The 133097-nt window shown below is 48.3% G+C and overlaps 3 protein-coding genes and 1 long non-coding RNA gene across 8 annotated transcripts; all 4 read left to right on the forward strand.

Moving 5' to 3' along the window:
* Window positions 1-13633: 13633 nt before the first annotated feature.
* Window positions 13634-16475, forward strand: LOC119457032 (uncharacterized). Its single transcript, XM_037718856.2, has 2 exons — window positions 13634-13972; window positions 16158-16475. The coding sequence occupies exons 1-2, from the start codon at window positions 13862-13864 to the stop codon at window positions 16473-16475; spliced, it is 429 nt and encodes a 142-aa protein (XP_037574784.2). The 5' UTR covers window positions 13634-13861.
* Window positions 16476-24014: 7539 nt separating this feature from the next.
* On the forward strand, window positions 24015-61545 carry LOC119457033 (signal peptide peptidase-like 2B). Its single transcript, XM_049669186.1, has 14 exons — window positions 24015-24558; window positions 25928-26041; window positions 33109-33183; window positions 34832-34918; window positions 36460-36605; window positions 38293-38510; window positions 42101-42197; window positions 43041-43236; window positions 47076-47150; window positions 48658-48705; window positions 51302-51455; window positions 53187-53264; window positions 58732-58886; window positions 61354-61545. The coding sequence occupies exons 1-14, from the start codon at window positions 24457-24459 to the stop codon at window positions 61543-61545; spliced, it is 1737 nt and encodes a 578-aa protein (XP_049525143.1). The 5' UTR covers window positions 24015-24456.
* A 17475-nt stretch (window positions 61546-79020) lies between these two features.
* LOC119456368 (uncharacterized) lies at window positions 79021-111837 on the forward strand. Of its 5 annotated transcripts, XR_007467596.1 has the most exons (13): window positions 79021-79394; window positions 79473-79563; window positions 79644-79854; window positions 95714-95907; window positions 97991-98181; window positions 98263-98316; window positions 99948-100642; window positions 100718-100808; window positions 100889-101099; window positions 105043-105236; window positions 107221-107414; window positions 107499-107552; window positions 110921-111837. XR_007467596.1 is itself a non-coding variant. In XM_049669794.1 (7 exons), exons 2-6 carry the CDS (start codon window positions 79538-79540, stop codon window positions 107534-107536), a joined length of 663 nt encoding a protein of 220 aa, XP_049525751.1. In that variant the 5' UTR covers window positions 79021-79394; window positions 79473-79537; the 3' UTR covers window positions 107537-107552; window positions 110921-111837. The 5 variants fall into 5 exon arrangements, 3 of the variants coding, with proteins under 3 accessions (XP_049525751.1, XP_037574014.2, XP_049525750.1); XR_007467597.1 differs by lacking the exons at window positions 95714-95907; window positions 97991-98181; window positions 98263-98316; ... (5 more) ...; window positions 107499-107552; window positions 110921-111837 and adding exons at window positions 83667-83823; window positions 89805-89995; window positions 90077-90130; window positions 91729-92531; XM_049669794.1 differs by lacking the exons at window positions 79644-79854; window positions 95714-95907; window positions 97991-98181; ... (2 more) ...; window positions 100718-100808; window positions 100889-101099 and adding an exon at window positions 92668-92878.
* A 1302-nt stretch (window positions 111838-113139) lies between these two features.
* On the forward strand, window positions 113140-117231 carry LOC119456369 (uncharacterized). The gene is made up of 4 exons (XR_005193111.2): window positions 113140-113576; window positions 113657-113834; window positions 113915-114115; window positions 114179-117231. It is a non-coding gene; the product is annotated as an uncharacterized LOC119456369 (long non-coding RNA).
* The last annotated feature ends 15866 nt before the right edge of the window (window positions 117232-133097 follow it).

Below are 133097 nucleotides of genomic sequence, written 5' to 3' on the forward strand. Positions count from 1 at the left end.
ACCATATTTTCCTAATTTTATTGCGATAGCAATTATATGGACACTCCAAGCGCACTTTTGCCGTCGCCGCCGTGAGGCTCCGTGTAAAAGCCAACGGCGATAAAGTCGTCGCAGCGTGCCGTGCACTGTGTGTGCGAGTGAAAGAGTGCGAGGGTGAGCCGGCAACCGCAGTTTAATCTCGCGTACGCGAGAGGAATGCAACCGGAAGCGCGCGGTCTTCGTTCGCGCGCGAGGCACGGGGAGGAGGCGACGGAGAGGGCGTGGCGTCTGTTCTGCTCCCACGCGGCTGTTGCTCAGGGAGCTGCCGCACGGGCGCCGTATCTTGAAAGCGATCTGCGATGTGGACGAAGTGTGCGCCCGCGGGGCCCTCATCTTCAAAGCGATAGGCGATGGGGACAAAGTGCATGCTCCGAGTGCCGGTAGCTTTGTATGCGCTTTGCTTTCGACGTTTAGTTCGCGTTGAAGCGAGAGACAGCGCGAAGGTCAATTTGCTCGCTGCCGCTGGTGCGCTTTCTCAGTCCAGCGTTTTGACGAGTTTCCGCGGTCATCGAGCGAGAGGTGTTCCCGTTTACCTGTGCGCGCATGACACCATGCTTGTTTATTTAGTTAGTAAGCGAATATTTCCAACTTTATACGGCCGACAAAACTTCTATCCTTACTTCGTATAGCTGTCTACTAATTTTCTATCGCAATCGATGCTTGGCCTTTCGGGCGAAACTGCGACTTTTTTTTTTTACTGGTCGCCCGGATGATCTCGTTTTGTTCTCGTTACGATGCGCGGATGTTATCGTTTGAGTGCCCGGATAAGGGCTATGGCTTTTGGCTCAAGGTCACTTGAAGGTCGCGACAACGGGAGTTAAAAGCATTTTATGCCTAAAAGACCGTGCAAAGGAGTTGTCTATTCGAGTGAGCATCGGCAGCACTATTCGCTTTTCCTGTCTTAGTGAATATGACGCTACTTAATTCGCTTGCAGCAGTGCGTGTTGCTAGGCTAGTCGGTTCGCACTGAACAATTTTATGAGCATAAGACCTATGGCCATTTGTCGCAAAATGGAAATATAAAAAGAGAGGGGATAAGGTGAGCGCTAGCTAATTTCCTCCCCTCCCGCTTTTTAATTTCAATTTTGCGTCAAATGACCATGGTTATATGGTGGTTAATTCTCTTTCATGGCCAGAAAAACAATGGTGTGGGTTATCTCCTTTCTTTCTTTTTTACAGTGTACGTCATTATAGGAATGTTCGTGCTGGCATCGTCCGTCGCCCTCGTTGGCGTGCTCGAACCTCTGGTCCACAGGCTTCCTATCGGCACTACGAAGTACGTAATGATTTAGTACTATTGCTGTCCTATTGGTTGATCGATGCGAGTGTGATATTTTAAACCAGCGCAACGGCTATAATAGCTGCGGTAGCGGCAGGCGCCACGTTAAATTTGACCCGCGAGTTTTTAACGTGCACACAAACACGAGCGCTTTTTGCAATCCGCCTCCACCGAAATGCGGCCGATGGGCTGAAAATCGAGCCTGCGACGCCGTTCTTACCGCAGCAACAGAACGCCGTACCCACAGAGCCACCGCGATTGGAGATTGCTCTTCGGAGCAATCAAAACGTGCTAACGAAGATGGCCTGTCCGATGTCTTACAGTTCCTACTAATTAAATTCTTTGTGAAATAACTCCGCAATCTTGCCGAAGCTCTGCGCGCTAGCATGCGACGCGCAGTTTTGTGCCTGAATGCTTGATATCCCGTGACAGTCACGAATTGTGATGCACTGTCAATACACGCGTCAAAGTTACATATTTTATTCCAAGGGGCTGCAGACTCCATTGAAATAAAGTCAAGAGTGGTAGTGTGATCATTTGTGTACTCGTGTAGCTTTTTTAAAGCGAAGCTTCTTTTCCTCTTGTCCACACATTTTGAGGCTGCTGCCTTGCCAATTGTACAATCAGAGTCACTGGGTATTTTCCACTTGGTATCTGTCGGAATAGACAGCTTGGACCACTGGGTATGGGAACATGCTTGGCCAAATTTCTCAGAATTGGTATATGCCACCACTGGGTAGGTGCTCGAGTAGACAAGTGGAACAACTGGCAAGAAAAAGAAGTAAATGAATGAACGTATTTCTTTTTTGATTTCTCAGAGGGAAACAGAGGGTTACGAAGAAAAAGCTGCGTAATGCAGCTTGAGAGGGCTCCGGCCCAAACATAGGTGAACCAGAGCTTGCATTGAGCTAGAAGGGTTGAGCTACAAGAAGTGAAGAAGTAAAGGCAAATAGATGCTACTGGCATTTAAGGTCGTCATCGTTGTCGTGCCCGTTGCTGTGGCTTAGCGGATATGGTGTTGCGCTACTAGTGGACGAGATCGCGGTGTCAAATCGCGGCCGCGGCGGCCGCATTTCGATGGGCACGAAATGTAAAAAACGCCCGTGTCCCGTGCATTGAGGCCATGTTAAAGATCCCTGGTGGTCTAAAATTATTCCGGAGTCCCCCACTACGGCGCGCATCGTAATCATATCGTGGTTCTGGTGCGTAAAACCCCAGATTTTTTTCAACGTTGGGTTTGAATATGTGTTTTCCTTTTTTCGTGTCTATTTATTTTTGTAAGGGTGCCCACCTACATGCTGCCCTGCTTCTACATCGAGGTGGAAGTGCGGCAGCTGTGCCTGATTGTGCTCTCCGTGAGCGTGGCCTTCTCTTTTGTCGTGATCCGGCACCACCCGAAATCCTGGATCCTGCAGGACGCGCTGGGCATCATATTCTGCCTCTACATGATCAAGACCCTGCGCATGCCTAACCTCATGGTGATCTGGCACCGATTTCACTGCCTTTGTTGCCACTCGCTCAACAACAGTAACCTACTGAGTCTTATTTAACGATTAATACGGCAGGCTCATATTTTGGGGCTGAACAAGACATGCAAGTTGAGTGGCATATATATATTTCTTTAATCTTTATATAATAACCTACAGGCCACGCGCAGGCACGGGAACCAAACAAAATAAGGCTGTACTCACACGAAATGATAAATGAGCAGTTTAGAAGCGTGGACTCAAAATTGGTAAGGTATTTAGCGTTTGGTGCATATTCTGTTCCGCTTGCCTGAATGCACACTCTTGTTCGGTCGCACGGTATCATTTGTTCTTGCGGATTATTATGAATTGGGAAATAGTTGTAACGTGCTTCTATCCAATCTTGGTATGGCACCTAATTAACTATGTAGAGTCTGCATAGACGCAGGCTAAGGCGTGCGTGCGTTATATAAGGGTTATATTTAGTGAGTACGGGCACACGGCTGGCATTTACATATAAATTTGTTATAAGTATGATATGCGTGATACAGTGGGATAGGTTCAGTAAGTTATTGATATGCAGGGGTGATTTGTAAGAACTGGCAGTGGCCAATCGTAACACCAGACGAGATCATAGCTAGTGCTGCCAGCCAATGGCAAATAGTTCATAGGAACAAAGAGCCTCGGGAAGTATACGGCTTTTGTGCCTGGATTCGAAAACCCTTTAGACACAGCGCTTTGTAATCTGTTCGGACCAATGACGTTACTGCATTGTGTGCGATAACTGATGGTCAATAGCAAACAATCCTTAAGGTAAAAAGTTTTGTGAATCGGACGCCTGGACAAACTGTGGTAGGACTAGCCTGTAATGAAGCTCAGAGAGCGACTAGCAAAGGGGCAGAGCAGACCTGACCGCTACATGTTGTGACGTAATTAACCGTGCTGTTTCTTTACTGCAGGTTATCGCCGTTTTGTTGATCTTGCTCTTCTTTTATGACATATTCTTCGTCTTTCTCACGCCGTTCATTCTGCCAGTAAGTGAGCATGGTACACTTAGTATTATACTATATACGCTTAGTATTTTGAGGCCACATCGTATCTCTTCGTTGTGTTGCACCTTATTGTGTTTTAACTGGATTTTTAGAGTATGAAGTTCAAGGGGCAGATAACTTCATTTCCTTAGTTGCTCCAACTTTTTTTTCTTCTATTCCAAGCCGTACGACTATCAGCGGATAATTGTGATTAAGTCATCGTTTTTCTGCGCCGATATTAAACTAAGCAGGTTAGCGGCGTCTGCGTAGTCGGTAAATTCTTGATTGGTGTAATCAGCAGCTAAAGTAATACAGTTGCATGCTCATTCAATCCTGAAGCAAGCAGCGATTCAGTATATTCTCATTTTCGGCAATTGTCTTAATGACACATACGGTATTAAATTAGATGGTTTCCTTTCGTCTTTTGTAACTCGATGTCTATTCTGTTGTGGTGCCGCTGTCAACAGTCTTACTTTTACAAGTGTATAACTACGGCTAAGAATGTAAAAAGGACGAGAATGTGGGAACACGAAGTCAAAGCGCCCACTTAATTTTGATACTGTTTTGTTTACCTGTATAATTCATTCTTGTCTTCCCACGCATTCCGTTCGGCGCGAATTATTCGCGTTACTGTTATGGTGGCCACCAGCAGGGTCTGTCCCTTGCACAGCTGCCGGTTGTGTCAGCCGCAAATGCACCGAGAAAGCGTTTATAAATGCACTTGCACAAAACGACAGAGAAAATCCGCCTGCTCAGTAGATGTTAAGAGTATACAAATGTTATGGCTACATATTTCTTTTTATGTTAAACATTACGTTAGTTCAAAGTGTTCTGCGCACGCTGCCCTGACCGTTGACTGGCTGGTATCTGGCTGTAGTCCAAGTTCGCAGTTTTTTTTTTTTTTTTTGGCAACGTTGGCCCGAATAAAGTTTGCCTACGAACTAGTACGTGATTTCGGCATCGTTGTCACGCATATACGGTCTCATGGTGCGCCGCGTTTTTCAGTTCGGGTTAGTCGCACAATACCTCGACGCATACAAAGCGGGGTATTACAAGAAAAACTCAGTCATTCAAACCGTACAGTCGCAATCTTTTTGAGGGTGAACACGGGAGCGCGTGGCTTTCTATATCACCAGCGCCGTCAGACGGCAGCCACAATATCTGCGCGCATGCTCGGGGAGGGTAGGCTCCTTTCGTGCGCATTACGTCATCGTAGCTCGCGTGTGTCCTCTGCTAGCAGTTTTTTCCCCTCAATAGAAACCAAATTATGACAGAAACCACTATTTTGATGCTTTTACGTTGTGCTTCTTATGCTTGGCGTTATTGTAATTACTTCAACTTTTCACTTTGTTTAGTTTTCCTTCTGCTGTGTTCTTATCGTACAACGAACAGGCAAGGGAACACAAACATCCGAACTTTTATTTGGTGCAAGTTCAAGAAAAGATTGATCCGTTTAGAAGTAGTATTAGTAAGCAGGAATAATTTTCTCTTTGATGAGGTTAGTATTTTGTCATACAACCCTTTGCGGAAACGACTACTGCCATCACCGGAGGGCAGTGACGCGTACAGCGCTGGCACAAAGTCATGATGCGCTCGAAGGTCCTGCCATTCTTGGCGAACGGCTGCCCACAGCTCGTCCCCAGTCGTCGGGCGGACAGGTTTTCGCACCATGGCTGCTTTGATGTACCCCCATATATTTTCGCAGATGTTCATGTCAGCGCCTTCGGCCGGCCAGGAAAGCATGCTGATTCTGCGATTTTCTATATGTTCCTTGACAAATTTTGTCGTGTGAACCGGCGCCAGGTCATGTTGAAACATAAAGTCGGCATCGGGAAAGACGCTGTGGGCGTAGGGCAGCAACACATTGTCCAAAATTTCTGTGCAGTATCGCTGCGATGTAAGGGCACCTTCTATGCGATGCAGAGGCCCGAGACCATGCCTTGACACCGCGCCCCACACGTTCACGCAGTTTCGGCCACTCGCGGCGACTCCCTGCACATTGGCTGGCTCGTAACTGCATGGAAATCGTATTTTTGACCATCCTTCGCAAAATAAAACGTGAATTAAGAAAAGTTTCTTACCGTGTGCCTCTGGTTCGCCAAACTCGCATCCGTTGGTCTTGGCGAGTTGTAAAGGTCGACTCATCCGGGAAGATCACTCGGCCCCAGTCATCTGCCATCCATGAGGCGTGTGCTTCGGCAAACTGGAGACGTGACTTCTTGTTCGAAGCAGTGACGACTGGCTTTCGTGCAGCTACAGAATTTCGCAGTCCAGCACTTCGGAGGCGTCGCCGGACCGTAGCAAGGGAAGCGTCCACATCTAGCAGCTCCCGCACTTGCCTCGCGGACTGGAACGGGTTCTCGACGACAGCAGCTACCATAAGCGCGTTTTCATCCTCCGTCGTTGCCTTTGGTCGACGCCTGTACAGGGTATGGCATCACAGAGTCGGCCTTCCTTGCTGAATGCTTGAATAATCCTGTTGACGGTCTTTAGCGGCCTGTGCACGAGAGCACCGTTGGAGCGCTGTGAATATCCCTTGAGCGAATATTGTACGATTTTCCACCTCTCTTCTTCGGGAACGCGGGCCATGCTGAAATTCAGTTGCTGCTCTGACAGATGCGGTGATGTGCAAGAATATATATACGCTCCTCAAAGACGGAAGCCGCTTTTTAAATACGCCCACAAGTGCCATGAGCATGCGTGGCCTGGCTACAGATCAACAGTGATCTTGAGAACGCCCGCAAAACATTACATATATTTTCAAGTTTATTGATGCATCGTGGGGAGCGTAATGAGAAGTTCAACATCGTCACCAATCCCGAACCGTACGGCGGTACGCGCGCAGCAGACGACACGCACTTGCTTGCGTGACGCAATGCGCGCGGCGGGAGAATTTTCGCACGCCGGACACACTGCGCATGAGCAATGCTTCTCGTTGCCGCCGCTGAACCGCGCTGTGAACTCAGAAGGCCACGCGTTCCCGTGTTCACCCACAAAAAGATTGCGACTGTACTCACCTGCCGTGCTCGTGCACCACCTAATACATTATGCAAAATTCAGCTATCTCATTCGTTTCTTCTGGTCTGCATGCTATCGACCTTTCACGCCCAACTATTGCCCTAACTGACGAGAGTTTTCCCACTCCACTACTCCATTGTGTGTGCCTTAATTAATTAATTGTTTTTCCTCCGCAGAAATCGAACCCGCACAACGATACAAATAGCTTCGCGAAGTCATCGGGGGTAAGTCACCATGTACAAAACGCGTGTTCTCATCAGTCTATAGATAAGAAGGGCAAACTGGGCGTGTTCTTCACTTCAGTACAGTCATGTTGAGAGCTATGAAACGGAAACCGTTCATCCATGCAATAACCGCAGTCCTGACTTTATGCACGCGCACTTACAGTAGCACTAATATTAAATCGATGAGTAGAGCAGAAGCGCGCAAGGAAGGCTTAGTAGACAGGACAAACGCGGACAAGCGGTAACGTCCAACTAAATTTTATTAAGCAATGCAACACTACGCAACGTGTCAGAATTAAACAAAAAAGTATGCAAGAAATAGAGGGGACCATCCCAGGTTGCACAACTCAGCACCGTACGGCATGGTACGTGTGCATGCAGAATTGAAACCGCAGGAGCGCTAATTCCTTCTGAAGTAGCAGGACTGACGCCACGTTAACGCACATATCTTTCGCACTTTTAGTTCACTCTGACTCTACGATTTCTTTCCTACACTGCCATTTAGGTTTGTGCAACATCATGCACTATTATGCACATGTCAGATTCAGGTTTGCGACAGTAACCTAAAATGATGTGTTGTTTTTGTATTTTTCTGCTGCTCGGCTTAGTCCACTTTCCATAAAATTCGTAAGTCGTAAAAATCAAACGTGTGTCCCCGCAGCCGGTGTGATAAAAAAAAAAAGGGGGGGGGGGGGTTTGCGCAAACATCCAACAACACGTCATTTCATTTTATGTCCCGCGCACATACGGTTCATGTGCGGATGCAGTATTTGTGAATTTAGCTTCCTTTCTATTCAGAAAGGGCAAATTTAGCAACTCTCACTAAGCAACCACTGAAGCTACAGTATAGACCGGAATATAGGTCGGCGCATGAACTTGATTTGGCTAGACGATGACGCACAATGTGCTAAGAAGACCGCTATATAAGGAGAGGGGTGCCATTAGCTTCTTTTTTTTTAATTCGACCTATATTTTGCTTTATACGGTAATCGAATGAAGTGCACTGTACTTGAATGAAAAGAAGTCAAATTCTAGCAATGTTCAAATTTGTAGATGAAATAAAATCAGAAACCTGAGAAAAGGATCAAAATTATATGTTGTCACTTAACACTCGCAGTGACGGTTAAGAATCAGACATACGCCAGAAAGTGCGAATGCATAATCAAACTCTTTATTCGACGAACTTGTGCTCGAGAACGAAATCAACGCTCAAATAACATTGATAGCTGCGAACATGGCTCACTATCGTAGCACTATTTTGGACGCTGTCAATTTCCGCCATGTTGCGTTTAGAGCCAATCAGGGAGGTTGTAGCAGCCATGTGGGCCATTCATAACTCACAAGATGACGAATTTGGTGATATGGCATAATTTAAGGGCAATGTCCAAAATAGTACCTACGCTTGTCGGTCGTTCGAATCTATAGTCTCACGGCTGAAGTCGGTGCGATATTTACGCACGCGTCGCCGTATATTTCGGAGCAATCGCTGATGCTCAAGCAGGTTCGAGAATGTACAACACTTTTTGCGCCACACGCGCAATCTGATGCAGTATGTCTTGTCACTATCGAATTAGCGACCTGCAGAAAGCGCATCGTACGCGAGAGCGAAAACGCGATAACAGCGAAAGTTCCATAAAGCGGTCAACGGCAAAGAGTAAAACATGACACGTGGCAATATTAAAGAACTCCGCCACATGAACGAATGTCTTGGCCTGTATTCACAAAAAGAAGTACTTACGCGAGAACTGTTCGAAAGGAGAAATGCCAGCCAACCGTGATGACGGGCATATTATAAACGAAGGCTGTTCGCCACTCACACCAGGCCCACACGACACCGATTTTGGTCTGCTGCCGACTGTTGGCGACAGCGTTTTCCTTCCTTGGCCACAGGAAGGCCACAGCGTTTTCCGTCCTGTAAACTGCTGTCGCCAACAGTCGGCATACCAAAATCGGTGTCGTGTCGGCCTAGTGTGAATTAGCCTTTACGAACCAAAAGCTTTGTGAATTCGGCTCCTGAGTTCTGCAGATAGAATCAACTCGAGAGGGTAAAAGCCGAGAAAAATTGAGGTATACTTGATTCGTCAGGAGAGTGTATTTACTGTATTTACTATTTCTATAGAAAAAAAAAACTACTTTTGTGGAACTCAGGTAGCGGGAGTAATTGTTTCAAACAATTAAGCAGTGTACGTATGTAGTATGATAACATGCCGTCTATAGTGTATAGTAGTATAATCGCAGTGTTTACAATGTGTACGCGCGCGGTCGCTTGTTGATGTTCCTTTGGGTCCCACTACCTTGTAGTCGTTGGTTGGTGCCATTTGAGATAACCTCAAAACTACGGTGATCTTGCTTATGAAATTGAACATATATATACAGTAGCCAGTCTTGCGATTACGGTGATATTAGTTTAGGAGCTTTGTGCTGGCACTATAATTATTTATGAGTGTGTTAGACTGTTGCGAGTGTTCAAGAAATATTAATACCATATTACAAGCTCCAATCGAGGAAACTATGGAGGCTGTTTAATTCTATTTATACAAGCTCTCTCTCGGCGCGATTGACTACGCATATATATCACGTTGCTTGTACGACTAATCGCGCGTGGCAGAACTTAATTTTCCTGTTCGCGTTGTTGCATTCGGAGTTCTTAGTACGCGTACTATTAATTTATCTGAATATAACAGGTTTATTTGTAACACATTTGAAGCTATTTAAGTAATGCACGTGGTATCACTGTATTGGATCAGCTGAATGCCAAAACGTCGTCTGCAATCAACTTAGCAAAAACGCTGAGCAAACAAAGTTGTTCACACCACGCAGAAAGGCGACAGCATCATGGTGGAAGTAGCCCGAGGCGGTGGCACGGACGAGCTGATCCCAATGGTGATGCGGGTTCCTCGGTTCGGAAACCAAGACCTCGCGGCTTGCTATGGGGAGTGGTCGCTGCTCGGACTCGGTGATATCCTTATTCCCGGTGGGTGGTGTCTATAAGCATGACGTCACTAAACGTCACCAATGGCTTATCGAACTCCAGTCTGGCCATGGCTACACATATCGTTGCCATGGTGTGCAAATGCCATTGGGGGTTTTCAGAGTTCTCTCGCCCTCAATCAAAGGTTTGGTGTCAAATATTTTAGGCGGCGGGACAGACTTCTTTTGCGATATATATCAGCACGAGAGACAAGATGTGTCGGTTTACCCAGTTGCAAGCGTGAATGCCAGATGGTACTTTGGTACATTCTCAGGTACCAAAGTCACAGGTTGTAGTTCCCGGCTGTTGTTTTGTGGTGATAATAGTCGTGTTAAAAATCGCTACGGGGTGCATTACGCCATCTACTAAACGGTATGTCGCACCTCGTCTGAGCTTTCCAATGATCAGGTGACATTATTTAGTTTACCCCCCAGGAAAAGTTTCGTTATTTTACTTCCGATTCCCAAGATGTTACTGCTAAGGCTAAGTCTGTCTCGACAGCCCTACGACTCACCATTTCCTCATACCGTCCATTCGTAGCGCGGATATATTGCACTTCTTCGCGCTCGCAGGGTTCCTGGTTGCCTATGTGCACAGTTACGACCTCATCGCGACTCGGCGCCGCCTGTATTACACTACGACCGTCATTGGTAAGTGCGTTCGTTGTCATGTTTGTTCTTCAATAGACTGTATGTGAGGCATCTCTCTGAAAAAAACTTCTGGCGCCTGAATGCGAGGAGGTTCTAGTATGAGAGAATTTGAGCTCCGCTATCAATGATTGTTTCAAGAGAAGCAGCACTGTAGGACATCAGGCAATTCAGTCTTTCACAATGGGACCTCCTTCTGTATACTAAATATAGCTATAACATGACCGAACATTTAATAATAATATCTGATTCTGTTCAGTGTGCCGCGTGAGTGGTGTATAACCTTCCTCTTTCGTATGCCTCTGCCTATGTAGGACAGACCGGGTGGTGTCTGAATATAAGATTACGGGAGCACGAGTCATCTACACGTGGCAATGGTCAGTCAAATATTACCTTGCACTGCGAGGATTGCGGCTGCGTATACCTGAGTTCAGCCAGACCCATGTTGTCGCCAGGAATGCATAATCAGACAACTAGGGAGATTATCGAGGCATGGCGCATACATAATAAAAGAATCGTGTATCAGTTTTCCTTCTATTGCGTTACATCAAAAATACATTTTGCAGTTTAAGAGATAACTTTTTCTTGTTCGTTTAAACACGTGTGGGTATGCATTGTCTTGTTTAATGCAAATAAATTTGAGTTGAGAGTCGACGCTTCTGTTCGTATACAGGGTGTTTCAGCGAACACTTTAAAACATTTTTAAAGGATTCTTGTGGCAGATAGCACAATTCTAGTTCATGAGCTGGTCTACTCGAAGAGGCGGACGTTATTCGCACAAAAAAACTGAAATGCATAAACGACTAATTAACAGATTCACTAATTAATTTACTAACGAATTAGCTTACGACCCATATTGCAATTTACAAATTCTAGCCGTGGAGTTCGCAAGGCGGATGCACTTGGAACGAATTCTCAGGATGACACGAGTTTCGAGATAAAAAAAATTACACCATCTTCCCGTAGGGGAACCCTGAGTGAAGCAGCCATGGGGTCGACTCAAGGTAGTTTTATCAGCTGTATAAACTTAGACATGCAGCAGCACCAGCAACGCGCAGAATTGTTGTCGACGCCGTCGGAGTTTTGCCCGCGTTCGCACCGAACGCGCGCGGCGTTGGTGACTGTTGCCGGTGCTTCTGGGGCGCCTACCGTCGCGTCTCTAACCTAAGCTGCTTCGCATTATCGCGCGCGGAGCCGCAGGTGTTGCCATTCGTTGCGCAATCCGGAGAGGAGCGTCGGAGAGGAGATGAGACAAGAAGATGAGATGAGAGGGAGGAGGGAGGAGAGGAGAGGAGACAAGGAGAGTAGGGGGAGGAGGATGCGCATGCGCAGTAGGGGTGTGGACGCCGCACGGCGGAGGGAGGGAGGGGGTGAGGGAGTGACATAGCCCCGACCATAAGCTGCTTCGCATCTAAAGATTACTCCATCTCCCGCTAAAGGGAACCATGTGTGGATGCAAAGCAGCGGGGAGATGGTTAGCTTGAGCGGGAGATGGTTTCGCGGCAGCGGCCCGAGCGATCATCGCGGCGCTGCACAGGAGAGAGAATGAGGCGCGCGCGCTCCGTCATTTTCTTACCGCGGAACTACCGTGGCAACCCCAGCGGAGTGTGCAGCTGTCGCGCCACATGTTGTGCGCGCCACTCCGGATTCCTAGAGGAGAGAAAGGGGGGAGCGTAGGAGAGGAGAGAGAGGGGAGGGGACGCACATGCACTGTGGGGGTGTGGACGAGGGCGCCGCTCCGTACAGTAGAGGATTCCTAGAGGAGAGAACGGGGGAGCGTAGGAGAGGAGAGACAGGGAGAGGGGACGCGCAAGCACTGTGGGGGTGTGGGACGCCGCGGGACGCAGGAGGGACGGACAAAGCCCCCGCCATAAGCTGCTTCGCATCTAAAATTCCCGAACTTTGCGGAGAAATGCCTTGGCGCTCCAGTTACTTTTTAACAAAACCTCGTTTTATGCGTTGATGCACTAAAGTAACTGGAATGCAAATTTCGGGAATAGTTCGGGAAAGGGTGAGGAGGAAAGTCGGAATGCCGGTGGTGACCAGGTATGCGGCCAGCGCGGAAACAAAGCAATGGCGTGGGCTTCGGACTCACTGCGCATTCGCTACTTCGCCAGCGGCAGCGGCGTCGTCGCCGCTAGAGAATGCGCTTCGCGCGAGCCTCGCGTTTCCGTGTTCACGCTTGCTTACAGGACGCAACCGGTGGAAATGCTTCGTCTGCTGGTGCTGCTACACGAGCTACCCGACCAGAGGCTCAGCGCCGCCGCCGAGAGCACCCTGTCGTTCACAATCAAATTCTTTGCTATAACATATCGCGAATTCAAACCACCTAATCTGCTGCGCTCAAAATTCGCATTAGGGAGTATCGTAATCATCGGTGATTTTTTATTAGTATAAGAAACGTACATTTTTGCGAATGATTCGTGACTCATCCACTTGCATTTCAAACGTTAATTTTTACGCAGAGGTTGCTCTATTTGTCCACTAACTGAAACTGGGCGCTGTCCAAAGTTTTGTTTCAGTTGGCCATTAAAGCATTAAAGCCTAGCGATGCGTTATTCAGTTATGGGTGCGAGTAGCGGCTGCCCTGCTTATCTAGCATCACAAGGTCACAATTGAAGGGATTGTCTTACTATCTGAAACCTGAAAAAAAAAAGCTTTATACGAAAGGAGATGGTCAGTATAGACTTCGGCAGACGAAAGCCGGATTTGTCCATCAGTCCCGTTACGTTTCACGCGCCAACATCAGGTATTCCTCTCGTTATTTTCACACTCATTCGGCACATTAGGTCTTTTCGGCTATCTCTGCAGCATTTACTTTTTCCTACAGCTCCCTTGAAACGCCCACGCATCACCTAACCACCATTGACATCACGTTGCGTCAGCCAAGCTTTATCGTGTGAGATTTCGCATGCAAGATAACGCAGTCGTTGGAATCTACGTTAGGCGAAGTTTTTCTTGAATCGTGTTGGCAACTGTCCCTGCTGTGCACCGTGTTTTGAAGCATAGCGGATACGCGTACCTGTTGGGCAAGACGCTTGTATTTGGCTTTGAGAACGAGCTTCGATCCCATGACACAAGCGAAAATGGCGCCAATTCTCCCAATGCGGGCCTTTATATGCGTATCCTGCGGCATGCGCAGCCTATGGCGTGGGCCTGGTGGTGACCTTCGTGGCGCTGTACATCATGAGGACCGCCCAGCCCGCGCTGCTCTACCTCGTGCCTGCAACGCTGACCCCCGTCGTTCTCATCGCCCGGCATCGTGGAGAGTTGCGCGAGATCTGGTATGGACTTAAGGTAAGTCACGCACGTTGGCTTTGTGCGCAAAGGCACATTCACGAAGGCGAGCCAGCAGGCTTTGTGCGAGCGATGTGCCGCAGCGAATTAGTGTTATCGGGGATGTACTTAAAGGGGGCAAGGAGTAGGGCGGCCGACCCCCTATATTACCTGCCCCCCCCCCCCCCCCCTTCATTGCCAAGTGATGGAGTGGATCTTTGCACACTCAAGGAAAACGTAGAATCATAGCAATAACACAGGCTGCACTACTGAATATAATGCTTCGGTGGTACAGTTTGACGCCGATGATGCCGCGTAGAAAACAGGTGTACAAGAGACAAAATACCGTTGTTTCAGTGGTCCTCGTTCTTTGTGTGCTGGCTTTATACGTTATAGTATACACGATCAACATTTATACTCGGTACGTTACTACATTATCCGCAGTATAGGGGCCGAGGAGGTAGACTGTCCTATTAGCGTTCTGCCAGCGTTTTGCAGATGTTAAACATGGTACATGAAAGACAGCGGAGCTGTATATATAAGCGAGTTCTCGACTCATTCTGGAGAAATAATAGGGGTTTGCTAGCTGTTCTTATATAGTGATGATACATCACCTATAGGTCCGCTCCCATGCAGGCTGCGTTTAATTAGGATGCCACGAGGCCGCATTTCGATGGGGGGCGAAATGTAAAAAAAAAAAAAAAAATGGGGCAGCTTCACACTAGTGGTGCGAAGACTGGGCAAAGAGCGAAGCTGGTGACCCCACCTAGCTTTATCTCGGTTCGGCCAAGTTTTTGCGAGGTTATGCTTCGAGACTCGGCCAAGTTTTGCGCAAGATCACCCCGGAATCATCGGCAGCCTTTTGCTCGGTTTCGCGGGCTCGTAACTCCAGATCATCTGCGAATCGCCGACGTTTCGGCGGCGCGATACTCGGGATCGGACCGAAGTCGTCTCATTCGCACTCGAGTAGCGGCGCGGCAGCTTTCGCGCCGCGCTTCCTCCTTGAGTGACGCTCTTCGGCCGCCCCATTTTCGCAGCGATGTGCTCGGCGCGGAGACGGCGGGGCTTTTCTGTCGCCGCGGCGGCGACGCGGAGCTATATATCTCGTGGGTGGGCGCATTGACGTCACGACTTAGCTCCGCTTCTGCACAGCCGTGGCAACCACTCATCACGGCGCGGCAAAGCGAAGGCGAAGCGATGCGGCGCCCGCGATGACGTCACGGCTCACGCAGCTGTAGTGAGGCTCGGCGCGGTCGGCGCAGCTGGGGCGAAGCGTTTCTAGGCGACGCATGGTGACATCATCGCCAGGCGGAGGTTTTGCGGCGTACACTCGACGGACCATCCTCGAGCTTAAACAGCTTCACTGATAAAAACGACACGGGTGCACGTTAAACCCCAGGTGGTCGAAATGAATTCGTGGTCCCCCACTACGGCGTGCCTCATAATGATATCGTTGTATTGGCTAGTAAAACTCCAGAATTTACTTTTTGGGTGCCTCGATAGCAGCGCCGCCGAAGCGATACTATCGATGCACTTTAACCGCCGCAGCCGTACAAACTTAGCTTACCTTCAACGTGAACCCGGTAAAACGCGGCGTGAGAAACAACTACGGATTACCGGCAAAACAACCCGCGCATAAATATTGTGGCCTATTCCGAGCAAGGTATACATAAAGTAACCTTTATTTTATAATCATTGATAATTGCGTGTTAAAACAAAACTTTGGATGAATGAATGAATGAATGAATGAATGAATGAATGAATGAATGAATGAATGAATAAGCTTTTATTTCCCTTTTTAAGAAAGGGGAGGGGCCGGGGGGAGAGAGGGAGGCCTGTGTGCTCCAGTCTTAGCACCTTGTGCTGCCAGACGTCCGCCTACCAGTCGTGGTAGGCCTCCGCTACCTCCTCAGCCCACCTCAGGACTCGGTCCTGCAGGGTGGGATCGGAGCTGCGCAGGGCAGTCTCCCACAGCTCCTCGCTACTAATTAATGGTTTGAGGTTGCGTTGCTTTGGAACTGCGACTCAAGTTGCGTTGCTGGCTGTTCTTTATGTGACATTTTACACCGAGCACGCCATCGCCGCGCGAACACGGTATACTGGAATGACCTCCATCTTGGCAGCTTCGCTGCAGCGTTAAGTGCTTATTCGTGTGACAGCTTTCTTATTCGACATGATACTCGACCCTTCGTTGCACGCACCCCAGCCTGAGACGCCTCCGCCGTCGGAGGAGGAAGACGAGCCTCCTGCGGTCCAGAGGAAAGCCGTCGAGGGCCCGGCTAACGCGAAGGAACACGGAAAAACGCAGGAGCGGCGTAAGTCCCGCGAGCCCTCAGAAGTCGGCGATGCGCCAGAGGCCGGTGGCGCTGCCGGAAGGCCTCCTGCCGCGGGATCGGTGGCAGCCACGCCACAGCGTGTCGTGAGCCCCACGATTCGTTCGCCCACAGGCGCTGCTGCTGCGTCCGGCACTGCAGTTCCGCCGCCCGCGTTGCTGGGCACGATGTTTACAGTGGGACTGCGTTAAGGGTGGTGAGAAAAGAAAAGAGAAAAAAAAATGACTTCTCGAAAAACGGGAGTCTGACTCGTGTTTGTCTTTTTAAAGTACTGTACCTGTCGACGTGTACGCTTGGAATCATTGCCGGTGCAACAGCGGCCCGATACGGCTGCAAGCACTAGTGTTTCACATGATTTAGCAGTGAATTGCAACTTGATGGCCAATGGTAAGCTCTGTTTTTATTTGGTATATTCTTACCGCATTCCCGTCTATAGAAAATGTGCATTTATTTTCTTCGTATTTCGTATCGTTGAATAAAGATTTACTGCGATCCAAGAGCCACATTGACAAACCTTTCTTTTCCAGTTGCATGACCTCACGTTTCCTCCCCCTCCTCCCCCTCCCCCCCCTCCCCCACGGCCTCTCGCGCGTCGGAAGAAGGCGCGTTTGCTCTACATATATGGTGATTGTAAAGGAGGAAAGAGACGCCTACTTCTGCAGCACGGCGCAGAACGCGCGTTTGTTCTCCGCTGTGCGTTCAACCCCCGTGAAAGCGCGCGCCCCTCGCACCCTTTCACTCGCACATACAGCGTTCGGCGGCGCGCGGCGATATTGGCGCTGAGCCGTGCTCCCTCAAGGGCTGCAGAAGATAGCGCCAACCTTTCCCTTTCCCTCAAGAACCACTTATCATCGACGATTTCATCTCCAAGCTTTCCCTTTCCCTCAAGAACCACTTATCATCATCATCATCATCTCAATTGACGTCATACGGAACCTCACGGCGACGGCTACGCCGACGGCAGAAATCTGCTTTTGAGTGTCCATATAATTGCTATCGCAATAAAACCCTTCTTGATTGATGTCATCTATCAGCCAACAGCAGCCGTCTATGGAAATCTTGCATATGACGACAAATGAAAGTCGCCGGCAGCTTCGAAGCGGGGGAGGAGAAGGCCTCTTTTGAAAAAAGTGTGAGAAATATGCGACTTTGCGCTCCGCTTGTAAGGTTCACGCGCTGCACACGACTGCAAAACTTGGCTGAGATGTTCAGAGTAGCGAATGCTATCCGCTGACTGCGTTTTATTCATCATACCCTAGAGATGGTTCAGGACCCCTTAAAACGAACTATCTAATCATTACCGCTAACTAGTTAAGTTTCCTACCAATTATTTTTCTCGGCAGGGTTGCTGTCACACATAGAAAATCTTCAGGCTGCAATATTCCCCCACCAATCACCAAACTAGCGACCGTGCCAAAAAAAAAAAAAAGTTGCAGTCTCGCCCGAAAGGCGAAGCGCCGATTGCGATAGCAACTTAGTAGACAGCTATAGGAAGTAAGGATAAAAGTTTTATCGGCCTTATATCCTTGTAAACATAGGCACACTAACTAAATTAAATTAACAAGCATGGTGTCACGCGCACACAAGCAAACATGAACACATCTCACTCGATGACCGCGGAAACTCGCTGTCAAAACGCTGGAGTGAGGCAGCGCGACAGCAGCAGTGAGTGAATTGACCTTCGTGCTGCGTCTCGCATCAACGCGAACTAAGCCGCGGAAACAAAGTGCACGGTAGACTTTGTCCGCGACGCAGATGGCATTCGAGATACAGTGCATGGCCGCCCGGGCCTCGCGGAGTAGAACGCCCCCTACCCCCGGAGCGTCGCGCGTGATGGCGCGCTTCCTTCCCGCTTTCCTCCCTTGTGTTCGCGAGATGAAGCCGCGATCGCCGGCTCATCCTCGCACGCTTTCACTCGCACATACAGCGTACGGCGCGCGGCGCCGATTTTATCGCCCTTGGACTTTTACGGAACCCCACGGCGACGGCGACAGTGACGACGACGGCAGTAATGAGGCAGGAGTGTCCGTATAATTGCGATCGCAGCAGAAGATTCCGGCGTACCCTTTCTCTTGCGCTAGGATAAGTCGCCCACCCATGCAACTTGTGTCTGCACGTCGTGCCTATTTGGTTCACGTCACTTGTAATGTTCGCTGAGGGGTCGTGATTAGTGGCGTGACCGTTGACAACCTGAGCCTACTGAAGCATACGTTGTATCTAGCAGTAATAACAGCATCATAGTAGCCAATGTGCCGCCTATACTTTCACCAGGGACATGAAAATCCCTACTCTCAGATTATCACGCTTCATCCGTTGCCGACTGTAGTGACATGCATCTTAACTGTGTGGTGCCCACAGACTGGTTGCAAGCTCGCGTCACAGATTACTTGCAAGCTCGAGCACTGATTACTTAGTCGCTACTACTTCGGCTTAGCGTGTTTCACAGCATCACACGCTGACACTGTGTGTGTTTGGTTTGTTCGTTTTATTGCGATAGCAATTATATGGACACTCAAAAGCAGATTTCTGCCGTCGGCGTCGCCGTCGCCGTCGCCGTGAGGTTCCGTATGACGTCATTTGGAGATGAAATCGTCGCCGGGGGGGGGGGTAAGTGGTTCTTGAGGGAAAGGGAAAGGTTGGCGCTATCTTCTGCAGCCCTTGCGCCGAACGCTGTATGTGCGAGTGAAAGGGCGCGAGGGGCCCGTCTTTCACGGGGAGTGAACGCACGGCGGAGAACAAACGCGCGTTCTGCGCCGTGCTCGCTTAAGGGCTGCAGAAGTAGGCGTCTCTTTTCTCCTTTACAATCACCATATATGTAGAGCAAACGCGCCTTCTTCAGACGCGCGAGAGGCCGTGGGCGAGGGGGAGGGAAGGGAGGGAGGGAAGGGAGGCGACGTTTAGCTGCGGCACCAAGTGCCTATTTATATCAGAGGCTCCAGCAACAGTCACCAACGCCGCACGCATTTTGAGCTAACGCGGGCAAAACGCCGATGGCGTCGACAACAGTTCTGCGTGTTGTTGCTACCAAAGCCGCTCACCTTACTTCGTATGACATTGCTGTGTTGCTATCGCATTCATTGCTTCGCCCTTAGGGCGAAACTGTGATATTTTTTCAATACTTTGAGACTGTTCCGGGTTTGTGCGACCTGCGCTCACTTGCTTGCTGTCACCGCGGCATGCGGAATTCCCTCAGGTGAGCGCTATATTCCCTACATTCACACGTGCATTTTGTCTCCTTCGATGTCGGCGCCTTTTAAAACATGGGCCGTAGGCGCTTTCGTTTAGCTTGCACGTGGTCCGGAAACGAATCTATTTCGCCACAGGCTATCTGTTACTGTCGATAAACGCAAAGGACATACGCAGTTGCTAGCGCTTCATTTGTGGGCCGGAGCAGCTTTAGCACTGTTCTCGTTCACGAGCGTTAGTAGCTGCCGTTCTGTGCTTATATTTCGCTTCCATCAACACAAGCTCAAATCTGCGACAGCTTTGGCGATGGCTGTCTGTAGTTCCGGCCCAAAACCGGTGTTCAGATCGACACCTTGTTCTGTCACTCTTAAGTGGGCTGGGTAATTAGCGTGGCGCAGAATTCGTGAAGAGCTGATGTCTTGGTTGAACGTTCGGATTGCTTGTGTTGAACATTTTTCTTTCACAAACATGGTTTGCGCGCAATGCAGTCGAATTGCTTTTTGAAGACCTCGCGTGTTGCCGTAATCGGCGCGTCGGGGTGTTACCAAGCTGGTCACTGGCACTGCCTCGAGCATGATGCGGCTGATGTCTGAGGCTGATGTAAATCGATATTCACCGATGCGAGTCAGGTTATCGGTCATTCGGAGGCGCGTAACCAGCTCACAATGGCTCGAGGATCAAAGTGATCACGAACGCTGTAATACAGGGCACCTAAACCCAAGGGGCGGGCGCAGTGTCGTGTCTCCTGTCGTGTCGTGCTTCCGTTGCACGACTAAGCTAATTAGGTTGTGCTGACGCTTGCCTCTGTTGTCCTGCATGCGCGTCCTGACTTACTCGTATCACTGTCCTGTTTGTTGGAGCATAGAATGTAAAACCAATTCACAGGTGTCACTTTGTTATCAATTGTTAGAAGTTTAGCGCTCCCCTGTCTCCTGTTTCTCGCCTTTATATATATACATATATAATCTATTTTTTTAAGGCGAAGCTTTCTTAGCAAGCCCTCCCGGACCTTGGATGACGCCGTCTTGTCGAGTTTGCGGGTACGTCACCTCGCGGAGCACGTGCGTGCGATATCACGTTCGCACGAGAACATGCGCGCGCACACGTCATGATTCCATTCGGCCATGCGCACGGGAAGGAACCGGGAAAAATAATAGTCATCATTACCCCTACCTTTCGTGACGTACTTTTCTCAGCATACATCTGTCCTCACCACTCTTCTCCACAAACATTACGGCGTCGACGTCCCACAACATAAACATGCCATCACAATGTTGTGACCGATTACGGTGCATAAACGTGAACATTGCGTGGTATCACAATAGGATGACAATGAAAACATTGTACGCATGGCACTTACTTTTATAGCATTTAAGCAACCCCTTCACGAAACCTTCGATTCAGCGATTTCAACATGCACAATGAAATCAGCAGAGTGATTGTCCTTCATTCATTCTCAGTTGCGCTAATGTTAACAAGACGTCATCGAATACCAACTCGCCGGAACCTGCAGCCTTGTTCTCGCACTGGTCATAAACTATATCTACTCTGATAGTCACGACCAATGAATAGTCGGCTGCCCTTTCGTAGTTAATGACAAAACGCAGCATAAAGAAAAAAATATAGGGAAACTTTATCGGTGGCGCTTTTGCTTCTAGAATTATGGCCTAGAACCTGGGCGATGAGAGGCGCCGTAGTAGCCGACTCCGGTTTGGTTTTGACCATCTCAGGAATGTTTAACGTGCGGCGATATCTCAGTGCACGGACCTTTTTTATTGGCATTTATAACAATGGAGAACGCGTATTTATTCAGAAAAGAAAATTATAAGAAATGTTATGGTAATTCTAATACTGAGAAGTGTTTGGATGTAAGGGAAATTACAAATGTTGCGCATCACCATATTTTCCAGTCTGGCTGTTCCCCATTTCACTTTTACATTCCTTCCATTCAAAGCTTCGAAGACTTCATTTCAACTTTATGCCCCTCAAAATTCTCTTTGGACAAAATTCAGAGCCCTTACCCTGTCGAGAAAATGGGGGTAAGCGAAGCTTGTGGCAAGACGAAGCTATCGCAGGCGTTCCGCTTCGTTTGCCCTAAACTCAGGGTCGGCAGCTCTACGCTGACGTTTCGCCTGGGTTTCGGAAGCCCTCACGCTAGAATCGGCACGTCGACGACGAGTTCTTTCCCGAGCGAGTTCGCGGCGCCGTTGCTCAAACGCAGCCTGCTCCAGGCGAGGGAAGCCCGGCGGAGCGCGCTAGCCATGGAGGAAGGAAAATATAGACCTTTTCACAAACCTACGTATGAGTAGCGCCATTGCCCGACACGGGCGACGTCTAGCGTCAGAACATGCTATGCCGCCATTTTGAACTGTGGGCCTTGCGAGACCTCGCAGGCTGGCCGCACTTCGGTTTTGTGATCTTCGCCGAGAATTATTTCGAATGTTTTCTTCCGCTTCGCTTGTCTTGTGCCGCTTGACTTGTTACATGTTTCACGCGCTCGCGTGAGCGCTCAGTGTGAAGTGCAATGGCAATAGAAAGCGCAGCCAGTGTATGTGGCGTTTCGTCGTCGGTAGCGGCCGCAGCCGCGTCTGCTTCATCGAGACCTGGCGTGCTAATCAGCGGTATTTGAAGTGCGACACACTTTAGGGGCCGGGGCTGTCGGCGTCGGCATCCGTCGCGTGTTTAAGTGCGAAGCACATTAGGGGTCCGAGCTGTGGGCGTCCGTCGCGCGTGATCACGCCCGGGCTGTAGCGCTACTTCAGCACCGGCACATCACTGCTTCGCGCTTTCCCAGGTTTCACGTTAGTGGAGCTGCATTTCTTACCCCACTATTTGCTGCTCTCGAATGTAATATATATTTTTTTCATTGTTATTGCTGGGCACATGTGACTGTAGTCGTTTCGCGGTTGAAGGTTACCTCATTTAGTGAAAGCAGGTGCGTACGTAGCTGTCCGGCAATGCTTAGAACCAGGCGCCGGCGGCCAGCCGACGCGTGTCAGCGGTTGGTAGATATGCGGTAGTTACTCCATACGCTTCCTACGCAACTCAATAGCTCAGTCATGCAAAATTTATTGAATCTGGTACAGCGCAGGGTGCTTATAACCAAATGTCAAAGCAGAAGCGTAATGCTCGAGCTGCGCGGTACCTGCGGCGAACTGATACAGCCCAGGTGCTAGATTTCGAAGTTACCTTTATGTGCAGGGCCGCGCAGGGCGCGTGTGAACGCAGAGACAATGTTTTCGCGGACACAGGAGCTGCATACATGTTCCATAGGGCACGATTCTTCCAGATCGTTGCGAAGAATGCTTCAATTTGTCTCATGCCGGTGTCACCCGCCCACTTTTGATCGCGATCGAGCCCAATCTGGATCGGAATGTTCTACCACAATTGGTTCCCTTCTGCAGATTGAGCAAAGAAGTCAATCGCGCCCGAGAAATTCGATCCAGATCGGGCTCGATCACGATCAAAAGTGCGCCGTGTGACCCACGTATTAGGCACTGGAATGAAGTCGTGTTTGAAAGAATAACAAATGTAGCCTCTGCCACTACATACGAGAAAATATTGCATCGAAGAGCTGACAATTCTCGCAACCTATTGGGAAATATGCCGAAAAGGGCTTACCAAAATGCATTATCTTACTTATGTGTGCATTGGATCACATTAGACTGAAATGTCAAGTCCTCGGGTGATGCAGGAAACCGGGGAAGCGTGAACATACCACATCGCCAGCGGCCTCGTGGAGTGCTGTGTTGTGGACACACTTAGTCCCAAAAATCGTTATTTCCCGCTGGTTGTTTGTGCACCCATAAACTGCACAGTGCTGGCCTGTAGCCTTTTGATGAGTATATATGTCATTATTTACGAGAGTAAGTCATTCGTGACAAAAAATAAACGGAAACATCGAAGGAACGCTACCACTCCGCAATGCAAGCGCAAGGCAAGCTCACAGTCCAGACCGAACAGGCAACACTGACACGTACTCTCTACGCCACACCGTCGGAAGCGCCCTCGTCAAAAGAGGGAGCATACCGCAAAGCGATTGTCGCCGACTGTGGTGGCCAACACGTGATAAAAACGTCACAGCACCGAGGATACGTCAGAGCGCGCGGTAGGTTTTAGTACTCCCGGTTGATATTTTGTTTTTATGGGGCCTCCCCGCGACACACCAAACGACCCTGATTGGTCGCGCGCGTCACGTGATGCGACGCCGGCGCAGCTTTCCTCGCACCTGCTCTACGGAGCAGCCGGGTTTTTTTAGCGTGACACCACCACCGCCGACTCTCGTGAGGCAATACAAGCTTCGCTTGAAAAAACAGCCCGATTCTTGGTCGATCCCCCAAAATGGGTATGTGCCACTGCTGGGGTTAATTATCGCCATAGATTCTCTTGCTAGCACAAACAGTGAAAAGGATCGCGAATACGAAGAGAAAACAGTCTAATGGTGGCGATAGGTTGTTGAAGCCTTGTTTATTGCAATAAACGCACACGACGTTTTTTTTTTTTTTTTTTTTTTTTGCGCAGAAACGTCTACTGGAGATCAATGTTCTTGTTCCAAGGCCTCATCATCAGCAGCAGCAGAGATGTAGGGCACCACGGATGGCTCCTACTCAGCGTGGTCGCAAACGCCACCTGTCACAAAGCAACAAGATTCATCCACGCATACAAGCACCAGGTGCTGAAGCAACTGCAAAGCAGCCGGCTGGAAGGCTACGGGCGGTGTTTCGGTGTCCAACTCGGCACGCGCGATGGCTGGCACCAGTACGTCTTCAACGCAATGCCGTCGCCGATAGCTGAGGCACACGGCGCGGGCTGTAGCCGCCGGCGTTGCTCCATTTCGACGGCGTCCGGTCTCGCCTGTCATGCTTGGAGCCACGCAACCAAAGCACAGCGCCCCGGATCGCTCGCTCTGAAACTGTGGAACGGGTTCACTCATCTGTGACGCAGTGCTGCCGGGGCCCGTGAGCGCAGCAGCAGGACGTACAGTGTATGCATCTTCCGAAAATGGCGTCGGCGAGATATCCACGAAAAGCCAGCGTCGGGGTTGCCAGCTTCATAGCAGCCATGGGCCTGGCTTTCGTCTCTCTAACGGTAAGTGTGAGCACGCAGAACCTGGCTAGTTGCTGCTTTATTTACACTCTTTGCCTGCACTGTATTGTGCATTGTTCAAAGTTATGTCAGCAGAGTCGTGGACCGCTGGCTGACTCGTTGGCAGAAAATGTGCTTAGTACGACAAAGCACCGGGCTGTCGCAAATGCCAACAAAAAGGTGTTGCATTCTTTCAAGCCCTCCGCCCGACGACACCGACAAAACCATTCAACCTGTCGTTGGCTAACGGGGAATGGTATGCACGCTACTTTTATAATTGTTTTACAGCAAAGCTGTACACCTCGCGTTGGCCGGAAATTTTCGTGGCGTAGAACAAAACTCCAGGTGAACAATTGAAGGAACGCAGATCTTTCTTTGCAATCAGGCATATATATATATATATATATATATATATATATATATATATGCAGGGTGTTTCAGCGAACACTTTCAAAAATATTTTTAAGTTGCCTGTGGCAGATAGCACCATTCTAGTTCATGAGCTGGTCTACTCGAAGAGGCGGAGATTATACTTGCACATGAAATTGTGCAAGAAATTGGTGCCGCAGCTAAACGTCGCCTCCCCTCCCTCTCTCCCGTTCCCCCACGGCCTTTCGCGCGACGGAAGAAATCGAGTTTGCTCTCCGCCTTACGTTTGCTCCCCGCGACAGCGCGCCTCCCTCGCGTGCTTTCACTCTCACATACAGCATACGGCGCGCGGCGACGATTCCATTACCGTTGGACTCTATACGAAACCTCACGGCGACGACGACGGCAGAAATCCGCTTGGAGCGTCCATATAATTGCTATCGCAATAAAAACGATCAATTAAGTTACGCACACTGAGCCACTATGTATAAATGAGATTGTGCTGTTGGCGTGGAGCATCGACTCACGTGCAAAATGAAGCTACGCGGCCTTCATCATAGACATAAAGAGGGCATAGTGATGACGGGCTGCCCTGTGCTGCCGTATACTAATGTTTCGGTGAGAGATTATTTTAACTAAAGAAAATATTATAGTATTTTTTGTAAACAAAAGCCAAATTTGCACTAAGTCGACAGTAACAAAGTAATAAAAACCAGCCATTTCTCACTCCTGAAACATCTTTTATAAGTTCTTGCTCGCCAGTGAACGTAATCGTTGACGAAGATTTTTAACTTTGTAGGCAGGACTTCCCGATGCATACTTTGCTTTCTCGCATCAAAATAAGAGGTGGAATAAAGAGGCAGCTCATCATGTTACCTCTATGATATCTGTTAGCTCAAGAGGCTACGTGCAAGTTTTTATTTGAGAACAGGAGCGCGCAACGTCAGCTAAGTAGCATCAAGTGCGTAAGTGGCGCTCTGTAGCAAAAACGCTCACATTACAGGGCGCTGACGAAATTGCTGTGGTGTCTCTAATTACGCCGACCGACCGTCCTGTCCAGTTGTGCTTGTCGTACTACCCAGAGTTCAAAGAACTGCCGGATGGTCAAGACGCTGCGGTGAGTTACGGCGCCCTTTTCGTTTGCATTTTTTTGTGGTTGAAGGCAAACCTACGCGATTAACTTGTTATGACTTGCGTACTAAGTCTAGAGGCGATTGAGTGTTTAGCGTTGCAACAACCTAATGTTCTTTCACAGCACTTCACACTGCGTCAATGCCCTCCTGCGTCAATGCAACCGTGAATTCTGCTGCTACCAGTTCACATTTAGCTGATACTGCTATCTCATAAGCTCGTCTTTACTATTAATCGCTGATTGATAACAAAGGCAATGGTTTTCACTTCCTTTTTCGGTCCATTAAACCGATGAGAATCAACTACCTAACCATATGCGAACATCAACTATTTCATGTCTAGCAGACTTGAAAAGCACCTGTACAGGCATTGAAAATTATTCCCGGTGCAACACACTGAAAAAAAGAATGAAAGACGGGAACCCACTATGTACAACGACATACTCACACTGTACAAAGGCACAAACGTCTACCTTCTCACTCGCTTTACTAAAACATTTTTCTCCCGTTATTCAAACTTTCAGCTCGATTCCAAACAGAAGAGTTTCAAGATGCGTGCGACACATTTTAAATATCATTACTTTTATCGGTGCTTTTGCTGTTGACGCACTTTCTTGGCGTACACAATTCTGCACACGGCGCCTTAAAGGGCTGGCGTACTTTTAGATTTTGGTGACATAGATTGTGAATGCGTCTTCTGTAAACTACCGATGTCCAATAAATTTTTTGTTTAAAAGCGCGAGCAGCTTGCACTAGTGGTGCAAGGCTGGGGTCAACAGCGGAGCTGGTGACCGACCGTCGCCAGTTACGTCGTCGTCCCCATCGGTTGTGGCTATACCAGCCAAGGATCCCGGAACTTTCTGTGGGAGTCGTCGTCCCCATCGGTTGTGGTTGTACCAGCCAAGGATCCCGGAACTTTCTGTGGGACCGATGGCGCCAACGTTGAAGAGTGGCTGGCCATGTACGAACGCGTGAGTGGAGTCAACAGATGGGACCCTATGCTTATGCTAGCTAACGTGTTGTTGTGCCTAAGAGGCACGGCAAAGGTGTGGTACGAAAACCATGAAGAGGAGCTGACCAGCTGGCACCAATGCAAAGAGAAGCTCAAAAAGTTGTTTGGCCAACCAGCCGGCCGTAAGATTGCCGCAAAGCAGGAACTCGCCTCCCGTGCCCAATCCCCCACATAGTCCTATGTTTCGTATATCCAGGACGTGCTGGCGCTTTGTCGTAAAGCCGATCGCGACATGACTCAAGCTGAGAAGGTCGGGCATGTGCTGGTCGGGCACGTGCCCGACCAGCACGTGCCCGACTACGCGTTTTCGTGCCCGACCAGCACGTGCCCGACTACGCGTTTTCCGTGCTCACGTTGGTTTCGACGGGAATTCAGGGCGCAGGCTCCTTTCCCAAGCGCATCACCCCTGAAGAAAGCCGAACGCCAGGCCGGGGCACGCTTGTACCCATTTGAACCAGTGGGTGCCCGGCGGCGGAGGGAATCGAACCCATAGCCTCCCGCAGCCGAGACGGGCGCTCTACCACTGGGCAGCGCGCGGGCGCGCCCAGTAGCTCTGCTGCGCGCCGATAGATGGCGCCACGGTCAGCGGTTTGAGCGCCTAGCAGTTTTGGGCCTCCCTGCGAAACTGCTAGGCACCATACAACGGTTATACTCCGACAACGAGGTGGCCGTCAAATTCGGCACAATAGAAACTGGGAGGATCAGGGTGAACAGAGGACTACGTCAAGGTTGCCCCCTTTCACCGCTCATGTACTTACTGTACGTGTCGGGCGTTGAGAGAGCCCTCCTGCAATCTGGCCTGGGATTCGGTCTGCGGTACACGACCAGCGGGATTGACGACAACCGCCGGATCCCAGGCCTGGCATACGCAGACGACCTCCTGCTGATGGTAGAGAGTCCTCGCGACATGCAGAGCCTACTGGACATATGTGCAAATGAAATGAAGAAGCTTGGCCTTCGATTCAACGCTCAGAAAACCACAGTGGTTCAGTTGGCCGGGAAGTTGGTACGGTGCTACGATTGGGGGAAGAGGTCCTACAAATTGCCTCATCAGTCAAGTACCTTGGAGTAAACTTGTGCAACGGCAAGGACTTGTACGGGCTTCACGAAGAGAAAGTGGGACAGACTGCTCTTAGAGCCCAGTGCATATTGCGACGCAGGTGCCTATGGGGATGTAACCGCTTCGTAATGATCAGAGACCTGTGGAAACTGGTTCATGTTCCTGCTCTGACATTTTGGAAACGCGGTGGTGTGCCCCACAGCGAAAGGTCGGGATGAGCTTGAGAGGCGACAGCGAGAAGTCGGCCGAATAGCGGTCGGATGGCATGGTACTGTAGCCAACGAGGCCGTGCAAGGCGAGTTAGGATGGTCTAGTTTCGCTGCACGGGAGGCCTCAAGCAAGCTGGCTTTCTACAACCGCCTGTTACATATGCAAAGCGACAGGTGGGCGAGGAGAGTCTTCGACTACTTGTCGGCAACCTGTCTTTGCACGCAGTGGACTCGGAGGGTACACCATTTGAAGCAAAAGAACGGCCTCATACGAGACCCCATACTGGCGGAATCGATCGGAGCCTACGCCAAGGCAGTGCAACAAAGAGTCCGGGACGTGGAGGAGGTGGCGTGGCAACTGGCTTTGGCCCAAAAAGAGACTCTGTCTTTCTACCGTCAACACAAGAGCTCCATCAAAGCTACGCGCCTATATGACAATAGCGTCGGGAGCGCCCTGCTTTTCGAGGCTAGAGCAGGGGCGCTGCGCACTTTGACGCGGCAACGTGCGTTCGATTCAACAGTGACGTGTGTGTTGTGCCGTTCATGTGGTAAATCGGATGAAACAATCGAACATCTGGTGCTTCAGTGTGACGAGCTTGGCGAGTCTGTATCTCAGACAGCGCTAGCAGTAGCGCTCGGCTTCGAGGACTCTGAGGGAGAGGTGCAGGCTGCGCCAGTGTCCAGAACTAAGCGATGCCTTGAACAGTGGAGAACAGCAACACAATAATGTAGGCGGTTGCCAACAGCGTCCGTGGAAGACCGGGGAGGAAGTATCCGCGACAGTGTATAGGTGCACCTTGAGGGCACGAAGTCGGCCACTCTTCCTGGAACACACCTGTGTATAGTGTTTTTTTTTTTTTTTTTGCTTCCTAATGCCGTTTCTTTTTTATTTCTTTTTCTGCTTCATTTTGCCTGGCCGTCATTGTAACGGCCGCCCGTTTCAAAGGGAAAGGCACCACTTCATCATCATCATCATCATCATCATCATCATCATCATCATCATCATCATCATCCACCATCATCAGCTTAGCGGCGCCAGCGGCTTGACATTGCTCTGCCTCCCCTACATTTTCGTTCATAGTGGAGTGAGTAAAACTCAAAGTGCGAATGAAATTCGTTATTTCAGATTAAGTGATAAGTGTGCCAGGCTTAATACTTCGCTAACATGAAGGTTACTTGTGCAGGGCGTGAATGACGTGAACGCGGATCGATCGGGCAGCATCTCTAAGGCCCACTCAAGTTACGCTCGCGCGCACAATTTGTTTCGTTCAGTCTAGCCGTTATTCCAAGCCTAAAAAAATAAAAGCATTAGCCCTCGATCAGAAGAAAATAGTGACTGCACCGGAAAATGTTGTATTTCATGCTTATCGCTGCTTCCATTCACACTCAGAAAACCGTTCAAGCATCGTTGCGCGAATTCAGTGTGGCCGCGATATCAATTAATAAAAAGGCACAAGCTTGCGATATGAAACGCACTAGAGCAAAGTGGCTGTTCATGGCTAGAACTTATGATGAGAATGCACATAAGCTACGTAAAAACTCTTTCAAATGGGAATTTATTAGGCGGGACGAAGGCAGGCGTCTTATCTTAGATTACAGCATCACTAATACAGTTTACTGGTGAAAACCTGAGCAAATGCCTTTTTTATTTCAATTCCACTTAGCATAGACCGTGCATATTATTCATTTGGCTTTCGTCCATTGAGGACTGAGTGACTCTTGCAGGATCTAAAAAAAAAAAAAGAGAGGTGACTTTCTTTTTTCTTAAATTGCGTATGAGAATGTGCCAATGCATGCTACAGCCATGTACACAAATACACTTACACCCACCACACCATAATCTCATGGACTTTTTATTTTGCAAAGACACACACAATACGAAAAAAAAAGATGTGTTTGAAGCAGCTCGATAATTTTAATAGGCGATAACCATCCCAGAAGCTTACGCTCTCATACACTCCCACAATGCAAAAATGTTGAATAAAAACATGCAAGCGTGTTGTAAACCGCACGCTCATTGTAAAAAAAAAAAATCACTAGCAAGGATGGAACAAATTTGAAAATCGGGCAAAAATCTGAACAGAAAACAGCAATATTATACAAACCCGCCGCGGTGGCTTAGTCAGAGGCGTTGTGCTGCTGAGCACGAGATCGCGGGATTCGAATCCCGGCCGCGGCGGTCGCATTTCGATGGAGGCGAAATGCAAAAACGCCCGTGTGCTTTCGTTGTAGTGCACGTTAAAGAACCCCAGGTGGCCAAATTATTCCGGAGCCCTCCACTACGGCGTGCCTCATGATCAGAACTGGTTTTGGCACCTAAAGCCCCAGAAATAAGCAGTATTATACAAGGTGCACAAATATTTTAAAATATGCAAATGTCACATAGCTGAACAGAACCAAAGTAATGTTGTTTGCCGTCCCTTGGAGATACTCAGATTACTTTTTACATTCCGCCTAATTAAATAATTAGTCTAAATAATTAACTTCTCTAATATTATAATTAGATTAAAAGTATTAATGAGAAAATTGTAGAGCAACATGAAAGACTCCCGATACATGCTTTCTATTGCTCAATACGTGCTACGTAGAAGTGTTTCTCCGAGCATGAAAGAAGCCCACGAATACACGCAAAGTGCCTCGAGCGGCCAGTCGCGCGGCAATTTTGCGTGTATTCGCCGGTTTCTTTCACGCTCGGAAAACACTTTAATGTGTATTGAGCAACAGAAAGCTTTATTGGGAGTTTTCTATGTTGCTGTGCAATTCTCTCGTTCACACTTTTTATCTAATTATAGCATTAGAAAAGTTGATTAATCAATTATGAAAATAATTGTGTAATAAGGCGGAATGCAAAAAAAAAAATAATCTGAGTATCTCCAAGCGACGGCAGACAACATTACCTTGGTTCTGTCTTGACGTTAATGTACGTGACATTGGCGTACTTTTGAGTCTTAGTGCATGATATTTAACACCCAGTATTTATCTTATACATGCAGCAAAATTTGCACAAACTGCTGGGGCACACAGCAGTTTTTGTGGCACGCTCTGTTCCGCAGCGGCTTTCGAGGTTTATCTGACCGTGTGAGGTACTTTGGACAGTTCGGGAATGATGTAGGAACTGCATTTGCATACAGAACAGGGCTTTTTGGCGCGTCAAGTAGCACCCTTTTATCGAGCTCCGCGTACTATGCCGTCGATATCATATCCTCTGAAAAATGCTTGGCGCAGACATGGTCGGTAGGTCGGTAGTTCGGTCTGCCCTCAGATTTGCACGGCGCCACTGCTCTAGACGACAAGCTGTCGGACGGCGCTTTGAATAAAGGCACACGCTCCGCACAATTAAGTCCGGTATCCAGAACTGCAGTTCTGAACGAAGTACTTTATACGCATTTCAAAACGCATTTCAAACGTTTCAAGTACTTTATACGCATTTTATACGCATTTCAAACGTTTAGCTGAAGCACCGAATGCGTATCTTGCGACCGGGCGCAAGGGGAACTGGCGACTCAGTTTCCCACGCGAAAGGTGGAAATCGGGAAGGCAGCGCGGGAGGGAGGCGGTGCGGCTTCTACTCTGCCAATAACACCGTATCTTGAAAGCGATTTCCACACGGCTCATACCTTTGTATGCGCTGTGCTTTCACCGCTCAGTTTCCGTTGAAGCGATATAGACCGCACGAACCTTCGCTCGCTGCTGCCACCGCGTTTGCTCACGCCAGCATTTTGACAGTGGGTGTCTGCGGTCATCCAGTTTGATCTATTCATGTTTGCTTGTGCGCGCTGACTGACACCATGCTTGTTAATTCAGGTAGTAAGTGAATGTGTCCGAGTTTATTACTCCGTATAGCTCCCTACTAATTGGCTATCGCAATTGTTGTTTCGCCTTCCGGGAGAAACTGCGACTTTTTTTTTTTTTTTACTGGGTGAATACGCATTCAAACAATATGTTTATCAGGCGTCTCGTAATGCCGGAACTAGGCATATCCTTGGCTTGCTTATCTGTAACACTCCCATTACATCAAATGTTCATGCATTGTCTGGACTTTGCGTTCACAACGTAATCCTGGCTGATGTCTGCCTTCAAAACGTAGCGCCCAATAAAAAACCTGGAAGACGTGTGAACTCGTATTCTAAAGGAACTATGATTTGCGAAATGAAACGCGCGTACCGCAACTATAAAAGAACTAAGTCGACTGAAAAATTAACCGAGTTGAATAAAAACTAAAATCTGACTTTTATTACCTATCAGCATCGGCTTAAAAAAATCTACTTCTGTAATCTCGAGAAGGAGCTAGTTTCTGATCCTAAACATGTTTGGAAACAAGTTAGGCTTTATAGGAAGGACGATAATACTGCACCGCCTTTGAGATATAACAGTAGTATAGTTCATGATGACCTAAGTATAAGCCTAACCTGTTTAGTTCATTTTTCTCACCTGTGTTTAGTCAGTCCACTTCTAGCCGAACAAACGATGTCTTCCTTCCTAAAATAAACGATATGCCAGATGTTGGTTTTCTTCATGTGGATTTCCCTTCTCTCACTCATGCCGTAGCTCTGTAACACAGCTGCAGTATGTGTGCGTGCGTCTGCGTCTGTGTACGTCACACTCCTAATTCTAACTTTGACACTCCTAATGCTGACGCATTTATGGATAAAGGACGCGACCTCAGAAAGATGTACTTGCCTAAGTTACATGTCGTGCGTGATTTGAGCTTCGACAACGTTTATTCTCGAAAGTTTACAGGACAAGACATAATCCTGATTTTTTTTTTTTCAGGAGGTGCTCCACGTGATAAGTTTTACACGCCAGAGCAGTTGTGAGAAGCCGTACGGAATTGACCTCAAGGAAAAGGTAGTCCTCATTCAAGACACCGGAAACTGCACTCTGGAAAAAGTCATGCAAATATACAAGGATGCCAGAGCTTACGCCCTCATAATTGCGCTGTCCTCGAATAAGGTCGTAAGTGTCGGGGAATGGTAGAGTATTGGGTAAATATAATATAATAGCAAGATAATTTTGTCTCGCTATTGCAAAACTTTTTCAGTACTTTAACAAGTTGAAGTTGACTAGGCGTTTTGATACGGCCATTCGCGGGATATCGATGACCTTTTGATGATAATATTTTGGCTATGGTGTCAGAGTACTATATTTGTATGGTTTTACAAATAAGAAAAATAAAGGACTAATTTAGTTCTATAATGCGGAAGCGATCATGCCTAAATTATCCTGAATTTGCGAGGAAGGCGATATTTACCTAATTTTTCCCAAGTAATTGAAAGGCGCTTGGCATCACCTATTGTTATTCACATTTCCATTGTTCTTTATTTGTGGTGCTTATCTCTATTTTTCCTGTGTGAGGTAGTGTGCCGCTGTATTCTACTAGCCTTTATGCTCGTGTACTCAATCGCCAAACAACGCCATTGAAACTGTTTATTTATTTATTTATTTATTTATTTATTTATTTATTTATTTATTTATTTATTTATTTATTTATTTATTTATTTATTTATTTATTTATTTATTTATTTATTTGCTCGAGTTTTGTGATTAGGCTGGTGAGTACAGTATTTCTTGCTCGCCTTTAACCGATTTATCAGCTCATTGATAGCGATAAGGAAACAAAAAAATAACGGAAGTGGAAAGGCGCAGCGCGGGTATACGGAGGGAGGAGGCGGCGTACTACGACGCGCGCTCCCGCCCGGGCGGCTGTATCTCAAAATACATCTGCGGCGTGGGCGGAGTCCTTCCTCCCTGCGCTGTGTTTTCGCGGCTTAATTCGCGCTGATGCGAGCGGTGGAACGAAGGTCAATTCGCTCGCTGCTGCTGCTGCGCTTACTCACTACAGCGTTCTGACAGCGAGTTTCCGCGGTCATCGAGTGAAATGCGTTCACGTTTGCTTGTGCCCGCGTGACACCGTGCTCTTTAATTTAGTTAGTATATGCCGATGTTTACAAGTTTATACGGCCGATAAAACTAGTATGCTTCGTATAGATGTCCACTAGTTTGCCATCGCAATCGATGCTTCGCCTTTCGGGAGAAACTGAGACGTTATTTTTTAATAGCTAGCATAGCGTTTTTATTAAAATTATTATTAGTTTATTTCTAATACCGCGTACATTACCCTAAGGTACCAGTAGACGACGCGAAAGGCGGGGCGATGTCAATACTATAGACATACACAGCGCTGGCTACTTATTGGCTTGCATTCGATATGTCTAAAACTTACAGCCTGTTCTGACTGCATATTGTGATTATTATTCGTTGCAAGAACACTTAAAAGTTATTGTAGCGTACCTTGCGGAGAATTCTTGCAGTTGAAATAAGCAACACGAAATGACGTTGCATTGTGTGGCAGATTGTGTTGCACCGCGCGCCTATGTATGCTTTTCTTTTTTTTTTTTTACTTCGCGAAGAATGAGCACTAGGTACAAAGTTTGTTCTATACATACTCATTCAAGAATATTCACTGAATCTGGCTTTGTCTTTCTACCATATACAGGATGACATTACTGTCACGAAGACGTCTTCGTCTGTGACGGACCTGGTGCTCGTATTTGCATCAAACAAATCGGCTCAGTTGCTTGAGGTATGCGTGCATTGAGCCTCTTACGAACAATTTTCATCACTGATGTCTTTTGTTCAACGTGAGCTTGAGTTACCGCTGCTCACGCCGAAAAGACGCAGGGAGTATGTCCATGGTGACGACAGCTTCTAAACAGCATAAAATTAGGCCGGATGGAAGATTTAGCGTGCTAACGTGATTGAAACATAGCTAGAGAAGAATACGAAGTAAAAGAAACATGACGATGCGCTAACTCTCGAAGGAAGTTCATTAGAAAAACAAAACAAATCCAGAAGCTTTCACACACGCCATTTGATGGTCAAAAAGAAACATAAGCAAATAAGACAAATATATTTAAAGCAGTGAAGGCAAACATTGACGTGTGTCATCGAGATTCGGGGCATCACGAATGTGAGAGTCGGTCCTGTAATTGAGTGAGCAATTCGTTCTGTGTCTTCTTTCTTCTCTCGCGCACTTTCAGTCTTGTAGCCAGCTTTTATGATAGCGGTACGATTTTTGTGCAGTGATTCCTTTCTTGTAAATCACGTGATGTAAAAATACGATCAATGGATTATCAATGGCAGCAACGTAGCCTTCATATAGCGAGTTCTTATCTTTCCCGCACAAAGACGTGAGTTTTAAAAACACTTAAAATTTATTTGAGTTGAAAACGCTGTCTCAAGATGTAATTATATTATCTCTTGTTAACCGTGTGAGCCTGTTGCAATGTAACCACTGACGTCACGAGAATCTTTATTTCCTGCCCGGTCCCGCCTTGGTTTCAATGTAGCGTTTGTTGCTTGATTAAAATTGCTTCTGCGTTTTTATGCAAATTGAACTATCTTACGTGGGGCATGAGGCGCAAGAAAATTCGAAGCAGCCGCTTCTCTGATGTCAAAATTTCGTATACTAATCGAATAGTGTACAATAAATATTCTTATTTGATTAAAAGTCCTGCATTCGACAGATATTAAATATTTGACGTGATACAATTATTCTCAACTTATAATTCCAAGTTTTGAGAGCATATTGGCAAACACCACCTTCAGTTTGTTCTCTATGCTCATCCACCCGGTGAGGCAGCTGAGTTGCTACGGCGTTGTGTTGCTGTGCACGAAGTCGTGAATTCGATCCCCTGTCTTGGCGAACACGTTTCAATAAGGCGAAATGCAACGACGTGTGCTGCCTAAGTTGACATTAAGCGGAAGAAATAGAGCTGGGCAGGATATGTAATGCGTAGGATGGATAACCGGTGGACCATTAGAGTTACAGAATGGATACCAAGAGAAGGGAAGCGCAGTCGAGGACGGCAGAAAACTTGGTGGGGTGATGAAGTTAGGAAATTTGCAGGCGCAAGTTGGAATCAGCTAGCGCAAGACAGGGGTAAGTGGAGATCACAGGGAGAGGCCTTCATCCTGCAGTGGACATGAATAGGCTAGTGATGATGATGGTGATGACGATGACGTCGTCAGATGCTTGAATCTTAACATATGAACAAAAACCACGGCTTTCGCAGACAGTACTGCCAAATTTCGGCAGACTAAGGAGGTTCTTCTCGTTTTCAGAAACTCATGATACCGAAGCAGCCATTTCCGGCGAAATTGTTCACCAAGGCCTTGGAACTAGACCCTGGCCTGTTCGTAATGTGGTTCCTCGCAGTCTTCTCGGTTGGAATTGGTTCATACTGGTCGGGAAACATCAGGCATCAGGTGTAAGTACGACCTTCTCTATCTCTAGGTTCACAGTGCGCTTGAAGAGGAGCCCTCTCATATATAGCGCTGCCCATGCATTCGCCTTCCATACGGGCCGGTGGCGAAAGGGAAGAAGTATGCCCAGAAATATGCTTCATAAAGCAAGCGGTAGCAATTCTGTTACTCGTAGTATCTGAACTGAAATGACGGCGTCATAGCTGAGTGCAACCGCCAGTGACAGAAAACGAGCACCTCTCCGGTTCCAAGTGTGAGCAGGCTTTGCTGGGAAAAACTAGAGAAAAAGAAAACAGTGAGGTTCTTTTTTTTCCCCTATTGGTCGCATAGGTCTGGTCGCCTGGGTCATAGTGTTGATACTACGAAAAACTGACATTGGTGAAGCAGTCTCCACGCAGCAACACCTACTTCGTTGCCTCGGTGGTGGTGCTGTCCCGCGTCCTTTAATTACGCGGCCGACATCGTTAACCAATCTCTTAGCATGCGCGTCATTCCGGAATTTGTGCCACGCAGCAGCATTTATGCTGCACATTCATGCGGACGCGCCTCATTGATATGTTAATTCATATTTACAGCAAACTTCACTGATTCTGAAATGTAACTGAAGTAAACGTGCGCAAGAGTTAGAGTTATTGACTTTTGTTTTTGTAGCGCTGATTGAATATTTTTTCACTATTATTTTTCGTTTTTGTGTGTGCTTAAGCTGCACTGTGGAGCATACCAAGTTTGTGCGCCGAACAAAAGGCACCACGCATTACAAACGCGGCCAGGCTACGAGTGGCTAAATATTCCACTACAGAGCTACCTCTGTGAACACAGGTTCGAAATGAAGTGCGAACAAGCCCTATCAATCCTCTCTGTCGGTGCTATCAAGCATCAGCGGAAGAGGTAGAAGGCTGCAAGGTTCATTTCTGTGACCTGCAAAAGAAGTGCTTCACCGACGCTGCTTTGTTTCATTTCAATAGTGTCATAGCTAGCTGATGTTACGCTATTATTATCATTTGAGTTGTGTCGCAGAGGGGAGAACCTTATCGCTGGCAGGTTCCACCTGGTGAATGTTGGAGATACTCTTAGCTGCTGAACAAAGATTGATTTTTTTTGTTTTGATGTCTCAGTATCACAAGATTGGTATTGGTTTCGAACTATTGAAGCGCCGTCTTGTTTATTTGCTCAGTTTTTTGTTTATCTACTTTTTGTTTCGTTCCGTAGGGAGTTAGTCACTGAGCCAGTCAACCGGTTAGTTGGCTAGTAGGTTATTTAGTTGTGTTAGTCGATCATTCAGCTATCAGTGACTTGGTTAGTTAAGTTGCTAAAGAACCCCAGCTTGTCGGAATTTATCCGAAGCATGCATCATACGGCGTTCCTCATAACGCACTCTGTTGTTTTCGGGATGGCGAACCCCCGAATATAGGTTGGTTGGCTGAACAAGTATTAGGCAATAAAAGACAGACATACTTTGTCTCCCTTTCGTGTGTCTGTGTCTTGCGCTAATTTACTTGTTCAGCTATGCAAAACCAACTAGCCCAACAATGAATTCTTCTAGGTTGGTTGGTAGGTTGGTTGGTTAATGGGTTGGCGGGGTCTGGTTGGGTTGGAACGATGCGTACCTTTGCCGTGGTAACACCTTCGGTTGCGCGTGCACAAATATTTGCGCACAGAGGCTGTCTTCTGTGGCACACCGACTGCATGCAGGTACTTGTGCGAGGTGGACAAGCGTCAAGAAGCGGCGACGCGCCGTCGGCGGCTCTCGAGCACCGGCAGCGTGGCCAGCCGGCGGCCCAGCCGGCCGCAAGGCATGAATGTCATCGAGGAAGAGAGCTCGCTCGATATCTCGCCCGTCTGGGTGCTGTCCTTCGTCGTCTTCATGGCCACCATGCTCGTCGTCCTGTACCTCTTCATCAGATACCTCGGTGAGCATGGTGACCCGCCTCGAATATGGGAAAACTGTGGTTCCTACCGCTTACGGATCCTAAGCTCGATTATCAGAGGTCACGTCTGAAATTTACGCTCAGTTGGTCGCATCGCCGTGCGCTTCCTTATTTGCATAGTCTACAGTGGGACACCAGTTCGAGACAACTTGATACTAGTTACTGATTTGTCGTAAGCATCGATTCCAAATAAACTTTGGAAATTTCGTTGCGGTAGAGCTTGCAAAAGGCTGTAGGAATAAGAATCTTGAGGACTCTCGATAAGACCTATATTAAGACGGCAGTGTGGATTCTATTATCTATACCAAAAGCGGACGGATGACATTCGAGTTGAGTGTGAGATTAAGAGGTGGAGTTGGGCACGTCGTGTAATGCGTAGTGCGGACATCCCGTGGTTTATAATATAGAGTGACAATGGTGGGTACCAATGTAATGTAAACGTGGCCGAGGCCTGGGGAGGAATAGATGGAGTGATAAAATTAAGACGTGTAAATAAATTGTGACAGTTGACGTGGGTGCATGATATCTGGGTGCATGTTCTTTTGACTGTCTTAAATTTGCGGCGTTTACACGAATACCACAAGTAACTCGTCGCATAATATTTCTAGCGCATCGCATCCATGTAAACGGCGGTAACGCGCTCGGGGAGGAATCGAATTAATGCGACCGGAGAGGGTATAGTTCTAGACAAGGAACCTTGTCTCACTTGGTAGATGTAAACGCTGGCGTATCGCATTGAGGGAGATAGGAAAAGTTAGACGGCTGACGGCGTGCGCTCTCCTCCCCTTACCGGCGGAACGCAAGTGGTCGTAAATATGTTCCGACTTGTTCCGGACCAAAGGGGATGCGTCACATAGAAACGCTTACGCATACGCTTACGCATCACCGCTTACGCATCACCGTGATGCGCTAAGAAATGCGATAAGCTACTGTCGCATTCACGTAAACGTGGGGATTGACTGGTAATATCGATGCATCATAAAACACGGGTGCAGGTAGGGCTCACCTTCACTTCGCAGCTTGGCTACTTCCGTGAAATAGCATGATAACCGGAAGCTGCGAAACGCACTGCAGTGCGAGAACCTGCTTGCACAACTGGCAACACTCCAAGCTCAGGGTAAAGCTGTTCAAAACCTGCGGACTGTGCGGATGGCGCAAACGTACCTTCCCTGCAGGAATCTGCATTCTGCCACGATGAACTGCCGAAAAAGTATGCGCGTTACGGAGCCGATAGCACTACAGCCGATAGCACCACTTTCATTAGCTTTTTTTCTGCTTGCTGCCTGCACATATATGCTGTGAGCCTTATGTTCACCCTTCGTCTTCTTTATCGGAACATATTCATCATCATAGCCAGCATTATCGTCTTCAGCGCGCTGCCTTACAAGTCTGGAAAAAACATGAGAATACCGATGCTCTCTCTGTCGCTGTCCACTACCACCGTCTTCAAACGCTCCTTGTTTACCACCTTCAATGAGCAAGCCTGAAGACGCGTCTCGGACAGTTACTTCACTCGCAGCTCTCGACCGGCTTTCATCTCGCCACCCTCATAGGTTTGCATCTTTCCAGCGCAACGACTCCTACTTCCACTCAATTATGGAACCTGTTCGCGGCTCACCTTGTCCACCTAACACACGGCCTCCGTCGGCAGTATAAGAACTTAAAGATCAAAAATTCGATACTATGCTGGTACGTGTTTCATCCCGAAGGACAGCGTTGAGTTCCTATCATGCCCCGATCACTTCGTGCCCAGATACTGGAGCCTTTTCACAACGATCCCACGGCCTGGTCACTTCGGCTTCCATAAAACCAGGAGCGCATCCACACTCACTTCTCTTGGCCCAAACTTGCCACCAGCGTGGCCAAGTACGTGGCTTCTTGCTCGCTCTGCCAGCGCTGCAAACGACTGACCTCACCTCCGGTTAGGCTATACTTGAACCTGTCCCATGTCCTGAAGCTCCTTTCGCAGTCGTTGGTATCGACCTCTACGGACCGCGACCCTTATCAGCTGGCGGTAAGCGATAGATAGTTATGGTCGTAGGCCACTTAATTTGACACGGTTATACTGAAACAGCCGCAGTACCTTCAGGGTCTGCAGCGGAGGTTGCGGCCGTTTTTTCTTGGAAGCCATCTTTTTACGCCACGGAGCCCCACGTGTCCTCTTGAGAGACTGTGGCAAGATCTTTGTCGAAACTTCTCACCGATGTTCTCTGTGAGTCCAACAACACCCATAAGACGATCGACTTCCAGCTATGACCCTCAAACTAATGGCCTCACCGGGCGCTTTCATCGCACGCTGTCCGACATGTTATCAATGTACTCGTATATTAAGGCTGACCACACCAATCGGGATATCATTCTGCCATTCGTGACTTTCGCGCACAACACTGCTGTGCAACGCACTTCGGGGTACGCACCATTTTTTTCCTCGTGTACAGCCGTCAACCGACCTCTCTCCTCGACGTCTCTTTCTTTGGTGTCACTGTGCCCTCGTCGGCGTCAGGGTGTGAGCAGTTCGTTTCGCGCTTTGCCCAGTGTCACTACCGCATCCGCCTCAACACCGATGGCAGTCAACAAGACCGCAAAACTCGATATGATGCATCCCACCATGTCGTTTCCTTCCACCCTGGATCCGAAGTGTTGCTCTGGACCCCAGTTCGAGCTCCTGAATTGTGGGAAAAGTTTCAGTGCCGTTTAATCAGGACATACGCTGTTCGAGAACAAACTTCCTCATTGAACTATATGGCATCACTCCCATAGTCACGTTCTTCAACGGCCCCTGCCATGCCACAGAGATTATGCATAGTTCGCGCTTAAAGCCTTTCATACGGGGAGTTCTTCGCCGCTATAACCAGCGGCGCATCCGCGAGCTGAGTTGTGAGAATACAAAGTGAGAATTATATTCACGCTTCACCTCCTTCATCTGGACATATTCATCATCAAAGCCAATGTCATCCTCTTCAGCGCGCAGACGTGCTGCATAAAGCGTCGAGGGGACATCTGTTGTATATATCAGAAAAAGGCGATTCTGGGTCCGGGTAAATATTCACAGTGAAGTAGACGCGCATACGAAACGGTTTACTGACGTTCATGTCGGGGTCCGGCCTTCATATGATGAAGGCCGGACCACGACATGAACGTCAATAAACCGCTTCATATACGCGCGTCTACTTCACTGTATATATATATATATATATATATATATATATATATATATATATATATATAATGTATGTATGTGTGTGTGTGGCCTGTACGACCATTTTTTTGCAGTGTTGCCAACGTAACTCCGCGCATAGTAAACGCAGACCAACTTAAGAAATAGAAGTCGAGACTGAAAGCCCATGCTTTCTCTATAAAAGAAAAGGAAACCGTTATTTGTCATCCTTAAAACAAAGAATGCGCTATTACGTATGGCACAAGCAATATAAGGTTCTGCCACTGGGGGCTGCTCTGTCCAATGATGGCCGAAATTATCCGTCACCCACCATTCTCTATCAATGATACCACACGACAAGACGTGATCGTTGCATGGTACTGAATATATATCTTGTTGCCATGCGTCCTCGCAGTTTATTTCATTAACGGCATGTTCGCGCTGTCTTCGGCCGTCGCCATTCTCGGTGTTCTGGAGCCGCTGGTTTACAAGATGCCCTGTGGCACCGGCAGGTACGCATGTGTGCACTCCTATTGGGCTTTGATTGTTTATTGGTTTCTTATGATATTATTAATAAAAAATCGGGCCCCTCGGGTCCATTGTTCTCGTTCATATACATACATACAGACATATATATATATATATATATATATATATATATATATATACGCCGTATGAAATTACCATCGAACGGGCTCATGTATATGCGTGCCCGATGTCCCACCCCCGGGCTACGCCACTGCTGTTCAATAACTAATGAGTTAATTAGTTTAACGTCGCAACTGACGGGCCGTGAACAATTAGGTACATATAGTAGTGAGGTACTTTTGATTAATTTGACCACCAACTCTTTGCGTATACCTTTGACCAACTCTTTAGCATACACGATCGATGAACGAGAAGAACATAGGGGCCCGATTTGTGTTGACCACAACCACATAAAGCCAACAGTTAATGAAGCCAAGGAAAATGTTTCTACATCCCCCCCCCCCCCCCCTCGCTATGGTAGCGTAGGGGCTTTGGCGTCGCCCTGCTATGCCCAAGGGCGCAGAATCACAGTCCCGGCTGCGGCGGCCACATTTCGATGGGGACGAAATGCAAAAGCTCCCGTGTACAGTGCACTGTGTGCACGGTAAAGAACTCCCAGGTGGTCAAAACTAATCCGGCATCGCCCGCTACGGCGTACCTCGTAATCATATGGCTGTTTTGGCACGCATAATTAAAGAATTTAGTTATGTTTTTCATTCCACCCCAACCAGAAAGCGGCCGTCAAGGGGTCAATCAGGCTCGCGCAGTCGCAACGCCTGACCGTCGCTGTTCGGGCAACGCAGTGCAGTCTGTCGGCGCATGCGCAGGCTTCCGGATGGCGCGGTACCTTGCTTCCATGGTTCACTTGAGATCCGGCAGGCGCTGGTGCTGCTCGCGTCCGTCATCGTGCCCGCTCTCTGGGTCTACTGGAGGCACCACCCGCTCTCGTGGATAATGCAGGACGGGCTGGGCGTCTGCTTCAGCGTATACATATTGCGCGTGCTCCGAATGCCCAACCTAAAGGTGGGTATACGGCATGCCGAAGGAACGGCCGATCAATGCACCCAGTGACCTGCGCATTTAGTGCGAAGCATTTTACCAAGCACGTTGCGCTGCGTATAATTCTTGTCTCACCACGTTCCGGGCCTCTTCAACAACAACTAAAAAAAAAAAGCGGATCCCACGCCCTGTGGGAGTCGTTGTTATGCGAAACAGTGTGCGGGGAGCCTACCAAGATAACGAAACGACCACGAGAGCACTAAGACGTAGGCGGCTTTTCATGACCTACATGGCACGCATGTCATGATAGTCATGTTATGACCTATCATTTATGTTCGTCATACACTCTTGCCATACTATGCCAATTTTGGTATCTCCCAAGCTAACGAAACGACATCCAAATTGATTCAAATGACCTCCAAATGACCTACATGACACACACGTCATGATATTGTCACGAGCAATGGCAAAGACAAAGACGTTGTAGTGGGGCTGGGTCAGAGGCTCTCTTGTCGGACTGAAAACCTGCTGGAACCTGTGCGCTCTGTGCAGTCTTGACTAGGCAAGCGCTAGCCGTTCACGGTTAATTAAATACTCCCCGTAACATCTTTTTGGTGGAGGTGCGGGGTATCGATCCCCGTACCTCTCGCCATGTCATGTCATGTTATGCCATGTCATTTATGTTCGTCATACATTCTTGTCATACTGTGCCAACTTTGGTACCTACCAAGTTAACGAAACGAGCATGAGAGCACCAAGACGTACGCGGCTAGATAGAAAGATACTCTCAATGTGGCAAATGTTCGCCAAGAAATGCTTCGCATTTAGGAGTACGTTCCCGATGGTGGGATTTGGACCAGGCTCTCTAAGCGCAATATAGCCTGGCGCCCTACACATTTTGGCGCTCTTTGGCCATCCCTGGCCCTTGCGCCAAAAAACCCTATACTTCTTCATCATCAGCCCTACACATTAGTCCACAGATGCATGCATACTTTTGTCCTCTCAACTAGTACTTTGAGACGATTGGCGCGTGTGACGTCGCATAACAACATCTGGCTTAGAAAAGCGAGAGCGTGTGCGCGCGCGCCAGGTTGTACTTCGCTTCAGACGCAGGAACGTGCGAAGCTCACCACTGTCTTTCGCGTGCGTGACGTCGCGTCGCAACAAGTTATGTACAAAAGCGAAAGCGAGTTTACTGCGTCATTTCCCTGCAGCAGACAGTACTTTGAGACGATATTGCACTGCCTTTGCCATTGACCCACTTTCCCTAGTGGGGGCTAGTCTCCTTCCCTAGTAATGAATTGGTCTTCAGGACGCTATGTGAAATCGTACCGCCTTCGGCATCAGCCTTGGTCGTAAAGGAACAGATGTTTCTTCGCCAGAATATATTAAACCAGTCGTCATGCTATCGCCTTGCCGATATCGTCACATACACACTCACGTTACCTGTGCAATTGGTAGAAGTTGCGGTCACTGACCAAGTCAAGGTGAAAAATCACGCACAGAGCTTTCTGAGCCCGTACGGTTTCCTTGATCACACTAAAGCGGGCTAGACTCCGAAACGTCTCTGCGTGTTTTTTCACCTTGACTTGGTCGGCGACCACAACTTGTTCTTCGTCCCGTTACCTGACCAGACAAACATTTGTCGAACTCTTGGCTAAATAGATCGCTTTACACGAACATGTACGCTGCATCATCTGAAAACACTTTTAGTGACCGCAAGCGATAGTGTAAGCTACCAGTAAAATGACTCATATAACATTGGTTTCCACAGTGTATGGAATACACTCCATTATTTTTAAACAGCGGAGCTGTTTAAGCTCTTGGTAAGGCCGCGTAGTGCAAACGAAAAGACTGTGCCTGGCGATGACTTCACCGCACGTTGCCTAGCAACCACCTCGCGGAGCGGCGTGTGCTCCTCGCACAGCTGGTGCGGGGCGTTGCTAGGCGACGCACGTGACGTCATCGCTCGGCGAGGTTACCGAGGGTTGCAATGTGGGCTTGTTGGTAACGCATCTTGGAGGGTTTCCGGTAGCGCGATTAAAAGACGGACGTGTCCCTGTGTGTCTTCTTTTGTCCTGTCGTTTAATCGCGCTACCGTAAACCCTCCAAGATGCGAGGTTACCACCCTCTCCCAGGTTACCCTCGCCACAGCGTGAGGCGCGGCCGACGTATCCGGCGTTCGTCGGCGTGCCCCGTCGAGATGCGACATGCTGCATTTCGCGCCGGCCTCGTCACTCAGAATGGACCGCATCCGCGTCTCTTTGAGCAAGATGGGCTGGTGGATAGCCGTGATTATGGAAGGCTCGAAAACCGACCCCTCTATAGTCCAACGTGTGCGCCGCGCCACGCCGCCTAGACGCATGCGCATTTTATACGAAACTATGAGTTTCCGGATGATACGAAACTGCGAACTCGCTGCACGTGCCACCACCAGTATCCATCAGCCCATCTTGCTCGACGAAACGCGGATGCGTTCCATTCAGGATGACGAGGCCGGCGCGAATTGTAGCATGTCGCACCTCGACGCCGGTTGAAGCCGGGGCACGCCGACGAACGCCGGATACGTCGGCCACGCCTCGCGCCGGACTATAGAGTGCGGCGCTTTCACTGGCGTGGCGCCCCCGTGCCTAGCGCGCTCGCGCGTCAGCGCTACGACGGACTGTAAGGTGGCGTCCCCGAGGCCGACCCCGAGGCCGACCCCGAGTATCGTCCTGATACTCGTGGTCGGCTAAGCTTGGCTAAGAACCAGCCAAGCCAAACCAAGTTAAGCAAAGGAAAGCAAAGTTAAATCTAGGGAAGGGCCACCAGCTTCGCTGTTTGCCCAGTCTTCGCACCACTTATAGTCGCGTACAACTTAAGAAGACAGGAGAGGCCCCGCCCAGATGACCGAAGCGCAGCAGCCGATTGCCTCCGCGCCCGCTGACGCGACTCGCCCCAGCTTGAAGCGCGGGCTGCCATGTTCTCCGTCGGCGGGGACACCGGCCGTCCGGTTCATGACGCAAGTCTATAGTGCACGCCTATTGGTGGAGGCTCGTATGCATCCGCCTTTGAGGGGGAAAATGCCGCTGCCTTCTAAAGTTGTACCCGACTATAGTGTGAAGCTGCCACAAATTTTTTTCTTTATTTTTTTTTATTCTAGAAGATTTTTCGATTACCGCGGCTTTGTTCCCGAAAATATTTCCGAATATTGATTTTCTTGGTACACATCGTCTATTCAAGCTTTTGGCATCTATGCGATTTAGAAAAAGAATGTTCCAATGAACATGCACTGTTGAACATGCAATGAACATACACCTTGAGCGGTGCTGGTTAGGCCTCCCTAATATATATCACGGTCCCGTGTGCACTATAGACACCCTTGAAACAGCAGGGGAAGAGAGCATTCGCTGTACCTCAAATGGCTGAGCGAGCACGCATTATACAGAAGTAGTCTACACGGCGCCGTCTGTACGACCGCGCCGTTATATCTTTGATACCTTCTTTCAAATTTTCGATGTGATGAATATGAAAACAAATGTATAGCTAACACTGAACTTCAAATGACACTTTTACAGTTCCCCGGAGCATTTCTTGGCCTCAGTGAACAATTTGTTTGTCTGAACGGAGTCATGCCAATTGAGGACGCTGAAGTGAAGTGATGAGTGTTTGATAGTATGTGTAGCACTGCGCAGGCGACTGCTTCAGAGAGTAGCATTAGAGACGCTTCTGAATGTTTCAGCGCCTGCTGTGCTTCTAATCTTCAAAAGCGATAATTAATTTATGGAACTAACTCCTTGATCATTAAGTTGACGAGGCTCACTTTGTCTTCTGTCACATGCAGGTAATAACAATATCTACATTTCCACTTATCTTTATTTCAGATATGCACGCTGCTTCTGTCGATTCTATTCTTCTATGATATATTTTTCGTATTTCTTACGCCTCATCTGATTCCGGTGAGTGCAAGTTGGCGGCCATTTTTATTTTAATTTTTCTCGTTCATACTTGATGAACACTATCAGAGCCGGGTACCAGAACTTCTGTTAGGTTGGCCGTAACCTACCATGCTCCACTGCATAGCTTCATTTTTACTTCCGGTTATAGAAATGACCAGATACGAAATGAGTTTTAGAGAACTACTTCAACAATACTCCATCCTTTGTGCCAACAATAATCCAGATATTTCCTAACTCTGCTGAGACAGAATACAGATGTTTACAGGAAGATAACGGTTTGAAGAGGTGAACAGTGGACGAATAAGGAACGTCTCAGGAGTCAACGTTTCAGCAAGCAGAGTTGTCTTTGTCAGGGCAGCGAAAACACTGCCTCTTTCTAGGGGGGGGGGGGGGGGGGGGGGGAGATTATTCGGGTAGAACAGCATTCAACATTGGTAAGAATCTACTAAACATTCTTCTAAATTCGCTGGAAATTTCCTTTAAATTTTACTAGAGAGAAGATGCTACACAGCACAAAAGCATTTTGAAAGCATGTAAGCATAAGTAGTTATTTTACATGCGCCGCAAGAACAGGAAGGGCAAGTATAAGTAACTTGTTTAGGATGGTGGCAAAGCGCTTAATGACCACCATTCAAAAATGGTTCCATGCTTTAGCATACCGGTTGTGCTGAAAGAGCTGTTTACATAGTATGTGTGTATGCTATTCATTTAAAACAACGCCAAATATGTGTGTGCGTGCATGTGTGTGTGTGTGGGTGGAAAATTTTATTTATTTATTTATTTATTTATTTATTTATTTATTATTTATTATTTATTTATTTATTTATTTATTTATTATTTATTATTTATTAGTATATTTATTTATTTATTTGCTTGTGTTCTTATTTCCGGCGTCTTGTCAAGAACTTTGCCGACGTTGCCCATCTGCTAACGCAGCTCCTGAAGAAAGAAATCACATTTTCATGGGGTCCTGAACAAGCCGATGCATTCCGCACGCTCACCAGATGTTTCTTGTAACTACCTCCAATGGAGGCAGGATGCGGTTACAGAACGTTTAGATACTAATAAATTACAAATTAGTTCTGGCTCCGATATGCTGTTGTTTCTGATCTGATTTAGTATAACAACACATTTACTTCTGATATCAACTGACCAGCAGCTAGGTTGCATGATCTTGGATGGATAAGCGACATCGCTTCTTTCCTGTGTCCATATTTTAAAATTAAACGCAGTAGATTGTACACTTGAGGTGAACTACGATGAAATCATCTAATTTTGTTTAAATAAAATGACTAATGTCATACAATGAATAGGCCATTCAGTATTCAGCTATGGGACTTGGCTTACTGATAAGGAAGACTACATTACTGATGCTCATAGATGTCTCTCCAATCCATGTAAAACGTACAAAATATTATTTTTTCGACAACTGTAAAGCTGTTTTTATGCATGAAAGATTGAGAAAAAATTGTTATATAATATCATTGCTCATGTTTGATATTTCCAGGCGAAAATTACTCACAATTCAACGATGAGCTTCGTAAATGCCTCGGGGGTAAGCCGCTTTCAAATCTTTAAATCTTCGTGAGTTTTCTGTATGTGCTACATTTCCACGTTCACGAATGGTTCTCTCCCTTTTGAGTGTCAAGTACCGCTACAGTTGAAGCGTCAATAATTTAATTCGGTAGTCTTTTATGAAACACCATGCACAATTGCTATTTCATCGACGCTCTCTCACTTGCTGGTTGTTGCTACGTATTTCCACGTCTAACAGCCTGCGCGGCGTTGGTTTTTTTTTATTTCAGCAACGCAATTTTATGATATTGAACGGAAATCGGCTGTCCCATTTCACGTTGATCGCACCTGTACAGAGATGCTTTACGTATGTGCTATTGTGCTCAACAACTCGTAGCGATGTCGCAGTGGCAGCTGATTAGCACTGAGTGGCTGGTTCGATTCCCGAAAGATGCGGCGGCATTCCGATCGGGTGCCATAATTCCTCGTACCCATCAGGCGTGCGTTGAAAGAGCCCCGGCTGGTCAAAACGACGCGACTACTACCAGTGGACGCACTCGTCGTGTTGTCTTTTGTATCCTGTGTGGCTGTACATTCAAGTTTTCTTAAACGCAATTCCTCAATTTAAAGGACAATCGACCAGTCCCCTTCGCTAGGTTAATGACATTGGTTGACGCGTGAGCAGCAGTTAACAGTCGAGAAGGAGAAGGGAGATGGAGGATAAAATGCTAAGTATACCGACATGACATTTTCGACTATTCATATTTAATTTTTTACAATAAATTGAGGCCCTATATCTCTAAACCCTAGAAAAAAATAGCGACAAGCCTCAAAGCGCCGTTGTAAATAATTTTATATAATAGCTTTTCTATCGTGAGTTGAGGTTTCGTTTCCCAGAGGGACGTCATGGCGCAGTATACACCTGGGAAACGAAACGAAAGCTGTGTGTAGAAAAGCTATTCTAATAAATGATTAACAACGGCACTTTGAGGCTTGCCACTATTTTTTTTCCTACCAGTTAGATGTCTAGGACCTTCAGTTAACGCAAATCAATAAATATTCGAAAATATATCATGTCTGTACCTTAAGAGCAAGGAAGGAGATAAAAAAAAATGTGGTTGATCCCTCTTATATAGGAATCGGTATAGAACACGAAAGTGAAACGTGTCTTCACAGAAGTAGTGTAATGTTTATTGCACATTGATATATAATGTCTATTGGTGTTTTGTGGCTAAAGCGCCCTTAGGCGTTGATGCACCCACGCTGACGCCTGGTGGCACGTCTCCTCCATCACGACTACCAACGTCGATGACCATGAGCAACCGTCGTGCATATGGAAGCTGCACTACGCTGCACACGCTAGCACAACGCGAAAGACGAAGCACGTAACTGACACACTAATACAACGCGCAAGACAAAGCACGTAACTGAATCGTCACCGAGTCAAATCAGCGCGTACAGCGCGTCGTAATTGCAGCCTCCGCGATCAACTTCAGAAACATTTTCAGAGCTAATTGCGGAGGCCACGCTCCGCTGTGCTGAGTACGGTGAACGCCACCTAGGTGGCGTTGGTAGTGCTTCTTGATGCCAGCGTCCCTTCGAATGCTGGCATCGAGGCGTCGTAGTGCTGAGACCACCGAAGCGTTCACTGTCGGTGCGCGTTAGTGTCATAATGCAGTACTTCTCTTTTCTGCTCGTAGGCGGCGGCACCGCCCCGAGCAAGAGCGCGGGTACACGGAGGAGTGTTAGATATATAAGGCGCGTCTGTGGAGCTCTCTGCAAATGCGTTTGTGGCAAATTGGGTTAAACGCTCGGCAATCTATCGTCGCGGACCGAGAGGTCGTGGGTTCGATTTCCAAATTTTGCATGTTTGTGGAACTTTTTTCTTCTGGTTTCTTTCTTTGTATTATGTTCTATGACGTATTTCCGTGACGGAAATACGTCAGTGAAGTCTTGGTGGACCCCGGCATAAAACACTTTCGTGTTAAAATTATCGGTATAGAGGAGATATAGGGAAACACTTTGAAATACTATTTGGAGAATTGCGACTAATTAAACGTTCACTATAGTTAGCGAATGTAAAAGAAAAGGTCGACTGTAGGGAAATACCTTTCTGTTTATAATGACAATTTTTTCTTCCAATAAATGACGAGATTCTAAACGTTCTAGCTGATAAACTGATTGAGTGTACAACTCTATCGTAATAATATGCCATGTAATATAATTTACATATTCGCGTCTAACTACGTTCATTTTATGTGTTATAATATAGTTCACATTTATCTTTTTTGCCGAATTAGAGCTGAAAATTTGGCAGCTTAATTTGTTAGCCTCCCGCTTTCTGTAATATTTTTGGCTAATGTTTAGGAACCTTAATATTATACTCTAAATAGTCACTAGAACTTAGCTTTTCTTTTTCAGTGCAGCGTAAGACCTATCTAAATATCTTTGTTAAATGTACTGCCAGCACTACGCCTCATAATATGGTGCTAGGTTTGTTGACTCGGTAGCCTTTCGCGTGTGCTTTCGATGGCACCTGAAGCTGTCATGGAACATCTTGTACCCTCGCTTCTAGCCGCATTTCATCATGAAAAATTATATATTAAGGAAATATATATATTCTCATTCGCCCGCAGAAAGGCGACAGTATCATGGTTGAAGTGGCCCGCGGAGGGGGCTCAAAGGAGCAGATACCGATGATGATGCGAGTTCCGCGGTTCGGAAACAAAGAGATCTCCGCATGTCTCAACACCTACTCTCTTCTCGGCTTCGGAGACATTCTCGTTCCCGGTGAGAAACGGAGATTTCCTTTCATATGGTTGTATCACTTTATTCAAACGCCCTTTTCTATGGGTATCAGGGGCGAGTTATAGAACAAGAAAATGCCCTGAAGTGTGTGAATTTTCTTAGTGTGCCTGCCACAATAATGTATTAGCTCACCAACAACAATGATATGCGACGTTCCCATCTTCCCGTAATGTAATGGGTGTTTCACTTGGCCCACCCCCAAATTTAGGTTGAGCCCCCAAATTTCAGTTGGCCCACGTTCAAATTTAACATTGGCCCAACCCGAAATTTAAGTTGGGCCACTCTCATATTTCAAGTCGGCCACCAACTAACTCAAGTTGACCCCACCCCCAAGTTCAGTTGGCCCACCCCTAGATTTCAATGTTGTAGTGGACGTAAAGAACCCCAGGTGGTCAAAATTAATCTTAAGCCATCCACTACGGCGTGCCTCATAATCAGAACGGCTCTTGCTTGGCACGTAAAACCCCAGAAAGATTTCAACTTGGCCCACCCCCAAATTTCAAGTTGGCCAACCTCAAAATTTATACTTGGCCTGTGTCGAAATTTTATGTTGGTCCACCCCCAAATTTTAAGTTGACCCACCCCCTAATTTAAGTATGTCCACCCCACATTTTAAGGACCATGCGTTATATCTGATATCGCGAGTGCGTTCTCGCGAGACAACAAAAATGTCACAGTTTCGCCCTAAGGCCGGGCGAAGCAATGGATGCGATAGCAACACAGCAATGTCATACGAAGTAAGGTGAGCGGCTTTGGTAGCAATATGAATTGTAGTAAACATGAGCTGATTAAGTAAGCAGGTGTGCTGCGGCGTAAGTAGACCGACATGAAGAGAGACTCGATGGCCACGAGAAGGCGCGTGTGAAACGGTGGTGTTGATGAGAAGCGCTGCCCGTGGGCAGCGCGTGCGAAGGGACACACCTGTAGCGCTGCACTGCTGATCCGGACAGCATTGCATGTGTAGCGTGCGTTGGAAAATGTGGCCCGACTATTACTAACTGTGGTGTGAGCGCGCACAAACAAACATGAATAGATCACACTGAATGACTGCAGACAACGACTGTCAAAACGCTGGCAGCAAGCGCATATACGCCGCAGCGGGTGAAGGTACGTGCGGTCTATCGGACTATCGCTTCAACGGAAACTGAGCGGCGAATGCACAGCAAATAAAGGTCAGAGTCGTGTGGAGATAAGAGACGGTGCGAGCGAGTGACGAGCGCGGTTGTTGGCAGAGTAGAAATGCGCCCCCCCCCCCCCCCCCCGCTCCCTCCGGCACTCGCTTCCCGCTTCCTTGCTTGCGCGTGGAAGATTGAGTGCGTTCGCGCTCCGTGACAGCGTGCGTGCGTCCCCGCACGCGTCCGCTCGTGCATACGAAGCGCGGCGAAGATTTTATCTATACGGAACCTCACGGCGACGGCGACGGCAGAAATCCGGTGGAAGTGTCCATATAATTGCTATCGCAATAAAACGTGATAGCACAACCATCTACGAAGCGAACGAAGTGAATGATACATGGAAATATATAGCAGCACCATATATATAGGCTATGGCTGCACATTCAACTGAGTCATCTCTATCTCGCTGTAGTATGTGGGGTACGCGGTATAAATTGGTGCTAAAGTAATTCTTGTCGTATCCGATGCTCCTTAAAGTCATGAGCAGTGATATATGTATGTCGTCCAAAATGTATTTTCGCCCGCATCATTTGCGCAGGCCTTCTGCTCGCGTTTCTGCGCGGCTTCGACCTCATCAATGTCGGTGGGTGCATGTACTTCCCTGTGGCCTTGATATGTAAGTATTCTCTTTTCCTGGGGAGCCTAATTAACCATTGTGTTCCACTGCCTTTTTTTAGTTTTTGTTGTCCAGCAAAGTATGGGGTAGAAAAGCAGTATAGGTTATGACAAAAGCCAAGCTTTTCTTGCGAACGTCGCTGGGTTTCGTGACCGTGGCTTTGTCCTGGCTGTTCTATTGCCGAATAGGCCAACCAATCACAGCGGAGTACGCACGCCGCGCGCGCCGTTAGGTTCCTTGCACCACCACAAGATGGCGCTCGCCTCCGTGCATCCACGGAGGCGAGCGGATGGGAAAAAAAGCAGGGAAGGGATTGATACGACCGGATCCGTTAAGGCATAGGTATCGATACAAGATAGAGAGAGAATTAAGGTTTGAGGTGGAGAAAAAGAGATTAAAATTATGTATACAAGAAATGCTAGAATAAAAAGCATGTATGGCATACCTGAGTAACTCGAGCAGGCTAGGTGACATTTTGTCACTGTCCCGTGTCAAAGGGGATGCCAACAGATCATCGTCATCACCGTCGTGATGGGGAAACAAAATAAAGCTACAGAAATTCTGAGAATTGTCTACTAAAGCGTAAGTGTTGTTTGGCTCTGCTGTCACTTCGTTTTTGCTTAGTTTTGCTTACTTGCCTTTCCTACCTTATGCATCTCTACCTATGGCCTTTCCGGTGGCAAAGAGAGCTTAGGATTTAGTAAATAATTGTCTTATTTTCTCGCCGCATCCGACCACTTCAATGCAATTGTACCAATTGAGCCGGAGCTCCTCAATGGAGCAGTGTGGTCGAACAGGAACACCAGCTGCCGCAGTAGCGCGTGAGGCGTTGCGTGAGTGGAGAGTGCATCGCTGCGATGGCATGTCACCCTGGTTGTCGCTCTCGCAAGCCTGTGCTATGCCAACGCCACCCAAAGAAGTGAAGTTTCTTTGTGTTGTGTTGGGTTATGCGCGCATTTTTTATCCACACAAGCTCTAGCCTGCATTCTGATCAATTGTACCTCGGTAAGGCCCAATGAAAGCGTGCCAAGCATCTCAATGTGCTCACTTGCCCACGAGGTGTTCATAACTTGAAGGATACTCAGCAGCGTTCAGTTCGACATCGGGCCACTCCTAAATCTGAAGTAAGCCCATACCCAAATTTAAAGTTGGCCCACCCCAGATCTCAACTTGGCCCATCCTCAAATTTAAGTTGGCCCACCCCGAATGTCCAGTTGGCCCACCCCAAAATTTAAATTGTTTCTCCCCCAAATTTCAAGTTGGCCTACCTCCAAATTTAACTTGGCCTATCCCCAAATTTAGGTTGAGCTCCCAAATTTCAGTTGGCCCACGTTTAAATCTAACATTGGCCCAACCCGAAATTTAAGTTGGGCCACCCTCAAATTTCAAGTTGGCCACCAACTAACTTTATATGACCTACCTCCAAGTTCAGTTGGTCCACCCCTAGATTTCAATGTTGTAGTGCACATTAAAGAACCCCAGGTGGTCAAAATCAATCTGGAGCCCTCCACTACAGCACGCCTCATAATCAGAACTGCTCTTGCTTGGCACGTAAAACCCCAGAAAGACTTCAACTTGGCCCACCCCCAAATTTCAAGTTGGCCCACCTCAAAATTTATATTTAGTCTATGTCGAAATTTTATGTTGGCCCACCCCCAAATTTTAATTTGGCCCACCCCCTAATTTAAGTATGTCCATCCCACATTTCAAGTTACCCAACCCCAAATTTCAAATTGACCGCCGCCCAAATTGAAGTTGACCCACCCCTATTATAAGATTCCCCATGCGCATTCTAAAGAGCCCTATGTATCTCTATGGGTCATCATCATCATCAGCCTATATTTTATGTCCACTGCAGGACGAAGACCTCTCCCTGCGATCTCCAATTACCCCTGTCTTGCGCTAGCGTATTCCAACTTGCGCCTGCAAATTTCCTAACTTCATCATCCCATCTGGTTTTCTGCCGACCTCAACTGCACTTCCCTTCTCTTTGTATGCATTCTGTAACCCTAATGGTCCACCGTATTCTCTTCCTATTAACTTTTTTGGTTTAAATTGTTCCTTATCGTTTAAAAAAATTCAGCAGAGAAACTTAAGACTGGTTACGTGTGGGAATGTGAAAGCATTATAATCGCTTAGATGAAATGTTTTTAACAGCGGAGCTGTTTAAGCCGACCGTCAGTCCTGGAGCGTGTACAAGAAACCTCGCTGAACGATGACGTCACCGCGCATTGCCTAGCAACCACCTCGCGAGCGGCGTGTGCTTCGCCTCCTCTATTCTCTTTGAGGCCCCTGCCTTTGAGTGCAATAGAGGAGGCGAAGCACACGCCGCTCGCGAGGTGGTTGCTAGGCATGTCCTCAGTCCTCAGGCTCATGCGAGCCTTTATTACTAGTCGAATAGCGTATGCCACACCGTATCTTGTTTTTAAATAAGAAGAAAAAGACAAAATAGATGCGATCATTAGGAAGAGCGTTAAGAGAGCCCTAGGACTCCCAGACTCGACCTCGACAGACCTCCTTCTCAAAATGGGGGTTCACAACACGCTACTTGAGCTCACTGAGGCAGTACGAGTGTCTCAGTTGGAAAGATTAGGCCAGTCCAGAACAGGGAGAAAAATGATGGAATGGGTAGGAATCTAATGTGACAGGGGTGCCCCGACTGGCAAGAAGGACATACCGTTGGACGTGCGTAAACGCTTCCGAATTGCCCCCCTACCTAAAAATATGCACCCTATCTACAACAAAGAGAGGAGAGCTCAAAGGGCTAAGGCTCTAGTAAATAAACTTAAAAACACGCCGGCGCATAAAGTAGCCTACGTGGACGCCGCTTGCGGCAGAGACGGAGCTGCGGTATCGACGGTGGTAGATGGCGCCGGGTGCGCTCAGATAGCGTGCTCCACGTGCACGAGGGACGCCTGTACAGCCGAGGAGGTTGCAGTAGCGCTCGCTTGTGCAGGTCCAAAGTGGGAGTCATATTATGAGATAGCAAATTAGCTATCCTAAATTTTAGCAAAGGGCGAATCTCGGAAGAGGCCCTCAAAATTCTACTCAAAAAACCCTCCTAGTAGGGACATAACTTTTGTTTGGGTTCCGGCCCATGAAGAAGTCGCAGGTAACGAAGCCGCTCACGAGCTCGCCCGAGCATTCTACCACCGGGCAACTCTAGAGCAGCCAGTTCCAGGGATCAAAGATAGCATCATCACGTACAGGGAAATTGTAGATCATTACAAAGCCGAAAGAAAAATATTTCCGCCTCCGCATCGGTCTCTCTCTCTGGAGGACGCTCGGATTTGGCGGCGCTTCCAGGGAAACAATTATACATCACCATATTGGATCTACTTAACTCGGACGAGGGACTATAACGACGCCCTCTGCAAAATTTGTAAGCAGAAAGGTACGTTAGACCATGTAATATGGGAGTGTGCTGGTTCCCCAGGGGTCAAGGAAAACATTGACAGCAGAGAAGCCTGGGAGGCCTTGCTCCAGAGCGAGGCTGAAGACGACCAGAGTCGAGCAATCCGCCTAGCCGTTGAGGCCGTGAAGACTCACCGTCCTCAACGCGCGGGGACTGCTTCGTCCCCCGCCCCCCCCCCCCCCCCTACCTACGTGTAGGTTAAGAGGCGGGCACCCCAGCTCGGTAGAATAATAAAGTTTTCAATCCACGGTGTTTTCCATCAATCAATCAATCAATCGCCTCCTCTACGTTCCGTGCACATGTTGCCTTGTCATGGAACGTTAAGGAGATGGAAGGAGAGTACGCGCACAGCGCGCGCTATGCTCGGGAGAGAGAAAGGAAAAATGAGCGAGAGAAAGAAATTGTAGCAGCACCAAAGAGGCAACGCGCAGAGCTGCTGCCGACGCCGTTCGCGTTTCCCCGTTTCCCCGCATTCGCGCCGAACGCGCCATAGAGTTTTTCACTATATTACCTAGAGGGAAATCTGGCACTGCTGCGCTGTGGTATGCTTGGGAATGCCGGTATATTGCGACTTCGGATTGGCATCGTTCTTGGAGAGCCAGAACGCCTTGAAGATGTGCCTGGCTAGCACCATTCCGTATGTCACAATCATCAATTTCCTGCTAAAACAGCGCGTAAAAAGCTGTTTTAGCTTTATTATTACACAAAACATGTTTTGTTTAATTCTGTAGACTCGTGATTGGATGTACAATTACATGAAACGTGCAAAAGTGCGAGTGCGCCGCTAAAGTTGGAGAACAGACGACAAGGTCCGCGCTCGCTTTGGAACAGTTTGTCGTCTGTTCTAGCTTTCTTCCGCTTGATTCTGTATTGTAGGGGAGTAAACTTCTTTGAAAGATGTAATTTGCTTGAATGAAAACCTGTTATGTAGAATTTATTTTAAGAACTCATTATTTGTGTAGCCATATCCACGTTTTAGACGAAGCATCGTACAACACCAGCCAACACAAGCCTCGCAGACACATATCCCGTCATTCATATAACACAGCGCCCTTTATGAAACTCGCATAGACGGTGGCGCCAGATTACCCTCTAAGTGGTATAATGAGAAACTCAATGTGTCCGTGACTGCAGTATCCGCCTCTGGCGGCGGCTCGGCAGGTTTAGACCAGCCACGCCCCGGCAAGTCTGTAGGCACAGCTTGACCGTGACGTCACCGGGGAGATAAAGCTCGGAGCCGCCGCGACGGCGGCACAACTCTCGTTGACTCTGTGGCGAATACATGTAGCCTTGATATGGGACGACCAAAAAAGAACCGGAAACCCGAAGAAAAAGCCGCTCATCTTGAAGCGCGTCGCGCGGCCAAGCGAGAATCTGCGCGTCGGCGGCGAGCCGATTCGGAATACCGTGCGCACTTAGCATTTCCTAGCAAAACTTAGCCAGACCTAGTAAAAGCTGGAAGAAGCTAGGTCGATCACCAGCTCCACTGTTTACTCCAGCCTTGCACCACCAGAGCAAGCTGCACACGTTTTTTATATATGTTTTCGACATGCATTTCTCCTTCCCCATGTATTTAGATAGGAGGCCCCGAGCTAAAGACTCTTGTTAATGAGACATATGTATAAGAAAGTAAATTGGTTGGTGTAGGATTGATTGCAAAGCCTTAGAGAAACCAAACTGTCAGCGCTGCATATTTTCCGCTCCGCGCTAAACTGCACGATATACGTGGACTTTCTTAAACCATTAGCATCGGAACTGCCATTTTTACACCAGGCGTAACGTTCTTCCAGCTTTCTTGAGATGTCCCATTGCTACTTACATCCACAGAACCAGTTTCAGAAAAGGAATCCAAGCTGTGGAGAGTCGTGTTTAATTAACCTAATGGTCATTTGTTGTTAAATAAACTATAGGCTATGGCGCTTTGATCGATTTCTAATGGTGATTTACAGTGATTACACATGGAGCATCATCGTAAAGATAAAGAAATATTGAGTTGTGCCCGTTCTGACTTCCTATAGCGCCACTGTTTGCTGGTTCTTTGTCCTTGTGTAGCCTACGGCTTAGGCCTTCTTGCGACGTTCGCCGGCCTCTACCTGATGCGCCTGGCCCAGCCTGCGCTTTTGTACCTCGTGCCATTCACAGTGCTGCCGACACTGCTCATTGCGCGGTGTAGGGGTGAGTTCGACGACATCTGGAACGGAAAGACGGCAAGTCTCACGATTATTTATTTGCATTGTCGTTCCCGTACGGTACAGCGATGCAGAAGCTTGAGCTAGAAGGAGCTGAAAAAAGAAATATCAGGACTAACAACATTGACAGTTTCACCTGAAGGCGAAGCATTGAAATCGATAGCAAGGTTTACTGTTGCGGTCGACGTCCTCATGCGGTTCTCTAGCAATACACGGAGACGTAGGCGCGACTCAGCACGCCAGAGAATTAGGGGGGGGGGGGGGGGGGGGGGGGTATTTTGTAAGTGTCTACCTAGTACACATGTCTATTTCGTCTGCTGCTGAAGTTCTGACTGACTGGGCTGGGGTACGCGTCAGAAGGAGAAAGGCGTCTTCAGCCAATCAGCACTCCAGCAGCAGACGAAATGGACATGTCCACTAGGTGGACACTTCAGCGTAGCCGATTCAGCGCAGCATGACGCTGCGTCCACTTGGATTCGCAGTTTTTTGCAGCCAAACGCACTGGAGGTCTTCTAACAATCTACGCGCGGTTCGCACCTGCGCCGTCGATACCGCGACAGAACGGCGGTGTCAATGAAGACATTTACCATGCTTCAGAATGGCATGACATAAAATACACCGACATGAAGGACGGGCGGGTGCCAACTTCAACTTGATTTATTAAGGAAAACTTACGCCGAAGTAAACATCAGGCTCATGCGTATACCTTCAGCATATTCCTACCTCTATCACCGCTACAATGCCTTCGCGTTGAGCCAACATATCGACGCAAGAAATGTGCATAGTTGCCTCTAGATAGCTAATCGTGCAACGTGGTACGCTAACTATCTATGGGCTAAATGACTGACGTGAGTGAGTGTGGCCTCACAGCTGCCAGCATCAAGCGAGCGTCCTTATTAGGCCGCGATCTCGCTCCCTTCATGGTCGCCCGGCGGTGAGGCGGAAGCAGCCAGACCCACTCATGGGCATCGCAGTTGCGCTCTCCGGCTGTTCAGTTTCGCTTTTCTCTGTGAAATTGGCCAGAATTCACTGTGCTGTAAAATCTATCAGCTTCCACTTGTTGCACTTCTGGAAACGGTTACGAGCTCCTCAGATGGCACGCTTCAAATCTTCCATTGAAATCAATCGCATAGATCTTCTGGTTAAAAAGTTAATTATTATAATGTACATGATTACTTACTTATTTACTACATAGATTGATTTTCATAGGTATGGCTCTGTGGTAAAAGCAATACAGAGGAAATCATTTCATTATCTCATCTTTCCTATATTTAAGGAACTTCCAATGCACTTCGTGAAACACCCGGTATATCGCCGAAACTAGCCTGAACATGTAGATATAAATATCTATGCCGTTCGGCAAATTTCCGAAATAAAATAAAAAAAAGAACAAGCAAAGCAGTCACATAATAAAACGGTGGGCATGATCTCATGAAATGAATAAAGAGGCACAACTCGCGTGAACCCCGACGAAACTGAGAGTGAAATTAAAATTCTGATAAGTATTAATGGGAAGCTTATCGCAAAACTAACTCTCATTCATGGTTATTTGATTTCACTCAAACAATTAACTTCATTGAGGCTTTCCCTGCCTTTATTGTCTGTTGGCTTTATGTATAGTTGTTTACCGAAAAATTGAATCCTTCACTCCTTATTCTTCTCGCTAAACGTGTGTGGCATATTGTGACTAAACACGACTGTATACAGGGTGTTTCAGCGAACACTTTCAAAATTTATTTAAGGTTACCTGTGGCAGATATCCCAATTCTAGTTAATGAGCCGGTCTACTCGAAGCGGCGGACATTATTTGCGCAAAAAATTGAGATGCGTAATCGACTAATTAATAAAAATTCACTAATTACGTTTTTAACTAATTGCCTGATGGCCCATAATGTAATCTACAAATTGTAGCCGTGGGGTTCGCAAGGCGGATCCACTTAGAACGAATTCCCGGTTTGACACCGCTTTCGAGATATTAGTTCCCGAACTTTGCGAAGAAATGCATTGGCGTTCCAGTTAGTTTCTTAACAAAACGTCGCTTTATGCATTGAAGCTCAAAATTAACTGGAACGCCAATGCATTTCTCCGCAAAGTTCGGGAATTAATATCCCGAAACTAGTGTCATCACGAGAATTCGTTCCAAGTGGATCCGCCTTGCGAACTCCACGGCTACAATTTGTAGATTACATTACGGGGCCATCAGGTAATTAGTTAAAACTTAATTAGTGAATTTTTATTAATTAGTTGATTATGCATTTAGTTTTTTTTTTGCGCAAGTAATGTCCGCCGCTTCGGGTAGACCGGCTCATTAACTAGAATTGGGCTATCTGCCACAGGTAAACTTTAAGAATTTTTTTAAGTGTTCGCTGAAACACCCTGTATATTGTTTCTCTTTGCTTACATATTCACTCACAAAGAGTGTAGGCTTGACCAGCTGTGACTAATTTTGAATTTGTTCGTTCCATTTATCTGACTTCTCTTTCAGCCCGAGGAGCCCGGCCTGTCGGAGAGCGACGCTTCGTACCCGGACATCCTCGCGGAGGACCACATCAAACCAACCGACCCTAAAAACCTGGTGGCTCAACCCGTGCAGCCGGCGTTCCAACCGGCAGGATCATATGGAATCACCTTAGCGGGACCCGCGTCACAGCAGCTCACTCCGGAGAAATTCCTCTAGCGCGCACGCTATATATCTAGCGCCGAAGGATTCGTCTTTTTTTTTTTTTCATTTTGTTGACAGACTGTTCATACTTTAAACAATACATAACGTGCAGATGTTGGTGATTACTGGTTCGTTATGTGTACCCGCTGCTGTGACTGACTGGTATACTGTATATGGCGTTCAAATCCTAAGCACGAGGTCATGGGTTACCGGCCCCGGGGATGCCATTTCGCTGAGCACGGTAAACGCTTTAAAAACGCCAGGTGGTCAAAGTTATTCCGGATCCCTCCACTAAAGCTTATCTTATATTAGGCCCCGTGTTGATTTTGGACACTATACTTAATCGTCGTCATTGGTAGATGCAGTGTCCTTGCTGTTCAAAGCAGTCATTTTTTTGTTATTTATGTTATATTTTCAACCGTGCTACGTAAGCAAAACCGCTCGCATCTTTCTTAGTGGACGTAAAAACGGTTCAACATCGCCAAAGAGAGTATTAGACAAACATGTGCCTATGAGACCTACGCAGGCTACGCGGAGAATATTAGCTTGCTAGGCTCGTCGCTACATGGTCTGCGATGCAGCACGCTTGAATGGCGCCAAGTTCATGTACGGATGTTCGGCTTCGCCGCTACATAAATTGGTTAACGGCGTCAAAACAGAGTCTGGCTTGTCGTGCACTCTTTTAGCCGAACCAATCGCTTTCCTTGACGCGCAATTTCGCAAAATTATTTTGCCACATGCGACTTTTCTGACGTGGTCTTCGATAGAAAACTTTGTCCTGGACCTTTCCTATAGTGCAAGAAAGTACCATAGCCCAGAGTGTTGGAAGACAGTATGACCTGTTACATATTTAGCACATCTGGTCTGGTCATATATATATATATATATATATATATATATATATATATATATATATGTACTTTTCGTTTAACTAGAAGCAGCGCAAGACAATTTTCAAGTCAAAGTCGGACATTCTTATTTCGTGTTATCTGTACACCTCTTACATCACTAGTGACTGCTGAGTCCATTCCCTGAGATTATCTAATTGTGGCGTTCCGAAGCTCCTGGCTGAGGGAGGTGCCTCGATCGTCACTATTGTTGGCTGGCGTCGTTTCCCGGTGGCGAGCGCTGGACCAGCGGATTTGGCATTGGCTCTTGTGACAAGACGGGTTCTTGTTACTGACATTCGGATTCCCTACCAGTGAGGGCAAGAGGAGACGCAGGCTGAACGGTATGGGCAGGCTTCCGGAGCTTAGCGCCCTTCGCCTCGTGCATCGCGTGCAGAATTCGTTCAGCACCACCCTGTGACCACGACCTCGAGGTCACAGGCTTTCCCACAAGCTCGCCACCGAAGTGCGAAGCACTTGCACAGTGCAGTGAAGCCAACAAATACGGGCGAGCCGCGAATAATGTAAAACGAGTTTCTGGTGCAATAATGAAATGATAGAAGCAGTCGCCATGCAGGAGGTACTTAGATGGGTACAGTGGCTACTAACGAGGGGAGAAAATGTACAAATGACACGTGGGGATGAAACAGGCGAACTAAATTTTACGTCTCAAATTCCTCGATATGCATTTAAAAGCTGAAGATGCAGGGCACGGTAGAAAATGTTTAAAATTCCGTCGGAGCCTTTAGAACGATACTTCGAGCAATTAACTAAAATTTACAATGGTTTTTATAAGCAAACGGTTCAACATTAGCGCTTCGTTTGTGCTAAGAAAGACCATCTACGCTTAAATCATTTCAATTACGCAAGTATTATTTTCAGAGAGTGGTTGTAAGTCCCGCACCTGCGACTTGCTGCTGCGTCGAGTTCCACGGGAAGCCGAACGCCTTCGTCGGCAAAATGCGCCGCGCGAAGCCGTCTCGCACTCTTCTTCGCTTGGGCACGCTCGCACATTTTCGCTCAAGGTTTTGCGAGCTTCTTGTTACGCATCCACTCGCTTTTTTAACGTAAAAATTAGCGCAGGCTCTTCTCAACACCAAAACTCTTAACCGAGTACTGACAGATATTCTTCAAGTTGTACAAAAAACATACCACACGCTTCTCGCTTGCAAATGCATGAGACGTAGCAAAGATGAAAGTTTGGAAACATGAGATACTCGTATATTTTATTTGATGCTAGCCGGTGTTGAAATGCCGCCCTGGCGCCATCCGAATTATCGTGACGTCATAACACGGAGTGAAATTTCTTGGTCTCATCGCAATAAGTCTAACTATGATCATTGATCACGTTGTTCATTAAAGAAATGGGAAATGAAATGCTACACGCATGCCTTCCCACTGCGGTACAGAGACCGAAACTACTTCGTAGAAAGTGGTATTAAAGTAAATTATTTATAGCGCTCTGACGCCTGTCCGTTTTTTTTTTTTTCTTTTTTCTTGGAGGGGGAAGGGTGATTGTACCTTCGTTTAATAAAAAAGACATCAAGTGAAAATGCGATGTCAGTACCCTAACAGTTTAATTTGCCAACTTTCTTTTTCTCAGCGAAATTTTCTTGCAGTCTGCCCTTAATTCTCACGTCTTATAACCAACCCTCAGCTTACTCATTCGTATCCGCCAAAGCATCTCGTCCTTGGGGAAACACAGGAGCTATGTAAGCTTGCCAAGAAAAGCAACTGCTGCTTTAACGAAGTGCACCTGTCGAAAAGGCGGCTTCACTTGGTAATTCCATCGTTCGCCCGAGATTCGGGAAAACCGCGACTTTATACATCCATATATAATCATAACCATGTAAAACCAACAGACAATGAAGTCAGAGAAAAATCATAGAGGGAATTAGCTGTCCTTGAACTTGAAATGTAGAAAATAATGAAAGGGGTAAATGAAAATGCACGATAAGAAAACAGCGACGGCTATCACACACACACACACACGCACACACGCACACACACACACACACACACACACACACACACACACGCACACACACGCGCGCGCACGCGCTCGCACGCATGCACATGCGCACGCGCGCACGCGCTATAAGGTTTGTAATGGAATCAAGGAGACACAGACAGCACCCGTTCCTGGGCCAGCTGTTCTATTATCTGCTTCGTCATCTTCTGTTGCGCTCTGGGCCGGTATTTTGTAGCGATGCCTTTCCGGTGCTTTCCGCGCTTGTCGCACTTTGTCAGTGGTCAGAGCGACGGTCCGCTCGCGTTATCAACGGGATCAGCCGGCCGTGAGCGGTGGATGGTAAGACTAGTATAGACTAAGTCATAAGGCATCGCTACAAAATACCGGCCCTGGTCGCAGGTCCCGCCGACGATTATCTCGTCGCAGTTGGAAAAACAGAGCAGGCGATCTCGGACACTGAACCGCCGTCTATCTCACAATGCGGGATCGGTCGCACTGGGTACGGTCGGTCGCAGTGCTAAGGTGCTTCGAGGTGCTCGAACCGGCTAGTCTTGGCAAAACGTCGCACGCAGCCGGACGGTGCTCTTCAGAGCCGCTATTCTGGACATTCCGCCATTTTCTTCGAGGCGTGCACGAAGCACCTTGGGGCCGAGCCTTGTCCCCCCCTCGTAGGTGTCCGTAGCTCTGGTTTGCATGGTGTCCGCGCTAGGGGCGCTGCGGTGCACAAGGGCTATATAAGCGCTTTATATACTGTACGCATGTAAGTATATATATATATATATATATATATATATATATATATATATATATATATATATATATATATATATATATAATGTACGCGAAGCTCGCGCCAACAACCTCAGGTAGAGAACGCTTCCGTCGTTTTGCCACCGCGTCCCGCGCTCTCGCCGCCTCTGGGTCCGCTTGCCGGCGTCGGGGGATTCACGGTTACCCGAATGATCCCCCGGTGCTTCGCCCACTCATCATCATTCATTTCGTGGGTATACGGTGTTTTTTGGGGCGTGTTCTTCCTGGCTATAGAGGGAGGATTCCCATGTAGACCGTTTAGCGCTGGGCAAGCCCAGAGCATGTGCTTTAGGGTCGCTATGCTTTCACAGTTTTTGCATTCCGAAGATTGCACCTCAGGATGCCATTTGTGTAGGATATACGGGTTTGGGAAGGTACCCGTCTGCAGTTTTCGCCAGATTACTTCTTCCTTCTTTATGAGATATCTATGGGGGGGGGGGGGGGGGGGGAGGAAGGGTTCTCCTGCCCATTCTAGTGTTGTAGAATTTCTCTGTATGTGGTTAAGTCTCGCTTTTTGGACAGGGAGTAATCTGCCTGCGCTGGGGCCCAGTGGGTGAGTCCTCGGGCGACCTCGTTGGCGATCTCGTTCCCTGTGAGTCCACTATGAGCGGGAAACGTCAGGCGAACGTCAAGAAGCGGCGGGGCGACCAGCAGCCAAAACCCGGGCAAGCGCAAGCTCGGGGTGCGTGGTTACCACCAACACTGTGGCTTGCTTGCTGACAGCTTCGTCGTCGTCTTGTCTTCTTCATCACATTGGCACCCGGGTAATAGCGTAGCCATCCTGGCGACTTAAGGCGTTGACAGTATAGATGGGTCATAATAGGGCTAGAGGCGACTCACGTGAACGATTTCTCGACCACGACGACGTAAGTCTTGGGACGGTGTCAAAGGCTCAACGTCATAATTGACTGGAGATGTCCGAGCGAGGATGCGGTAGGGCCCATAATATCGCGCCACTAATTTCTAAGACGAAAGGCCAGGCGTACTCGGAAGAATCCAAAGCCAAACCAGTGCACCGGTCGGGAAAGTAGTGAGAGGTCGGTCGGTGTCGTGCCTGAGCTTCTGGTGACCTTGGTCCTCGGTTGTCAATGAACGGGCCAATTGTCGACAATCTTCGGCGTACCTGGCGACATCAGAAATTGCAGTGTACTCAGATGAGTCAGGTGTGTAGGGAAGCATAGTGTCCAGCGTGCATGATGGCTCACGTCCGTACAAGAGAAAGAACTGAGAGAATCCTGTGGTCGCGTGCGTAGCAGTGTTGTACGCATATGTGACGAATGGAAGGACGGTGTCCCAATTGGTCTAATCCGACGCCGTGTACATCGTCAACATATCCCCCAGAGTGCGATTAAATCGCTCAGTTAGGTCATTAGTTTGCGAATGATATGCACTTGTCATGCGATGAACGATGTTACACTGAACGAGCACGGCTTCAATACCACCAGACAGGAAAACACGTCCCCTGTCGCTCAAAAGTTCACGGGGAGCACCGTGGCGTAGTACGAAGTTGCGTAAGATGAAAAACACATCGTCTCTTGCTGCGGCTGTGGGCAAAGCTGCAGTCTCGGCGTAACGTGTGAGGTGGTCCACGCCGACAATTATCTACCTATTCCCAGAGGTGGTCGAGCGAAGTGGGCCGTATAAGTCGATACCGATGCGGTCGAATGGACGGGCCGGGCAAGGGAGAGCCTGAAGTGTACCGGCCGGGCGTTGAGGTGGAGTCTTGCGCCGTTGACAGGCAGTGCAAGCACGTATGTACTTGCACACAAATGCATACATTCCGCGCCAGTAGAATCGCTGCCGCAGGCGATTGTAGGTCTTGAGTACGCCGGCGTGAGCGCTTTGCGGGTCAGTGTGGAAAGCAGCGCAGATGTCCGTGCGCATGTGGCGGGGTACAACTAGAAGCCACCTTTGGCCATCAGACACGTAATTCCGGCGATATAAGAGATCGTCGCGAATAGTGAAATGGGCGACTTGGCGACGTAGAGTTCTTGAGGCGGGATAAGTGGGTGTGTCAGTGAGAAAGTCAAAGAGTTTAGAAATCCACGCATCCTGGCGTTGCTCTGACGACATGTCTGAAAAGTCAATAGGCGACAAGGGAGCCTAAGAAGCTGACGGAGAAGCGATGTCAGACGCTAGCGGCGAGTGGGACAGCGCATCAGCGTCCGAGTGTTTGCGGCCGGATCGGTACACAACACGAATGGTGTAATCTTGCAGGCGAAGCGCCCAACGAGCGAGGCGTCCCGAGCAGGGGCGTAGCCAAGGGGGGGGGGGGGGGGGGTTCAACTCCCCCCCCCCCGAAATTTTATTGCGATAGCAATTATATGGACACTCCACAGCAGATTTCTGCCGTCGGCGTCGCCGTCGCCGTCGCCGTGAGGTTCCGTATGACGTCAATGGAGATGAAATCGTCGCCGCGCGCCGCCGAACGCTGCATGTGCGAGTGAAAGGGGGCGAGGGACGAGCGCTTTCACGGGGAGTGAACGCACGGCGGCGCCAACCTTTCCCTTTCCCTCAAGAACCACTTATTGCGGAGAACAAACGCGCGTTCTGTGCCGTGCTCCCTTAAGGGCTGCAGAAGTAGGCGTCTGTTTCCTCCTTTACAATCACCATATATGTAGAGCAAACGCGCCTTCTGACGCACGAAAGGCCGTGAGGGGGGGGGGGGGGGGGAAGTGAGGCGACGTTTAGATGCGGCACCAAGTGCCTATTTATATCAGAGGCTCCGGGAACAGTCACCAACGCCGCACGCATTTTGTGCGAACGCGGGCAAAACGCCGACGGCGTCGACAACAGTTCTGCGTGTTGCCGGTGCTGCTGCATGTCCAAGTTTATACAGCTGATAAAGCTACTATCATTACTCCGTATAGCTCTCTACAAATTTGCTATCGCAATTGATGCTTCGCCTTTCAGGTGAAACTGCGACATTTTCCGCACCCCCCCCCCCCCCCCCCCCCCACTTACCCACCATTTGTTCTCGTCGCTTCGCGCTGACATAATTCATGAAACCGGTGATACTATCACAATTTCATTCCTGGGCGCTTGCGTTTGGGTTGGTAATTTACAGCGAATCATGTCTGCATATGGAAAAAAACTGTCACGGTGTTTGTCAAGGCTTTGACACTGTGAAATTTTGGGGAGGAATGTGGCGGCCGCATTCTGAAGCAACAAATGCGCAACAAATGAAGCAACAAATGCGGCAGCCGCTTTTTAGATGATGGCGAAAACGCTCGAGGCCCGTTTACTTAGATTTAGGTGCACGTTAAAGACCCCAGGTGGTCGAAATCTCCGGTATACATTTCCGCCGCTTCCCTTCAGGTGCCGGTTAGGCCGCGCTCGCGCAGGATCTTAGGCTACGTTCACACTTGGTCTCGAAGCTGTCGGAAGCGGCAAAATCTTGCAAAAATCCGCCCGCCTATAGGCGGCAAAACAGGCAGAAAAACAGGCTGCGAGCCAAATCGGTGTCGGGCCGATTTTTTCGCCATGGCGAAGCGGAAACGCGGCGGAAAGTCGTTCTGCTTCACTGGAAGCTACACTAGCATGTAAACAACCGGTCGTAAAATTGAACATGGCACCAAATGTGTAGGCTGTAATGCTGATCGACGCGATCAAGAACCAGCCCTTGCTCTACGACAAGAGTGGCACTAAAGCGTACTGTCAGCATTACTCGCGATAGTATTGAACGTCGCGCGACCGGAGGTGCGGCAACGAAGCCTTGGCGTGACCCAACTTCTCGCGCTTTTGCAAAGCCAGGCGAACCCACCACCGCCGTTCCCGAGGTGTCCGGGTCATCCGTTTATTCATTGTCCATTCCTAGAAAACAAGTAGGTAGAAGTGTAAAAGCCATTTCTCCTTCTACTTCCACGGCAGACAATAGTTATAGGCAGATTCCTCGTTGGCGCTCCATAATTCTCCTCGCACGTGTACGGTATGTTGCAGAAGTCGCGGGGTGATTTTCTCGTCGTGACGATAGATTGGCAGCGTAGGTCTCACGTATGACACGCAGGCTTTGGCGAGCCCCAACACAAGGGCCAGCCCGGGTTTTAGCTGTGGTGTTCCCGTTGCCCCTTTGGTGTCCTGGAGGCACCGACAATACGAAATGATAAAATGTTATTACAACTTGTAAATAAAAGCTATTAAAGAAATATTATCACGCCTAGGCACAAACCTGTGACTCAGTGCTACCGCGCCCGTGTGAGGAGAATTACGGAACGCCAACGAGGAATTTGCCGAAGGTCGCAGATGACACGCGAAGTTGCGTAAAATGATCACTTTTGATGACGGTACGTGGGTCAAAGAATGATCATACCGCTCGAAATAATGCGATAATGAGCGCCACCACGCCGACATACGTACGCAGATGAGATGGATCTGGACGAAAACGGTAGCGGCGGCCGCGGCGGTAGCAAAACAAATGTGCACAACTTGGACAGGCGCGGAAAAAATTTTCCGGCCGCTTTGCCGCTTCCCAAGTGTGAAAGTAGGCTTAGTCTGCGCGAGAAACGTCTCTTTTTTGCGATTGCGCCCCTACGGAAGGCTGGTAATTACTGCTGTGTTGTTTAATCCCAAACCAGCAATTACGGAAGGCTGGTAGTTGCTGTTTTGTTGTGGAATTCCAAACCAGCAATGTACACACGAAGGGGTTGATGACAGCACTGAAATTCCACCGACTCGCAACAGAATGCACGAAACAGATAGCCGACAAGCATGAATTACTGCTGTGCGCAGTACAGCGTAAGTAAACTCTTGTTGCAGGCGCTGACAGTTCTCGTCGGAGTTCACGCGTCCTGAGAAATTGATTATGTGCACTATGCACTGAACAAGACCGGAGTTCATTCCTGCATCACTAGTACACCAATTAGTCGAGATTCTGTGAGGTACAAGGCCGTTTCCTGTTTGCACCGGCGTAAGTGAAGCAGAAATGAGTTGCACGCACTACTTAAAATGCGTACACATGCCATATCTATGCTATGCGGTGAAAAATTCTGTACAATTCTGAATCTGTTGACGTAAAGGGAAATGACGGCTGCACGCTCGCACACAGCGGAAGACACAGCGGCCCATGCACTTGCCGCAGGAAATGCAACCCTCTCGTATGAGGGAGCAGGGCGACGAAAGCTTCAAAAAAAAAAAAAAAAGCATTACGCGTTTTTGCGCGTATTTAAGTTTTCTAGCGCAAAGACGTAGCGAACAAGCTATTGCTATTGGAGTAGCTATAGCCTGGTCACACGTGCATTTTCACGCGTATAGCCGTCCTTGACTTGTGAAACGCACTTCGCCCCGACGAGGACGACGCCATCTACGCTTAACGGAAATTAACAATAATGATATCTTCTCCGATCGCACGGGTCGTCTCAATGATGCGTTTTCGAAGACTGGTCCATTCAGTGGCGCGATGAGAGACCGTTGCTCCAAACGCCCACTTTACCTGTCGTGCTTACTGTATTTAGTGAGCTTACTTTACTTTTTACTTAATTTCTTCACAAGCACACGCACACGCGAGGGGCGGGGGGGGGGGGGGGGGGGCGGTCCCATGTCTGTGATATACATGTATAGAGTCTGCTTAAACTACCGATATTTATTATCGATCACGCGACGTAGAGGAAAGCAGAAGCCTGCCCCCCCCCCCCCCCCCCCCCGGTCGGGCCGATGAACCGCCCCCGAAAAAAATTTCTGGCTACGCCCCTGGTCCCGAGGGATCTTTCAGCGACGAGAGCCAGCATAGAGCATGATGGTCCGTGATGACGTCGAAAGGGCGGCTATAGAGGTACGGACGAAGCTTAGCCGACGCCCAAATTATGGTGAGGCACTCTTTCTCGGCGACAGAGTAATTACACTCGGCTTTCTTGAGCGTTCGACTCGCGTAGGCAACGACGTATTCTTGGTATCCTGGTGTTTTTTGAGCCAATACCGCACCATGCTAGGCCACGTCGTCTGCAAGGAGGGCGTTCTTCCGGACCCCACGAAGCTCCCTGCCGTAGCCGAATATCCCAAGCCCAATTCCATGAAAACCCTTAGAAAACACATTGGGCTGTGCTCGTATTTTCGCCGATTTGTGCGCGACCTTGCTACCATCATTGCGCCTCTTACCAACCTTCTGACCACCTCTAACGGCCTAACACGGGGTTCTAACCCTAACAAGGGGTTCGTAATAGGGTTTAAATCTATGGACGTGCACTGTCTCGCGTTCACGACGCCTCAAGTTAGTAGATGGCGTTAGCGTCTCGACGACGTAGTTGACTGGCGTCGTCTGTTGTACGATGCGGTAATGACCGTGGTATTGAGCGAGGAGTTTAGAGGATAGACCAGGGGTGCTTGAAAGTATCCACAGCCAGACTAGTGAGTCCGGCTGGTAGGTGCAGGGAGGTTGGTCATCATCGCGACGGAGTTTTTGGAGAGACTGGTCTTCCGCCGTGAACGAACGGGCCAGCTGATGGCATTCCTCGGCATACTTGGAGGCTACAGACAGAGGCGTAGCCGGTATGGGAGAATGGTGTCGAGCGTACAGGTAGGTTCGCGGCCATATACGAGAAAGAATGGCGAAAATCCCGTTGTGGCCTGTGAAGCAGTGTTATAGGCGTACGTAAAATATGACAAAACGAGGTCCCAGTTAGTATGATCCGATGTCATGTACATGGATAGCATGTCGCCCAAAGTACGATTGAACCATTCTGTTATGCCGTTCCTTTGCGGATGATCAGCTGTAGTGGTGCGATGGATGGTATGGCATGCGGTCAGAAGGGCGTTAAGAACTTCGGAAAGAAACGCACGCCCTCTGTCACTCAGAAGTTCCCGCGGTGCACCATGACGCAGCATGAAGCGATGCAGGAGGAAGGACGCAATGTTACGGGCTGTCACTGTTTGCAGTGCCGCAGTTTCTGCATAGCGGGTGAGGCGGTCGACAGCGACAATAATCCAGCGACTGCCAGCTGGTGTGCAGGGAAGAGGGCCATAGAGATCGATGCCGACGCGGTCCAATGGTCGGGACGGACAAGGAATGGGCTGCAAAGGACCAGAAGGACGAGGAGAAGGAAGCTTGCGTCGTTGGCACGCTGTGCGCGAGCGAATGTACTTCCGCACAAAATTATACATGCCACGCCAACAGAAGCGGGAGCGAAGCCTGGCGTAAGTCTTAAAGAGGCCGGCATGGGCGCATTGCGGGTCTGAACCGGGAGAGTGGAGCATACATCTGTGCGCAGATGGCGGGGTAACAACCATTTGCGACCGTCGGAAGCGTAATTTCGACGATAGAGAACACCATCCCGCAACTCGAAATGATAAGCTTGGCGGCGGATAGCGCGTGAAGGGCGTGTTGTTGAAGTGTCAGGAATGCAATCCATAAGTGCCGCAATCCAGGGTTCATTGCGTTGCTTCACAGCCATGTTGACGTGCACAGGCGGCGAAAACGACGATTCGATGATTGAAATGCAAGTCATGTCACTTGGTGTAGGCAACCGAGAGGGGGCATCCGCGTCGGTGTGTTTACGGCCAGACCGGTAAATGACGCCTATGTCGAAGTCCTGTAACCGTAGAGCCCATCGCGCAAGGCGGCCAGATGGGCTCTACCAGCATAGAGCATGGTGCATAACCAGCATAGAGCATGGTGATCTGTTACGACGTCGAAGGGGCGGCCGTACAGGTAGGGTCGGAATTTTCCAAGGGCCCTGATGATAGCCAGGCACTCCTTTTCGGTGACGGAGTAGTTGGATTCCGCTTTCGTTAGTGTTCGGCTGGCGTAGGCTACTACGTATTCATCATGCCCACTTTTGCGCTGTGCAAGCACGGCACCAAGTCCTAAGCCGATGGCGTCGGTGTGGACTTCCGTGGTGGTCGTGGGGTCGAAATGGCGCAGTACGGGAGGCGAAGTGAGCAAACGCCGCATAGTTTCAAAAGCATCGTCGCATGCTATGACCCAAGTAGAAAGTCGTGTGTCGCCGCGAAGCAGCTGAGTCAACGGAGCAATGATAGAAGCGAAATTCCGGATAGAACGACGAAAGTAGGAGCAGAGCCCAATAAAGCTCCGAAGTTCTTTCAGGGACGTGGGTTTCGGGAATTCGGCGACGGCGCGAAGTTTGGAAGGATCAGGTAGTATGCCTTCTTTCGATACGACGTGGCCGAGTATTGCAAGCTGCTTGACTCCAAAGCGACATTTATTCAAGCTGAGTTTGAGGCCTACCTCGGTGATGCACTGCAGGACTTGTTCGAGACGGTACAGATGTGTGGGAAAATCTGGAAAAAAGACGACGACATCGTCAAGGTAACATAGGCATGCCTTCCATTTTAGCCCACGAAGCAGATTGTCCATCATCTGTTCGAAAGTAGCAGGGGCATTGCAAAGCCCAAACGGCATAACGTTAAATTCATATAGGCCATCTGAGGTCACGAAGGCTGTCTTCTGGCGATCGGCAGGATCCATAGGCACTTGCCAATAGCCTGAGCGTAAATCGAGCGAAGAAAAATACTCCGCACCTTGCAAACAATCCAGAGCATCGTCGATGCGCGGTAAAGGGTAGACGTCTTTGCGAGTTATCTTATTGAGACGGCGGTAGTCAACGCAAAATTGGATTAAGTTATCTTTTTTCTTAACCAGGATTACAGGTGACGCTCAGGGAATATTAGAAGGTTGAACCACTCCACGCTCAAACATTTCGCTTACTTGAGGCTCTATTCTGGACACGCATGGCGGCTGCACGGCCGCCATTATCCGCCATCTTGGCTGTCTCATTGGCTGTCCAGAGGTCACGTGTTTTGAAATTTGTGCCGGGAAACAGAAGTTTTGCAAAATGCAATTTTGCGTTTTCGTCAGAATGACGAAGCGTGACGTGGAGCTGCCAGTTTTATCGACTAATACTTTTTTGTGGTCCTTGCACCTATATTGCGACTTTAGCGCTTTAAAAAGAAAGTGGACGGTAGCGTGCAGAAGCTCGTACAATGCATCTGCAATTTCGCGAATATGTGGTGGCGTTCCAAGATAGCCGGCATGTCAGCTTGTTCATTGGCTGAAGGAATATCCCGTGAGGAGCGTCACAGGAAGGGCCGTTTCGTAAACGTCAATTTGACGTTGCGTGACGTTGCGCTGGGCCGCCATTGCAGAGATTTTCCGCCATAATTTGTGGTGCGACGAGCCGCGCGAATTATGGTAATGAGCAGCCATATGCAACGGCAGTGGAGAGGCATGCGTATCGCCGCATTTTCCCTGTCATTTCGGGCCATAAAAACCTTTTGTTCACAACGCGTGTTCATAGCATTTGCATCGCTTTCGGGTGGTGTTGGCATTTGTGTTTTGCACCATCATTTTTATTAAAAACACGTTTATTTGAAATAATATTGGTTGAAACTAGCAAACTTTCTGCGACATTTTGCACTTTTCACTATTGCGTTTGTATTGTAATCAATATTAATGACTTTTCGCATCATCAAAGGCTATGACAACGGTGACTTTTTAATTTACAAAAAGAAATGTACGCAAGACGGCGCCTTGAAGTTTCCTCTCGCGGTGCGAGTAAGCAGCGAAGTGCACAAGAGATGGCAGTGCCGACGTTTGCGTCGCTCAAGCAGATACCTGTGGCGCGCGCAACGCTATCGATGATATTCGGCCGCTTCTCAGCCCGACTAGTCGGGCTGAGTCACTTGCGGATCACGAGATAGCGATAACGCGGCCTAGAGCGTGCGCTCATCATCACTGGTAGGTCGCGTGTGTTGTCTCAAGGTAGAAAGCAAGCGCGTGGGCGCCGATATACGATGACTCATTCAGTTTCCCGAGGACACGCATCCTATCTAATGAAGCAGACGACAGCCCGCGCGCATGCAGACGACGGAAGCGAGAAAAGATTTTGATGGAATAATCGTACGCTTTGAGCTAGCGGCTTTATTTTTACTGGGGAGGAAAACTGTTTTCATTTATCAAGAATGCTAGGTTCAATGCCTACATTACACTTTCTTAGGCGAAACGTCAAATTTCCGTATCGTTACGAAAGCAAAACGGAGCCATCAGTGCCATTTTGTAAGCGTCGCGCCTACGTCACGCCTCGAAGAAAATGGCGGAATGTCCAGAATAGCGGCTTTGGTTTTCAATAACACGGCGCTCTGCGGGTGATACACGATAAGGCCTCTGGCGCAGTGGTGCGTGGGTGCCAGTGTCGATAGTGGGGCGTGTTGACAGTCGAACGTAGATTGGTATTTCCGTAGAAGGCTGAGAAGCTGCGAACGCTGCGTAGGGCTCAGGAGGGCATCTACTGAGCTATGGAAGACGTCTTGCGTAGGCTGGGAACAAGGCAAACTATAAGTCACCGAGTTCACGTCTGAACAGGTGTTGTCAAGACGTGCGTCAAAGATGGTTACCGAGCCCGCAGTCTGAAGACGTCCAAGGCACTCGCCACGACGTAAGACGAGGGGCGTGGCCTTAGCGTTGGAAACGAGCAGTCGCGTGCAGCCACCGCTGACAGTTAGGACAGCACAGGGAAGGGAACATCGTCGGCGAACAAAAATGTCGGATGCGACAAACAGGGCAGTAGCGTCAGTGGCGAAAGGAGAGCAGGCATTCGCAATCACCGAAGAGTGCGGAGGGATCGTAGTGTCTTCTGTAACGACCAGTTTGTCGCCAAGATCTTCTTCTTCTTTCTGGGATTTTACGCGCCAAAACCAGTTCTGATTATGAGGCACGCCGTAGTGGAGGGCTCCGGATTAATTTTGACCACCTGGGGTTCTTTAACGTGCACTACAACGCAAGCACACGGGCGTTTTTGCATTTCGCCTCCATCGAAGTGCGGCCGCCGCGGCCTGGATTCGATCCCGCGATCTCTTGCTCAGCAGCGTAACCCCTTGTCGCCAAGATCGTCAAGGTCATGTGGACGGGTATCGGGAAGCGGAGAAAATTCAACTTCGGCGCGAGAACAATCAAAGACGGCCTGATGATCGGACAGGAAGTTCCACCCCAAGATGACGTCGTATGAACAGGATGAGAGGACGACGAACTCGACTGTATATGTGTATCCTTGAATGACGATGCGGGCGGTAAAGCACTGCACGGGCCGATTTTTTCAGCCCGGGCCCGCTCCGGGCCCGCCCCGGGCCCGTTTTTACGTTAGGCTGCCTGCCCGAGCCCGACCAAAAGTTTTTGGGGAAACCCGGGCCCAGCCCGGGCCCGGAAATAATCTACGTTACACGCCCGGCCCGGCCCGCCACCCCGTTACCTTAGGCCCGAACCCAGCCCGAAACCGGCTCGAAACCAGCCCGAACGAGGCCCGAGACCGAAAAAGACATGTTTTTCAGAGTCCAGACGTCTGAGGATAACTCGCTGCACGTTACATGCACACCACCAGAAAGTCCGAGCCCGGCCCGGGCCCGGGCCAAAAAGGACATGCCGCGCCCGAGCCCGGGAAAAAACTGCCCTACCCGGCCGGGCCCGGGCTTTCGGGCAAGCCCGAGTCCATGCAGTGCTCTAAATTCTGAACTCACATCAGTATAACAAAACTACTCAAGAAAATCTTGCTAATGAGGTGGATTAGCAAAAAGGACATCGGAGTTGCCGACCTGCGATGGGCAATGAATACCGTGGCGACATAAATACTCTCTCTCACACAAAATGATAATTGTACATGCTTTTAATTGTTTTGTTATTAGACATGTAAAGCTGTCTTTTGGCATTTCGGAACTATATAAAAAAAAGAAAAAAAAAACATAAGTGCATGGACAATTTTTGGAGGGGAATCGTGCAGTATTCGTTGAAATTGGGATGGCTATTAATGTTTTGTTGATTAGACACGCAGCTACTTCCTCACCTGCATGCTTAATATCTGGCGTATAGTTTTGAACCTAAAATGAAAGGCTGCTTATCTGCCCTAAATTTGGCTCCCATGCTAAGCAGTCGCCTTCGTTGGCCGTAGGCATCGAACCGACGACCTTGTGTTGAGCATGAAACGCCATAGCTCAATGAGGCCACTGCCGAGAGGCCGCCGCGCAAAGCAAGAACAAAATAATCGTTAAATCAAACAGCGAAAAAATTCAGAAGAAAACAAAATTAAGCCCACCATCAGCCAGACCAAGGCGAACGAAGCAGGCGGTGGCATCAGATGCAATAATCTTTGATAAAGAAAGTTTTGAACGAGGAATTGAAGTCTACTTAAAAGCGTTAATTGTGATTAAGTGCGTTATTGAATAATTCGTCATGGTAATTCTTGTGGTTATTAAATCTTCGTGCGCGAGAACCGAAATATCTTGCGATATCTTTTCGCCGAGTCATCCAGTGTATAGGAAGAAGAGCTTTTTATTAACCATCTTCCTTTTTCGCCTTTCTATTGCGTTGCTATAGCAAATGCAGGATGCTAGCGTTTAGAACGACAACATCCGAAAAAAAAAAGCTCAATTGGTGCAAGTCATACAGAGATCGAAACGATCGGAATGCGGATGCCTTTAATTGACGGCAAACCCGTGTCACTATGGCAGTTCTAAGCAATCCGCCGCCGTAGCCGAGTGACTGTGGGCTTCGGCTGCTGAGCGCCTGGTCGACGGTTCGATCGCGACCGTGGCATGCAGCCGCTTTTCTAACGGCCGAAATGCAAAAACTCTCGTGAACTTAGATGTCGATGCGCGTTGAAGAACCCCTAGGTGGTCAAAAACCGGAGTCCCTTCCTACGGCGTGTCTCTTATTCATATCATGGTTCCAGCAAGCAAACGCTTATAAATTAAATTTTTGTTTGAAGAGAAACGGTGCGGCAAGAAGGAGACGACGACGTGTACGCAGCGAACTCGAAATATGTTGCGACGCGCGCTCGTAAGTTGCAAGTCATGCTCGCAGCCGGAGCCCAACGTAAATACCAAGCGCGAAGATTCCGTCGGCGAGTTTCACATCGATAAAACGACGGCGACAGCGCAAACGCCATTGCTGTCCACGAACACAGTGAATGCATGTGGAAGCTTCTAGAACATTCCGAGTTCGGCAACTGCATGCCAGCTACGGTTTCTTTTTTTTTTTTCGTTTTCATTTGTTCGTTTGACGTCACCATAACCAGTCACGCCGAGCGCGGTGATAACGGTGGCGCGGCCGCTAGCAAGCCAGTCATTGAGCCAGTGACGTAGTTCGAGAAGAGGCCAATGAGAGAAGAAAACAAACGGCCGGGCGTATCAACGCATGCGCCAAAGTGCTTAGCATCGTGGTTGTCGTGGTCATATAACGAACATCCGGATGCTTGGGCCGCCATTTTGCATTTTTCTGTCGACTTCGATGGGCCACGTGTCGGCTGCCCTCTGCGTCGAACCGTACCCCGCGGTCCTGCTGCTCCTAATTTCGCGCTAACGGTGGCAGCGCTTGACGAACTCGGGCCAGACTTTGGAACGACTATGGCTTTGTTGCCTCCTTCTCGGCAATTCGTCGCGCTCCTTTCCGAACTCCCGGAATGTGTGCGACGGCCAGCTGGCATTTCAGCCCTTGGGGCATCCCGGTTAAGCCGGCGCAGCGTAAAAGTCGGAAGTCGCGCCTGCCGAGTACTCGTTATTGTGTTTGTGCGCGTTCCCATTCGTCGGCGACGCCTGGACCATGAACTGTGGAGGAGCAGCTCTGACCGTGACTGTTAACGGAGGACCTGCGCGGCAACCCTTCACGGCGAGCGTCGTCACGGCGAGCTTCCAGACGTCGAGCGTCGTCAGCGCTCACGAGCTAAGTCCTATAGATGGTCCCCAAGCTGGCGAGGGTGGCGCACGCCTTAGCGAAGTTAATCGTTCAGTTCCACCAGTTAACGCTCGCTAGGATTCTACAGCTACATTTGAAAATTACGTAAAGTTAAAGTTAATTTTGTTGCTTAACTGTAAGCCCGAGGAGTTTCGTGGGCATGGCTGCGACCGCATGGGCCTCCCCCGTGCCGGAATCGAAGAGGACGGGCCACCGTGTTCGGGGTGGCGGCGTGTGTAGCTTCAGGCTTAGCTGACACACAGCTTAGCTCACACTAGGCAGGCTAGCTGTTAGCGTCCTCTTTTCGACTGCGGCAAGGACATGGACCCGTTCCGAATTGCACTGCGACCCGACCACTATTTCGTGACAAGGTAGCCCGGGCGCGTCAGTGCTATCGAGCGAAATGTGGAATCGGGGGAGCACTCGGAATTACCTCGCCAGCTTTTAGCTACTAATCCTGCTTAATGCAGCCCTCGACGCCGGACGTCGCCTGCGGTCCTCGTCGGAGCTCGGCCGGGCAGCAGCGACAGTAAGCGGGCCGTTTCGTTGCCGTTGTTGCTGTTCGTTTTCTCAGTGTGTAGTACTTACTGTCCTCGCTGTCTTTCAGAGCATCACTCGTTCCGCGGTGTACAGTGTTCCCTCGTCGGTGTGGTCTTGCTGGCAGGCGAGACCATGGTCACCGCCCTGCACTACTACAGGTAAGTACCACGTACTGATGACTCGTACTATACGGCTACATCCTGGAGTGGTTAAGAAAAAAGCGTTGTTGTCGTTTCAGGATTCCAACGTTTGCTTTTGAGTGCGGCCCACGAGTAGGAAGGATATGCAGTGTGCTGCTCCACGTTTGCCATCCTCCCAACGTCCTCCCACAGGAGATGGCCTTGAGCACCACTCGTACCGTGGCTGGGCGCGTCGGCTCCATTGCATTCTACCACCCATGGCGTCCTGCTGGCAGACGGGACTTGGTTTGGAGCCCAGCTACTATACTGGTAAATACCACTTACACACGATTCGTACTACCACTGTGTCCTCTTATTATTATAATTATTTGGAAAACTACCGCTATCGACTGGAAGGATAGTTGGTGGGCACACTGCAGGCACTTTCGCGCTCAGTAGGACCTACAACGCTCGACCGCTTTGCCACGCGCCTTCATTTTGTAGCTCCTACTAAGCGCGGTAGTACATACCAAAAATGAAAATGCAGGGAAAAAAATATGCGGATCCCACGCACTATCGGTATCGATGTAAGCGAAGCCTTCTGTGCTGTTTGCTTTGACGATAATTTGCGGCTATGTTTACGTTGAATTTTAACGTTTTTGAGCGTTCAGTGCGATATGAGAGTGGCGAGTTCGTGTTAAACATCACCTTGCGTACCTCTGCCTACTTTGGGCACAGGACACAGCAAGACGTGTCCTATTAACAATGTCGCTTGTGCGACGTCGTTAATAGCCGGCTAGAAGGTTGGCGTAGTCAGTCTCGCAACTGCGCGGGGCAGCAGTGTTACTTTAAATGAATTACGGGGCTTTTTATGCCAGACCCACGATTTTAAACATACCCGCACAAAATTGTGGCAAATAACCACAACGAGGGAGTCGCCATGAAGTGGACGGTGCAACAGCATATGCCTAGAACGGGGGATTGCCCGAGAAGCGGCTGGTGCATTTAAAATAACTGAAGGAATACAAGTCAATTAATCTAACACTTCGCGTAGCACGGGTATACGCCTGCTTCCATTGCGCGATAGACGCCCAGTGTGAGCTACAGGGTGCTCGCGCGCATAGTAATGTAGCGCAATCTCTAAACGCACGCATAAAATTTGTGCCGTATTCACGTCGGAATCTGCATTAATTCTAAGAGATAGTCATGCTTTCTGGATAGCTCGCGTGAATGGAATCCATGAGCGTTTATAACTGAGTGGTGACCAGTGAGTTCACCAAGCTGTACTTTTAATTATACCTAATGTCTTGCATATCCGAGTCAATTATTTCGCCCAAAGAAACTATGAATTCATAGCTTATCTTTCATGTGGGCGTGCGCCACGGCTCGCGCTACAGTGCTTTTATAGGCGTTTTTAAGCCGGATCATCGTGTTCCGCTATGTGTTTTAGTCATTCTGCGATTATATATTCCGAGCCGCATTTACTGCTTAAGAATAAGATCAGAACTTTGACTGTAACACTACGGCTCCTTTAACAAGGATGACTGCGTGCAGTATGAAGTTATCAAAATGACAGACGGCGTATTCCAACATTTCACGCGCAGGAATTTTATGCATGCGGCACTATAATAAAGGTCTATTGAATGCTCCGCAGTCGCAATGATTATCGCATAGTGCGTTGGTTGGCGCAAACATTGTTTTTCGTTCAGTGTGGTGATACGTTAATCAAGGGGGTGTTCAGCTGTCAAATGCGTATGAAAAAAAAAAACGTTCGGTGGGGGTTCCATATCGATTGCTAAGGCGACTTTGACGGCGAAATCTTCAATGCGTTGACGTCATTTAATTTGCGATTGTTTGCGTATGGTAATTAAATAGTAATTGGTCTTAATTCGGTTTTTCTTACTTGCTGTTACGGAGCCTTTGATTTTTATTAGTATGTACTGCTCTTTGGAACTCCTAGTCTTAATTTGGCGTGACCACTTTTATCACGGAGTCTCGAATTGATGAGTAGTCTCTATTACTGTTCGCAACCCTTTTAATTAATCGTAATTCTTAGTTAGTAATTCACTTTAGCACGCTTTAATAAAGGCGTGTGATGTCTGTATTGGTCTTAAAAATTACCCTAATTACTTTTAGTCTTTGGGACTCTTGAATTCTTAATTTTACGTACTTGGTGCCTAATTCACTTTTACGTGCTTTATTGAACGGTAGAGGTGTAGTATGCCGCTTTCTGATATTTGCTGCCGCAAGTGTTGTCGACGATGGTCACCATCCCCGACTAATGAGCCAGTTAAGCCATTCGCTTTAAAAGGCGCTAATGCCCATTAGCGCGCACGCACGAGCGCTTATGCTCCATCGCGTGCACGCGCAGACATAGCGTTTTAACCGGATTCGCACAGCCCCCCTCCTATGACAACGCTAGGCATCCAACGCTATTCTTTCGGAGCAAGGCAACACCTATTTAGGTGCACTGGGGAGCGAGGTGAGCTTGCTAGGGAGACCGCGCATGTGCAGACCCTGGCACTATTTCACCGCCGCGCTCCGCCGGCGAACGGCCACCGGTCCGGCGTTCCGAGTTATTTTGTGGGCACCTGTACAGTGTTGCACACGTGTAGCTGTTCAGTTTCGCCAGGTAATCCAACGAAATAGTGTGGCAGGAAGCAGCTTGAAGTGTTGTGCTTTTGCGCAGCCCAAGTCGCATCGAACCGCTCCGCTTGTCCCACGCGCGCAGGCAGAACCGATGCGAACAGTAGCTGCAGAATGTAGTTGAACGGGTTAATTGCGACCTGAGTGCTGGTAGCGCTGCTAATGACCATGCCTTATTAACGCGATCGCGTTAAGGGCCCCGCGGCCGAGAAAATAACCTCCAATCACGCAGGCCCTCCGAATATATTTAGGTACGTATAGTCTGGTGGTGGTGGTTACATCTTTATTGAAAATCATGGTGGGGTCTCGGGGTGGCCCCTGTTGGGGGCGACTCCCTCGGCCCAAGTGACGATAGTCTGTTTCACACTTAGGTGGAAATCTCGCATTGCATTTGGCACTGTGCCGTTCTCCCTCAAGGGCTGCAGAAGATAGCGTCAACCTTTCCCTTTCCTCAAGAACCACTTACTACGCATTGCATCGCGATGCGGCGAGCGCTGGAGTCGGGTGCCGGAAGTAGCTCGCGCAGACGGTCAAGGCGCGTTATCTTGAACCGCGTCGACTGCTACGGCGGCGCGCGCTGGCCGCATCGTCTAGAAGCGTGCTACTATCAAGGGCAGTTCATCGTTACTGCGGGCACTAAGCCTATAATGTCAACTAAACGTTGTGCGCACATTTTTGTCTCCTTGTCGCTGCGTATTACGGTAGCACACGCAGTGAAGAAATAGGCGCGCACGCACTCAGTATCTCGGCCTTTCGAATGAACAAACGAAGCGTGCTGCGAAAAGAACTGTGTAGAACCCCATTTTTGCCAATGAAGGCTCAGAGGTTGGCGTCGCACAACATTTAGCTAACATTATCGGCTCAGTGCCCGCAGTAACGATGAACTGCCCTTGACAGTAAGTAGCACGCTTCTCGACGATGCGCCCTGCGCGCGCCGCCGTAGCAAGTCGACGCGGTTCAAGATAACGCGCCTCGACCGTCTGCACCTGCGCGAGCTACTTCCGGCACCCGACTCCAGCGCTCGCCGCATCGCGATGCAATGCGCTCCGAGATTTCCCCTAAGTGTGGAACACTGTACATGTGTATGCCACGCCTTCTTAATGACATGCGGTATATGTGGGTTATATTGCCACACCATTCTATCTCTAATGTTGCTCATACCTTGTCTTGCATTCTTGACAAAGCTATTCGTCGGAATTTTGAGCATGACAATGCACAAACAAATGTCATGAAACCAAACACCCACAGCGCATGCCTTTTATGTTAAATATTCTGAGAGTGAAATATTATTGAACAAGGAATTAAACCAGCGAAGATGCATAGAGAGCAAAGAAGCACACAGGAAGATCCTAGTTGAGTCGGTTGATGGTAAAACCAGCATCATCCTGTGCTCTTTGCTCTGCGTATGCGTCTAGTTAACTTGTTTAATTCCTTGCTTAATATGTACCAACTCGCCCGGCACTTGACCTTACTGCGTCCATGCCTTATTGTTTCAGAATCTTGACCTCTGCTTTCGGTGTGCGGCCCACGAGTAGGATGTCCATCGTGCTGCTCTACGTTTGCCATCCTCCCAACGTCCCCATACAGGAGATGGCCTTGAGCACCACTTGTACCGTGGCCGACCGCGCTGCTCATCATCCTGCTCCACTACGTGTAAGTACTCCGTACCCATGACATATACTACGGCTGTCCTCGAGTGGTTAAAAATAAGCCTCGTGGTTTCATTTTCAATTTTTCAGTGTAATCTTCGCTTCTAGTTCCAAATATTTGCTTTAAACTCATTTGGAAAATATACGACAAAGGGAAAAGCAACCGAGGGAAACCAGCGACTAAACATGCTTGTCTTTATCCGACTCGGTCCCTATCCTCAATATTTTGTACACCAGAAAGACAACGGTAACATACCGTTGTCGCTAAAATAAAAGTGAATGGAATATAAAGTTGGATGCACTCTAGCAATCAACTAACTCTCATGAGGTGAACAGAGTTCAGGACATCGCATACTTAAACAACTTAACGTACTATAAGAAATTAGGCAAACAAAACCGACGAACCGATTCTTGCGTAAGTTTAAGTACACAGCAAAAATAGCCTGGCATCAAAAAAGAAAATTGCCATGGTTTGTGTTACCTAAGCCTTGAGGAAAGAAATTATCAACAGGAAGATTGGTCCCTTCAGATCTATCTAAAGTAGCTTTCTCAAACGTCTCGGGAGCACTGCTATCTGAATGAATTTCAAGATAACTTTCATTCAAGAAATCCGAGATCTAGAAGCTAAGGCTGTCTGCCATAATTTGTCCCTTTTTTATTAAATGTATTTAGAAGAGGTTGGTGCCTATGTTTCGCCAGCTACTCATCTTCTCTTGCATGATAGTTGTCCTCGGAATGTTGTCAAAAATCACAAAACTGGACTAATAAGCACATGTACAAACATTCACGTACTAAGTCTTAACTGAAGTATAAATAAATTTTCGCGCAGCAGAAGAGTTCACATAACATAAATAGTCGCAAAACTGAAGTGTTCACACGCAACACGCGAGTTCAGAAAGCATAAATGTTCTCAAAACCAAGTTCACAAAGATGTTGGGCACTTGCGAATTAGGTCCTTCTTGAATGCCGTGCTCTAAATACAAGTCTTGCGCGCAGACACAAATACTACATGAACACGTGTAATCAAGAGTGCATGTTAATAGCAATGCCAGCAATAACTAATATCTGACTTGGTATTCTTGTGATATTTTTGATTCCTCAAAAAATTGCACTAAGGCGCGCGCAGCGATGTTTTGTAGTTTTTCTGTCGGCCATGGATACAAAATTTTTCCTATGGATAGTGGCCGTCCATCCAAGCCATGTAGTTTTTCTGAAAGCTTCTTACGGGGAGCATGTTTTTTACAGTGTATGTGTTCTACGTCTTCAGCCTTTTCACATGAGCATGTAGCACTTAGTTTTTCTTATCCTATACAGGAAGCATTTAGTATAGGCAGTGCCTAGCCGAAGCCTATGTACTGTTTAAACCGATCGGTTAATTTTAAACGGAATACTGAGTTCTATTTCAGGATCGATATTTATAATTGGGAGTTCTGCGCATCATTTATGAACCAAGTTTGAACCAAATTGAACCAAGTTTGAACAATCATTTATGAACCAAATGTGTCCTTAGCTAATCGATAACATTCCTGAGCTGGAAAGTTTTTATCAGGTTTAATTTTTGTGGAACTCAACCTCGGTATAAACACAGGGTGTTTCAGCTAACACTTCAAAATTTTTTAAGTTGCCTGTGGCAGATATCACAATTTTACTTCATGAGCGGTTCTGCTCGAAGATGCGGACATTACTCGCTCAAGAAAATTGAAATGCACAATCGATTAATTAACAATAAATGACAAATTTTTTTACTAATTACCTTACGGCCCATATTGCAATTCGCAACTTCTAGCCGTGCAGTTCGCAAGGCGGAACCACTTGGAACGAATTCTCAGTATGACGGCAGTTTCGAGATGTTAATTCCCGAAATTTGCGGAGAAATGCATTGTCGTTCCGGTTACTTTTGTGCTTCAGTGCATAAAACGACGTTTTAAGAAAGTAACTGGAACACCAGTGCCAGTGTCAAAAATCGCAAAACTGGACTAAGCACATGTACATTTCGATTCCCACCGCCGCCGGGCACCCACTGGTTCAAAAGGGTACAAGCGTACCCCCTGGCGTTCGGCTTCCTTCAGGGGTGATACGCTTGGGAAAGGAGCCTGCGCCCTGAATTCCCGTCGAAACCAACGTGAGCACGGAATTCCCTCCAAGTTCGGGAATTAATCTCGAAACTGGTGTCATCCTGAGAATTCGTTCCAAGTGGATCTGCCTTGCGAACTCAACGGCTAGAATTTGTGAATTGCAATATGGGTTATAAGTTAATTAAAAACTTCGTGAATTAGTCAAGCTCAAGTGTTTTGTTGATCACATGACGATACGTACAATGTGTATGATTTAAAGGTGGGGCCCTATAACTCGTAGTTGTGAAAGAGGCCCCTATGTAGTATGCTGTTGTATAAACGCTAGAGCGCGTGAGCGAAAAAAAAAAAAAAAAAAAAAGCTCCGACAGTACAAATATGGTACATACTCGTTAAGGAAGTGACGCAAGCACAAAAGCAAAGGTTAGTTTTGTAGCTGATTGTTGTGCTCTTAGATCTGTTAGTGATTTATTCCAGAGCTGTGAAGCGGCATGCGAGAATGTAAATGATCCATAATTAGTGCGAGATTTTGGAATGGTTTGAGTTTTCGAGGTTACTGATCGTCATGGGTAGGTAGTATTTTAATTCATTTTTACAGGACATAAATATAGGCAGATGATGATCATAGTGTAATTGTGCATGATATTGTAAAGCAAAACGAGAACGTAGTAATCGGTGCAATGTTTCTCGGGTAGTATATTAAGTAATGGGTAGGCGAATGCGAACGAGTCCGTTCTTTTAGGAAGAGAATAGCTCGAAGCGCTGTATTTTGTGCTGCAATAATTGGTAGTCAAGTGCTGGGCTACGTGATTACGTATATGGTAATAGCATACGTAGTATACGAATGTCTGAAATTGACAGAGTACAAAGTGACAGTGACAAAGAAAAATGTAACGTAATACAGTATTGGGATTTTCGTATAGAGGATTAGTGTAGTTTCATTTTGCTACTCTAAAAACAGTTGCACCCTTTGGGGCGTATTTTTGCCACAGAAAAATAAGTCATCTGACTTGCGTGGCTTTCCTTTAACGCTGTGCGCTCGAACGACAAGAGCGTTATCAGCGTGACACAGCGTTCCCGACAGGAAAGTAGCAAGTGCAGTTTTCAAGATAGGAAACGCAAGCAAGACAGATGACGATTATTGTTGTGTGGCAAAAATGCACCCCAAAGGGTTCAACTGTTAGATTGTACCACTTTATTTAACTGTCGGAGTTAATGAATTTAGGAAATTTGCAGGTGCAAGTTGGAATCGGCTGGCGCAAAACAGAGGTAATTGGGGATCGCAGGGAGGTGCCTTTGTCTTGCAGTGGACATATAGGCTGATGAGTTAACTGTCGAGGTATACGCCTAAAACATTCGTCTCCTTAACCCTTTGCAAATGAGAATTGAAGTTTAATAATTTCGTGTTCATTAGTCAAGTACTTTTTACAACGAAAACCAAGGTCTTAAAACAATTATTAAACCTCCTTGGTGAAAGCTTTAGGAACTTTGTGTTTGCGAGAAGACAGACTGAAGCCAGATAGTTTTAGCAGGACATCATTTACTTGTTTTTTTTTTGTTTTTTTTTTTGTAAAGATCTGTTTCCGTACCAGCTGTCGGAAAAATATTGGTATCGCCCACATATCAAATGCGGTCGATTGTGCATTTCAATTTTTTGTGCAAGTAATGCCCGCCTCTGCGAATAGACCAGCTCCTGAACTAGAATTGTGCTATCTGCCTCGGGCAACCTGTAAAAATTTACGTGTTCACTGAAACGCCCTGTATATACAGGGTTCTTTCTTTTTTTTAGTTGCACTAAATTTTTAAAATTAGAAATGCATATCTTGGTCACGTTATGTTTACCATTCGAGTGTACGGATTGGCGGCCTCTAGATACGGAGCAATTTCCGCACTGACGTGCGGGGGAGGGCGTGCGGGGGAGGGCGGCGACATCGAGGACACGGACGCTCTTTTTGCGGCCAGTTTCGGTTTCGAGGAGCCTGCCAAGGGGAACTAATTGTTCGCGTAGCTCCCACGTGAACTCCGCTATTCAAAATTTGATCGTTGGGATAGGTAGCGTCGAGGACGGGCCCCAAAGTACTCATTTTCTGTAGCCACCTATTCATAATTAGAAAGCTAATAGCGTAACTTCGTTAATTACGCAGGTAAGTGCGGAAATTTCTCTATCTAGAGGCCGCCAATCCGTACACTCGAATGGTAAACATAACGTGACCAAGATATATATTTTTCTAATTAAAAAATTTTGGTGCAGCTAAAATAAACCACCCTGTATACATGTCGCCAGTCCGCACGTGTAGATTGCTTACGAATAGCAGCTTGTAACGATTATAAATGTCCCTTGTAGAGTCCGTGTCGTGTTCCCCAAACTTCCAAGCACACGGCTTGTCTTTTTGCAACTTCTCTAGCCTTTTAACATTGCTAGTAGTTGTATTCTCATGGGGCACATTACAGCATCTGTGATTGTATCAAGGAAAAATGCTTGGCCTCACCTAGCTGGTATTTGGTGTCTCGTCCTTCCGAAAGCGCCTATTATGCGTGACAGCTTCGTGTTTGAACTGTTAACATACTCATTCCCAGATACTCATGAAAAACAATACAAAAATATTACTGTTCATGTGCTCTATATTATCGATATAATGACTAAAAGGAATATTTACTCCCGTGCTTCGAGACCTTAATTCGCACTTTGTTTTACGGACATTCAGCAGAAGCTCGTTTACATCTAGCAACTTCGACGAGTCTCCTAACCACATATTTACTTTTATCTCTGTTAATTCATCACACACACAAAAAAAAGCCGGCAGATCCCACGCCCTGTGGGAATCGATGTTATGCGAAGCAGTGTGCACATGATCATGAGAGCACACGATCATGAGAGCACAAAGACGTAGGCGGCGGTTTCGTGAATGTCATGATATGCCTGTCATGTAGGTCATGTCACGAGTCCTCAGGCGTCCCTTTAGCTACACCTAAGAGACCTTACGGCAAAAGCCTTAGTCATGCACGTGACTATGGCTTCGACCATCCACATTTAGCCTTTTACTCCACTTAGTACCACATCTGAGTCCATTCCATTGGTTTTTGTGTTAATCTTTCTTCGCTGAGCCATTGTCATTTTTGCTGTCATGCTCATGACTACGAGTTCTACCGTCATGCGTTAGTGTTTCCTTCACTTAGTGCCCACGTCCGATCCCATTCTAGTGGTTTTTAGTGTTAATCTTCTTTCGCTGAATCATTGTCATTTAGGTTGCTGTTTCATGACCTTCATGACACGCATGTCATGACCTATCATTTATGTTCGCCATACACTCTTCTCATACTATGTCAACTTTGGTGCATACCAAGTTAACTAAACGGCCGTGAGAGCACGAAGACGTAGGCGGCTAGATACTGTCAAAGTGGCAAATGGTCGCAAAGAAATGCTTCGCATTTAAACATTCGCGTCAACCGTGTACAAAAGCACTTTTTCGGTTAGTTGTATACAAGTGATATCATGCATATATAAAGGAAAACCAAAGGCTGCACTAATGAGCCTTGTGGTGCACCTGTAGTCACCGAGATTACACTGGGTTTATAATCGTCCAGTGTAGCATATCGCTTACCATTTTGCAGATAGCTTCTAAGCAGGTCTATCCTGCACCTTCTAATTACGTAAAACTGCTTACTGAAAAGTACTGACTGAATGGAACGGCTTTCTTAGGTCTAGAAATGTTGCCACTGTACACAACCTTTGTTCGATATTTATTATAAGCTCCTTTGTTTGCAGTAGGGCTAGCTCAGTTCATTTATCCTGTCGACAACCAAGTTGGGGTGGCGAAATTTATGCTTCTTAAAAAAAAAACGAGGAATGTTTCGTGCAGTGCACGTTCAGATATATTAGTGGAAATGCCAAGTATGAATATTGTTGTTTCAGGATCCCAACGTCTGCTTTCGATTGCGGCCTAAGAGCAGGAAGGACATCAGTGTGCCGCTCCTTGCCATCCTCCCAATGTCCCACAGGGGATGGCCTTGGGCACCACTCGCACCGTGGCAGACCGTGTTTGTTACATTGCATTCCCTCACCGATGGCGTCCTGCAGGCATACGGGACTTGGTCCTACTACTGGTGAGTATCGCGTACACGCGACTCGTACATAGTATCTGTCCTTGAGTGGTTATTAAGCCCTCTGTCGTTTCATGTTTCCAGATGTTCGTTTTCGATGGCGGTGCACCAGGACATTCCAGACAGTGTTTCCAAAAGGTGGGACATTGTTTGTTGACGTCGGAAATTTCTGTCCATTTTTTTTTTTTTTTTTTTTGTGGTGCAGGGTACCAGCGGTGGCACTAGTAATTGCATTTGTTAGTAGCCACTCGAAATCCAGTCAATGGGACATGCCCTAACCCTTACAGACGCTGTTTTGCATATTTTATAAATGTGAGCATCGTACGTGTGGCCAGCTTTCGTTAAGCTTTCTACAGCTGACAGAAGTTGCAAAGACAGACATTGCATAAGGCTCACGTAAGTGACTTTAGTGAGTCTGGTGGTGGTTGCAGTGCAGGTAAGACCAAATGTTGGAAGAACTGTCAGCGTCGCTACTTGAAGGATCCTTTGTTAAAGGGTAGAGTGGCTTCAGTTAAGGGTAACGACTGCTAGCTTCATGCGTTTTGTGCCATCATCTGGCCGCGAGGCCGGTTATGGGAGGGAGTGGGGGCGACGCTGTGCTGCGGCACCAAATGCGTATCTTGCAACCGGGTGCAAGGGGAACTGGCGACGCAATCTCCCACGCGAAAGGAGGAAAACTGGAAGGCTGCGCGGGAGGGAGGGTGGCTTCTTCTCTGCCAACACCTATGCTCACTCATGAGTGCACTCAGTCGCACTCGTTTCACAGGCGGGAGTGCGAGGGAGTGTGCCAGTGCGAGTGCCAGTGGAAAAATTTTGGTGAGTGAGTGTAAGTTTTCTCCCTCACTGCCGACCTATGCCCGTGAGCAAAAGTATACGGACCGCAGGGTCACCGAAAAAAAATTTCTAGTAATTAACAAACGTAAATTTGACAAGTACACTGAAAAGTTCGCAATGCCAAGTTTAGACTGCAGTCCTCAATTTCAAGTTGCGCTCACCGGCAGGGGAAAAACTCGGCTTTATCGCGCAACCCCTGGTCCGCATACTTTTGCTCACGGGTGGGCTTCGCGCCGGTAAGGGCTCCCAGTGTTGTCGCGCGCACCGTATCTTGCAAGCGATCTCCACACGACTCTGACCTTTGTATGCGCCGTGCATTCGCCGCTCAGTTTCCGTTGAAGCGATAGACCGCACGAACCTTCGCTCGCTTCGGCGGCTGTGCTTGCTGCCAGCGTTTTGACAGTGGTTGTCCGCGGTCATCGAGTGTGACCTATTCATGTTTGCTTGTGCGCGCTGACGTCACGCTTGTTAATTGAGTTAGTAAGCGAATGTGTCAGTTTATGCAGCCGATAAAACTACTCACTACTCTCTATTAATTTGCTATCGCATTTGATGCTTCGCCTGTCGGGCGAAACTGCGACATTTTCATCAAGGCACTGCACATGGTTTCACAACTCGTTTTAAATGGCCGGTCACACAGGAACATATATGTGAGACTCAAGCTTGTTCGAAATTTGCCTGTCGAATGGGTATTAATTTCTTTCACGTCAGTGTGGAAGGGATTGATTATAACTGCAGATGCCCCAAAAGTGACTTTCTCGCTGCTTTTTTCTGAATAAACGTGTGCATTTGGTAAAGCAACGGGAAATTTCGCCCGGCAAGTTGGCAGAAATACACGTGGCAATTTTGCTGCGCTGGTTCCAGCACTAACCCATAATTGCATATTCTTGCCTACATTCCAGATGAGATCGCATTGAGCAGCAATCGTCCCACGGCTGCTCACCTGAGCACATCGGCCCATAACTGTGGACATCGAAGTCTGAGCGTGGCCACAAACCGAGGACCTGCGGAGCAGCCCCTCGTCACAGCGAGCTTCTTTCATCGCGACGAGCTTAAATGCTCAACAAGTAAAATGGCAGATGGTCCCCAAGCTGGCGAGGGTGGCGCACGCCTTAGCGAAGTTACCTGTTCCACCAGTTACCTCTCGCTAGGATTGTATAGCTACATTTGAAAATTACGGAAAGTTAATTTTGTTGCTTAACTGTAAGCCCGAGAGTTTCGTGGGCATGGCTGCGACCACATGGGTCTCCCCCGTGCCGGAATCGAAGAGGACGGGCCACCGTGTTCGGGGTGGCGGCGTGTGTAGCTTCAGGCTTAGCGGACACACAGTTTAGCTCACACTAGGCAGGCTAGCTGATAGCGTCCTCTTTTCGACTGCGGCAAGGACATGGACCCGTTCCGAATTGCACTGCGACCCGACCACTATTTCGTGACAAGGTAGCCCGGGCGCGTCAGTGCTATCGAGCGAAATGTGGATTCGGGGAGCACTCGGAATTACCTCGCCAGCTTTTAGCTACTAATCCTGCTTAATGCAGCCCTCGACGCCGGACGTCGTCTGCTGTCCACATCGGAGCTCGGCCGGGCAGCAGCCACAGTAAGCGAGCCGTTTCGTTGCCGTTGTTGCGGTTCGTTTTTTCCGTGTGTACTTACTGCCCTCGCTGTCTTCCAGAGGATCACTCGTACCGCGGTCTACCGTGTTCCGTTGTCGGTATGGTCTTGCTGGCAGGCGAGACCCTTGGTCATCGCCCTGCACTACTACGGGTAAGTACCACGTTCAGACGAAATAGTAGTTCTACAGCTATGTCCTGGAGTGGTTAAAAAAAGCCTTGTTGTCGTCCCAGGATCCCAACGTTTGCTTTCGATTGCGGCCCACGAGTAGCAAGGATATCCAGTGTGCTGCTCCACGTTTGCCATCCTCCCAACGTCCTTCCACGGGAGATGGCCTTGAGCACCACGCGTACCGTGGCTGGGCGCGTCGGCTCCATTGCATTCTACCACCCATGGCGTCCTGCTGGCCGACGGGACTTGGTTTGGAGCCCAGCTACTATACTGGTATATACCACTTACACACGATTCGCACTACCACTATGTCCTCGTATTATAATTTACAATACTGCCTCTATCGACTGGATAGCTGGTGGGCATACTGCAGGCACTTTCGCGCTCAGACCTAGAACGCTCGCCCGCTTTACCACGCGTCTTCATTTCGTAGCTCTTACTGAGCGCTGTAGTACATAAAAAAATGACAATGAAGAACCAAAACTGTGCGCGCACTATCGGTATCGATGTAAGCGAAGTCTTCTGTGCTGTTTGCTTTGATTGACGATACTTTGCGGCGATGCTTACGTCGAATGAACATCGCATAGTGTTAAATCTGGCCGCTTCGCTGCAGCTTTAGTAGGGAGTATTCTAACATTTGATCACTTGTCTGCATTGGTTGGCGCAAACATTCAATTTTTCTTTCAGTGTGGTTGTTCTTGTTCTTCTTCTTTGTAGTTTTGGCACGTAAAACCCCAGTTTTGATTATGATGCACGCCGTAGTCAAAGGGGGGTGTTCAGCTGCGAGTTAAATGCGTATATATATTAAAAAAAACGTTCAGTTGGGTCCCATGACGGCTTTGACGGCGAAACTTTAATGAGTTTACGTCATTTCATTTGCGATTGTTTGCTTATGTTAGATAATTAAACTACTAATTGGTCGTAATTCGGTTTAATTTTCTTGCTAGGTTGCTGTTACGGAGTTTTTAATTGATTCTTATTAGCATGTACTGCTCTATGGAACTGTCTTAATTTGGCGTGATCAGTCGTACCATGGAGTCTCGAATTGATGTCAATTAGTCTCTATTACTGTTCGCAACCCTTAATTACTTGTTATTATTCATAATTATTAATTCTTTAGTACGCTTTAATAAATGTGTCGTATGATGCTTGTGTATTGGTCTTGTTAATTACCCTACTTACTTTTAATTCTTGGGACTCTTGAATGACTGTTAATTTTTTAGCTACTTGTTACTTAATTCACTTTTACATGATTTATTTAATGGTAGAGGTGTAGTAAGCCGCTTTCTGATTTTTGCCACAGCAAGTGTTGTCCACGATGGTCACCATCCGCGACTAATGAGCCAGTGAAGCATTTCGCTTTAAAAGGCGCCGATGCCCATTAACGCGCACGCACGAGCGCTCATGCTCCATCGCGTGCACACGCGCGCTCACAGCGTTTGAGACGGCACTCGCACAGCCCCCCCCCCCCCCCCACCCTGAGACAAGGCTAAAAGGCAGCCAACGCTACTCTTTTGGAGCAAGGCAACACCTATTTAGATGCACTAGGGTCCGAGGCGAGCTTGCTAGGGAGACCGCGCATGCGCAGACCCTGGCACTACATCTAGCGCCAGGAATCGCTAATAAATGCACGCGTTTACTAGATTACTATGCATTTTACTACCTCCTGACTAGTTCTGTACAAGCCAGCGGCTAGTAAAGCTAGTAAGTGCTGCCTTTTCTAGCCAGAAATGCTTAGCCACTACTACCTTGTCTGGCCTTGGCCTATTATGCTGTGATTGTGAGTCTTTTGCGAAACTGAAACTGTAGTGTTCATTATGCTGGACTAACAGTTATGTGTGAGGTCGTAGCACACACATGTACGGACAATAGGCTTTAGACATTTGTGCACGAAGCTTTGATTATTTAACCAAATACATAGGTGCTCACCGGTGCCACATGTGCTCCCTACAACTAGGCCTATAAATCGTGAAGTAGCTCTTTCAGTAAATGTTGCGTAGCACCTTGGTCGTTTTGTATGTGTCCTTGTTTGTCGCTGCTTGTTGGAGATATGTAGTACATTCTTACCCTGGAGTCATCGCACTGCCTTAATAATGTCCCTGGTAAATGTTACATGTATATACAATCAAATAATGCCTTAATATGCAACGAAAGGATGCGGTTTTTTTTATGTATTTTATTTTCCTATGCTTTTACATACCATCGACTTCATATGACAACGCAAGGGCACTATAAGTGGAGTAGGCCCCATGCATTGTATTGCAGGTAATTATATCTCAGTTGCGTTAGTAACTACACTACTGAGGTAGTATTTAGTTAGTACTAAGTTAATGCTTTTTTTCTAGCTTCAGCAGGTAGTGAAAAGTACTCACCATCATTTTACTATCTGCACTTAGAAAGTAGTGCTTTTTAGGACTAGTAACGTGTTAGTATTTATTTAGTGAAAATTACCTTTTTTTTAAGAGTACTTCACCGGCGCAAGGCCACTGGTCCGGCGTTCCGAGTTAATTTGTGGGCACGCCGGGGGGTGAGGTTACCTCAAGCCGCGTCTTTGCGGTTTTTTCCCTCATCCACCTCCATTTACCACTCCTCTGTAAGTGTGTGTGTGTGTGTGTGTGTGTGTGTGTGTGTGTGTGTGTGTGTGTGTAAATGGAAATCAACAAATCGAATCACCTGTACAATGTTGCACACATGTAGCTGTTCAGAGTTGCTCCAGGTAATCGAACGAAATAGTCTGGCAGGAAGCAGTTTGTGGCGTCGTGCTCTTGCGCAGCCCAGGGCTCATCGAACCACTCCACTTGTTCCACGCGCGCAGGCAGAACCGACGCGAGCAGTAGCTTCAGAATGTAGTTAAACGGGTTCATTGCCACCTGAGTGCTGGTAGTGCTGCTAATGCCCATACCTTATTGAACAAGGAATTAAACCAGCGAAGACGCATACAGAGCAAAGAAGCACACGGGGAGATCCTAGTTGAGTCAGTTGATGGTAAAACCCGCATCGTCCTGTGTTATGTTCTGCGTATGCGTCTAGTTAACTGTAGTTCCTTGTTCAATATGTACCAACTCGCCCGGTACTTAACGTTACTGCGTCCATGCTTTATTGTTTCAGAATCTTGACCTCTGCTTTCGGTTGCGGCCCACGAGTAGGATGTCCATCGTGCTGCTCCACGTTTACCATCCTCCCAACGTCCCCATACAGGAGATGGCCTTGAGCACCACTTGTACCGTGGCCGACCGCGCTCCATCGTCGGTGTGCGGTCTTGCTGGCAGACGAAGACTGCTGATCGCCCTGCACCACTATGCGTGTATGTATTCCCTACCCGTGACTTGTACTACGGCTGTCCTCGAGTGGTTAAAGACACGCCTCGTGGTTTCATTTTCAGTTTTTCAGTGTAATCTTCGCTTCTAGTTACAAATATTCGTTTTATACTTATTCGTAAAGCAGATATTCGACAAAGGGGGAAAAGCAACCGAGGAAAACCAGGTAATGAACATGCTTGTCTGTACCGGACTGGGCCCCTGTCCTCGATATATTGTACACCCGAGCGACAACGGTAACATGTCATTATCACTAATATAAAAGTAAATGGAACAAATTTTGCTGCACTCTAGCAATATCGCGAAATGCATACAGAAAATGCATCTATCGTGCGGTAGTGTCAAGGCATCGCATACTTCAACAACTTAACATTCTATAATCAATTAGGCAAGGAAAACCGCCAAGTACAAATACACAGCAAAAGTATCTTGGCGTCCAAAAAAGAAAATTGCATAACTTTTAATAGCTAAGCCCTCGGGAAAGAAGTTTCAAGAGCAAGATCGGTCCCTTAACAGATCTCTATAAAATAGCTTTTTGAAATGTATCGGGCACTGTGCTTGCTGAATTTGAACTGGAAAGCTTTTATCAAGCTGTTTCTAATTTTTTGGATCTCTTACCCTCAGTATAAATGTATGTCGAGAGACCGTACGTGTAGTTTGCTTACGAGTGCAGTTTGTGCCGATCATGAAAATCCCTTGTGTCCGCGTTTCCCTAACTTAAAAGCGCACGGCTTGACTTCTTTTGTAATTGCAACTTGGCTAGCCTTTTGATGTTGATAGTAGTTGTGCCCCATATGAGAATGCAATACAGCATCTGTGCTTGTATCAAAAAAAGAAAAAAAAAGACGGCCTCACCTATCTGGCATTTCGTGTCTCGGCCTTCTTAAAGCGCCTATTTTTTATTCGGAACACCTTACAGGCCCAGTAATTCCAAGAAAAGATACTTAGCCAAATATTGCAAAAAAGCAAAGTGCAACATCTTTATACAATATTAACACGTAACTAATTCGTTATCACGGAATGTTTCACAATTAGAGATGGATGCAATGTGATCCGGAAGACCGTTCCAATGTGCAATAGCTCTAGGTAGTGGTGATCAGTTAAATGCCTGCGTTTGACCCTGAATGCACATGAAACAGAGTGCATTGTGAATGCGCCGAGATGTGCGCACAGTAACATAAAGCTGCAAACATTGAAATTTTTTACTATAAATGTAGTACCTGGGAAAGACAAAAGAGCAATGACACGGCGATCTTCCAATGACAAATGCAAGGTCTTGTTTTATTCGGGTAATGCTTGAATGATAGTCGTAGTTACCAGACATGAATCCGGCTGCCCTATTTTGGTGGTGCTATCACCCCCTTGTCTTTGTATTTCGCAGCTTTATTTAAAGGCAATTACAAGACGCTCCATCAATGGTACTTAATTCAACACTTCAGTCAGCCATTTTTAAATGGGGTCTACAACTTTCGTATTGGCGCTTTCTTGGCGAAGCCAATATTCAAAAAGTTAGGCAATAAGTTTATGCTAATTCACCTTGCAAAACGGAAAACATACCGCAGACTACGACACGCGATCCTCGACACCACTGAGTTGGCTTTAACCTCCTAGCACACTCCGTTGTTTAAAAAAAAATATTGGCAGCTTTTAGCTGGGACACCCTGTATAAAGGAAACCAAAGCTAATGAGCCTTGTGATGCACCTGTAGTCACTCAGATTACACCGGGTTCGTAATCGTCCAGTGTAGCATATTGCTTACCATTTTGCAGATAGCTTCTAAGCAGGTCTATCCTGCACCTTCTAATTCCGTAAGACTGCTTACTGAAAAGTACTGACTGTATGGAAAGGCTTTCTTAGGTCCAGAAATGTTGCCACTGTACACAACCTTTGTTCGATATTATTATAAGCTCCTTTGTTTGCAGTAGGGCTAGCTCAGTTCATTTATCCTGTCGACAACCAAGTTGCGGTGGTGAAATTTATGCTTCTTAAAAAACCCGAGGAATATTTCGTGCAGTGTACGTTCAGATATATTAGTGGAAATGCCGAAGTATGAATATTGTTGTTTCAGGATCCCAACGTCTGCTTTCGATTGCGGCCTACGAGCAGGAAGGACATCAGTGTGCCGCTCCTTGCCATCCTCCCAATGTCCCACAGGCGATGGCCTTGGGCACCACTCGCACCGTGGCAGACCGTGTTTGTTACATTGCATTCCCTCACCGATTGCGTCCTGCAGGCAGACGGGACTTGGTCCTACTACTGGTGAGTATCGCGTACACGCGACTCGTACATAGTATCTGTCCTTGAGTGGTTATTAAGCCCTCTGTCGTTTCATGTTTCCAGATGTTCGTTTTCGATGGCGGTGCACCAGGACATTCCAGACAGTGTTTCCAAAAGGTGGGACATTGTTTGTTGACGTCAGAAATTTTTGTCCATTTTTTTTTTTGTGGTGCAGGGTACCAGCGGTGGCACTAGTAATTGCATTTGTTAGTAGCCAATCGAAATCCAGTCAATGCGACATGCCCTAACCGTTACAGACGCTGTTTTGCATATTTTCTAAATGTGAGCATCGTACGTGTGGCCAGCTTTCGTTATGCTTTCTACAGCTGACAGAAGTTGCAAAGACAGACGTTGCATAAGGCTCACGTAAGTGACTTTAGTGAGTCTGGTGGTGGTTGCAGTGCAGGTAAGACCAAATGTTGGAAGAACTGTCAGCGACGCTACTTGAAGGATCCTTTGTTAAAGGGTAGAGTGGCTTCAGTTAAGGGTAACGACTGCTAGCTTCATGCGTTTTGTGACATCATTTGGCCGTGGGGCCGGGTATGGGAGGGAGTGGGGGCGACGCTGTGCTGCGGCACCAAATGCGTATCTTGCAACCGGGTGCAAGGGGAACTGGCGACGCAATCTCCCACGCGAAAGGAAGAAAACGGCAAGGCTGCGCGGGAGGGAGGGGGCTTCTACTCTGCCAACACCCGTGAGCATAGGTAGGCGCACTCGCTCATGAGTGCACTCAGTCGCACTCGTTTCACAGGCGGGAGTGCGAGGGAGTGTGCCAGTGTGCGGTGCCTGGAAAAATTTTGGTGAGTGAGTGTAAGTTTTCTCCCTCACTGCCGACCTATGCCCGTGAGCAAAAGTATACGGACCACGGGGTCACCGGAAAAAATGCAAATTTCTCGTAATTAACAAACGTAAATTTGACGAGTACACTGAAAAGTTCGCAATGCCAAGTTTACACTGCAATCCTCAATTTCAAGTTGCTGCTCACCGACAGGGGAAAAACTCGGCTTTATCGCGCAATCCCTGGTCCGCATACTTTTGCTCGCGGGTGGGCTTCGCGCCGGTAAGGGCTCCCAGTGTTGTCGCGCGCACCGTATCTTGCAAGCGATCTCCACACGGCTCTGACCTTTGTATGCGCCGTGCATTCGCCGCTCAGTTTCCGTTGAAGCGATAGACCGCACGAACCTTCGCTCGCTTCGGCGGCTGTGCTTGCTGCCAGCGTTTTGACAGTGGTTGTCCGCGGTCATCGAGTGTGATCTATTCATGTTTGCTTGTGCGCGCTGACGTCACGCTTGTTAATTGAGTTAGTAAGCGAATGTGTCAGTTTATGCAGCCGATAAAACTACTCACTACTCCGAAAACTACTATCACTACTCTCTACTAATTTGCTATCGCATTTGATGCTTCGCCTGTCGGGCGAAACTGCGACATTTTCATCAAGGCACTGCACATGGTTTCACAACTCGTTTTAAATGGCCGGTCACACAGGAACATATGTGGGACTCAAGCTTGTTCGAAATTTGCCTGTCGAATGGGTATTAATTTCTTTCTCGTCAGTGTGGAAGGGATTGATTATAACTGCAGGTGCCCAAAAAGTGACTTTCTCGCAGCTTATTTTTCTGAATAAACGTGTGCATTTGGTAAAGCAACGGGGAAATTTCGCCCGTGAAGGTGGCAGAAATACACGTGGCAATTTTGCTGCGCTGGTTCCAGCACTAACCTGGAATTGCATATTCTTTCCTACATTCCAGATGAGATCGCATTGAGCAGCAATCGTCCCACGGCAGCTCACCTGAGCACATCGGCCCGCAACTGTGGACATCGAAGTCTGAGCGTGGCCACAAACCGAGGACCTTCGGAGCAACCCCTCCTCACAGCGAGCGTCTTTCTTCGCGACGAGCTTAAATGCTCAACAAGTAAAATGCCAGATGGTCCCCAAGCTGGTGAGGGTGGCGCACGCCTTAGCGAAGTTACCTGTTCAGTTCCACCAGTTACTGCTCGCTAGGATTGTATAGCAACATTTGAAAATTACGGAAAGTTATTTGTTGCTTAACTGTAAGCCCGAGAGTTTCGTGGGCATGGCTGCGACCACATGGGTCTCCCCCGTGCCGGAATCGAAGAGGACGGGCCACCGTGTTCGGGGTGGCGGCGTGTGTAGCTTCAGGCTTAGCGGACACACAGTTTAGCTCACACTAGGCAGGCTAGCTGATAGCGTCCTCTTTTCGACTGCGGCAAGGACATGGACCCGTTCCGAATTGCACTGCGACCCGACCACTATTTCGTGACAAGGTAGCCCGGGCGCGTCAGTGCTATCGAGCGAAATGTGGATTCGGGGAGCACTCGGAATTACCTCGCCAGCTTTTAGCTACTAATCCTGCTTAATGCAGCCCTCGACGCCGGACGTCGTCTGCTGTCCACATCGGAGCTCGGCCGGGCAGCAGCCACAGTAAGCGAGCCGTTTCGTTGCCGTTGTTGCGGTTCGTTTTTTCCGTGTGTACTTACTGCCCTCGCTGTCTTCCAGAGGATCACTCGTACAGCGGTCTACCGTGTTCCGTTGTCGGTATGGTCTTGCTGGCAGGCGAGACCTTGGTCATCGCCCTGCACTACTACGGGTAAGTACCACGTTCAGACGAATAGTAGTTCTACAGCTATGTCCTGGAGTGGTTAAAAAAAAGCCTTGTTGTCGTCCCAGGATCCCAACGTTTGCTTTCGATTGCGGCCCACGAGTAGCAAGGATATCCAGTGTGCTGCTCCACGTTTGCCATCCTCCCAACGTCCTTCCACGGGAGATGGCCTTGAGCACCACGCGTACCGTGGCTGGGCGCGTCGGCTCCATTGCATTCTACCACCCATGGCGTCCTGCTGGCCGACGGGACTTGGTTTGGAGCCCAGCTACTATACTGGTATATACCACTTACACACGATTCGCACTACCACTGTGTCCTCGTATTATAATTTACAATACTGCCTCTATCGACTGGATAGCTGGTGGGCATACTGCAGGCACTTTCGCGCTCAGTAGGACCTACAACGCTCAACCGCTTTGCCACGCGCCTTCATTTTGTAGCTCCTACTAAGCGCGGTAGTACATACCAAAAATGAAAATGCAGGGAAAATGAATATGTGGATCCCACGCACTATAGGTATCCTTGTAAGCGAAGCCTTCTGTGCTGCTTGCTTTGGACGATAATTTGCGGCGATGTTTACGTTGAATGTTAACGTTCTTGAGCGTTCAGTGCGATACGAGAGTGGCGAGTTCGTGTTAAACATTACCTTGCGTATGTCTGTCTACTTTGGGCACAGGACACAGCAAGACATGTCCTATTAACACTGTCGCTTGTGCGACATCGTTAATAGCCGGCTAGAAGGGGCGTAGTCACTGTCTCGCATCTGCGCGGGGCAGAAGTGTTACATTAAATGAATTACGGGGCTTTTTGTGCCAGACCCACGATTTTAAACATACCCGCACAATATTGTGGCAAATAACCACAACGAGGGAGTCGCCATGACGTGGACGGTGCAGCAGCATATGCCCAGAACGGGGGATTGCCCGAGAAGCGGCTGGTGCATTTAAACTAACTGAAGGAATACAAGTCAATTTAACACTTCGCATAGCACAGGTATACGCCTGCTTCCATTGCGCGAAAGACGCCCAGTGTGAGCTACAGGGTGCTCGCGCGCCTAGTAATGCAGCGTAATCTCTAAACGCACGCGTAATCATTGTCGTATTCTCTTCGGAATCTGCATTCATTCTCGGAGATAGTCATGCTTTCTGGATAGCTTGCGTGGATGGAATCCATGAGCGTTTATAACTAAGTGGTGACTGTTGAGTTCACCAAGCTGTACTTTTAATTATACCGAATGTCTTGCATATCCGAGTCAATTATTTCGCCTGAAGAAACTATGAATTCATAGCTTATCTTTCATGTGGGCGTGCGCCACGGCTCGCCTATAATAGCACTGTGCGTACTTTTCAACCGGATTATCATGTTCCGCTATGAATTTTAGTCCTTGTGCGATTATATTCCGAGCCGCTTTTACTACTTAAGAATAAGATCATAACTTTGACTGTAACACGGCTCCTTTAACAAGGATGACTGCGTGCAGTAATAAGTTTTTGAAATCAGACGGTGTATTCCAACACGCCAATTTCATGCACAGGAATTTTATGCATGCCGCACTATAATAAAGGTCTCTTCAATGCTATGCAGTCGCACTGAACATCGCATATTGCGCTACTTATTTACGACACCTGGCCGCTTCGCTGCCGTTTCAGTAGGTGTAGTGTGACATTTGATCGCGTGTCTGCGTTGGTTGGCGCAAACATTCAATTTTTCCATTCAGTGTGGTGATACGTTGTTAATCAAGGGGGTGTTCAGCTGTGAGTTAAATGCGTAGGAAAAGAAACCTTCAGTGGGGTCCCATATCGATTGCTAAGACTTTGACGGCGATTCAGAGATAGTCCCTGGCGTCCGTTCTAGCGTACCTTGACAACAGACCAAAGTCAGGTGAAGTGATTCTCACATGTCGTCGACAGAAGACATCGCAGCTGAAGGCGACGAAGGGGTTACTTAGGTTTTTAAAAGAAACGGGCTTGGACAAGCGGCTGTGACAGTGATGTCACGTACCACGCAAGAGTGACGGACTGTGACTGACGATGTGTGTGCTGTGCTGTGTGCTCTCTCTCTCTCTCCTCCCCATCTTTCATTCCCCCTCATCGCGCTCCCATGTGTAGGGTAGCAAACCGGTTGTGCTGAACTGGTTAAGCTCTCTGACTTTCCTTCTCCACTCTTTCCTTCCTTGACGGCGAAGCCTGTAATCCGGTGACGTCATTTCATTTGCGATTGTTTGCTTATGTTGGTTAAATAACTATTAATTGGTCGTAATACGGTTTTTCTTATTTGCTGTTACGGTATCTTTAATTGATCCTTATTAGTATGTACTGCTCTTTGGAACTCCTTAGTCTTAATTTGGCTTGACCAGTCTTATCACGGAGTCTCGAATTGATGTTAAGTAGTCTCTATTACTCTTCTCAATCCTCAATTACTTTTAATTAATCGTAATTCTTAGTAATTCGCTTTAGCACTCTTTAATAAAGGTGTCATATGATGTCGGTGTATTGGTCTTGTTAATTACCCTAGTTACTCTTAATTAATTTGGGACTCTTGAATTACTCTTAATTATTTTAGCTACTTGGTGCTTAATTCACTTTTACATGCGTTATTGAACGGTAGAGGTGTAGTATGCCGCTTTCTGATATTTGCTACCGCAAGTGTTGTCGACGATGGTCACCATCCCCGACTAATGAGCCAGTTAAGCCATTCGCTTTAAAAGGCGCCAATGCCCATTAGCGCGCGCGCACGCACGAGCAAAGCTTATGCTTCATCGCGTGCACACGCGCGCACACAGCGTTTTAGAGGGCGCATCCGCACAGCCCACCATGTGACAACGCTAAAAGGCACCCAACGCTATTCTTTTGGAGCGAGGCAACGCCTTTTTAGATGCAGTAGTGCACCAAGTTGGGCTAGTTGGTTGAAGTTCATTTTGGAAATATTTGAACTGCACTATAAACAGTGACAGAGGACGAAAAACACGTGCGCAGATATTTATATGCACTGGGGAAGCGAGGCGAGCTTGCGAGGGAGACCGTTGTTGCGAAGTCCGAAGGTCCTAGTGGCCGCGATGGTTCCATGGATGGTGTCGTGCCGGAGGAGGAGGGGTCCACTGAGATCAGAAAATGGTTTTATATACAAATGTGCATTTTACAAGGGCTCCATGATATTGGAGCCGGCTACATGCTAACATCTTTGCATGACTTTACATCTCTGAGCGTCCACATGGTCGAGCGTCCTAAATGGTCGAGCGTATCGGAACACGCCAGGACACCCCACTGCACCCAAGGTGTATGCTTATAAAACAGTCGTCTTCCCTAGTTGATCCACTAGAGAATTGATGACCTTGGCGCAGCCAATCAGAGGGGTCGTATTGTTCACAGAACTATTGCCACAACTGCGTGGCCATCTGGGAAACCGAGATCGTCGCCGTTCCCACGGTAGTAATTCCCCGAAGTTGACCCCTCGCATCAATCAGTGGCATCTCCGCTGCGGTCAGCTGTCATGGTCGGGTGTCGGGCACTGTCGCCAGGTAGGCGGCAGCTGACGAAGGGGGTGGCATCGGGCAAAACACTCAAAGGATGCGCGCTGCCGATTTGGGGTGCGTGTTTGCCCGTCACCATCGGTAGTTGGGCCCTGTCGTCGCAGTCTCGGAGACGCTGATGAAAGGGCCTGCCTCGATAGAAACAGCCGAAGAATGCGCCCTGCCAATTCGGGACGCAACACCAGGCATAACAACGTGCATGCGCGGACCCTGGCACTACTTTTTCACCGGCGCGCTCCGCCGGCGAAAGGCCACCGGTCCGGCGTTTTTATTTTGTGGGCACCTGTACAGTGTTCCACGCGTGTAGCGCCAGGTAATCCAACGAAATAGTCTGGCAGGGAGCAGTTTGTGGCGTCGTGCTCTTGCGCAGCCAAAGTCTCATCGAACCACTCCGCTTGTCCCACGCGCGCAGGCAGAACCGACGCGAGCAGTAGCTGCAGAATATAGCCAAACGGGTTCATTGCCACCTGAGTGCTGGTAGTGCTGCTAAAGCCCATACCTTATTGAACACGGAATTAAACCAGCGAAGACGCATACAGAGCAAAGCACACAGGAAGATCCTAGTTGAGTTGGTTGATGGTAAAACCAGCATCGTCCTGTGCTCTTTTCTCTTCGTATGCGTCTAGTTGTTCAATATGTACCAACTCGCCCGGTACTTAACGTTACTGCGTCCATGCCTTATTGTTTCAGAATCTTGACCTCTGCTTTCGGTTGCGGCCCACGAGTAGGATGTCCATCGTGCTGCTCCACGTTTGCCATCCTCCCAACGTCCCCATACAGGAGATGGCCTTGAGCACCACTTGTACCGTGGCCGACCGCGCTCCATCGTCGGTGTGCGGTCTTGCTGGCAGACGAAGACTGCTCATCATCCTGCACCACTACGTGTAAGTACTCCGTACCCATGACATGTACTACGGCTGTCCTCGAGTGGTTAAAAGATGCCTCGTGGTTTCATTTTCAGTTCAGTGTAATCTTCGCTTCTAGTTACAAATATTTGTTTTATGCTCATTCGGAAAGCAGATATACGTCAAAGGGAAAAAGCAACCGAGGAAAACCAGCGACTAAACATGCTTGTCTTTATCTGACTGGGTCCCTGTCCTCAATATCTTGTACACCCGAGAGACAACGGTAACATACCGTTGTCATTCAAATAAAAGTAAATGGAATAAAAATTTTGATGCACTCTAGCAATATCAAAAAATACATACAGAAAATGCATTTATCATGAGCTAAACAGTCTAATACATCGAATACCTAAATAACTTAACATTCTATAGACATTTAGGCAAAGAAAGCAGAATAACCTGATTCTAGCGTAAGTTTAAATACACGGGAAAAATACCCTGGCACCTAACGAAAAAAAAAAAGGAAATTGCCAAGCTTTGTAATACCTTAACCGCGGGACAAGAATTGTCAGGATTGGTCCTCCTCCTGATCGCTCTGAGGTAGCATTCTGAAATGTCTCGTAGGGGAAGGGGGGAGGGGGGGGGGGGGCTGTGCTTGCTGAATTTGAGTTTCAGGATAGCTATAGTTATAAACAGCAGAGATCTAAAAGCTAAGGTTCTGTCTGCCATAATTTGTCCTTCGTTAATCGATAACAAATTTCTGAATTGGAAAGTTTTTATCAAGCTGTTTGTAATTTTTTGGATCTCTTCACCTCAGTATAAGTATGTCGCGAGTCCGCACGCGTAGCTTGATTACGAATAGCAACTTGTAACGATTATGAAAATCTCTTGTAGAGCCCGTGTTTCCCGAACTTTGAAGCGTACGGCTTGACTTTTTTGCAACTTCGCTAGTCTTTTGATGTTTAAACATTATGGGGTTTTACGTGCCAAAACCACCATCTGATAATGAGGCACGCCGTAGTGGGGGACTCCGGAATAATTTGGACCATCTTGGGTTCTTTAACGCGCACCTAAATCTAAGTACACGCGTGTTTTCGCATTTCGCCACCATCGAAACGCGGCCGCCGAAGCCGGGATTCTATCCCGCGACCTCGTGCTTAGCAGCCCAACACCGCAGCCACTAATCAACCATGGCGGGTAGCCTTTTGATATTAGTGGCACCCCATATGAAAATACAATACAGCATCTGTGATTATTTCAAAGAAACATGGGCTTGGCCTCATCAACTAGGTGGTATTTGGTGTCTCATCAAAAAAAAAAAGCGCCTATTATGCGTGATAGCTTCACGTTTAAATTGTTAACATGCTCATTCTAAGAAACTCGTGAAGAAACTCATGAAAATAAAATACAAAAATATTATACTATTTGCGCGCTCTATTATCCGTACAGATATAAAGACTAAAAGGATATTTACTCCAGTGCTTCGAGATCGATCTTCGCACTCAATTTAAGCGACATTCAGTAGAAGTTCGTTTGCATCTAGCAACTTCGCTAACTCTCTTAACCACCTATTTGCTTTTATCTCGGTTACTCCATCACCAGACAACATTCATGTCATCCGTGTACAAAAGCAGTTATTCGGTGAGTGGAATAAAAGTGATATCAGGCATAAGGGAAAACCAAAAGCTGCCTTAATGAGCCTTGTGGTGCGCCTGTAGTCGGAGATTAGCCAGGACGATGAACCCAGTGTAAAATATTGTTTACCATTTTGCAGATGGCTTCTTAGAAGCCCGCAGCCTCTAATTCCATAAGACGGTCTGAACAGTGCTCAGACTGAATCGAAGACCTTCCGAGGTCCACAAATATTGCCACTGTACACAGCCTTTGTTCGATATGTATAAGCTCCTTTGTTTGCAGTAGGACTAACTCAGTTGACTTATTCTGTCGAATTATGATGTAGAGTAATCTTCCGTGCAGTGAGCGTTCACATATTAGTGGAAATGCTGAGTATGAATATTTACAGGATCCCAACGCCTACTGTTGATTGCTGCCTACGAGTAGGAAGGACATCAGTGTGCCGCTCCTTGCCATCCTCCCAACGTCCTCCCCCAGGATATGGCCTTGAGCACCACTCGCACCGTGGCAGACCGTGTTCGTTACATTGCATTCCCTCACCGATAGTGTCCTGCAGGCAGACGGAACTTGCTCCTACTACTGGTGAGTATCGCGGGCAGACAACTCGTGATTAGGCTCTGTCCTCGAGTGGTTATTGATACGCCCTCTGTCGTTTCATGTTTCCAGATGTTCGTTTTCGATGGCGGTGCACGAGGACAATCTAGGCAGTGTTTCCAAAAGGTGGGAAATTGTTTGTTGACGTCAGAAATGTTTTGTCCATTTGTGGTGCAGGGTACCAGCGGTGGCAATAGTAATTGCTTTTGTTAGCAGCCAATCGAATTCAAGTCAATACGGCATGCCCTAACCGTTACAGACGCTGTTCTGCATAGTTTCTAAATGTTAACATCGAACGTGTGGCCAGCTTTGGTTAAGCTTTCTACAGAAGTTCCAAAGGCGGACATTGCATAAGGCTCACGTAAGCGACTTTAGTGAGCTTTGTTTGGGTTGCAGTGCGGGTAAGAATGTTGCAAGTGTTAGCGACGATGCTTGGAGGGTCCTTTATTAAAGGGTGGAGTTGGCTTCAGTTAAGGGTGATGACTACTAGCTTCATGCATTTTGTGCCATCATTGCGTGTTCAGCGTAAACGTACCTATGTATCAAACTGAATACTGAGGGATTTCATTTTCTCGGGCAAGTGTGATGCTTGAAACGTACTCCCCGCTTCTGTAAATTTACGGATTGCTTGATGAACATAATAAAATGCTTGAAAGCGTGAACGACTGGCAATAACGCTTGATTTCATGTTTGAAAGAGATTTTTATCAATGCACTGCACATGGTTTCGCAACTCGTTTTAAACCGCCGGACGCACAGGAGCATTTATGTGGGACTCAATCAAGCTTGTTCGAAGTTTGCTTGTTGAATGACTGTTAACTTATTTCACGTCAGCGTGGAAGGAATTGATCATAACTAGAGTGCACTAAAATACGGTCGAGTGGGACGAGCCGCTGGGGCGGCGCATGCTTTGCAGTGCGGCGCCCGATGTGGAAAAATACTGTGGCGGCGCTGCGATTGAAGTGGATTAGGCCGCATCAAGGTCGTGCCGTTGAAAACTGCTGGCGATACAGCTCGGCAGGGTCATTACTAGTACTTCGCGCGCCGATATTTGCGTTCAGACCGCTCAAATGGTGTTCGTAATTGTATTTCACATGTATTTATACCTTAAGAATTCCTTGCTTTCTTTGTTATTTTATTTTTTAATGCCGCTCGGTGATGCGCGTGCATTGCGGCCGCAGTGTCGGCTTTCATTCTACTATGTTATTGTACGGTTCCCTTTGGAGAACAAATATTTTTCTCGTTCTTCGAGCAGCATATATCTCGTGTGTATTGTTGCGCATATAGTTTTCCATCAGTAGGTCTTGCGGAAAGCAGACGAAGAAACGTACGTAACCTTCTTGCTTGCCGATTTAAACAAGAATATCTGCCCCATCCGGCGCCTTGTACTCCGATTTACTGGAAGTATTGTTATTGATAAAAAAGAGTAAACTGCCGCGCAACATCCCATTCAAGTTTCCGCCTTCCTCGCGTAACAGAATGCGCAGTAATTGGCACGGGGTCATTTATTGCAGTTGGACCTTGATCGAGTGCCGAATATGGTTTGTTAGTCATTCTATATGCTAATCTTTGGGCGTAAGCCGTACGTGAATTTTTTTTCCCAGTCGCTACTTCAAAAAAAAAAACGAAATCCTGCGTGGTAGCCTAATTAGTGGCTTTGGAACTCGCTCCACTCCACGGAACTCGCGGTTTCAATCCAGGTCGCGGAGTTCGACGGGAGCTAAATAGAAAAACACTCGTGTACTTCTATTTAGGTGCGCGTTAAGGAAGCCCAGGTGGTGAAAACTAAACCTCGTAATCATACCGTGGTTTTGCCATGTAGACCCAAGAATTAACTTAAAGAAGAGAGAAAAGCATGTGGCTGCATTCTTCGGCTTTTTTCTAGGAGTGTAAACAAAATAGTTAATTATTCTCGAGTCTGATTTCCGAGAAAAACATGTTACGCTTATCCTATATTTCATACATAAATGTAATGCCGTTCCCAAATGTATGACCGCTGAAGTCAGCAGCTTGTATATGAAAACGGCTGCTTTCAGTTATCCTGTGCACTATCATAACGGCCATAATGACAATTAAAGGAACGGCATACCTCACATACACGCAGGGATATGTGCAGATCTGTTGCGTTCGTTGAAGATAAGTGTGGTACCACATGGGGCACCCAGTTTTAATGGGTTGCAAACATGATGAGACGGTCAAAAAAAGTTCCTTGCCTGAATCAAGTTAGCAGATTTACAGGCTGCCCCAAACGGGGGCGTTTATATTGAACGACAGCTAGGAACTTGTTAAGCAGGACTTATTAACGCCCGTGCGTTAATTCTCTCAGGAAATGCGCCTCTCCGCAACAGCCACGGCTCTCCGGCAGCACAATAATTCGGAATAAGTCCTCACTTGCATCGGTCACTCACCTTTGAGACTTCAGTGGTGCGTTACATTCGAACGGAAACGACTCTTCGGCGTCGTACAGTATATCAATAACACTTGCGTAAATATGTATATGTATGTACGTATGTATGTATTACTGCAAGCACGTGTGCTTATTCCGGTCGGGAGTTCTCACTTTTCCAATTAGTGCATTTACAGTATTTATTTTTTCCCTTACATATATATCGTGAATATGTCTCTGTACCCTTTGATTTAATTGCCTAGAAATACATTCTCCATTCTTCGCGCCACGCAGTTAATAAACCTGATTTATTTCACTCTAATACTGTTTTATTCAATCATTGTCCCTGATCAATATCCACCAACAAGAAGCGTGCGTACAATGACACGGTGTCAATAATAAAATGTTCCTACTTAGCTTCATGTTGCAGAGATACCAGTTACCTTTAGAAGACAGTGGTAAAAACAGCAGTTCACTTCTCTAAAACTACTTTGGTACCGTCCGTCAAGAGTCATGGGCGCACCAAAGCAACTAAAACTTTAAAAAAAAAGTACTGTACAGACGTTCGGCGAGAAAAACTGGGCGTCCGCCGGCGTCTGCGTAGGGAACGCGCGTTCGCTGGCAGACTACGCGCTTGAAAACGTCAGCACAATTGAAGACGTCGCGTTGTATAATCCATGCCTCAAATATGTTTGGGAAAATGGTGTAAACATAATTTCGCAGTTGAAATAACGCACTGTTTTAAAAGCGTACTATGCGCAATCGGCCTCGACGCCCGCAGCGACAGTAGGTTGAATATGCCGCGGAGCGCGTCTCCGCCCCTATCCAGTTCGCTCGCAGCGTCCTCGCATTTTTTCACACGCGGCGCCTCAGAGGGAGAGCGCCAATCGGCCCACTCGACCATTGTCTAGTACTCTATTATAACTGCAGATGCTCCGAACGTGACCTTCTCGCTGCTCATTTTCTTTTTTTTTTTTTTTGTGAACAAATGTGTTTGTGGTGAAGCAATAAGAAATTTCGGCCACAAATGTGGCAGAAATACACGTGACAATTTGGCTGCACTGGTTCCAGCACTAACCTAGAGAAATATTTTCTTGCCGGCGTTCCAGATGAGATCGCATTGAGCGGCAATCGTCCCATGGCTGTCCACCTGAGCATATTGGCCGACAACTGTGGACATCGAAGTCTGAGCGTGACCACAAACCGAGGACCTGCAAAGCAACCCCTTGTCACAGCGAGCTTCTTTCTGCGCGACGAGCTTAAATGCTCATCAAGTAAGATAGATGCCAGATGTTCTCCAAGCTGGCGAGGATAGCGCATGCTTTTGAGAAGTTGTCAGTTGAGTGTAGCTGTATTCGAAAATTACGTAAGTTTAGTTTAGGTGATTAATTGTAAGCCCGAAGTTTGTGGGCACTGCTGCGGCCACATCGGGTCTTCTCCGTGACGGAATCGAAGAGGACGGACCACATCCGCGGTGGCGGCGGGTGTAGCTTCAGGCTTAGCGAATTGCGGGTAGGCTTAGCTGGCACGCGGCAGGCTATAGCTGACAGCCGTCCTCTTTCGATTGCGCCAGGGACATTAACCCGTTTGTTTGGCAGTGATTAAGCCGTTCTGCATGTCCTTGCGACCCGACCACTATTTCGTGACAAGGTAGCATCGGGCGCGTCAGTGCTATCGATCGAAATGTGGATTCGTGGAAGCAAACGACATCCGGAATCGCCTCGCCAGCTTTAGCTGCCGCGGCATCGCACGTCGCCTTGGGTCTCCAGCGGAGCTCGGCCCTGCAGTAGCTAATGTGAGTGGTCCACTTCGTTGCAATTGCAGCTGTTCGTTTTTGGCGTTTATGCGCCTCCCTTCGTTGCAGAGGATGACCTTGAGACCATGCTGGCTTCTTCGCATTCCCTCGCCGGTGGTCTTGATGGTGGAAGATGCTTTGTTCCTCGCCCGGCACTACTCCTGGCAAGTACCTTGAACACTCGAATCGTACTATGGCTGTCTTCTCGAGGGTTTAATAAGCCCCCCGTGATTTCAGGTTCTGACCATCTGCTTTCGACTGCTGCTATTCACAAGGATATCCAGCGCGCTTCTGCACAGTCTAGTCTCCGGCCTATGCTAGAGATGCATTAGAGCTCTACTCGTCCTATATGGCCGGCCGTGTTACGTCTGCGTTTTCTCGCCGTTCCTGCTGAGAGACCGAGTGTCGTTCGGCTCCCTGCGGTAGTTCTGGCTAGAACCATGTACACTTCAATCCTACCTACTACGGATGTGTTCTCGCGTGGTTTATCAGCCCTGCGGCATTTCGTATTCCGAACGTCTGCTTTTGAATTAAGCGTCGTCAGAAGTTCCAATGACTGCTCTTGTTCGTGTTCTCTTAGCGTTTTCCTTCACTGTGTTGCTACACCTTCCCGGGGCCGCAAAGAAACTTTGTGGGCTCCCGAAGAAACTTTCTGTCGGCTGCCTTTAATATGCAGGCCCTCGAGGTTTGGTTTATGCTTGGGACAGCTTCCTTCTCCACGCATATTTTCCAAAAGACTCTTAAATGTCCCTCTCCACCTAAGACGATGTCACCTTTCTTCAGTTCCTGGTGACATTTCAGAGCTGCTTGCATTTTCGCACCTCTAAATTCTTTCGTGTACTCGGAGGGCCATATTTTTCAGGATTCACGTGGTTTCCACTTTTATTGAAGGCTGCCGTCCTATTCATCAGTCTCCTCCCAGTTTTGTTTCCGCCAGTCGGCTCCGATGGAGTTGGAGTATAGGCTATCCAGGTTCATCGTAAACGTATGTTAGCGACTGGTTGTTCATGATATCATCTTCGTATGTTAAGGTATATAGTTCTCCAATATGCGGTACACATCGGCCAATCGTTTTTCGCAGTTGACTTGAAACTATGGATTAGCCTTTCATAGAAACCGCCCCACCACGGAGCGTTTTCCAGAAGAAATTTCACTTGGTGATTGGTGACGAAATCTCGAGCTGTTTCGCAGATGTAATGTAGACCGCATTCAATTCTTTGTTTCCTGAAAAGTCTTTTGTTGTCGTTGAGCACGTTTCTTTTCGAGCCAAGAAGCGCCGAAAAGCTTGTATAAAACTGAGGTGAAGCGTCTCAAAGTTTCCAAGTGTGCAGCTCTTGTCACGGCACATTTAAAAATTACTACGTAAAGTTTGACAGTGTCACTTTTTGTTGTAGTGGCTCCCAGAACTGGTTTCCATGCCATATTCCACTACTTTTTAAAATTCGTCGGACGCTGTTTCCTCGATTACGAACGTCTCCATCTGTGAATTTGCGGCTCGGCAACTGTTATGCCCTTGATTTGACTAAGGCTCATCATTACAGAACCTACGTCGTCTCCGTCGCTCACTTTTTGCCTCTAATGAGGTTCATTATCTGCATCCTCAGTTTTCCCTCTTTTGCGAAACCTTTCCATTCATGTTCAAAATACAGGCTGACATTCACGAAGTAGCGATGGCTTCTATTCTCTTTAGCGGTTGCTCTCGGCTCCACGGCGTCTGTTCCCGATTGCCAATCGCATGACAGCTAGCTTTTTTCTTCATTGTTGTCCTTCTTGGTGGCGAGGGTCCATTGCGGCCCACAAGGCATCCAGCCCGCTCCTGCACATTGACTCTCCAGTATACGCTCCAGAGGAGATTACTTCGCGCACGAGCTCCACCCGTTCCAGGAGCGACTGTCATTACTTCTACATACTCTCGCCGATGGCGTCCTGCTGGCAGACTCGACTGTCCTCCTCACCATGCACTACTGCTGGTAAGTGTCGTGCACAGACGGCTCATAATACTACGGCCATGTCGTCCAGTGGTTAACAAATCGGCACTGTGTCGTTCCAGGCTCTGAGCTCATTTTCGATTGCGGTCAACAAGGACTCTCCGGTCTACTCTCCAGAGGAGATTACTTCGCGCACGAGCACCGCCCGTTCCAGGAGCGACTGTCATTACTTCTACATTCTCTCGCCGATGGCGTCCTGCTGGCAGACTCGACTGTCCTCCTCACCATGCACTACTGCTGGTAAGTGTCGTGCACAGACGGCTCATAATACTACGGCCATGTCGTCCAGTGGTTAACAAATCGGCACTGTGTCGTTCCAGGTTCTGAGCTCATTTTCTATTGGTGTCCACAAGGACACCCAGCCCGCTCCTGCACATTGACTCTCCGGTCTACTCTCCAGAGTCGCTTACTTCGAGCTCCACTCGTCCTGTGACGGACCATGTTTGCATAGCTACATTCTCTCGCGGATGGCGTCCTACTGGTATACTGGACATATCCTGGAGCCCTTGTACTTAATTATGGTAAATATCACATACACCCGACTGTTTTAGAATGACCAACAAACAGGCCTTGTGTCGTTTCAGGTTGCGAGGGTGTTATCGCTTGTGGCACGAGATAATTGTTCGACCACGCTCATTTACGACAAGGACACTCCTGGCCTTCAAGAGCGACAATCTTGCCCGATCGTCCTGCGCAGACTAAGCAGCAAGCTTCCTCTGACCTCTGAAACCGTCGTGCGCCTCCGTCTTCGCTGTGTCCTGCACTGTGATGGCGGCGTGTTAAGGCTCTGAAGGACTGCTTGCAGTCGCCGTCCCGCGACCGTCCATCAGATGTACTTCTGCAGTTCTTCTGTTTGCTTTTTTATTTTTTACGCAGGCATATTTAATGTTTCGTATAGCAAGCTTTTCTGCTTTGAAAGAGTGGTACGTCACTCAGCGAATGGATGACGCTTCTAGCAATTATGAGAATACGAAGCAGAACAGTAAAGTCTGGTTACGTAGACCACCCAGTTTTTCAGAAGGGTTGTTGGTCTTCACGAGCCGATCTGTAAATTTTTGGTGGCGAGAGTAATGGACATTCATTCACATTGTGCACTTTCGTAGTAGTACGTTGTGTGTGTGTGTGTGTGTGTGTGTGTGTGTGTGTGTGTGTGTGTGTGTGTGTGTGTGTGTCTCGGTTGCGCGCGTACTGGTTCGGTCATTTCGTATGTACACACCTTTTCTGGGCTCCTTTTGTTATATCGAACGCATGTATGACAAAGCTTCAGCGCTATTCGGCGCACGTCGGATTCATTATATTTCGGTAGCATTTCCAGTGTCACCGTTGTATCCACAATGCGAGTTGATGGTTCATTTCTCCGGTTCATCCCGGTTAAAAAGCTGCCTGGTTTCATCCGCTTTTGGATTGGTTGAACAACTCCTGTCTTTGGCTTTGTACCTTGGGTTGATCTCGGTACTCGTTTCAGCATTCAGCGATTTGTTAAGGCATCCTTCTCGTATCGGAAACGAGGGCTTCGTACATATTGTCGGTTCTTCCACGTCGCTCATCACCGACTCAAGAGATCAACATGCCACTACAAAAGCACACAATGCCAATGAATGGGAAAGAGGGTAGTTATTCTCGCCAGCAAAAATTTTCTGATTAGCTCATGATAATGACGACCATTTTAAAAACTGGTTGGTGATCAATTTCGCCATGCTCGCTGTTCCTAGTTTTGATGTGCCTGAATCATTAAATGCTTTTATGGATATGAGCATCCTCTATGAAATGTGTTCACGCCGTGCGTTGTCTGCGTCACTTATCGGCACGTAAACTTGCGGTTCGTAAGATATGTGAGCCGTGGAAACTCGCAGAAATTTGTTGCCATCGTAGACGCACGAGTTGGAGCAGCGTACGGCTGCTCGACGAGGCACAGTAGGATGTATCTCTGCCTGGTCCAAAATTAATTGCTTGTCGTTTTTTCATCGGACAGTGCTACCCACTGTCGCCACCACGTATACTGTGCCGCATTGGCGCCGTGGTTTGATTGGGATGTGTTGCATAATCGTGCACTGCGCAAGGTCAGTAATAACAGCGAACCGCCATGGCGCCCTTGACGGGTCTCTGGGTCGGTATTTTGTAGCGATGCCTGTCCGGTAATAATGCCTTTTCGCGCTTTGTCAGTGATCAGAGCGACGGTCCGCTCCCGTTATCAACGGGATCAGCCGGCCGTGAGTGATGGATAAGACTAATATAGAATAAGTCGTAAGGCATCGCTACAAAATACCGGTCCTGATCTCGTTGCCTGCTGACTGTAGAGATGACGGTTTTGTCATGCCGTGATTGAAGTATACTGCTTGAGCCATTGTCAAACGGCGGCTTCAAAGGGGCTATATTTACTCCTCCTTATGCAAAATCATGTGTAAACATAGACAAAGTGCACGAGCGCGCGCAATGCAATCTCCCAAAGAAAATGTTCGCTTTAGTTGTATTTATTGTTTAAGCGACTAGTTTACCACAGTTTCTCTTGTACCTTGTTTTTACTGTACGCTGTGTTGATATCTTTACATTGCTCTTCGAATGCATTTGAATGCGCTTGCTTAAAATAGTTGTAATTTGACCATGCTTCCGCTGTTGTCCTAATGTCGATTTAAGGACGCACACCTTGAATTTTATTTTCAATTTTATCGGTAACCTCTAATAACATTGTCCCCACATTGCTTGAAAACTAAAAAGGTGAGCAATGTCATTGGCAAATAATTACCTGTACCGCTGTGATGCGAAAGTCAAACCACGCATGCGTAATGCTGCTCAAAATGTCGCCTAACATGTACAAGGCTCTACGGAGCCTTTCTGTAGGAAGTCTTTTTTTCATTTCGATCAGTTATAACGACAGCCCTGCCGTCGAATACTCACAAGCAGTGTACAATACGAGCAGTGTGGAGATTTGGACTTGCGTTACGTTGAAAAAGCCTTCAACACAACTGGTACATGGACGCAGAGAAAGAACACACCCACACAGCACTCAATTTACAATACGACAGCGATGCACGACATTACTGTACATTGAGAGGCCTGTGTGATATTGTATGTGACGTATTATATAGTATCGTCATGTAGAAATGTTTTTGTCCCTTCTGTGCATTCCGCACCCAACTGGGCAAGTTCGCATACTTGCATGCTTTCTCGTTTCCTAAAAACTAGAATCGGGGTAAATTCCCTTCCATCTCCATGCGAAGGTACTGTACAACGCTTGCTCGTTTCAGGTAGTTCTAATAGCTTACAGCTGTAAAACCTTTCATGTATATGCAAATAAAGACGTAAGTTGCTATTCCTTGGATTATGCTATTTCGCTTTCATTTGGTGTGTTTTACGAAAACAGTGTTTTGCATTTTTGTACGTCAGAGTATCTTGAAGCTCAAATTATCTATGCGATGTAAATCACGTTATGTATTTGATGTGCGTTTGTATATAAATGCACACATGCTTATTCTCATTCTGTATATTGAATCCACTCTATGCTGCTGTCTGCAGCATGGGGATAAAGTCCAATCAGGTGGCATTGAGTCACTTTCAATTACTTCAGTCTTGTTTTGCGCCGAGTGTATTCAACATGCAAACTGAACCCTACGAATATCCTGCCAAATAAAACTTCTGTACTCCGTCTCACTAACCGTGTGGAACATGGACGGTGTCGTGTCAGCCAACCATGAGGTCGCGTCCACTGCCTGCAACTGGTCGCGCGACAACAATTGAATGGGAGCCTGACGGACGGGTTAGTATATCGCACAATCGGCGAGCCCTTCTCATTTCTCTATAAAAAGCCGCCGGCTCGTGTTAGATGAATCGAGCACTATTTGCGTTAGGCTGCTCTGTACTCCGAAGAGTTAATTAGTTCGCAGGCATTTTAAAGATGTCTCGGCGAGTTACGCCCGCTTTTTAGTATCGGGTATGTGTTTCTAGCCTATTTCATGCGTCGATCCCGGTGATAGTACTCTAAAAAAAAGTTAGCCGATCGTGAAAAGATGGTAACGACGGATGCAAGCCGAAGAGCAGGCAGCCATGGAGGCCGCTGACACCGGGCGCCCCACCGCAGAGTCGCTCCCGGGGCCGATCCTGGGGCGGGTCCAGTTATAGGGGGAGGACCCGCAGCCGCACACCCGGAAAGCGAGGGGGAAACTCCAGGTCCAAGCCGGCCAACGCTACCGAAAAGGTGAGCTGGGCGGACGTGATTAAGGGCTCGCCAAAGCGGGGGTCTCGGGGCACTACACCCGAACATAACACTAGAACACGAAGCCATCGCGGAAATGAGGCGCGAAAGCGCTGCACTCGGACACCTCATCCAGCAGTTAACTAAGGAGGTCCACGACCTCAAAAAAAGAGCAGACAACCGCTAGAGAGGCCGGTCAACGCGCCGGTCGCCGAACTACCCGAACTCGACCACCAACCAGCCGCGAAGAAACGGGCAGTACAGCCACCGCAGCAAAGCGCGCCGGTCGCCGACCTACCCGAAGTCGACCACCAACCGGCCGCGAAGAAACGGGCAGTACAGCCACCGCAGCAAAGCGCGCCGGTCGCCGACCTACCCGAAGTCGACCACCAACCGGCCGCGAAGAAACGGGCAGTACAGCCACCGCAGCAAAGCGCGCCGGTCGCCGACCTACCCGAAGTCGACCACCAACCGGCCGCGAAGAAACGGGCAGCACAGCCACCGCAGCAAAGCGCGCCGGTCGCCGACCTACCCGAAGTCGACCACCAACCGGCCGCGAAGAAACGGGCAGCACAGCCACCGCAGCAAAGCGCGCCGGTCGCCGAACTACCCGAACTCGACCACCAACCAGCCGCGAAGAAACGGGCAGTACAGCCACCGCAGCAAAGCGCGCCGGTCGCCGACCTACCCGAAGTCGACCACCAACCGGCCGCGAAGAAACGGGCAGTACAGCCACAGCAGGAAAGCGCGCCGGTCGCCGACCTACCCGAAGTCGACCACCAACCGGCCGCGAAGAAACGGGCAGTACAGCCACAGCAGGAAAGCGCGCCGGTCGCCGACCTACCCGAAGTCGACCACCAACCGGCCGCGAAGAAACGGGCAGTACACCCACAGCAGGAAAGCGCGCCGGTCGCCGACCTACCCGAAGTCGACCACCAACCAGCCGCGAAGAAACGGGCAGTACAGCCACAGCAGCAAAGCGCGCCGGTCGCCGACCTACCCGAAGTCGACCACCAACCAGCCGCGAAGAAACGGGCAGTACAGCCACAGCAGCAAAGCGCGCCGGTCGCCGACCTACCCGAAGTCGACCACCAACCAGCCGCGAAGAAACGGGCAGCTACAGCCACAGCAGCAAAGCGCGCCGGTCGCCGACCTACCCGAAGTCGACCACCAACCAGGCCGCGAAGAAACGTGCAGTACACCCACAGCAGGAAAGCGCGCCGGTCGCCGACCTACCCGAAGTCGACCACCAACCAGCCGCGAAGAAACGGGCAGTACAGCCACAGCAGCAAAGCGCGCCGGTCGCCGACCTACCCGAAGTCGACCACCAACCGGCCGCGAAGAAACGGGCAGTACAGCCACAGCAGGAAATCGGCAGGGTGGCACACTCCCGCTCGGAAATCGGACATGTTCACCGAAATGCAGAAGACGGTCAGCAGTATCCTGACGGCCGTCGCCGGCCTCACCGACAGAGCAATTCGCATCGAAGTAGTAGTAGGGTTCACACCGCCACCGCAGGGACACCTGGGCCCAAACTCGAATCCAGACATATTCATGGACGACCTCCCCCAAACTAACAAAGCCTGATCGGCTAAGGCCAAATCACCGACACCACATGGATCCAAACCGGGGCTTGGTAAAAAAAAAAAAGGCTGTCTTCCAACAACGCGTCAGAACCACACAACCCAAACCGGACGTAATCCTACTTCAGGAAATGGCGGGGTCGCAGGCTTCGCTCCAGGGATACCGTGACGTGCCGCCCTCGGCACCGATGGACAGGGGGGTAACAACCCTGGTCAGAAAAGGCCTCGTCGCCGTACGACACGATATACGGGGAGTCAACCTGGATCACCTGTTGATAGAAATCATCCCACAAAGGCATCGCAAAGACCGCATGTTCATCCCTATATAGCAACCCGTCCAAAACGAGAAAGATTTTGCTACTGTTCAAGAAAGCCACCACCCTCGCGGGCCCACACCCGCTCCTGATAGGCCCCGCACGCCCCGCACCCGGCGTGGGGCTATGGCCGCGCCACGGCTAAGGGCAAGCACCTCTGGCAAGACTCGCAAGACCTAGGCCTCACGATTATCACGGACCACAGCACTTCCAAAACAGCCGACCTGGGCAGCGACCACATGATTATAGAAATCAAAATCCCTACCCTCGGGGGGACCTCCCCACCGAACAGAAGCTTCATACTTACGGACTGGGACAAGTTCCACAGACAGACGCGGCCCGAAACGACGAGCGGATCACCGACGTCGACTCATGGACTGCAGAACTGATCAACGACGTCGTAAGAGCCACACAGACCATCACCACCGAGATCCAAACCGAGAAGATGGACAGCCGCCTAGCCCATCTCATCGAGGCGAAAACTTCCATCCTAAACCGGTGGAAAGGCCAGCGACTCAACCGCAAGCTAAGGAAAAAAGTCGCCGATCTCAACCGAGAGATCGAAGAGCACTGTCAAACGCTGAGCAGGCAACAATGGGACGAGGTCTGCAACGCCGCGGACGGCCAACTTCACAACGGCCAGACGTTGAAGCTCCTCAAACACCTCCTAGATGAAACCAAGAGTAAATCCAACCAACGAGACAACCTGCGCAGGCTCCTCTACACAGAGATAAACGCAACGGACCGAAACAGCGTCATCCAAAAACTGAGAACCAAATACCTACCTCAAAAATTCAGTCCAGCAACGGGACTATCGGGTGAGCCGAACCCCGCCCTAGACGAACCCTTCAGCATGGCCCAAATCAGAACGGCGCTGCACGGACTCGACGGCAAATCCGCGCCGGGGCCAGACAGAATCACAAATAAATCCGTAAGAAACCTAGACAAGTCTATCGACAAGCTAACAGAGTTCATCAACGGTTGTTGTAAAGAAGGCAATATCCCACTCCAATGGAAGACATCCAAGGTCATCCTCATTCCTAAACCCGGAAAGCCCCCGAGCCTCGAAAACCTAAGACCGATCTCGCTGACGTCTTGCGTCGGGATGGTCATGGAACACGCCTTCCTCAACCGCATAAACGCACACCTCGAGGATACACATGTATATCCACACACCATGATTGTTTCCGCGCCCACCTCTCCACACAGGACGCCATGCTACAGCTCAAGGAACAGATCCTAGACGACCGAACCCGGGTCACAAAGGCGATCCTCGGCCTCGATCTAGAAAAAGCGTTCGACAACGTGGCGCACTCCGCGTCCTAGACCAAATCTCAAACCTGAACCTGGGCGTCCGAGCATACATACACGTCAGGGACTGAAAAGCCTCGCGGACTGAAAAAGCCACGCTCATTGCCGGAGACATGGAAACGGAAGAACTGAACAAGGGTAGCGAGGGAACGCCGCAGGGCTCGGTCATATCCCCCCTGCTCTTCAAACTCCTGATGCTCGACCTCCCGCGGAATAGCTACAAGTGCACGGCGTCCACCATACCATCTACACGATCACGATCTGGAGTCTGGACTAGTAATGGAAGCGACGGCCAAATAGAGATCAAACTCCAAGAATCCGTCCGCAAGGTAGAGCAGTTCCTCGCGGGGACGGGCCTACGATTATCCCCCGGAAAGTCGGAACTCCTGCTATACCGTCCCACCCTCAAGGGCAGACCGGCCAAGGGATACGGCGGACCGACACAACACGAAGAAATCAAAATCCACACACAGAAAGGGATCGAAATCACAAAGGTACGCAAGATCAAGGTCGTCGAGCCGAATGGAGAGACGAATGGAGTTAATGGTGAGACTGTCAACAAACTAACGACCAAGGCCAGCAATGCCATGCGCCTAATCCGGCGGATCACAAACAAGAAATGGCATGAGAGAGGAAAGCGCCATCGGGCTCATCCACTCTTTCGCCATCAGCCATATTGCCTACGTGGCGGCCTTTCACAATTGGTCAACTAGCGAAAGAAACAAGATTAACGTGCTCATCCGAAGAACGTTTAAGCTTGCCCTCGGCTTCCCGGACTCCGCCAGTACGGAGCTCCTCCTCGAGCTAGGACTGCACAACACGCTAGAGGAGATCGCTGAAGCACAACGCATATCTCAGCTCGAAAGACTCAGAGACCGACACGGGCCGATACATCCTCGATCGACTGGGCATCACGTACCACAAACAACACGGACACAAAGCGCAAATACCCAAGGAAATCCGAGAAACCATACACGTTGCAGCCATCCCTCGGAACGTCCACCCTGACTTCAACAAAGGTCACAGACTAGCAAGAGCCAAAACCCTCCTCCGATCGTACGGAAGGGAAACCGACGCGCGCTTCGTTGACGCCGCGGAACACCCCGATGGCAGACGCTTTACTGTAGCAGTAATAGACACCAACTCCAAAACCGACAACGCGTGTAGCATCGAAACCCAACATGCAGAGGAAGCCGAAGAGGTAGCCATTGCCCTGGCCCTCTCGAATCCGGACTGCAACACCGTACTGAGCGACTCCCAGGCGGCGGTGAGAAACTTTGCCAAAGAACGCATTTCCCCTAAAGCCATCAACATTCTTAAGAGAATACGCACCCCCAAGGACCACCCGAGTCGTATCTTATGGTTCCCCGCCCACGACAACACGGGCGACCAGGCACCCCCGAACCTCAACGAGGTAGCCCACCGCAGAGCGCGAGAGCTGACGGACCGCGCCCGGCCGGCCTCTAGGGAAGACCCCCGAACCGAACGAGACAGACTGACCACATACAATGCCATTACAAAGATGTACCAACAAGCCAGAAGAGCATTCCCACCACCGCACAAAGACCTAAACAGGGCACAAGCAGTGGCCCTACGTCAACTGCAAACAAAAACCTTCCCGAACCCGTTTCACCTCAAACAGATATTCTCCGAAGTACACAAAGAAGACACATGCAAGATATGCAAACAGAAAACAGTTATACTCAAACACATGCTATGGGAATGTAACGCCCAACACAAAAACGAATTAAACTCCGAGACCATATATCGCTGAGGTGGGCCGCCGCTCTGCGCAGCTCCGACCTCGGCGACGAACTCTGGCCTGTCCAGCAAGCCCGCAAGGCCGCGCAGAGACAAGATCTCGACGTCCCGTCGTGGGAGACCTGAGCCCGGGTCGTCAAAACTGCAGGACAACTCAATAAAGTTATTACCATCCATCCATAGCCGATCCCAAATGCTGTGCATCAAGAACATTTAAGCAGTCCGACGCTCCTCTTGCGAGGAATGACGCGATAGTACTGTGCGCAGCAGCTTCGCCACATTATCACCACGCCCTCATTCAGGAAGACATTCTTTGATCGGCGTCAACTAGTGGTTGAACTTCTTTCATGCGTAGCATTATAAGGCCAGTCGGTGGTAAAATTCCATGTTAAACCAGAAAGTATTTCCTGATACAGGGCGAGAACCTGGATCCAGAAAGCCCCTGTTCCAATACAGCGCGGATATGTGAAGTTTCAGCCCATTGTGTGCGCCGTTGGTAGCTGCCATCAAGAGTACAGTGGCAAACGACCCATTGGCGTGTCTGTGCAATACATTTTACGAGCCCTTGCGCTTTCGCCGTTCCCCATACGTAGAAAGGAAGCGTTTAACCTATAGGCCGAAAATGCATAAGCATATACTAAAAGGTGGATCGCAAACAGTATGGGGCGACCTAGTAAGCGGCGCCCTAGATGGGGCGCAGAGACCCCATCAGTGAGGACTAAAGGAGACTAAAGGAGACTAAAACGAGAGGATGCGTTAAACCGAAGTTAAGCTGTGTTTGGCACTATTATTGTGCCATCTGTGTGCTCGTACTCGCGCATAAATAATTCATAACTCGCACACATCACCACGCATAGCACACTCCGGACCAAGCCAACGGCCATGTAATGCTACGCATATCATGGTCAGTTTCCGTTCAGGGAGGTTGCTCTAAAATGTCTTGTCTTAGGTGGATATTTCAACAATGTACAGGGCTCAGCGATTGAAACGTGATGATCGTGGCTTCCGGCACTTTTTACGCCACCAGTGGGCGCTGGAGACTCCGAGCTCCTAAAGTCCTTATACCTTCGGAAAAGTACCGCCATCCTTTGATCAACGCCAATTTTCTCTCTCCTGTATCCCCGATTGGGCGATGATAGCGCGCGCTTTCACTTTATGTTTTTGTAGCGTTAGCTACACTGGCCTAGCCAAGCCCGTTTCGCGCGGCACATCAAGAGCCGTGCTGCGCATGCGCAAGGATCAGTGATGTCACACGGCTTGCGCACCGGAGCCACCGGAGCCGGCACCTCTCGCGCACTCCGCCGCCGCCGCGCGCGACTCACCGCCGCCGGTCTGCGCATTCCAGAGGAGTGACGTCGTAGCCGTGGTAGACGCACTGGCGCCGGCGCGCGCTCGCTGTGCAGTCGCCGTCTGACACTGCGCTGGAGCCGCTGCGCTTCTGACTGGCGTTTGCCAGTGTGGTATAGCCATGGAGAAGGAGAGCGCAAATGCTGCTCAACAGCGCAGAAGAACGGAGAAGCTTGACTCATCGGATCCCGAAGTAGTTGCCTGGCAATTAGCGGTTGAGCGTAGGAGGAATGAACAGAAGAAGGCTAAACGTGCTGCGGAGACACTGGAGCAAAGGGACGAACGTCTAGCAAAGCGGCGTCGCCAGGAGGCTGAGCGACGTGCCCGACCACCCCTGCAGCAACAACAAAACGCCGTCGATGACGTCAAGGCTCGCCGATCGACTGAATATACTGTGAAACTCGGCGAAAGCGCCAGTGCGACTCGGACCTTCCAGACGGACTTCGTAAACAATCCGTTTGGATATGTGTGCGACGTGTGCGAAAGACTATGGCACATGAAAGACTTGACGCCGCTGAGTAGTGCCATGCGTGAAACGTTGAGTTTAGCGGCGGCGCCTCAGTGGGCTGAAACCGTGGCGCGGGTTTGTACAACGTGCACGAACTTTCTCGTTAAGCAGAAGATTCCACTCTTTAGCGTTACCAATGGGTATCGTTACCCGGCCATGCCGGCAGGTCTACCGGTTCTGAACGATGTGGCCGAACGTTTACTTTCGCCACGCATTCCCTTCGCTCAGATCCGTCGTCTAATGAACTGGAGAAATGGTCAGTTTGGCATTAAGGGACCCGTGGTGAACGTGCCGGTAGACACGGACGAGATGCTAAAGCAGTTGCCTCGCGGCTTGGCAGACGATAAGTGCATAGTGGTGAATGAACCTTTGCTAACGCTACGTATATCCTGGCATAGCCGAGCTAAGCCACTGCAACTTTTTTTTTTTTTTCCCCGCCTCAGAGCCATGTTGAAAGTCGCTATGCGCAGCGGCAGTCGCCGGCGGCCACGGCGGCGCGCGCCCGGCCTGAAAGAAGCTCAAACGGGGACTTTTAGGGGCGCCACCGTCGACTTGCTTTCGCAAGCAAAAAGTAAAGAAAAAAAAGCGCTTTAGGAGGGGAGACGGCTGAGGAAAGAGTAGATGGTGTGTCTCAAGGTGTCGCTACTGCTGCCCACAGCTATATAATTCCCCAACGGACCTGGGGTGTTTAAAAATACGCTTCCAGCATACACCTTGTCTTGTTTACATGCGTACTATCGTGAGCAGTATGAATGGTAACGCCTGGCAGGAGCGCCTGCCAGACAGCCTCGAAGCCAACTCCCAGCGACACGCGGCGGCCATCGTCGGAAACAAAACGGAAACGCACGGGCTGTTAACTGGTGGCACATACTCCACCTGCATATCTAGAATACAAGGAGCATCTCATGTATGTACAGTTGGCTGTACATGTACTGTAGCCGAGAGGGGAGGGGTAACAGATATCCTCTTTGCCTATGCCTCCGCCCTGTTGTCAGACTAAACGCCACACGCAACAGCCGCGTCACATCAGGGAGGAGCTTTGCGACGATCCTCACTCTCTTGCCTGCGTAATCATGCGAACGACAATTAGCATTTGGAGTCGAATATGTCGGAGCACAGTTATGCTAGAAGAATTCTTCCAAGTGAAACTGCGTAGAAACACACCTGCCTCTAACTTTTGAATACAAACGCACACACTTACTGCAGTCAATTTTAGTTAATTCGGCTGCTGGCAGCGATAATTATCATCTCACTGTGTCCCCCTGGCTACATAACTTATTGCACGGGGGTCTTCGTGCGCCTCCCAGTGCCTAATAAAACAAAGCTTAATTTGGAAAACCCGGTATACACTAACAGTGTCTCCCACGTTCCTTTAGCCAAACATTAAAATATGCAAATGCCTCGTAGCTGGCAAGAACCAAGGTAATGTTGCTTGCGGTCTCTTGGAGATATTCAGATTATTTTTTTTTGCAATCCGCCTAATTACATAATTAGTCTTAGTTGATCAATCAACTTCTCAAATATTATAATTATATGAAAAGTGTTAAAAAGAAAATTGTAGAGCAACATGAAAAGCTCTCGATACAGAAGAAGAGAGACAGAAGAAAGGGGTAAGACATTGAGGTTATCCAGATGGGAGGATCGGGTTAGCTACCCTACGCTGGGAGAGAAGGGAGGGGGAGGTGAACCGACAGAAAAGTAGAAATAGAGAAAGAAAGGGAGCACAGATACACAATCACAGTCGGTCACGGTCATCGCATACAGTCACCGCACAGCACAGTGACACTGTGCTGTGTGGTGAGTGTATGCGATGTCAACTATAAACATCTGTTCAGGCTACAGTCGCTTGTCCAAGTTTGTTGTCTTTAAAAACTGCCACAGGTGCCCTCGTCGCCCTCCGCTGCGATGGCTTGTGGTGTCGGCATTCTAAAATAATCTCCTTTGTTAGAGGTCTTTGGTCAAAGCGCGCTATCACGATTGTGAGCGATCGTCTCTCTAAATTGTAGCGAGGACAGTCGCAGAGAAGGTGATGAATAGTCTCCTCGCTACCACAGTCATCACATGAGGCGTCGTCAACCCATCGAATTCCGAATGCAAAAGGCTTTGTAAAGGCCACTCCTAGTCATATTAGACAAAGCGCAGGGTAGCTTCGCGTCGGCTGAGTCTAGCTGGGATGCGAAGGATGCGATGGTGCAGCCGGTTGCCTTGAAAACTTCGTGTGTTCCACATGGATAACATGATATCCCTGGGGAACATTCGAAGTTTTCTAGCGGTATCTGTCCTTTATAACGGTATCGGCTCCTCTTTGTCGCATTGAAGAGCCGACCGAGCAGCGTTATCGGCATGTTCGTTCCCTATGACGCCGCAGTGACTTGGAAGCCACTGAAATGTCACGTGGTTCCCTTTCTCAGTCAAAGTATGGATTATTTCTCTAATATCGAATACCAGTTGTTCGTGTGGTCCACGTCGCAGGGGTGATAGCAAAGACTGCAGTGCTGCCTTCGAGTCACTGAATTTTGACCATCTTCGAGATTCTTGGCTGACGAGACGAAGTGCAGCGCGAAGAGCTGCAAGTTCCGCAGCCGTCGATGTCGTTGGGTGACACGTCTTGAAATTGATGGTGGTGGCTTTCGATGGGAATACCACGGCTCCAGAGGAACACTGGAGAGTTGCCGATCCGTCAGCACATATATATATATATATATATATATATATATATATATATATATATATATAGTGACGTGGCGTCAAGTAAATAACAGAGGGACAGGATTTACATACAGGGACTGTTGACAGGGATGGCCAAGATGGCTGAATGCGCGCAGCGTTCCCCGGCGATCGTCGCCTTCTTCCGCAAAGAGGCGGCCCGTAACATCTAACTGCCCCGGTGGGCTGAGCCAACACCACCTTGGCTGAGCGCCGTCTCGGCGCAGACTAATTACACGAGGAGGCGACGGAAAAGTACGGCTTCAGTCGGGAAACGTGCATGACGTCACGAGATGGCAGGGTAGATGCTGAAGAACTGTTCAGTGGTGTGATTTCATAGTTCACGTCACTAAGTTGCCGTAAAACCTTGTAAGGCCCGGTGTAAAGCCCGACCCTCATTGAGCGAACTTCCCCGACGATGTTCGCGCGTCAAAAAATGTAGCGAGACGCGCCGCCGTGTTTTCGCCCCACCGCCGCTCATGCGACGATCCAGCGGCGAACGCCGCCGAGCCGCTATCAATGTGGCCAGCCGTGAAGCAGGAGACTACTGTTTTTTAAATGTAGCCCACAGTAAGGTTTAGCATGTTTCGACACTTTATAACGTCAAAACTTAGCGTTTTATAATTTTTCTTGAGTTATTTCTTCTACACTTTACGCTTGCCTTTTCGCAACCTCCAGAAAGCGCAGAGAACAGCTTGGCTCTGCCAACATTGTGCCCATGCGGATACAGTGGGTATAGTGTCATTAGACAGTTTTAGTTTAACGTAAGCGTAATAGCGGGGTTAAGGGAAATAGCGTTACCGTTCCGCAAACAAACTTTGTAGAAGGAGAGTTTTAGTAAAGCGTGATAGCGTGGTTTACTTGCGGGACGCTATTTCATTACGCTTTGAATTTCGCATACATAGGGCAACTAAGTAATTCTATGTGTTTGTGCGTCAGGAAAGTGCGAGAGGCAGCGCAATGGAAGCCAGGAGCGCGTTGTATTTTTACTTCCCATGTCCGCTGATCTGCAGCGAAACAGACAAGCCGTACAAGCTGTCTACCATATCCTCCGAAAGATTCTCATCTCAGAGGCCATATGCCGTCGTCGCGCCTATCTCCCAACTTTACCGACAGGCTGGCATCTCAGAAAATTTATCTCGTTAGGCTTAGGCGCGTTCGAAAGGAGAAGCGATCTCGAAAATTCCTCAAGATTAGCCATAACACTCTCTCGTCGAAGCGGCATGAGACTAAGCAAAAGCCGTTTGCGCAGTCATTTGCTACGAACGAAGTGAATTCTGCAAAAACAACGCCCAATTCAGTTCGAAGCGGGAGACCGGGACCGCCGCCATGTTTTACGTAAACTCAATCCCATGATGCATCGGCCGGAAGTGCTGCCTCCTGATTGGATCGGGCTTCTCGCCGCGCGCCGAACGCTTCCGGCGGCGGGCGAAAATTTCTATCCCCTCCAAGTCGGTGGCGCGCGTCCTGATTTTTGACGCCGACCGACGAGCGGCCGCCGTCGGACGAAGTTCGCCGCTTGGACGCCGGAAATTCGTTCTATGAGGGTCGGGTTTAAAGCCCGGGATACATGGAGCGAACTTTCTCGACGAACTTCACGCGTCAAGTAACGACGCGGCGACACGACGCAGTATGTTCGCTGTGTCGCAATACATGCGGCGAACGCCGCCGCGCGTTTGCCGCCGTGATGGCGGTGGTCCCGGCCGCCTGCTTCGAACTGAATTTGGCGTTGTCCTTGTAGAATTCACTTCGTTGGTAGTAAATGACTGCGTAAACGGCTTTCGCTTAGTCTCAGGCCGCTTTGACGACAGAGTATGATGGATAACCTTGAGGAGTTTTCGAGATCGCTTCTCGTTTCGAACGCGTCTAAGCCTAACGAAAGAAATATCCGATGCCAGCGTCATCTATCGGGGAAGTCGGGAGATAGGCGTGACGACGGCATGCGGCCTCTGAGATCAGAAGATTTCTGTTGAAGGCTGTTGTAGACAGCTTGCACTGCTTGTCTGTTTCCCCGCAGATCAGCGGATATGGGATGTACAAATACAACGCGATTCCTGAGAGATCATACTAGGAACTACTCAATCGGTGCAGAGACATGCAGACACGGCAACACCAACGCGATTGCAGATGACGCGAAAAGTCGCGCGCGCGCGAAACACCAGCATTAGAGTGTACTAGATAATGGTCGAGTGGGCCGAACGGCGCTCTCCCGCTGAGGCGCCGCGTGTGGAAAAATTTTGCGAGGGCGCTGCGAGCGAACTGGATTGGGGCGGACACGCGCTCCGCGGCATATTCAACGCACTTTCGCTGCGGGCGCCGAGGCCGATTGCGCATAGTACGCTCTTAAAATAGTGCTTTATTTCAACTGCAAATTTATGTTTACACCATCTTGCCAAACATATATATTTGAGGCATGGATTATACAACGCGTCGTCTTCAGTTTTGCTGTCGTTGTCAAGCGCGTCGTCTGCTAGCGAGCGCGCGTTCGCTACGCGGACGCTGGCGGCGCCCAGTTTTTCTCGCAGAACGTCTGTGGAGTACATTTGTTTTTATGTTTTAGTTGCTTTGGTGCGCTCATGACTCTTGACGGCGGGTACCAAAGGTAGTTTCATTCAAGTGAACCATTGTTTTTAACACTGTCTTCTAAAAGCAACTAGCATCTCTGCAACATGAAGCTACGTACGAAAATTTTATTATTGATAGCGTGTCATTTTACGCGCGCTTCTTGTCGGTGGATATTGATCAGGAACAATGATCGAAGAAAACAATATTAAAGTGAAATAAACCAGGTTTATTAGCTGCGTGGCGCGAAGAATGACCGATGTATTTCTACGTAATTAAATCAAAGGGTACATTGAGAATGGTACAAATGGTACAGTGAGAACTCCCGACCGTGCACGTTTGCATACGAAACACACGTATTAGTGAATACTGCACATAAAACTCTCATTCGCAGAAATAATATTCACAGCAGGCAATTAAAACTATATATATATATATATATATATATATATATATATATATATATATATATATATATATATATATATATATATATGCAAGTGTTATTGTTATGCTGTACGACGCCGAACAGTCGTTTCCGTACGAATGTAACGCATAACCGCACTATTGCAGTCTCAAAGGTGAGAGACCGACGCAAGTGCGGACTGTTATTCCGAATGATTGTGCTGCCGGAGAGTTGTGGCTGCTGCGCAGAGGCGCAGTTCCTGAGAAAATTAACGCAGGGGTGTTAATAAGTCCGGCTAATAAGCTGCTAATAAGCCCTGCTAATAAGTGTAATAAGCTGTCATTCAATATAAATGCCCCGTTTTGGGGCAGCCTGTAAATCTGCTAACTTGATTCAGGCAAGGAAAACTTTTTTTTTTTGAGTCTCACCATCTTTGCAACCCATTAAAACTGGGTGCCCCATGTGGTACCACACTTACCTTCTTGAACGAACGCAGCAGATCTACACATATCTGTACGTGTATGTGAGGTATGCCGTTTCTCTAATTGCTTCGTTATTGTCGTTATGATAGTGCGTCGAATAACTGAAAGCAGCCGTTTATAATATACAAGCTGCTTAGTTGAGCGGACAGACATTTGGGAATGGCATTACATTTATGTATGAAATATATGATAAGCGTAACATGTTTTTCTCGGAAATCAGACTCGAGAATAATTTATCTTGTTTACACTGCTAGCAAAAAGACGAAGAACGCAGCCACCTGTATTTTTTTTTTTTTAGTTCAAACAAATTTGTGGGTTTTACGTGGCAAAACCACGATATGAGTATGAGGCACCCGGTTTAGATTTCCCCACCTGGGGCTTTTTAACGTGCACCTAAATAGAAGTACACGAGTGTTTTCCATTTCTTCCCATCGAATTCCGCGACGGATTGAACCCGTTTGCGCTGCGCTCCAGTTTAGCAGCGCAACGCCGTATATCCACTATACCGGGTGTTCGAAATTAAGGTTTAGGGGATTTTTAAAAATCTCCTGTGGCAGTTAGCACAATTCTCATTGATGAGCTGGGTTATTCGAAGAGGCGGACATTAGTAGCACGAGAATCTAAACACCTATTCAACTTATTAACAAAATTGATTAATGAACTTCTTAGTTAATTACTTTACGACACATATTGCAACTTACGAATTGTAGCCGGTGAGGTTGCAAAACGCATCCACTTGAAATGAATTTCCAGAATGACACCAGAATGACACCGACCGCGATAAATGACCCCGTACCCATTACTCCGCATTCTGTTACGCGAGTAAGGCGGAAACTTGAATAGAATGTTGCGCTGCAGTTTTTTTTTTTTTTTCAATAACAATGCTTCCCGTAAATCTGAGTACCCGCCGCGGGGGCTCAGTTAGCTAAGGCGTTGCGCTGCTGAGGACGAGTTCGCGGAATCGAATCCCGGCCGCGGCGGCCGCATTTCGATGGAGGCGAAATGCAAGAAGCCCGTGTGCTTGCGTTGTAGTGGACGTTAATGAACCCCAGGTGGTCAAAATTAATCCGGAGCCCTGCACTTCGGCGTGCCTTATAATCAGAACTGGTTTTGGCACGTAAAAAACCCCAAAAGAAGAAAGAAATCTGAGTACAAGGTGCCGGATGGGGCAGATATGCTTTACTTGTTTGAAGCGGCAAGCAGGAAGGTTACATATGTTTCTCCGTTTGCGTTCCGCAAGACCTACTGATCGAAAACTATATGCGGAACAATACACACGAGAGATGCATGCTGCTTGAAGAACGAGAAAAATATTTGTTCTCCAAAGGGAACCGTACAATAACATAGTAGAATGAAAGCCGACACTGCGGCCGCAATGCACGGGCAATCACCGAGCGGCATTAAATAAAATGAAGAGAAAGAAAGGCATTTGTGCTTAAGACATATATACATGTTATATTCGATTATGAACACCATTTGAGAGGTCTGAACGCAAATACCAGCGCGCGAAGTAGTGCGATTGACCCTGCCGAGCAGTATCGCCAGCAGTTTCCAACGGCGCGACCTTGATGCGGCCCAATCCAGTTCGATCGCAGCGCCGCCACAGTATTTTTCCACGTCGGGCGCCTCACTGCAAAGCATGCGCCGCCCCAGCCGCTCGTCCCACTCGACCATATTCTAGTACACTCTAACCAGCATGCATTGCGACCGGAGCTAGTGCCTCCTGATTGGCTGTCGTCCACCGCTGCGCGCTAGACGCTTCCGGCGGCGGCGCTCGCCCGACGAAAATGTTTGGACAGGCAGATCGGCTGCGGACGGCAAATTTCTTGACGCCGGCCGTCGGACGTTCGCCGCCCGACGAAGTTCTTCGCTCGGACGCCGGTTATTCGCTCCATGTATTCCGGCCTTAACGCGATAAAAGCCAGAATGCCTTGAGCTCAGGCCGCGTCCTGGGCCCTCGCAATCAGCCGTTGCTGATCTTCGAGGTCGGAGCTGGCCAAGGCTCTCTCCCAAAGCTCGTTGGTGTGGTAAGGGTTCGAGGATCGAGGATCGAGTGGTGCCTCTCTGCAGCCCCCTACTATGTGCCTGAGGGACCCGGGCTCTGCGCAGAAGCGGCATTGCGGAGAGAATTGTGTATTGGCTATGAGACAGACGCGACGAGAAGGGGTCCATTCTATGTGCCTGAGGGACCCGGGCTCTGCGCAGAAGCGGCATTGCGGAGAGAATTGTGTATTGGCTATGAGACAGACGCGACGAGAAGGGGTCCATTCTGTAACCCTAATGGTCCACCGCTTGTCCATCCTACGCATTACATGGCCTGCCCAGCTCCATTTC

The sequence above is a fragment of the Dermacentor silvarum genome, chromosome 6, assembly GCF_013339745.2.
Source record: "Dermacentor silvarum isolate Dsil-2018 chromosome 6, BIME_Dsil_1.4, whole genome shotgun sequence".
Classification (NCBI taxonomy): domain Eukaryota; kingdom Metazoa; phylum Arthropoda; class Arachnida; order Ixodida; family Ixodidae; genus Dermacentor; species Dermacentor silvarum.

What these genes read in the sequence shown, in the direction of transcription:
- LOC119457032 (XM_037718856.2), top strand. Translation starts at nt 13,862, where the DNA reads ATGAGGACCGCCCAGCCCGCGCTGCTCTACCTCGTGCCTGCAACGCTG. An exon ending in AGATCTGGTATGGACTTAAG is followed by an intron (nt 13,973 to 16,157) that starts GTAAGTCACGCA and finishes CACGCACCCCAG; the next exon opens with CCTGAGACGCCTCCGCCGTC.
- LOC119457033 (XM_049669186.1), top strand. Translation starts at nt 24,457, where the DNA reads ATGCATCTTCCGAAAATGGCGTCGGCGAGATATCCACGAAAAGCCAGC. An exon ending in GAATTGACCTCAAGGAAAAG is followed by an intron (nt 33,184 to 34,831) that starts GTAGTCCTCATT and finishes TACCATATACAG; the next exon opens with GATGACATTACTGTCACGAA. An exon ending in GCTTCGTAAATGCCTCGGGG is followed by an intron (nt 48,706 to 51,301) that starts GTAAGCCGCTTT and finishes ATTCGCCCGCAG; the next exon opens with AAAGGCGACAGTATCATGGT.
- LOC119456368 (XM_049669794.1), top strand. Translation starts at nt 79,538, where the DNA reads ATGGTCACCGCCCTGCACTACTACAG. An exon ending in ACCGCCCTGCACTACTACAG is followed by an intron (nt 79,564 to 92,667) that starts GTAAGTACCACG and finishes TTGTCGTCCCAG; the next exon opens with GATCCCAACGTTTGCTTTCG. An exon ending in GGAACTTGCTCCTACTACTG is followed by an intron (nt 107,415 to 107,498) that starts GTGAGTATCGCG and finishes TCATGTTTCCAG; the next exon opens with ATGTTCGTTTTCGATGGCGG.